The sequence below is a fragment of the Bidens hawaiensis genome, unplaced genomic scaffold (genome assembly GCF_021521415.1).
Source record: "Bidens hawaiensis isolate Kalapana, Puna unplaced genomic scaffold, B.hawaiensis_p1.1 tig00040035_1, whole genome shotgun sequence".
Lineage (NCBI taxonomy): Eukaryota > Viridiplantae > Streptophyta > Magnoliopsida > Asterales > Asteraceae > Bidens > Bidens hawaiensis.
In genome coordinates this window covers 3384-147562 of record NW_027497051.1, presented here as the reverse complement: position 1 = coordinate 147562, position 144179 = coordinate 3384, and the positions used below count along the sequence as shown (strand labels likewise).

The following is a 144179-nucleotide window of genomic DNA, read 5'->3' as shown; positions in this document are numbered from 1 at the left end:
ACAAATTAATATATTAAAAACAAACACTTGCGTTGCAACGACGACCTGACACAAATTCAGTTCATATTAACGGTATTGGCACTAAATCGTTGATATAAATTAGTAAGCCCCAAAAGAATAACATAATTTAAAACAAAAAAAAACATGTTCCAATGGCTTGCAAACCGGCGCAAATTCTGCCAGATTAACAGTATTGGCTATCAAGACAAACTGGTAGACATAAAGACCGGGCCTTAATTAAGTTGATATTGGTTAGGTTCGTATTGTACCATATGAAAACCCAACGGTCAATCAAATAAACAACACTGAAACTATACCCAAAAAATATATTTGTCAATGCTCAACCGTAAATTCAGTCGGTATCAGTTAGGTTTGTTACAGATAAGAGTATAATTCGGTCGGTGCAGGTAAGGTTCGTTACAGACTGGACCATTATTTGATCGGTACCTATTAGGTCTGTAACATGTACCAGATCTTAACCATTTTATTATCAAATTTAAAACAAAAAAATTAATTAAATTACTTGACCAAAATACAAAACAAAAAAATTAAAAATTAATTACCCGGTCAACCATAAGTCGCCAAGTGGTTCAATCACCTTCTAGCGGCACCAACATTCTAATTTATATTATACTTATAATAAATTACCAATTTAACTTCATGACCATTCTAGACCCAAAAGAAAAACAAATCTATAAAAAACTAAAAAAGCATTCTTTATTACGAAGAATCGCACCTTGAGTTCTCCCAGTTTAATGGATGCAAGTCTGGGACTAGTTTTCTTACATTAATGTAATTCCGTGATGCTGACTGAACTAAGTAAGAAAAAAAATGCATTTTCATGATTGTTTTCGGGCTTATTGGTTTACTTAGGTTCTATTTGTTTTTGCTTAAAAGGTTTGCAAGGCTTACGTCTGCAGATTGTTTGTTTTTTTAGAAAAAAAAGATCTGAAAACTGTTTTTATGGTCTTAATAAATAAGCTATTGTTTAACTTCTTCTCTTCACACTTTTTTCACATCCTACCAACACCCAATGTCCAACACTACCACCACCCATCATGAGCCACCACCACCACCACCACCCACCGTTTGCCGCCACCATCACCCACCACCACCACCCGCCGTCCGCCACCACCACCGTCCACCGCCCACCACCATCACTATCCGCCACCACCACGGTCCACCACCCACCACCACCACCCACCGTCGTCCGCCGCCACCACCCACCACCAACGTCCGCCACCACTACCGTCTACCACCCACCACCATCACCACTGTCTGCCACCACCACCACGGTCCACCACCCACCACCACCACCGTCCGTCACCACCACCACCCACCACCACCGTCCGTTACCACCACCGTCCGTTACCACCACCACCACCACCACGGTCCACCACCCGCCGTCCGCCACCACCACCGTCCACCGCCCACCACCATCACTATCCGCCACCACCACGGTCCACCACCCACCACCACCACCCACCGTCGTCCGCCGCCACCACCCACCACCAACGTCCGCCACCACTACCGTCTACCACCCACCACCATCACCACTGTCTGCCACCACCACCACGGTCCACCACCCACCACCACCACCGTCCGTCACCACCACCACCCACCACCACCGTCCGTTACCACCACCGCCCCGCCACCACCCACTGTCTGCCACCACCACCGTCCATCACCACCGTCGGCCACAACCATCATCCACTACCACCACCACCCACCGTCCACACTAACCACAACTGTCCATCACCACCACCCCATCGCCCACCACCACCGTTCAGTTTATACAGACAATATCTAGTTTATAGGTAACTAATTTTTAGCTTATGCAGACGATATCTAGTTTATAAAACAAACAGTATTATATTTTCAGATTGCAGACCTTCAGACCACATCTTCAGTTGCAGACATAAAATCAGATGAAATAAGATTGCAGACGGTTTTTGTCTTAAAAAACAAACAGTCACAAACACGAAACTTTAATTAATAGATATAAAGTATGATGTTAATATTAACAGTGTATAATAAGTCAAAATATTTACCAGAAGGAGCTTATTAGTTACATCACTCCCGTTAAAGTTATGAATACTCTCTTCAAGTATTTCATTTATCATATTTGTGTATATCTTTTATTTTTGTTGGTTAACCCAACTCCTGTTTTTTTTCTAACAAAAACAAATATGTATATTTTTACTCCTTAATGTTATATTCAAAAGCAGGGAATATATGAAATATTAAAAACTAATGAGTTTTAGCTTAACTAGTATTGAATGTAAGTTAATATTTTGACCGGAGACAACAAGGTCTCAAGTTTGAATCTGATTGCAATCCGATTTTTCCGTTGTAGGCCTTCAGGTGACGGGTTTTCCCGGAACGAAAGACGATGTGCTTCGGCTACCCAGCACTGTCTATCATTGCGGGCGTATGAGTTCATTTTTGCCATTAGGTTACCGGGATAGCCAGGGTGGTTAAAAAAAATATATGAAATATAAAAAAGAGTTAATTGCAGTTATGGTTCCTGTGGTGAAACCCAAAACGCAGCTTTCACCACCGACGTCCATATCCCTTCTGCTGATCAGGAAGGCCGTGGTACCGATTCCGATCACTGTTGTGATACCTACCAGCCCGCTAAAATTCAATCCCAGGCAATGTCCGAACACCCGGTCCGAACGTTTGTCAACCTTCAAATGAGGTTGGAGGGTTTTGAAACAGGGGATATATAACGGTAGAGTTAGGTAAAGAGAATCAATTATGTATTTGAATAAACATAGTTTTAATACCCAATTTAGTCCAGTTTTGTTATTATTTTTAATAACATGTTAACGGAACAAGGGTCTAAATTGCATGTATTTAAAAAGCAGAGGGTTGCAAATTGTAAGGGTAAAAAATAGTGTAAAAGAAAAATGAGGGGATCTGTTTTTTTAGCGGAGCCACAAATCACAGAGATAGAGTGGAATTGTAAGGCAGGCCGGCGATTGGATTCCTCAATAGTTTGATCAGGTGAGCAACTTAACTTTGTATTGGATGGTGTTATGTTATGTGATGTAAATCTATTCTTTCGCCCCCTTCCCTTGTAAGTAATTTCAAAATCTCGATTCCTGTGCAGGCAGGCAGATGAATACTAGTATTTTGATGATTAAGAATTGGCTTACCAAGTCTATGGCATTGGGTCTGGTGGGAATCACTGTCACTGACCGTTATGCTGGCGTATGCCCCGTTCGAGGTTCATCTATGTCTCCTACTCTTAATAATCCGGCATCTAATTCTTCATTTTCAGGTAGGTAATTATGCACTTTGTTTGTTTGTTTCTTTCTGATACTGACATCCTCATTCATTGCTTCCAGATGATTATGTTTTCTTGGAGAAGTTTTGCCTTGACAAATACAGATTCTCACATGGTGATGTTGTCATTTTCAGGTATCTATCTATCTATCTATCTATGCTTGTGCTTTTTAAATTCTATTCTATTCTATTCTTATTCTTGCTTGCATATATACCCGACCATGTTTTTATTTCAATATGCATGTTGCTAACAAACCCTATATATTAATTGTATGCTACTTTAGTAAGCCTTTGATCCTTTAAAGACGAACAATAATAAGTGGGTGAAATTGCCACTTCTAATAGCTATCTTGTTTTGTATTAGGAAGACTTCATAGAATAGTAATTAAGTCTAGATACCCAAACCTTTTTTTTTTTTCAAGTTATTCAAATTTCCAGGTTATCGGGCTACCTTGAAGTTGTGTCAATTCCTAATACTTGCCATGAACATATTAATTTAAAACATAAATGAAAAAAAATACTGATCAGCTTGTTTAGTCTGGCAGCTGATTTTTGGCCAAAGTTTTGAGTTTTTTTGGCAGTTTGCCCAAATACCAGCCAACCTATTTATTGATCTATTTAATTTAACTGGGAAAAACTAAATTTGACTTTTTGCTATGGTTTCCACCCATAAGAGTCTTTCATATTCTTCCATCAAACAATTTAGAACTTCATTCCCGGCCTGAAGATCCATACTCGCATCCAGTAATTGGGGATGTTATGCCTTGTAACCAGTTTTTGTTGAAAATATCAAAACCGATTCTTCTTCACCACCACCGGATTTCCAGATTCTTCTTCACCACCACCGGATTACATCCATCATCCAATCAATCACCTTCATTTCAGATTACCCCTACACAATCCGATCAATCCACGACCAAAAACCAAGCCAATCGATTCCAGAAGCTTCAAATCGGACCGTAATTAGGGTTCCTCTCCTTCTTCAAGATCCGGTAACAACAGCCCTATTAACCCTTACCGGAGCTCTCCAAGACGTCCATAACACCACCGCAGCTCATTATTCTCGCTGTACTGTTGTTTCCGGCTACTGTTGTTAACTGCCGCCGCCGCCGTCGTCTATTGCCGCCGCCGGAAAAACGATTAAGGCTCTGTGGAGGTTGCTGGGTTGCTGCGAGGTGTTATCATTGAGGGATCTTAGCTGATTCACCCTCTGCCGCCACCGTAACACGTCGCCGGAGCTCCGCCGTCGCGGCCGCTCAACGCCGCCGCCGCCGAAACTCAAGGGTTGTAGATTGTGTCACGTTTCTAGCTTATTCTCGTTAGCTCACGGTGTCTCGTCCCGGTTTCAATATTGGTGACTTGCTAAAATCCCGGTGAGATCGTTTCATATCTTTTATTTTTGTTGGCAATAGGCCGTGAGGCTGCTAGAGTAGTCAGTCCAATTTATCTGTTACTGGGTGCCGTGTGTCTATTATTATTATTATTAGTTTTTGTTACTACTATTATTATTATTATTATTATTGATTTGGTGTTCTATTGCTTGTGTTTGTGTGATTAGTTGCAACCATAGAGCGTAGGAACCATGACTATTACCTGAGACCATGTCCTGAATCGAGGGGTGTAGGAAAGAGTAAAGATAGGGAGCGTATATTGCGTTTGGCTTCTTGGAATGTAGGAACATTAAATGGTAAGTTGTTAGAATTGGTAGATGTGCTTAAAAGACGTAGGGTTCAGATAGCATGCCTCCAGGAGACTAAGTGGAAAGGACATAGAGGGGCTGAGTGTAATCGGTATAAGTTGTGGTACTCGGGGTCTGATGGAGCTAGGAATGGAGTGGGGTTTCTAGTGGCTAAGGAAATACACACTAGTGTGGTGGAGGTGATAAGACATAATGACAGGATTATGGTGTTGAAATTAGTACTAGGAGAGGAAGTAGTGGCAGTAGTCTCCGCCTACGCGCCTCATGTAGGCCTAGGGGATCAGGAAAAGAGAGAATTTTGGGATTGCCTAGACGCAGTGGTAGGGGGCATACCTAGGGGGGAGAGGATTTGCATAGGAGGTGATTTTAATGGACACATTGGTAAGGCTAACGATGGTTTTCAAGCCGTACATGGGGTTTCGGTTTTGGTGATAGGAATGAGACCGGAACAGATCTTCTAGAGTTTGCGGTGGCACATGACCTAGGTATTATAAATTCTTTTTTTAGGAAACGAGATTCTCATTTAATCACTTTTAGCAGTGGCGGACGCGACACGCAAATTGACTACCTTTTGATGAGGGGAGGAGACCGACGTTGGTGGAAGGACTGCAAAGTCATACCTGGGGAGGCAGTTGTGACTCAACATCGACTACTAGTGACTGATTTAGCCTTCAGAAATAAGCTGACTGTTCGAGAGAAGAAAGGTACACCGAGAATTCGATGGGGAAATTTGAAGGACGAAAATCTCCTTCTGTTTAAGGATAAACTCATACTGCATACGCGGGCTCGACTAAATGGGGACTCAACTCATATATGGGAAGCTATGGAGACAAAGATCATCCAAGTAGCAAAGGAGACTCTCGGGGTCACAACAGGAAAGTCAAGTGGGCATAAGGAGTCTTGGTGGTGGAATGACGCAGTGCAAGACAAGATAAGGGACAAACAAGGATGTTTTAGGGAGCTAATGAGGTGCACGAATGAGGAGGAGCGAGTGGATTTGAGGGACAACTACAAAACGGCCAAGATAGAGGCAAAGAAGGCAGTGGCGGAAGCAAAGAAGGCGGCCTTTAAACGGATGTATGAAAGTCTAGAAACAAAAGAGGGGGAACATGCTATGTTTAAGATTGCCAAAGCCAGGGAGCGTAGAAGGCAAGATCTAGGACCGGTGAAGTTCATAAAGGATACAGATGGGCATGTACTGGTCAAGGAGCAGGACATCAAGCTAAGATGGCAAACCTACTTCCACAATCTTTTTAACAATGGGAGAGCTTACCAAGAAGAACATGACAACACAAACTTTCATCGACAACAATCGAATAACTGCTACTGCCGACGGATCACACGAGAAGAGGTGAAGGACGCACTTAGGAGGATGGGAAGGTCTAAGGCGGTTGGCCCAGACAACATACCCATCGAGGTGTGGAAGTGTCTGGGGGAGGAAGGAGTCATGTGGTTAACTACTCTGTTCAATAGTATTCTCAAATCAGGTAAGATGCCATACCAGTGGAGGAGCAGCGTTGTAGTTCCTATCTATAAGAACAAAGGAGACGCCCAATGTTGTGGTAACTACCGAGGAATCAAACTACTAAGTCATACTATGAAGCTATGGGAAAGAGTGATTGAGGTTAGACTTAGACGAGAAACTCAGGTTACGGTCAACCAATTTGGCTTCATGCCGGGCCGTTCCACCACAGAGGCAATACACCTTATAAGAAGATTAATGGAAAAGTATAGGGAGAAGAAGCGTGATCTACATATGGTGTTTATTGACCTAGAAAACGCCTACGACAGTGTGCGACGACAGGTGCTCTCGGAGTGCTTGGAGGGTAGAAGAGTGCCCAGGAAATACATAGAGATAATTATGGATATGTATACCAGGAGTGAAACAAGTGTCCGTGCGCCAGTGGGGGATACTGATTTCTTTCCTGTAGAGGTAGGTCTTCACCAGGGGTCAGCGTTGAGCCCGTTTCTTTTTGCAGTAGTCTTGGATGAGTTGTCAAAGTCGATTCAGGGGACTCTCCCGTGGTGCATGATGTTCGCAGACGATATTGTGTTACTTGCTGAGAAAAAACAAGATCTAAACATGAGGCTTGAGGAGTGGCGAACAACCTTAGAGACAAAAGGTTTAAAGATTAGCCGATCTAAGACGGAGTACCTACACTGTGATTTTGGTGAGATAAACGACAGTGAAGACGCACACATCACAATTGAAGGGCAGGTGGTCCCGCAGGTAACGAAGTTCAAGTATTTAGGATCATTTGTACAGAGCGATGGGGAATTAGACAGTGATGTGACCCACCGAGTTCAGGTAGGATGGTGTAGATGGAAAGCAGCCACAGGTATATTATGCGAAAAGAGTTTCCCGACTAATCTGAAGGGAAAATTCTATAGGATGGCAGTTAGACCTGCAATGCTATATGGAACAGATTGTTGGGCCATCAAGAAGGCACAAGTGCGGAAGATGGAGGTAGCAGAAATGAGAATGCTACGTTGGATGTGTGGGCACACAAGGCTAGACAGAATAAGAAAAGTTGTGCTTCGCGAGAGATTAGGGGTGGCGAACATAGCAGACAAGATAAGAGAGTGGAGATTGAGATGGTTTGGACATGTAAAGAGAAGACAGACGACGAATCCTGTTAGATCCGTAGAAAACATTACTATAGAGGGGAGGAGGGGTAGAGGACGACCGAAATTGACTTGGGATGAGAGGATTAGGCATGATTTGATAGACCTAAACCTCTCCGAGGACATGGTTGAGGATAGGAATTCGTGGAGAAGTAGAATTAAAGTTAAGGATTTTTAGAGAGAATTGAATACCTTAGGGCTTAGACTTAACTTATTTAAGTCACATACCATAATGGTATTTCCCTTACATATTTTATTATTATTATTATTAGCTTTTATATTGCGGTTAAACTGTGACCTTTTTATTAATATTATTATAATTAGTAGTAGTTTTTTATATAACTGTTAAACTTTGATTTCCTTTTTTTGCTTCATACACATGTTCTTAGAGCCGAGGGTCTCTCTGGAAGCCACCTCTTTATTCCTTTGGATAGAGGTACGGTGTGCCTACATCCCACCCTCCCCAGACCCTACCTATAGCTCTGCTGTCGGTGGGATTTTACTGGGTATGATTGATTGATTGATTGATTGATTGAATTTAACTGGGAAAGATTTGCCATTATCACATAAATATTAGGAATTAAAGACATGTCATCAAGTGGCATCCTGCTAATTGCGTATAACCAACCTTAGGCTGTCTGAAACACTATTTCATTACATTATTTGTGGGACAAAAAAATATTGAAAAACAAAATCCCAATGTGGAAAGGGGGTGCCATATGGCACTTCACATCAGCCACAGATGGCATGACTCTCCTGTGTAGGAGGTAGTCTTAGAGGGACAAAGGAAGCTTGAGTGACTTTAGTGGAACAAATGAAAAACTTGGTTACTATTCTACAAAGTTACTCGTTTTGAATTTATTTAGATAATAATATCCATACGGTTTTGCAGCAATCCAACAAATTTCAAGGAGAGATGTGTGAAAAGAATAGTAGCCATGGAAGGTGACTACATCAGTGACACGAGTGGCGCTAAAAAGGTTCCGGAAGGACATTGCTGGGTGGAAGGAGATAATTCAGCTTTTAGCAGTGATTCAAGAACATATGGCCCGGTATGTATGCATTCTGACACTTGACCTTATTAATGTTGTTTATGTTTCAGAGTTGAGGATTGATTGAAATGAAAATGATTTTTGTTTTTCAGATTCCATTGGGTTTGATTCAGGGAAGGGTTACTCATGTAATTTGGCCACCCGAAAGAATAAAGAAAGTCGGTAGACAAATTCCTCAAAACACATTTGCTGTTTGATTATTTGTATTCACATTAACTGCTGTTTAGTTATTTTTATTACACTTGCAAATTATTTCTAGGTCGTCGTCATAATTTTCCAAACGCTTTTACATTTCTGTGTTAGAAAATCTTAATTGTTTGATTATGTAGTTACGAATATTAGTGGAGAAGTTATTTGATTGATCAATAATAAGCTTAAAGTAACCAAAGCCTTCGGTTTAATGGTATCCATGAGTGATTTAAGGTGTTTTTTTTTTTTTCATTTTAGTGAGGTTGGGTTCGACATATCTCAAATAGCTCATTTGAATGCAAGACTAGATATCTGTTTAAAACAAATATATATATATATATATATATATATATATGCATATCATGTTATGGCACTTGATATAAAAGAATCGTGAAAGAAGACATATAGACGTGAGGTGAAAATGATCTGATTCCTATACGGAATACCAATAAACTCGATTTGGCCATTTTATTTAGATTTCAACACTAGCGTGTTTGTTTGTTTGTTTGTTTTCGAATTCATCAGTAAAACCTAAAACAATTAAATAAAAAAGTAATTTATTTATTTAATAATAAGAAGAATAATGATGATAAAAACCAGGCTTGGAAGTAAAGCAACAGCAGCATCCAATCCAAGGGTAAAATGTGAAATGTAATTTAGCTACAAAACAAAAGAATAAAAAATTGTTATTATTATTATTGAATCCTGAATTAATCTCACGCTCCCTGCAATCAAAACCACCATTGATCCGTAGACTGTGCGCAAGCAAAGCACACACCCTGACTGCCTGCATTATGAATCCCGGCCCAGTGAGTGATTCCGGTGTGAGCGCCACAGCCTTATTAGTAATACTTCACTTCCTCCCACCGCAATTCCATATCCAGACTCCCTCGCCACCCTAAACAACAACATCAAGATGAAATTAGGGTTTCGGAAATAATAATAAGCAGCGATGAGGATGATTTAGACAAGGACATTTTGGAAATGGAAGCTCAAATAGATGCAATTGTCAACAATTTCAAGTCTATCAACTTACAACATCATCAAAACTCCTCCTCAAACTACTTTTGGTCCAATTGGCCCAAAAAACTGAAAAAATGGGGCCGCAAACAAAACAAAACCGTTGTTTCATCACATAATAATAATAATAATAATAATAATAATAATAATAATAATAATAATAATACTACATCAAAGCGTGAAACCCAGTCTGATGTCGCAGATTACGGATTTGGCCGGAGATCCTGCGACATTACTGGCCCCAGGTTTTCTCTCAACATTCCGAGCGGTGAATACTACTTCAAGGGACTAATTGAGAGAATGCATTCCCCTTCGCTTATTAATAATCAGAATGCCACCTCAAACTCCCCTGCTTCCATGGATTACCACCGCTTAAAGTTCCACAGCATTGGTGCCGAAAATGAACTCCACAAGACGTGGTGGAGGAATCTCAAGGTTAAAGCATGGGGCAGTAACACACAAGGAAAACTAACAAGAAGCAGCAGCAGTGTAAGCTACAACAAACCTCAAGGACATGACTTTAACAACAATAATCATCCGAATCATGTCAACAATGGGTTTTTAAGATTCTACTTACGAGGTACCCGCAGAAGCTTGAAAAGTAAGATGCCTAGCAAAGCACGGTCCAACACAGGTTAGGTTTTTGTTCATGTTGATTTGGTGCTTTACTCGGGCGTGGGCCATTTGTTATTCATTCATGTTATTGTTGGAACGAGAAACTGGTTTAATGCTTTGTTTTTTGGGGATTATCAAGTGTTTTGAACAACCAAAGCCAGTCATCACAATGTTTGAATGCATATCTTGTTGAGCTGTGTTTTTTAGTTTTTACTAATTTAGGAGTGATACAATCATACATATAGATGGTCCATTAATAGGAAAAATGAATTGAATATGAATATAATTCTTAATTTGCATAGACTCGCTAGTATTGTTATAACTCAAATTCTTTTACAGTGTTTTTCGCAACTGGACTGAAGCATTTGCCAGATTGGGAAACAGACATATAACCGGTTGGGTTGGGTTGGGTTGTGTTTTAATTATTGTGATTTTGGCTTTATTATTATTATTATTATTATTATTACTATTGTTCTTTCAAATTCGAACAACAGTCACGCCGAAAATAGGAATGCATCTGCTAAGAGAGCGACAGATTCGGCACCCATTTTCATAATAATATGTATAACTATCATCTAATGCAAAACACATGCTGATATCCTTTTGGATATGTACGACTCTATCTGTTGATTAAACAGGACACATTTTCTGTGATTCAATCTAATAATGGCAAATTTTTATTTCCATTTGCTCCCAAAGAAAAACATCTCACCCTTATTTGACCAACATATTGGTGGTTCTATGTTAGTTGCTGGGGTTATTGGCTAATGAGAAAATAATTGACCCACCCAAATTCAAGGTTGGCATTTATAAGCCCAAAAAAGCAAATGAGGAGCCCACGTTTGTCCTTTCCAAATGTTTGACCCAATTACACGCTACTGTTGTTGTCGACCAAGCCCATCTTCTTCTTCTTGCTCCATACAAATCAGTCTAGAGGTGGTAAAAAAAACCGGTTTGGGACCGTTTCTCCTTATGACCTACCAAACTGATTTTAAAACCGAACTGGTTCGGTTAAAATCGAATTATCCAGTTCTAAACCGAACCGAACCGAGCTAGACTAGGTCGACCTTTGTTACTCCTAAACCGGTTTTTAAACCCGGTTTGGATCAAACCGGCTTTGACCAAACCGCTTCGGTTTGGTTTTGTACCCCTCTATAAATCACACATGATTCATTGGGATCAATATGAAAAAGTTGATGAAACAAACTTGCTTCTTCTTTGTTTTACCAACTTTTGGAGATTTACCCCTTGAAGTTTTAAATAACAAATCAAGCATAGTATACATTAAACAAAATTAAAAGTATAGAATTAAGCTATTTTTATATTATAATAAAAGGATCCAATTACAATAGAGTGACAGGTTAGCAGACAACAAGCTACGCCGCCACCCCTTTTGAATGACAAAACCAATCCTACTGAAAAAAATATAGAATTAAGCTATTATTATATATTTTTATATTATAATAAAATGATCCAATTACAATAGAACATATCATAAGATTCATAACACTGGAAAGAAGTAAAACCTTTATACTTCACCATTCAAAAAATAAATAAATTTGTTTGGAAATGATAGATAAGATAATAAAGCTTATTTGCTGCTGATAAATTGGTTCTATTGTTTTGGAGACAAAACACAGGTTGGTTGGTGGTTACTATAAATCTCGTATTCTGCACTAAGATTCATTGTTGTCGTCATCGTCAACATTATTCTAAATATTGATTTTTTTTCCAAAAGGCATATTAAAGAATATCGCTATTCGAAAAGGGCTAGCGGTGTTGTTTCTTGGATGGTTGTGTTGGTTATTTTAGTGTTGGATTATTTTGGTTTAATTTCTGATTACAAATTCTGGTAATATTTTGAATGGCATATGGTACGACTAAAATTCAATAGAAATCCTAATTTGAAATGGGTGGTTTAGTGATTTTATAAAACATAATTCAATTATTAAAATCAGATTTCCTTTGATTATTAAGGAATAAGTTTTCATGGAATTGCATTCTTTCTGTTTTTGCGATTATGAATGCATTTAAGTTTTGTGATAATAGAATTCATGTGCAAATATAAAGAATTAATTATATTAAGAAATGTGAATTATAATTTATTTGATGCGATTCTGAAAGAATAAAATGGCATTTTATTATTATTGGAATTGTTAGATTGACTACCTATCCCTGAATTGGTGTATCTTTCAAAATTCAAAACAATTTGAACAACATTTATTTACCAATTTGGATAATTATCAAAATGAGAAACCCATGTTTTCTTGTGTGTGGAAATAATGGCAGAAAGGGTCGGCTATTGGGGTATGGGAATAATTATAGAAAATTTATTTTATCCATTAAACATAAATCATAATACGGTGAGAAATAAATTGGTGATGATACGGGGATTATGATAATTGATTTGAATTCGATCCAAAAGTAGTGAATGCGTTACAGAACCTATGTGGCTTTAAAACTATACGCATGATAATTAAAGTTAGATCTATTTGTTAATTTTAATTTCAATGGTTGTTGTGACTAATTTTATTGTTTATTTGAATCTGATTATTGAACTACTTATTGGTTCAAATGCGAAGAGGAAAACAATTGGAGAAACAAGATAAGAAATTAAGATGCTTATGTATTCAAAAAGAAATCCTTTGGGTTGCTAAAAGGTATGTTTACTAACTCTTCTTTAAGTTTGACAAAACTTATGAGTTTTGTAGTTGATTCAATGTTTCATTCGGGACATGTTAAGTTTTGAAAAACACAAAACTGGATTTGATTCAAAGAAACGATGTTTATTTTATAGTTTGAGCGAAATAAAAATATTATTAAAATATTTGTATGCATGGTACACACATGGAGTTGATGGGATACAACCCAAGTAATGATAAACCCATTAGAGGTATACAAGTCGGGAAACCATTTGGGGTGTGAAATATACGAAACCCGGGTTTCGGGTTAGTTATTGGACTTAAAAAGGTCAATGATTTTTTAAAAATAATTCGGTGAAGAATTATTTGTGGTTTATTTTTTATTCCTATTATGTACAAGATGATATGCTTGCATGATGGGTAGACTCTGGTTGATACGAGTCAAGTATGCAAGGATTTGAAATGGTTTGAAGAAATTAAACCGGGTGAAGATGGATATGTACTTAGGATGGGAAATGTAAAAGTTAGACTTGTATTTACTCCTGTAAAACATTTATTTTGGATTATGTGTTGTATGTTCCAAGGATTTGAAAGAGTCTCATGTTTGGGATTTTGTTTTAACTACCTATGGTTTTAAGCAGGTCAATGAGTTAGTTAAGTTTATCTTATCTCAACATGAAATCTTTTGAATTTGGATATATATGTGATGAAGTTTTTAAACATAATATTAATGTCCCCTTTGCTATTGAATTTGTTTATATGCTATCATCATTTCATAGCAGGGTAGATTATGCTTATATATGGTGACATGCCAAGTTAGGTTATGTGAATTATTTTAGAATGAAAGAGATTTCTAAAATGAATTTAATGCCGATTTTGATATGCCATACATGAGAATTACCTCGTTCATTTAGACTTATGGGATTTTCATAGCATGTCTTCACTAGGTAAATAAGAAATTATTGTTTTCTAATTTTAAAATGAAGGATATGGGGGAGGCATATGTGATCCTTTGTATAAGGATTAAAAGGAGTATTCTGATACAAGTTATATAACTAAGTGGATGTGTATTCTCTATTTAGGGGAGGTTTCATTTCTTAGGTAATTAAGGAATGGATTTGCATCATTTGACAATAGAATGTGAGTTTCTAGCATTTGCAAACTGATAAAAGTGGTTGAATGGCTAAGAAACTGTTATTATAAAATTCTATTGTGGTCAAACTGATATCACCAAAATCTATCAGGTGGGATAGTGTTGACTAAAGGTAATAGTCAGATGTATAATGGAAAGTCTAGACGGTTATATATTATACATAGCATGATTCATGAGCTCATCATGCAAGATGTGATATCTGTTGAGTTTGTAATATATATGAGTATAATTTGGTTGATGATCTAACTAAAGAGTTAGGAAGAGATCTCGTGAACATATCAGTCATGGGGATGGGTTTAAAGTCCATTTTAATATCTTATGTCAAGACACCCAATTCCCATCTAATACAACGTTAGATGCTGAATTCAATGTGGCAAGTTTGTCACAACGATATTGGAACACATTATTATAATTATCCCAAGGTATGTGTTCGGACCGCAAGATAAAGTAGGTTGAAGTATAGCTTCTTAATAGTTCATTGATAAATTGCAGTGCGGGTGCGAGAATAATGAACTACCTATAAGAATATGAAGTTTAGCTACTTCGAGAAGCATTGGACTTGAGCTTTGATATATTCTTTGAAGGATTGGGATACATGCTATAAAATATAGTGTCAAGTGGAATTTGGATTTGAAACGCATGTGTATTTATCTACAAGTATTAAAAATGGATAACTTGGGTTCAATCCATAGCGACACCCAAGATATTCTAATATTTGTAACGTGTAAATACTAAGATGAAAATTCAATCCATAGGACATTTTAATTTATGCATAGTGTTTGTGTTTATGTGAGGATGGTTAAGTTAATCATGGATATCACTAAAATGAGGGAGGATTGTTGGTTATTTTAGTGTTATTGGATTAACTTGTCGATCGAGGAAATAATGTTAAAGATTAAACGAGTTAGGTGATGCGGGAGTGCGTGCTCGATTTAACTCTAAAATGTTATTTGGGCTCTGTAATTATATTTGGGCTTAAGTATAATGTAAAGTGGGCTTCTAATTATTTTGTTTGGGCTCATGTGGGAATCAATAAAAACATGTTAATCAGAGATTTTCCCTGGTAGTTTTTTAATGATCTCTCACATCGACACATAGATAGAGAGAACAATGGTTACCGGTTTCTCTCTAGATCTTCATCAATAACAATAAAAATTCAATTCCATGTGCAGAAATTCTCTGTCTTATCCGATAAATCATTGTGTGTAACCCACAAATAGGTTTATCTGATAGTGATTACACGATTCAGAGAATAATCCATGTTGTAATTTCTTCATCTACAATGATATACAAGATTACCAGGTTTGTTTGTTTGTTTAATTGATTGATTTTGGGTTATAGACTACCCAAAATATACAACAGGCCGTCTTCTATTTCTATTTCGATGTAAAAAGATTTTTCTAGCAATTGAAAATTAGGTGATCATATATGTGTGTTATATAAATTAATTATATGTTAAAAGTTTTTATTAATTGAAAACCCAAAAATAACCGACTGAAAAGGAACTAGTCAAAATGGCAAAGCTTGAAAGAAAATGAGCGGGGTGAGAGGATGTGGGGGACCCCGGACCTAAAGAAAGCCTTGCCCCTTACCGGTCATAGCTTTAATAAAAATATATTGTCATTCAAAAAAAGTAGTCAATAAAAATCACATGACAAAGTGGGTTTTTAAGCCACTCCATCCAATCAATGTTAACTTTTCTATACCAACTCAACATAAAAAATAAAAAGCTAGAAATAAAATAAAATATACATTCAACCGTGAAAGTATTTCAACCTAAATATCCAAAAAACCTAATCACGTCGTGGAAAATATAGCTTAAATAGCACTTTTCTTAAACTTTCCAAATTCATTCGGATTCAACCATTGACGCGTCATGAAAGTAACTTTAGAAGTTGGTAGGGAAAAGTGAAGCCATCGAGTATGTAATGCAACCCACGTTCCGGAGGGCAATAAAGCTAGCAATCTCTAAATATATGTTTATGCAGTCTCAACCGAGTTAGAGCACACGCATAATATCCAAATCAACCGAGTTAGAATAACACATGCCAAGCAAGAGCTAGCAAGAATATTTACCATTCTTAGATTATTCCGTCTTAAATAGTAGTCACACTACGTACTATTATATATCAATGACTTTCCTTACCACCTAATTAACTGAAAACTCATCCTCATTCAACCTTCCAGAAGATCAGCAACAAGAGCCTTGCTCAACTTCGATCTTAATTATATATTATGGTCAAATCTTGAACATAGAGGAATTAAATTCCTAACCAAACATATATATAAAGGCTAAGTATAAAATGAAAACCCACTTGAGTTGTGAAAACTCTAGAAACCCGTTCTCAACCACATGTTTTTAATTAATATTTAAATCTTGTGGTCCACAATTAAAGTGAATAAAAAATGTAAATATAAATATAACTTTCTCTCTCTCCTGAAAACATATATAAAATTAGTAAAAAAATGTTAAAAAATAGCAAAACATTTTTTTTGATGTGTCGATGTTTTGTATTAAATGTTACAACAAATATTACATGTAATAAAAAAAAACAATGTTACATAGGGTTTTCGCGGGTTTTCACAACTCAAATGGGTTTTCATTTTAACCTTACCCTATATATATATATATATATATATATATATATATTATACCCTGTTACCTACTTAGACTTTAATGATCCTAGAATTAAGTACCAAGAATTTATAGCTGCACTACAATATATTACCATGAATACACAAGTAATTGCCTTAACATACAAACATTAGTAGATTAGGGTAATTCACAATTCACAAATCTTAAACAAAACCAAGTTGAATCCTTGCAGACTATCTATATATATATACCAGACCCCCAGCTATCACCTGATTTATATATATTTGTATTTTAATTCATGTATAAAATTCACATGAACATCTTTCACACCCAAAAAACTATATATAAATGTTTAGATATATGGTTATGAACTTTAAGATTAAACTCAACTTGTATTCGTTATACAATGCTAAATCGTTTCTTATTGTTACTGTTTCTTTAATTCATATATCTCGATCTAAAAAAGAAGACTTATATATTCATCTGTTCAGTTGTGTCGATTCAAAACCGAATAGAAAACCGAACTTGTAATTCAATTTTGTTTTAGTCATATAAAAAGTTACAAATTAATGTTTTAATTTTTGATCCAATGGCCGAAAATCCTTCGTAAGCTTTGTACGATAGTTTTGGTATTCAAACCTTTTTTTCATATATAATTGTATGTATGTGTATATGTATATATTTGTATAACTGAGTAATTGCAAGCTGTAGCTAAGCCCCCACATGCAACTTTTTGGGAAGAAGCAATGCTTAAGAATCTTTCCAATTGTGGAAAGTCAGTCGGTCTCAAATATTAATTTGTTTATTCACTCATTTTCATTTCCAATAAATTTTGCTCATACACATTTAGATTTATTTCACGTATTTATGATTTATATATAGAGAGTAAACCACACAAAATATAAAATAACCCGATAATATATTTTTGTGTTTGCAGCTGGTTAAAAATAATTAACAAAATAGAAACAAGTTTAAAACATCTTACCAAAGTTTAGCAACATAAGAGCTTGTCTGGACAAAACTTGGACGATAATTTATACCTCAAAATTAATTAACACAAATACGTGTAATTGTTCTCCTTATTTTCTTATTAAAAAAAAAATACGACTTTTCCAAATTTAACAAAAAGATTCATTTTTTTTGGTCCTCCCCCGACAAGAAGGTTTAATGCAAAATGCCAGAATCTAATAATTAGGCTAAAATAAATGTTGGGTTTTTTTTTTCTCACAAAAAAAATATAATAATAAAAGAGAGAAGAGATTTTGTACGTAATTAGTAATTACCAAGATATAATCGACTCATGGCCAATTTCTATGCACGTGAATGAACCGATCAACGAGGCTTGCTAAGCAGCTTAACTGGAAAGCTAACTTGTACCAGACTCCTCGGAACTCGGTGTGTCACAACGGTTGGGTAGCTGGAATCCGTATAATGTTATCCTGGATGATGACGGGATCATGGTCTAGAGCTGTTGTAACGGTGTAACCTGTAGGTTGCCTTCCTGATGTTGCATGATTGATTTGCACGTTGACCCATCCGGTACTTTGATGTTGTTCAGAGTCTCCTGATTTCTGGAATTATATGATTGATCCATTTGCTCATTTATCCGGCACCTTGGGGTTATTCTGAGTCTGGGCATACGTCCCTTGTGTAAGATAAACATTTAATATGGTCCTCGATCATGATTATTTATTTAATTATAAAAAGATCTTTGACTTAAATCAATATTCTATGATTGGTAATTATTTGATGGACATAATTGCCCTTACATCATGATAATTAAGGTTTCCCTTTGAGTATATAAATATAGAACTTTTAGGAGTGATTTTATAAACAACATTATAAAAAACCATCCCCTCTCTATATATCTCTCCCTAAAATTTGTGGGTAGTCAACTCACCTAATACCATCATAGTCTTTAACCTAAACGCGAACTCGATCAACATTAAAATCATGCATGTCTTTCATCACTACGTTCTCAAGATTAACAAATATACATGATTCGGTAGTACTTATTTTCTTTTATTATAACACAGATTTGATCAACACCTTGGATCCGGATCAGACATCCGTCATAAGTTAATATTCTAAAAGTGCAAAAGCAAACACAAGCGACATAAACTAGCGTAAACTAGTATCAACGAAGACAAATGAAAAAAAAAACAACTCAAAGGAACATCAACTAAAAGTATCAAACAATATGGAGTCTAAATACAAATTATCATCATATGGTTCAACAACATCCATCTTTGTAGAAGTATAAACTATAATATTATTAGAGCATTCTCATCCAACCCCTCATTTAATGTGAGGGGTGTTTTTATAATTTAGAGAGTGATTCAGGGTGTTGTGAGTGGAGAGTTTTTATATTTTAGAAAAAGTAGTGATTTTTTTGTATATTTGAAAAGTTACTGTTCATCCCCTATAATTTTTTAATATATTTTGAAAGTAGTTGTGAGTGAAGGAAAGAGAAAAGGTAATGATAAAAGGTATAAAAAGTATTATTTAATTGAAATAGAGAGAGAAAATAAAATGAGTATTAATGTAAATTTTGGTTTGAAGATAGGGAGTAGGATGAGAATGTTCTTAGAAGACTAATTCATTCAATGTATGAAAGCCAAAAATTGAAAAGTTGAATTGGAAGAGAATTAGGGATCGGTCGACAGGTTGGACACCAGATAAACTGAATCCTGATATTGAGTTGCAGGATGGAGCACTAGTGCCTGTTGGACTTGATTGGATCGAGCAACACCAACAACACCGGTATTTTGTGAGAACTCCTCACGACTCTTTCAATATTATTATTAAGAACGAAAACCACACAAAATATAATAACCCTAAACCATCTATTTATACTAAAACCTTAACTTACTCACCAAGAAACCTAATTAGACTCAAACTAGGAAACCAAATAAATAAACAAAAATAACCAATCTTATTCCTAATTAATAAATTAAACCGACTCAAACTTAAACTCTTTAAACTTTAAACCTTTATTAAGATTAATCCTTCATTCATCCCCTTAATCTTGATATGGACTTGTTACTCTTCAAAATAGTGTTGGATCTAAATCTTCACGAACCAAATTAGTAGCTTCTTCGTTCTGTTTTGGTCCGGGACACTCATATGCAAAATGACCATATTCAAGACAATTTTAGCATCTGATATGAGCTTTACCTCGACCCATACCTTTCTCCTTTTGATTTTCATTGGGTTGGAACCGACCACCTCTACCTCGTCCAACACCACGTCCTCTACCTCGGCCACGTCCATGGTCGCTTTTCCCTCGTCCACAACATTCACAAACATCATCTTCTTTCTTCGAACTTTCCTGTCCATGAGTTTTAGTAAGCAACGACTTACTTTGTCCGCTATCACCCGTCTCATCTTGCTCTCTGATTCATTCCACATAGGCCTTCAACCTGCCTATTGCTTCTTCGAATGGCATGGTGTCCAGATCTGAATATTGCTCAATAGAAGCAACAATCTGAAGATACTTCTTTGGCACCGAATCTAACAGCTTTCGCACTAACACTTCATCTTCGAGAGTTGAACCAAGACTAGTAAATCTTGAAACAAATCCGCCTAACTTTCCAACAAACTCTTCAATCGTATTTGTCTCCTTCATTCGTAGTTGCTCAAATTCTCTTCTTAAACTCGCTAAACGTGCCCTTTGGACCCTGTCGGCACCGAGAAACCTTACACGTAAAGCTTCCCATATGTCTTTTGCACTTCGGTTCCTAGCAACTTGAAGGAGTATATCCTCTGGTAAAGTGTGATAGATAATCGCCCTTGCAATCTTGTTCTTCTTTTCATCAATGGCTCCATCGGTTACTGGCTTAATTGTCTCCCACAACCCTTGTGCATCAAAAACTGACTCAATTAGAATTGTCCAAGTGTTGCAGTTCGTTGTTTTCAACCTTGGTACTTGAAACGAGGCGGTGTTGTTTTCTTGAACCGGGCCATTCCCTGCATTGTTTGGATTATTAGCCGTTCTTTTCTTCGAATCTTCTTAACGTCACACAGATCGTCCTCTTTGATCGCTCACACAGATACGATCACAGCGAATCACTCAGATTTACGCTGCTTTTTCTTTCAACGAATCACATAGATTAACCTTGATTCTTCTTCTCGATCGTTCACACAGATACGACCATATTTGTCTTCTCCTTGATCGTTCACACAGATACAATCGTCTTCTTCACTGTTTTTTTGCTGCACTATTGCAATTCGTCATCTCAGGTGGGCTCGATCTTCTTCCTTGCTGCTCTTGTCTTTGTTTCGGTTGCTTAACTCTTCTGCTTGCTCGATCACTTGTCTTGTGACATTAGTCAATTTCGTGTTATTTTATACATGTATTCTTAATGTAAACCCGACCCGTTTTGTATCCCGAACCTTTCGATATTATCAAAATGATGAATTGTATGTTAAATATTTGTTTTATAGTTGTTGGATAAAAAAAACACCCTTTTCGGTTCTTAAAATTTCCCGAAAACGCTCAAAACGAACTCGAGGGACTAAAACTACCAAAAATGGAGACTTGAAGGACCCATTTGTAGTTTGTGCTTTCTTGGGTCTATAACCAACCCATTTTCATAAAACACCCTTTATGAAAGACCCATTCAACTTACCCTATATATACACACCCATTTTCTTCATTTGTGCTTGCTCATTTCTTCATTTCTCTCTCAAATTCTTGAATTCTAAGGTTGTTCTTCATAAGCTAATATTTCATTTTAACTAACTTCTCAATACTTAAAAGCTTGATGTTACAACATATATATAATATACACTCCTTTTTTACCTTCGGTCTTTCATTTCTCCGGTCTCGGCCGGTTGAAATGTCGGGCTAGTAAGGCAAGGTTACATGGAGGACTTTGTAGTCCTTGTTTATATATTTAACAAATCTAACCATATAACTTGTTATACTTGCTTAACTTCTACATATTTTAGTTTATTGTTCATATTTGTCAAGTTCCATGGTATTGGGTATGTGGTGACTAGCCTCGGTTTCATCCCGAGTTGAGAACCGAACCAAAAACCGAACTTTTGTTTAAAAACATTATTGTTAACTTTTTGAATGTAAAACTTGAGTATTATTATTTATAAGTTATTTTACAAGTTCCATGGTAATTGGGTATGTGGTAACCATCCTCGGTCTTATTCCGAGTCAAGGACCAAACCAAAAACCGAACTTTTGTTTAAAAGCTTTATTGTTAACTTTTTGAATGTAAAACTTGAGTATTATTATTTATAAGTTATTTTACAAGTTCCATGGTAATTGGGTATGTGGTAACCATCCTCGGTCTTATTCCGAGTCAAGGACCGAACCAAAAACCGAACTAAACCGAGTTCACTCGCTTAAGAGACACAAGTGTGTTTTTAGCCACCAAAACTCATATTTTTCTTCAAGATTATATTTTAAATTAATTTTAGTTAATTTCTAAACATACTTGGCATGTCGGTAACCAACTTGATCTTATAACAAGTTCGAACCGATAAGGTCGTATACTCGCTTAACGAACGTTAAGGTTCTTCACAATAGAACTACATACTTGGTTAAGTCTATTTTGATTTTATTGAGTTATCTCATAACATTTATTATTTTGGGAAGTTAACTGTGAGCTTGGTCAATTATCAAGTCTCGAACCGACAAACCCGAACACTCGTTTAAACCTCGTTTTGGGTATTCTTATAACCAAGGGTTTTGCAATATCGCATTCTAACCCACATTATTACTTAACATAGGTTGAGTAAAAAAAAGAAAAAAACTAATGAATAGAATACCGAGACCCGGTTTCGAGTAAACTTATTTTACAAAACTCGTTTATTTAATTTCTCAAATATTTACATTTTAAATCCTAAACTTTATTTATTTACTTTATTTGTCATGTATTTTATTTTAAACCCTTCCAAGACTACCTACTAACACAAGACCCGTTTAATATAGGTCTTGCTCGTTAAACCGATCTCTCCGATTATTCACGACACTATCTTTCAAGTTACTTGTTAATGTGAGTACTTTTTCATCCCCCGTTTTCCATCTTTCGTTTTGGGGGTGGCATTGCATACTTATTCAAATTCAAATTATTTATACTTGAGTCTTAAACCACAACACGTATTGTATATGTTTACTTAAATAAATGCTCGATTTGGTGTTATATGCTTTACATGATTATGTGCAAATTTTTGAATGCTAAGGCGGGTAGCCTCTTGAATGCTAAGGCAGGTAGCCTCATCAAAGTATGATCATACGTTAATTCCGAGTATATATGGTATCCCCATATAGAAAGGTGTCGTCAATGTATTCTTATTGATGGTTCGTCAATGTATTCTTATTGACGGTTTTATTATCTAAATTGTTGCTATTATTTATTGTTTTCATATACTAGTTGTGGATTTCATATTATATACTTATTGTCCAAAACTATGAAAATTGCTCACAAACCTTCGTGTTGACAAACTCTATTTTATGCAATGTTACAGGTTTGATGTTAGCTTGATTGAATTACTTGAAGAAACTTATTATCTTGGGTTTAGGATATTAGAAAATGAAAGAATAAGTTATTTGTTTATCTATCTATTTGGCATTTTGTATGAACAATTGTTGTGTTATTTATGATGATATGGATTTAAATGAGTTGTTTAAATATTGTAACTTTATAGTGTCATTGTGCAATGAGTAATCATGTCGCGCCTCGACGTTTCCGCCTTCATTGGTCGGGGTGTGACATGTCTTCTTCACCAACACATTTTTTTATCTTCTTCTCCTGATGACACGATTAATAGTCTTTTGACTTTTAAGGTTCTTTATTATAATTTTCTTCACATACCTACTTGATTATTTCCCTTTTCTCAATCACCGATAGCACCTCCCAACTTTTTTTTAATGGAAGATCAACAGAATATATATTGAAAACAAAAACAACTTTCTTTAATCACCTTTTTTTTATCCTTCGTAATTGCAACTTAGTGAACTTTTCTTTTTCTCCACGGTTGGTTTTCACAAACACATTGAGATGCTTGCTTGCATGCTTTAATACTAGCTTCCTTTGTTCGACAATTCCAGCCGAAAAATATTAGAGATGCCAACTTACTTGATTTCTTTTCGATCAAATTAGGCTCCCTCCAATATTGATGCCTTCAAAAATTGAACGTCTTCACAGGTCTCTTCGAGCTCCCGCTCTGATACCAATTGTTGGACTTAATTGGATCGAGCAACACGAACAACACCGGTATTTTGTGAGAACTCCTCACGACTCTTTTAATATTATTATTAAGAATGAAAACCACACAAAATATAATAATCCTAAACCATCTATTTATACTAAAACCTTAACTTACTTACTAAGAAACTTAATTAGACTCAACTAGGAAACGAAATAAATAAACAAAAATAACCAATCTTATTCCTAATTAATAAACTAAACCGATTCAAACTTAATCTCTTTAAACTTTAAAACTTTATCAAGATTAATCCTTCAGTGCCCAACACACAAAGCCGAGAATTGAATGGTTAAAGTGATACAGGGATTAATCGATCACACAATATATACTTGCTTCTAAAATTTGATTGGGTTGATAAACTAATGAGCCTATTAGGATCACCAATTATAAGTTTTAATAAGTACGTAGAGAAGAGAGAATTAATGGGAACAATGAATGAATATGCTACTTAATTGTTTTTCTATTAGGGAAAGACATGGCCAGTCAACCAACCACGATGCTTACTGAATATAAAAGCCAAGCAATATTTATTTATTTATATTTCTTCAATGAAACCACCTTTGACTACAACTCTACAAGAATATTGCAATAGAAAGTAACATATAAATATTATATATATAAATGATGCACACATATAATATCCTAAGTTTCACCACCAAACAAGCCCATGCCTTCGATCTTGTGACGTGTTGTACTCTAACGGTACGTTCCTTTAACTTCCTGCAACATGTCGGATGCACGCTTCTATCATTATTTATTTATTTATTTTCATACAATCATCTGATACTAAATCAATAAAATTCATATATATAGTTATCAACAGAAGTGCCTCAAACTTCTTAGGCACTGTAAGGATGTGACAAGAGAGGCATTGATTTGTTAATAAGAGGAAATGTAATTCTTTGAATATATAATCGCTAATTTCTTTCCATTGACCAACAAAACATCATTTTGCTACAATGGTTCATTCTGTTCCGCATGTTATTTGTGCATACCAAATACTATCAAAGTGATTTTGAAGGAATGATAGAAATCCGAGTTGTCAACTGAGGTAACAAGATTTTTTGGTGTTGGAATGAGAATACATTGAACTTGCTATAGTAAATGAACAAACAAGTAATTATTTAAGTTGCCAGGAATCTTTCTTGGATGCATTCTTTATGACAACTAAAAACAAAACCAGAATTAATTCCCATACTCACGCACTTTTCCTTTACCCGGTGGGAGTATTAACTATAACAATAAAACCAGAATGTACTACTAATCTGGCACTTTAGGGTGATCCGAATATGAAATCTACTTTTCGGTGGATTATGGAAGATTTTGAGGCAACAAAAGAGGTTGGTCAGACAGGTTCAGTAATAGGTAAAACCGTCAAGACGAAGCTAATTAGGGTCCAATGACCAACGCAATGACATTTCATATATGAAAACCACATCATTTTCTCCAATCCAGTTTCTTTAGTTTCGCCCTTGATACGTTTTTCAACCAAAGGAAATTAGAAAGGGTCTTGATTTCACTTATCACGTAGTAATACGTAAGACATCAATCTGTTGTTGAAAATTTTGTTTTTACGAGCTTGCCAAATACACCACAAAGAGGTGAGGATAATCTCATGTAACGCTTTCTTCTTGGCTTCGTTCCCTTGTGTACAAAAACGGAAACGTTCTTAATCCGGATCAAAAAGGGTTGGATTAAGCCACAACTTAAATCTTATTTTGATCCTTGTTCTTTTTTAAATATTTAGTTTGTTAAATGTAGTTGTATAAAATCATATTATCCTGGAAATAATATAACTTTTATTAATAAAATGATCTAGCTGCAGGCTCATGCTTATATTTATTTAGTTTTTAAAAAAAAAAGTTACAGAGAATAAGAACAAGAAGGTGTAGCCTTTGTTAGTGGATGCCAACTTCAAGTTCTACTAATATGTATGTATGTATGTATGTATGTATGAGCACAGAAATTCCCAGCTAAATGTCAACACAAGTGCTGTTGCAAACATATTAACTTTTAGTGTAAAGAGTAGCAACCATGTGCATCTGCTTCCTTCACCAATCACAGATTCTCTTTCGCTAACCCAATCATATTCAGCCACCTGCCCCTTCCTTTTCCTTATATCTTCTTCTGCCATTTCATTTCATTTCAGATCTATACTATACCCCTTTCGTTTCAATCATTTACACTTTTGCTTGCTGACAAACAAACAAACTCGATCATTTCTTTCACAAATTAATTCATCTTTTCCTCATGTGTTGGAATTAAACCATGAATCCATACAACTTCATGGGCTTTAGTGGAACCAAATGGACCCAACAAGAGAACAAACGCTTCGAGGAAGCACTGGCCTTGTTCGACAAGGAAACGCCCGACAGGTGGCACAATGTGGCGCGCTTGATCCCGGGTAAATCTGTTACTGATGTCATCAACCAGTATAGGAAGTTGGAAGAAGATATTAGTGATATAGAGGCAGGGGTACTCTTGGTTGATGATCATGCCACATTAGAGTGGGTGGTTAATGATCACCCAGCTGCACAATTTTGTAATAATAGTCATGGAGGCAAGAGATGCCAATCAAATAGGCTTCTTGATCATGAAAATAAGAAAAAAGGAATTCCTTGGACCGAAGAAGAGCATAGGTAAGTAAACTCATCCCAACCTCTGCTCGATCTTCCGGCCTTTTAAGTAAACCAAAAATATAAAAACATGTCAAACGGGCGAAATTCGGTCATCTAGATAAATAATATATAATTCTCGTTTGATACACAAGTAGTTCTTTATCATATAGTTTTGACATGTTACTTAACCTGCCCAAAAGGTTATTAGCAAACTATATAACTTTGTAATCATGTTTGATTAATTAATTAATGTCGACAGGCAATTTCTTTTGGGGCTAAAGAAATATGGTAAAGGCGACTGGAGAAATATCTCTCGGAATTTTGTGACAACGAGGACACCAACACAGGTGGCAAGTCATGCTCAGAAGTATTTCATCCGTCAGTTATCGGGTGGAAAAGATAAAAGGAGGTCAAGCATTCACGATATCACCACTGTGAACCTAGATCACACAACAAAAACAGAACAAACACACGCCACCACACCGCCATCAGAACCACTGCACCACCACATGGCGATGTACCAGCAATGGAGCCACCCTAATCAGCAGGTGGCATTAATGATGGCACCACTTCATGGGATAGGAAGCTCATCATATGGGCATTTGGGTACAGTGTTTCAAGGGAACTGTTAGCGAGCACTACTGTGGAGCAATAAATGATCAGTATTGATATTGTTTGTTGTAAGAGTTTATGCTAATTAAGTAGCTAGGAAGGAAGATTATTTACTCAAGTTTGTAGGCTAAAAGTGGTGTAGTTTGATTGCTTAATTGCTTTAGTTGCTAGCACTTGTTCATTATTATCAAATATTAATTAAATTATGAAAACTAGCTATGGTTCAAGTCTGGTGTATGACTGATTATTAGAAGGGGCAAGATAGACGTGTCGGGAACAAGTAAAATAGAAAACTTTTCACATTCTTAAACTCTAACGTGGTCGGGTTAGCCCATAACACCATTTTTCAAACTTGACGTTTTTTTATAGATAATTAGAAAAGTAGAGGTAAAACATACTACAAATCAAACTAATAAAGTTAGTCGAACTTATATATCACCTGCAAATATAGTAGTATACTGCCAAGTTTCAAAGTTAAACCAATAGTAAGTCGAGATTGCCACCATTAGCTATCGCATGTTATAATGTATCTTTAAGTAAATAATAATAAAAAGAACCTTATGTATAGATTAAGGTAGATATTCTTGAAAGCAAAGAATATTCTTGTTTATAAAGTAAAATGTAGCACTAGCATAATCTTAACAATTAGTAATTAGGCTAGGGTACCTAACAATGATAAAGTAATAATACCTAACTGGACATCAACAAACCTAAAATGAATTCAGCATAACTTTTGGATCATAAAGCTTCCTTGAATCTATGGATCTACTTGTTTATGCTAAAGCAGCTTTTAATTCATTATTGACATCAAACTTTGTGTTGGTGTCATTTATATATTCTTTGACTCTCGTATTTTTTTAATTTCCCCCCTATGTACGTTGTCACAAAAACCCATCCATAGTGTCCTGTCCACCAGCCAAGATTCTTACTTGCACCTTTAATTTGGTCCCATATGCCACCCACTACTTAAAGTGCTTCTTATTCTTTAGGTAAATGACATGCTTCTTTAGCCCCTCCCCTCCCCTCCCCTCAACTTGAATACAAGAAAAATCATTCTAACTACTTTAATAAGATAATTCATCATCTTCGTCGACGAAATGCCGACAATCTTGGGTGTAACTAGTTGAAGGGGTCAAAATAACTGGAAATTTATATATGCGCGTATGACAAGCTAAGAGTTGATCAAATATGATGTCATTGTTTTCGAAAGTTACTATAAACGGAGACCAAACATCAATTGTATCCTAACGATCATTGCGTTCAATATATAAAGCATAAACACTCTTGAAGTTTCTTTGTCTCCCCAAACATCCATGTTTTTCACATATATTACAAAGGTTACAAATTATTTTGTTTGGTGGTAACAAGTTTGCTAGAATTGGTGGTGAAGAAGTTAAAATCAACCACATGTATCCCAAAAGAAGTTGGGAACAAAGGCTGTTATCCCAAAGGTGGTCTTGAAACCCTCATGTATGTATATGTCAACCTTGCGTGTGTTGGTCCTGAGTTCTACATGTATGCCCCGTTTTTAATACTGGCAGGAACCATTTGTTGATTAATGATGGAGTGGACTTCAAGTGATATTATGATGTTGATAAGTTTCTCGATTTCTCATATGCTTCGAATATGTTTACAAAATTGGAATAGTTTTCTTTCCTGTCTTAAATGATCATTTATTAACCTTCTAACGTACACTGAGCTAGGTGCATACCCCATAGGTCACAATTCTCATGTTTGGTGATTATACTATGGGAAATACGAGAACTAGCTGGTGGCACATGGACTTGCAATATAAGGATATGAACGATAACAATGACTAGAATCGGTTTGATTTTAATTATTATAAAATAGGTCCTTAGGATCGGTTTCATGAGGCTTTAGGAACGGTTTCAGAGGATTTAGGAGCGGTTTGGATACCAATCCAAGAAATCAAGTGATTTTTTTGAGGTGATATCTTACGAAGTGGTCCATAACCGCTCCAAAAGACTGAAATTATCACTCTTAAATGCCTTATATGTACTAGCTAGTATGCTAGACGATTCTCACCTCATAGAGATATTAGTTTAGTTCAAAAAATATTAGTATTATCTAGAAGTGTAAATAAGTACACATGGTAAGGCAATCATCTTATATGTAATATCTAGATATGTAATTTGATATCCAAATTACTTGTTAAGACTTAATGTGACTTTGTATAACCTAGTATAACCTAAACAACAAACTAATGCATAGTAAGACCCACGGGTGTTCAAGCCATCAAACAAATGAAGTTTCACACATGAATGCAATTTTTATGACCCAAAGTGGCTTTTCGGTAACAAAAAACAACTCTGCACATGATATATAAGACCCGTTGATCTACTAATCATCATACAAATCTCTAAACACTAAAATGATTTGCTATGGTCGGATGTGAGTTTGTGTAAACACATGACAAGGCCTGTTAGTGTATTAATTATTATATGAGTGTCTTTAGTATCAAAATGACTTGTTATAAACTAATGTGACTTTATGTTACTATAACTCACTAACACATATCCAGACCCATTATTGCATATCCATCGGTAACTTTGTAAGATGTAATGAAATGTCCATTGATAACTCTTAAGTCAAATTAAATCCAATGGACGTTTAAACCCTTTCCCTCTTGAGCTCAAATTCTATCAATCTCAACGCTCTCATTATGAGAACCACCCGGTCTATCACATCGAGCAATCACTTGAACAACAAGTCAAACCACCTAGCCCATCACATCTCACCGCTAGTTAGATCACTCACCAATGAGCCATTTTCATCCCACTCATTCACTCCCTCTATCTATCTCGATGTCCCCTCACATCACCGTAGCCACCGCAACACCACAACCATCATCCCTAAATTGGCAAAACGTTTAATCTGGTGAGTAGACGGCTATTCTCAAAGTAGGACCCCAATTTGTTTATCTATATATAAGCATATTGAATTTAATGTTTGTATGTATGTATTTGTAGGTTTATTATTTGTATGGGAATTAATGTGTAGCTTGACAAGGTGATATGTTTGACCTAATGTGACCATGTTTAAATCATTTTAGAGTCGATGACATGCGACATGATTTGACGAAGTAGGATAACAAGGGGTAGCATCCCCACCTCTGATGCACTTCAAGAGAGCAACAACACCAACTGTGTTTTCTAAGCAAAAGAAGTAATCTACATATGATTATTCATTGTTTATTGTTAGTGTGCCACTCTTGGGCAACTATTTGGATAGTTGTTTAACACATATGTAATGGAAAGGTTATATTTATAGTAGTCGTGTTGTTGAGTTTTCATAAACTAATGCATTTCTATATTTTATTGGTAATTAAGTTGAGAGGGATGAATAATCAACAAAAAAATTGTTTGAAACAAACCCGTCGCTCAACCTACTAAATGCCTACATCCATGGGAGGAGAGTGACGGAGGTTGGAGGATGGTCTGCCTCTTCAGCTTTGGGGCGGACCACTCACAATCCCTATCTTGTCATTACCAATATTGTTAGGACTTCCAGCATCGAGAGATGTCACACTCCTTGTTCTTGTCAAGAGGCATGCAATAATGTTTATACAATAATGTAATTATTTTATTGTCAATGGACTACTACCAATTTGTTTAATATTAGTATATTACCAATTAACAAAAAGAAAATGACGCGATGACATAGGGGACGCACAAATGCATCTGATACGAAGGCACATGACGATATGCTACAAGTTGAGCAGATGACGATTCAAGAACTGATTCGGATGACCATGCCATAAAAGAATTATTGAACCAAAGCAATCAGGAAACCCCTAGCTAGTTGTATTTCTCTATTGTGGTAACTATAAACATATCTTGTATATGACTTCTATTTCAATGATGATACTTGATGTGTTATTTACGTTAAAAAATCGATAAAGTTTATTATTATTTATTTTTTAAAATAAAACTAATCAACTAAGAAATTGTCATTAATACGTCTTTAAATATCCGTTAGTGATCCATCGATGATATTGCCATGATAAGTTGATAACTGTCACTAATCTTTGTTGGTGGTCTCTTGGTAAATTCCATTAGTTAAACCCGTAAATAAGATGCATTATTCGCGTCACATTTTCAAATTGAGTAAATTAACGAATTACCTACGGGACCCACTTTCAGCAAGTGTGGAAATCAAATTAGCCAAAAAGCTAACCTCATGAAGAGGTAGGTCCCAGCAGAGACCAGTTGGTCCCGCAAGACTCACCTTGAACATGGACGTCTGCGCAAAGGCCATCTGCTCCCGCAGGACCCACCATGCTCATAGAATCTTACGCGCAGTACGCAACCTGTACACGCAGGGAAAGCCTCCCAATGGTGAAGTACCCCGCCTGTTCCCGCAGTTGCGGATACAAGCCATCAGGGAAGGCTACCCGCAGACAGCAGGGCTACACGTACAAGACACTAGCTACTTCAGCAGTCACGTGAAGGCATGAGCAAGGCGGGAACAATCCCGCCCAAATGAGCCAGTCTGATTCTGAAAGATCTTTTGTACCATACCTACCAAGGTATGGATAGGACAGACGATCCGACCAGAACAGCCCATGAGCCAATCACAGGGTGACAGCTCACCGACAACAGTGCGAGGAGGAGCACCCTCTAGTACTGTTTGTCACTATTAGCCGCTGCCTACTCACCAACCCTCACTGTGGAGCATGCGCAGCCTACAGTTGGTGGAATAGTATTACTGTTGGCCGTAACCTATTCACCAACCAGCATGGCCTGCGTACAATCCACAGTCAGTGGGACGTGCATAGTCTACAGTTGGTGGAATAGTGCAGCCGACTTTATTACTGTTGGCTGTAACCTACCCACCAACCAGTATGGCCTGTGCGTAATCCACTGTTGGTTGAACAGGAATACTATTCAGCCGGCTGTACCTTCTAGAAAACCTACCTTCGGCTATAAATACTCCAATATCTTGGAATGGTAAGATCATCTACTATCTCGTATAACTTACTTGATAACTGCTCTAATAGTATTCATATACTTTTATATTCAAAGAGCAATATAGACTGATTCTCACGCCGGAGGGTGGTCACAAGGAGGAACCCCCCCCTTCTCAGTGACGAGCTTACGGTGTCTGTTTTGCAGGTTCCCTGAAGTACAACTTACTCTGCTGGACCTACCTTCGTGGGAAACATTACCTAGCCCCCAGATTACCCATAATCTGCCCGGGGTCACTTAGTGTTTCTTCATTGGCGCCATCCGTGCATAAAGCTAGAACTACATCTTTCTCCAGTTTTTCAAAACTTCCAAGATGACTAGAGAAATTCTGGTAACCACAACCCCAGCCACTGGGGTAAACACCGGCAACACAATGTTTACAAACACTACCCCAGCCACCCAAGCTGGGGCAAGTGAAATACATTTTACGAACACTACCCCAGTCACTCATGTAGGGGCAAGTGGAGTAAATATTCCACTGGGATTCACTGATGCCCAGCTGGAAAAACGAACTCGAGCCCCTCGCCAAACACTTGATCAAGTGAAGGCATGGGCCGAGGCACGTCAAAGAGAATTTCAGGCTGAGTTGGACGAACGCTTGCGTTCAGTCCAACAAGCTGAGGAATTCGGTAGTACTCGCCAGCACCTCAACATGAGTAGTGAGTACGAGTACTCAGACGGCGAGGGGGAAGACTCCGACACCGACGCGAACCCTCGCCATAGGGCGAAAGGGAAGCGTAAGGAAACGGATCCCCAGCCAAAAAGGAATTTTGGGGAAGCATTCCAACCAGTCACGGAAAAAAGCGAGCGTGACTTCTCCAAGGCCTTTAGACCTACTGCTACAAACGCAGGAAGGTCAAAATTTGCAAGGGACATTGCAGAGGCAATCGCCCCGAGGAGTGCCAAACAAATGTCCAACATTGGCACATACGATGGTCTATCCGACCCAGATGACCATCTGAACAGGTTCATTGCGGGGGCAACCGTCAGTAACTGGACGGAACCCACGTGGTGCTACATGTTCCAGATGACTCTGGTAGGAGCAGCCAGAGCATGGTTCGACCGTTTACCGGTCCACCACATTTATGACTGGGCAGACTTCCAGAACAAGTTCAGTCAACAGTTTAGTCAACAGAGGAAGCACACTGAGGAGCAGTGGACGATCCTCAACTGTGTCAGAGAAGAGGATGAATCCTTACTGGACTTCATCACCCGCTTCAACTCCAAGAAGGTGAGTCTGGGCAACATCAGTGAAGACCTCGTTCGCGCCGCTTTCATTCAGGGCGCCGAATACCCAGAACTCATCCGCACTCTGACGGGTAAAGACGGCATGCCATCCACGTGGGATGCCATAATGACGGCAGCCAAGCGCTTTGCCGAAACAGAGAAACAGCTGGGAAGAGATCTCCCCCAGAATACAAACCTCTACACGCAGAGGACAAGGGAGAACAATGTGAGAACCGCCCGGCTAAACAAAAAGAGGCGGCAAGGTATTTGGCAGTCAAGGATAAACTTTGACGCCCCCTCAAGCTCTCGCCCTCTGGTTGGCGGAAGGGACAAAACGCACCCTTTGAACCGGAAAAACCGTTGGACGCCACTCACCAAGAGCGTCACGGAGATATTTGCCACGGAAAAACTGCCATGGCCAAAAGCCCCAGTGATCCGACAGAAACCCAATGCGGATCAAAGCAAGTCTTGTGACTTCCATGGGACAAAGGGCCATAGCACTGAGGAGTGCACATCCTTGAGGGACATCGTCGAGACATTCGTCAAGGATGGGAGGCTCGCACACCTCGTGGCATCTATCAAGAAGGGAGGAAGGAACGACAACAGGTACAGGGGTAACGGACGGAAGCCCGTCGACATTAGCATCAACATGGTCCATGGTAAGGTCAGAGGAAGAAAGAGACCAATGACCGAGCCATGCGCATGGAAGGAAGCAGAAGTGCGCTTCCCGCGAGTGCCGGGAGGCCCAAACAAAGAAGGCCCCATTGTCATTAAAAGCCAGCTGGGGCACTACATCACCTCCCGCACCCTCGTTGACAATGGCGCATCGTCGACAGTGATGTACAGGCAGTTCTTCGACAAGCTCGATGATGAAGACAAGGAACGCCTGGAGACGGTCTACGCTTCAATGGAAGGGTTTGACGGCAGCATGAACACTCCCTTGGGCATCCTATCTTTCCCCGTCACTCTCACTGATGGGAATTATTCACGCACGGAGGATGTGGATTTTGTTGTGATGAAAAAACCACATCATACGTATGACATCCTATTCGGGAGAGACGGGATGGCAAGATTCAACGCCGTGGTATCCTCAGTCCACGGCATGATGGGATGGCCAACAACTGAAGGCGTAGCGATGATCACGGGCATTCCCCAGGTATGCATCGCATCTGTCTCCTCTAAACCCAAACCGAAGATGGCCAAACAAACCATCACTGAACCTGAACAGTGGGCATTCAATGGGAAATATCCCGATCAGGCCGTTACCATTGGCCCGACAATTGTTGATCCAACACGCACCTTACTCAAGCGCTTACTGCAGCGAAACGCAGACATCTTCGCGTGGACACCAGCCGACATGACTGGTGTACCCCGGGGAAAGGCAGAGCATAAGCTCAAATGCGATCCGGCCGTTACGCCGATCGTACAAAAGCGCAGAGTAATGGGGCCCGAGCAAACCAACGCGTGCAGAACCCAAGTCAAGGAACTCCTTGATGCGGGCATCGTGCGCGTTAGCAAATATCAAACATGGGTTGCAAATCCCGTAATGGTACCGAAGAATAACAAACAATGGCGCATGTGCATAGATTTCAAAGATTTGAATAAAGCATGCCCCAAAGATTGTTATCCGTTGCCAGAAATTGATCTCAAGGTGGATTCGGTGGCACCATTTCGCCTTAAATGCTTCTTGGATGCGTATAAGGGGTACCATCAAATCCACATGGCTGTGGATGACCAGGACAAAACCGCCTTTCGGACGCCCGATGGCACATTTTGTTATAAAATGATGCCGTTCGGACTTAAGAACGCGGGGTCCACGTACCAACGACTAATGGACAAAGAGTTTCACGCCCAAATTGGGAGAAACTTGGAAGTCTATATGGATGATTTGGTCATCAAAAGCCCCGAGCCAGAGACGATGTTGAAAGACATTGAGGAAACTTTCAACACGCTCAGAAAGATAAACATGAAGCTCAACCCGAGCAAGTGTTCATTTGGGGTGGAAGAAGGGAAGTTCTTAGGGGTCATTATTACTAAAGATGGCTTCAGAGCGAACCCTGAAAAGGTCGAAGCCATTGTCAAAATGGAATCACCTACCACCATAAAACAGGCTCAAACACTTAATGGACGACTAGTCGCGCTTAACCGCTTTTTGGCAAACCATGCGGATAGGTCGTTCCCTTTTGTGTCAACGCTAAGAAATTGTTTAAAGAAAACGCACTTCCGCTGGACACCAGAAGCGGAAGCAGCTTTTCAGGAGATTCGATCACGCCTGATCGAACTCCCAACACTCACAGCACCACAAGCGGGGGAGGAGTTAATCCTATACCTCTCCGCAACAGATAGAGCAACCGGGGCAGTCATGCTTGTAGAACGAAAAGGCATCCAGATGCCAATCTATTATGTTAGCCGCGTGCTGGCAGACGCGGAAACCCGGTACTCTACCCTGGAAAAACTGGTCTTGGCACTTATACACGCTTCACGCAGGTTGAGACGATATTTCCAGGGTCACCCAATCACTATTCTCACCAACTTCAAACTCTCAAATGTTCTAGGCAAACCCGAGTTATCGGGACGTCTAGCCAAATGGGCAATTGAATTGGGAGAATATGCGATTCAATACAAGCCGAGACCAGCCATTAAAGGTCAGGTCCTGGCTGATTTTATTGCAGAAGTCCCCGCTTCACGGGAGAAAGAGTGCCAGGAGGAGGTTCAACCCTCCCCAGCACATGAAATCGACGAAGTCTGGCGACTCTACACTGATGGAGCAGCTAGTAACGAGGGATCAGGCGCAGGGTTAAAATTAACAAATCCGGCAGGCCAGGAATATACTTATGCTATTCGGCTGGATTTCCCAAGTACGAATAACGAAGCTGAATATGAAGCATTCCTGGCCGGATTGAGGATTGCGCGAAAGATGGGTGTAAAAAATTTGGAAGCCCACGTAGATTCCATGCTAGTGGCAAACCAAATAAACGGGACGTACACGGCTGTGAACGACACAATGGCCCTGTACCTTGCCCAAGCCAAAGCCATCATGCGCGATTTTAATGATTGTAAAGTGATACACGTCAAGCGCAGCGAAAACAAATCTGCGGATGCGTTAAGCAAGCTTGCATCACTGGCCTTCACCCACTTGGGAAAGGACATCCGCGTGGAACTCCTCGAAACACCATCAGTCCCGCACAAGGAAATTTGTGTCATCCAAACCGGTACAGAAACATGGATGACCCCAATAATAAAATACCTTGAAGCAGGAACGTTACCAGAGTCGAAGTCACAGGCAAGAAAACTACGCTGTAAAGCACTGAATTATCAGCTGGTCAATGACACCCTTTACAGACGTAACTTTCTTGGCCCATTGTTAAGATGCGTGGACAACCAAGATGCTGACTACCTCTTAAGGGAGGTTCACGAAGGCATCTGTGGAGTACACGCAGGCCCCCGCGCTGTGGTAGCCAAGCTGAACAACGCGGGATACTTTTGGCCGGGGATGCATATGGACGCGTTGGCATACATCAGAAAATGCAGATCTTGCCAGCTTTACGCACCCAACACGCATCGCCCGAAAAATGAACTTGTTCCTGTCACTTCCTCGTGGCCATTTCAGAAGTGGGCCATCGACGTGACAGGCCCATTCCCAACAGCAGCTGGGAATGTTCAGTTCCTAGTGGTAGCCATTGACTACTTCACCAAATGGATAGAAGCAAAACCTTTAGCCCAAACAACCGCAAAGCATATCAAAAAATTTATTTGGGAATTTATTATTTGTCGTTTTGGACTTCCACAGAATTTGGTAAGCGACAATGGCACCAACTTTGCTGACAAGAAGCTACAGCAGTGGCTGAAAGAACTTCAAATCACCCACACCTTTACCTCAGTGGCACACCCGCAAGGTAACGGTGAGGTGGAAAGAGCAAATAAGAGCATCGTCGAAGGCATAAAGAAAAGACTCTTGGAACATAGATCCGGTTGGGTGGACGAGCTTCCACACGTCCTTTGGGCAAACAGAACGCTGAAGAAGACCAGTACGGGAGAAACCCCGTTCAGTCTCACTTATGGCACTGAAGCCATGATCCCAGTCGAAATCGGTTTACCCTCACCAAGGGTCTTAATCCAACCAGAAGACAATGATGCGGAAAGACGGTTAGACCTTATGCTAACCGAAGAGCGCAGAGACTTAGCCGCCGTGCGTGAAGAAAACTACAAACGACAAATGCAAAAATACTACAACACGCGGGTAAAACTCTGCAACTTCAACGAAGGAGACTACATACTGCGTAACAACGAGGCTTCGAACCAACAACGCCCAGGAAAGTTGGCCCCGATTTGGGAAGGGCCATACATTATCAAAGAAGTTCTGGGAAAGGGCGCGTACCGGCTCGAAAGGCTCGATGGCACTCCCATCCCTAGAACATGGAATGGAGCTCAATTACGCAAATGTTATATGTAGATCAATTCCAACTTGTAAAGAAAAGGCCTAGAGCCACTTCTAATGGAAATGATTCTCCTTTCATGATGTATTGATAGCTTGTAACCTATGAAACTTCCCTTACGGGAAGAAGTAGTTGCGTGTGGAAGGCGGCAATACCCGCATAAACACAACGCCAAAATTTTGAAAAAAAAAAAAAAAAAAAAAAAGTTCTAAGGAAAACCTACACGCAGGTCAGATGTAGGTAAAGTTTAGCCATCCTTGTAAGTGCAAACGACGGTCTTACCCGCACAATCACATACAAGGAAGCCAAACTTAACTTACCATCTACCACGTTAAAAGGTTAACTTATGAACACTTAAAAAAGGATAAGAAAAACCTACACGCAGGTCAGATATAGGTCTAAAGTTAAAGCCATCCTACTAAGTGCAAGTGACGGTTACACCCGCACAATCACGAAAGAGGAAGCGAAAACTTTAGTCCATTATCAACCACGTTCAAAGGTTTAACTTAATGCCTTAGAAATTTCGAAAAGGAAAACCTACACGCAGGTCAGATAGAGGGTAAAGATTAGCCATCCTACCAAGTGCAAGTGACGGTTTTACCCGCACAATCACGAAGGAGGAGGCAAAACTTTAACCCATCATCAACCACGTTCAAAGGTTCCTATTCTAAACACTTGGAAAATTGCTAATTCAAACTAAGTATGCAAGTCATAAGTTTATAAAGCAAAGAATCCAGTGAAAGGAATAACAATCGTATATTTCAATGATATATTACAACAGTGGCCGGGTAACTACCCGCCTAAAAGAAATCTATACAAAGCTAAGTCTATCCTAGCAGTGGGAAGGGATCTTCAGGATCAGGCTTCAGGGCCACCTCCGCTTGGACCAGCACCGTCAGAGCGCGGCTGCCCAAGGAAAGCCTTAAGGATGTTTAGCCCATCATCAGCAGCAGCAACTTCATTCACCTTCTCCACCACTGGATGCGGGAAGGCAGCGTACTGGTTCACAGCATGGTCATAAGCAGCTTCAGTATTAACATTGAATAAAGGGAAGTTGGAGGGCGGAAAGCCTCTCTCAGCGAACCCTAGACCAAGCAGGAAGCCAGTCTTCTGCCCATCCTCATGAGAAGCGTTGAGGGCTGCGCTCATCGCATCGTCATAAGAGGTCTCTGAGAGGACCTGACGCACAACCTACAAAAGAATACAAGTTAGAACATTTTCTAATTACGAACGAAAAGCGTAAAGAAAAAGATAAAGATACCTGAGGCAACGCTTCTCGAAGCAACCATTGGAGGGTAGCTTGACTTTCTTTACAAGCACGTTCGGCTCCGCTTTTATCAAGGTTGGCAAGTTGAACTTCCTTGGCGGCAGCTTCTTCGACGCTTTTGAGTTTCCTTTCAGTACGGTCAAGCACCCCCCTCTGGTCAAGGATCTCCTGCAGCTTCTTGGCATCTTCCATTGCCAAGGCGTCATGAGCATGCTGAAGAGCCTTTAATTTGCATTTAAGCTGCTCATTCTCTTCGCGAAGTGGCTCAGCAACAGCTTCAGCCTTGGCAGCCCTCTCAGTTGAGTTTCGCGCAGTCTCCTTGGCCAGCCGAAGCTGTTCATTCACAGCTTGAGCAGCCTTGGAGCGGGCCTCAAGTCGCGCCTGGACTTCAACCTCGAGGGCCTTGAATGCCTTCTCCTTCTCGGCTGCGGCAGCGGCCAACTGCCGGTTCTCCTCCCGAAGAGCCCGCGCTTCAGATATATCTTTGGCGCGAGCTGCTTTTAACTTGTCGTTTTCACGACAAAGCAGCTCGACGCGGGGCTGCGTTCGGGCCTGGAGAACCCGAAGCTCATTGGTTAGCCTACCCTCTTGGTAGCTAGCCATGGCTTCCCCCAACGCACCATGAGGAGCGGCGTGGCGAGCCCAGTCCACGCACTCCACAGGGGTGCGAAGGGTTGTTCCTCGGCGTATGTTCCATCTTGGAACATACACTTCATTGGAATCCGACACTGCAAAAGAAACAAAGGCAGTTAGGAAAAGATGATAAAAATATGTAAAGGAAAAAGAACCCTACGTACCTGTAGGGTCAATAACAGGCCGATAGCCGCCAAACCCATCACCTGAACCTGAACCTAAAGGAAATCCATCCAACAGGTCAGGCAGACGGGAAGGTGGCATAGATCGGCGGGAAGCCTGGCGCATACCTGATGGTCCGGCCGTCGGTGCCGGTGGCGCAGGTATAGTCGCAGCCGCTGTGGTAGCCATGGTTGGCGCCACCTCCTCAGTAACAGTAACCGCCGGCTCCGTGAAAGATGCTGTAAAAATTGCACTCACGGCCGGCGGAGACACCTTCTCAGCTGGAACAGCCTCAGGAAGGCTGGAACCAGCGGAAGCAGGCGTAGACGCCTGAGTCGATGCCTCGGGAAGGCTGACCGAGCCTACCGTCATTGGCGGGGGAATACTTGCTCCAACTCCACCCTGGAATGCGTCAACATCCACACCTGCACAAGCAAAAGTGTTAGAAAAATTTATTTGAAACAAATCTAGACAAGAATTATGGGGGTACTCACGGGGTTTCTTGAGCTTGAACGCACGGACGAGCGGGGGCGAACCCGATGGAGCCGGCCTCTTGACACCGGTAACCGTCGTCGTCGCTGCCTCCCCGGAGGTAACACCTGCAGCCTCCGGAGCGGTGGTCTCCTCACCACCGGGCTTCCCCGCCACCTCTGCATTATCTGACTCCGAGTCAGATAAGACTACCGGGTCGGCCGTAGAGGCCACCTTCTCCTTGCCCTTCCCGACGGCAGCCTTTTTCTTCCGCACCAGTGGAGGACCTTCTGCGGATTCCTCAGAAGAAGAAATGTCATGAACTCCAGCAGCAGGCACAGCATTGAGAGGTTCAGGGTAGAAGATAGGCTTACCTGGCCGTCGGTGGCTCAGGATCTCTTGGCCTGGCGGGTAAACCTCCACGAACCGACCCGCGGTCTGCTCTAAGATGGGCAACTCGTTCTCGTCCAGAGCACGAGTACCCATCCGCGCGGGACCATCTTCCTCCCGCGGGTTCAGGAGCGACTGAAGATCGTTCCCCTCTGAAATCAACAAGCAAGTTAGTAAAAATCGAAGTCAGCAAAATGAAACAAGACGTACCATAAGGGACAGAGTTCGAACCATATTCAAGGACGATCGGAACCTTATCCGCATTCGCCGCCTTCCACACCCGGCTCATCCCCAGCATCACCATCGCCGACTCCGGAAAACGGAAAACCGGGGACTGGACCCGGGATATCTTCGAAAACCATTCCGCCTCCTCGTAGTTGAGGGCGGGAAGGTTCGGAAGCGCCTGGCCATTCTTGAACTTCATGGCGATGGGGACGGCGCGAGCGGATATGAAGAAGAACTCTCTTCTCCATGAGCGAAGACTCCGCTCGGTGGTACAAATCTTTAAACCCTTGATACGGGTTGTAAGAGTATACCACCCCTGGATGCACCTCCAAGTGTAGAAGGTCATCAGACGGTCAACGAGGGGCTCAAGGCCCAGTATCCGGCACACCCACTCAAAGTGCCGGACCTTGGCAATGGCCATGGGGTGCACCTCTGTCAGGTGCACACCGTGCCTCTCCAGGACACGGTACACAAACTTTGTCAACGGAAACCTAAGGTTTCCGTAGACAAAGAATGCAGCATAAACCCCGATCTTGCCACTAGGGGCATCGTACACAGTATGGTGGGGTTCAGGAAACTCAGGCTCGAGAGACTCGAGCATGAACTTCCTGACGATATACTGGTACAGATCGACAGGAAGAGAACACTGGCATTCGCCAGCAGTCTTCTGATCATCAGTATCATGAGAAGACATGGTGGAAAAAAGAAAAAGATTTCAGAGTAATGCTTTACTGAACAGAAAAATTCGCCGGAAATTACGTGAGAAGAAGAAGAAAGGTGAAAGTGTGAATTACAAATAACTCTCTCCCCCTTTATATAGTAATCGCAATTAATGCGGTGAATTTAATGCGGAGGAGAGAGAAATCAAAGGTGCAATGAAACTATGACACGTGGCAAAAAGCAGGCTGGCAACAGCTGTTGAAAGGACGTGTGCCAGTAATTTCGCGGCCACGCGCCCGAAAAATCACGCCCACGCGCCTGAAAAAGCGACTGGAATGACCATGTTCTGTCACGTCACCATAACTTCCTGCACGTCCTGACACAGTCAGAAGAAACCGTCGCACGACGTTTCAGAGGTTTGGACTGTTCTTATTGGAACTTAGTGTTTCTTCACCTCACCAATCACCTTTATGTATCATTCTGCTTGTCATCCATTCAAGATGCTTTTTCTTTTCGCAACAGCTGACATGTAAGTTCCAATATGAGGAAACATTTGTTCACAATCTCAAACTAATGCTTGCGAACTTTTAGGAACTTACGAGAGACTGATTTTTGGTATTTGTACACAATCTTTTAGTATTGTACGTTTTCGCAAAACCATTCATTGGGAGCCGAGAAACCCATTTGACAATCTACGAATATTCATGTCTTCTTTTCATTCGCAAAAGAGTAGGGTTTACATCGAAATGGAATGCAAAGGACAACAAGCTGCACCGCTAGCCCGTTTCAAATAACGCATCTGGTCAATCGATTTGAAGGTTTCATTCTAGACAAGGTTGATTTAGAAAGAAAAAAATAAAGGAAGGTGAAAACACATGTTACGGTGCCCAATCTCATTCTTAGCTTCAACTTTTTGGATTATAAATCAGTTTCCAATTAATTTGTTTTCAGATTAATCTCTCTTTTATCTGTCCCGTAATAACCACTTAACTAAGAGCATTCTCATCCCTTCTCCTATCTTTACATCCAAAATTGCACTAAAACACACCACATTTTCTCTCTTATTCTCAATTAAATAATACATTTTTATATATTTATCATTGCATTTTTCTCTCATTCACGCATTACTACTTTCAAAATATATTAAAAAATTTATACGGTGCTACAAGAACTTTTAAAATATACAGAAAAATCGAAGCATTTTCTCTCTCTTATACTTATAACACTTTAAACCACTTCCTGTATTATAAAAAAACCCACTCACTAAATTTGACAGACGGATTGTGAATGCTGTAAGTAATTTCATAACAATCAAAGTCTCAAAATATTCAAAAATTTAATATTAATATAAGATATAGTTCAGGGCTTTTTTCCCCTTTAGGGGTGTGGGTACTAAATTGTGGGCCAGTTAATAATAAATATATGGATCATTTAATTATTGAAGCATGGGTGATACCCATGTTGACATAATAATTTCAGGCCTTAAAAAACTCTACATTATAGAATGAATATAACTAAACCCAAATTTAGTTGAAGACCAAATCCAAGATTATTTAAAAGGAATAAACCATAGATTGCTCATATGATCTTGACAATCTCGCACAACCACCTTTGAGCCCTAATTGCTAAGACGAGTTTGAGCCTTAATTGGCAATGCTCTAACACATCGATGATATATATTGTTGGAGGATTCCAGACAATGAATCCAACGCGTATGGGTCTTTGTGTGTTGTGTTGTGTTGACAAACATGCGCATTAAATTAATATTCAGCTGTACATCAAATTGAGTTGGTGCAACCAACATAAACAACTACATAATGTGCTTACATAGTGTTCAGATGACATATTTAGGGTAAACAGCTAAATATTAAATAACCGTATTATGATCATAGTTAGGTAAAATTTACAAATTTTTATATATTCTTTGCCTCTTAGTCATGTATTTGAGAAAGTTATCCAATATTTAAAATGCAAATTTGAAAGATGGAATATCTCTCACTCTCTTTGGAAGGGTGGGATCATAGGGAGTAAATGGTTACCAAGTAATGGATTTTAATTAGTTGTTTTATATGATCCAAGTAATGGATTTTAATTAGTTGTTTTATATGATCACTAGTTTTTAAACTTATGTATTACACCGGATTTTCAAATGATCAAATAAATAAGGTTCGTTATTTAAAAAGAATGGAACAAAATTAAAGGTATTAAAGAAAGGAAATATATAGTGCAAACAATAAGAAGTCTAGAATCTTAAATTTATAAATTTGAGAAAATCTCTTTATATATAACATTTGCTGTATTATTACAATTATTCTCATCGTCATCCAATATAAACAATTTTACCCCACGTCTGCTAGTTACCCTAGATAATGCAACATATAGTATTCATAGGAAAAAAATTGGGCATTGAATGAACAAAACCAGCCCTAGGAAAAAATTGTTCTTGGTTCTTTTCTACTTGTTAAACTTTCATATGTATACTTGTTTGATCTTCAATCAATAATTTTTTTTTATTTCCTGGCTATTTATAACCTAATTGCGAAAATGGTTTTGACCCATGAACTATGAAAGTCGAGCATAGTAATTTATCGGCCCATAAGAGCCAAAACTTTGTTTTTAGTAGAATTGGATTTGCTATCCAAAAGGGGGTTGCGACGCAGCTTGTTGCCCGCTTACCTGCCACTTCATTGTAAATCGTTTGGTTGTTTTTTAAATATCATGAATAACTAGGATGAATGAGATGAAAAATTAGAAGATTGTAAGAGAAAATTAGACTAGAATTGAATATGGGCTCTACACCTAAACTTCATTATTTTACTTTATTAAAAAAAAGTAAGATAAGATATCGTAGTGTTTGAAAAGATTGTGAATGGTGATGGATTCATGTAAATTTTGTGAAGATGGATTTTAATCTTTTGAGCCCATATGTAAATCTAACCTTTCTTAAGACTTAAAGTTGGAGTATGGGCCTTGATGGACCCAAAATATGTCGGCATATGTCCTTTGTTCGTTGTTTTCATGTTAGTGCAATTGCATTGCAAGATATTTTGAGATCAAGATAATTGGCATATCCTCTCGGTCGTTAGTATCTTCCAAACCTCTACAAATTAACCCATTTAATTTGTTTAGACTTTAGTGCTTTTAAAACCATTCATCACGGATGGTAAGCTATACAGGTTTATTATCGAAGTATTAAATATTAGACCACTAGGTCATGGAAGTGAGGACAAACACCTAACTACATGTTTAAACACCACTAGGTCAAGGTTTGTGTTTGTTAAGTTCTAGTTACATGTCTAACAAACCCCAAAAGATTTTAAATGCAATTTCCAGCTCTAAAAATTAAATTTCCGTATCACTATAAAGACTCGTTCAATAGCCTAGGTTAATTTATTTGTGTCTTAAGTTACGTTTAGAAAATATAAAGTATAAGTAATAGACTAGCTACTAAAAATTAAGCTATTGAAATTGTGAAAGAAAAATATAAAATTAAACGGTCGGACGGCATTATAGTGGATGGAGAAAGCAAAGCAATAATGAAGTTCCCCACCGGATACATAGAAAACGAAACATGGTTGTTACGACATGTTTTCTTTCGTTTGTCACCTTCCTTTTATCTTCCTTCACTTTGACATATATACATACACATGATCATCCTAACCTTTCTACTGTTACCCCTTTTTTATAATGCTAAATTAGTAATCTATGTCATGTGTTTCATAATAATAATTAAATTACATATTTATAATAATAATAATAATACATACATACATACATGTCTTAATAAGAAATTAAGAACGTTAATTAGTTCCACCATTGCTCATAATTGTTCACTTGCTTTTTTGTGTGAATAAAGAACTTGTTGCAAGGTGTGGGCCATGAATATTTCTTTTTCTTTTAAAGAAAAGAGAGCGCGCCATATTTTGTTTTTTAACAACAAATATATTATTTACAATTAGGATCGAACTTCAATTACCTTTAGTGAGGATCGAACTTCTAAACACCATTTTGAAAGTAATTCATCTTTGCCATCACGTCAAATATACTGTGTTATGAAATAATGGAAGCGATAGAAAACATTTTTTTAGGGGTTACTTCACAGAATAGTAACCAAGTTTTAAAGTTATTCCAATCAGGTCACTGAAAAAAATGTTTTATTCCAATCGGGTCATTAAAGTTTATTTTTTGTTCCAATTATAGATATTTTACCTAAATAGCAGGTAATCTAGGTTTTTTTTTTTTTTAATATTTTGACTTTGCATAATAACTTTAAAGGTTGGGAAAATTAGAAAAATATGCGAAATATAATTTTAAAACCATAAAGGATCGGTTTTAATTTCTAATGGTTTGGTTTTGGTTTTCAATAATCAAAAACCGTTAGTAACGATTGGCTCATGGCATTTTATCGAGCAGTTGGCGTGCACATATTAAGAAGAAAAGATAAGATAAACACACCTGTTGCTGTTCAATTGATATTGAAATCATGTTATCGTCGTCGTTGGATTCGCCGAGTTCTTGCTCAACACTGTTTGTTGAATCGGGTTCTTGATTCGACATCAATCTTGATTACGATATGTTCTTGATTCACAGTAGAGCGTTGATTGAAGAAGAAGAAGAAGAAGGAGGAGGTAGGGTTGATAGGGTTTGTAATTGTGAATTCGTGAACACGTTCGTTTTTCAAAGATAAATTTATTTTATTATTTAAAAAAAATAAAAAAAACCTAGATTACCTGCTATTCAGGTAAAATATATATAATTGTAACAAAAAAGAAAATTCAATGACCTGATTGAAACAAAAGATTTTTTTCAGTGCCTTGATTGGAACAACTTTAAAACTTAGTTACTATTCTATTGAGTAACCCCTATTTTTTATGTATGTTATTAATATTTACCAAAAATAAAAATAAAAAGATATATATGTAGCTCGCAACTCGTAATCTATATATGTTTACCTCGTATGAAATACATGTATGTACTTTCACGATTTACATATGTTTTTTAATTTCTTTTTGGTTGTGTTAAAGACTATAAACATATAATGAAAAATTATAAAGTTTAGTGTTTAAAAGTGATTTTCATGAGTTTTCAAGCTAAAAGAAGTTTATAACTAGCTATACATATTATTAAAATACTCATTTTCTCTTCAATACTACTTTTACATTTATTCTCTCAAATGCTACTTTTATGTTTATTTTATCATTTAAACTAGTTTTTAGATAAATCAAATTGTTTTAAAATAATAAATGAACTTATGACAGTAAACAAATACTCCGTTAGAAAGCTAAAACATACAAACTTATTGTATTAAAGGTATGAAAATTGATACCTAGGCGTACCCTAGCGGCGTTACCCTTGGCCAATCAAGATAGCAACAACGGTCGTGATCCGGCCGACCGGAATTCACAAGAACAACAAAAGAACCCTTGTTGTAGAGAAGATAAATTTTCCAAATAACTTAATAATCCCTTCCAGCCACAATTATAATATAAATAAAAGAAAGATAACAAACTAATGGATAAAACTTATCCACCTAAGAAATTTAAATGTTTAAACAAACCAACAAATAGATAAAATAAATAAAACAAATACTAGAACTCGGCTGGAAGTTAAAACGAACTCGAATGCGCCCGTTAGCCACTTTGCATCTAACCCAGTTTATCACGGTCTTGACGGTCATCCGGTTCCGTATCATTCTCCCCCCCTAAAAAACGACTCGTCCCCGAGTCATCCTCTAAATCATCATCAGTCGTATAGGAGGTAAGATCAGCAACATTAAACGTAGCCGAAACATTGTAGTGGCCCGATAACTCGACTTTGTAAGCATTATCATTGATGCGCTGAAGAATACGGAAAGGCCCATCGGCTCTCGGCTGGAGTTTCCCGAAACGTCCGTGCGGGAATCTTTCTTTCCTCAAATACACCCACACAAGGTCACCCACCTCAAAAACAAAACGGCGTCGATGTTTATTAGCCCGGTTTTGGTACTGCAGATTATGCTTCGTGATTTGCTCCTTAACACGTTCATGGATTTCCTTAATTTGCAAAACCTATTCCTCGACATCTGTAGACAATCGCTCGGTATCCACCACTGGCGACAAGTCTAAAAGCGTGAAAGGATTTCGGCCGTAAACAACCAAAAAGGGGGCTACGGCCCGTGACACTATGAGTGGACCGATTATATGCAAATTCGGCTTGAGGAAGGACTAAATCCCACTGTTTTGGATGCTCACCCACTAGACTTCAAAGTAAATTCCCAAGACTTCGGTTTGTAACCTCAGTTTGACCATCCGTTTGTGGATGGTGTGATGAACTAAACTGTAGTTTAGCACCGTCGCGTCCAAAGGGTTCGCCAAAAATGACTAACGAACTTAACATCACGATCCGACGTTATAGTCTCTGGAATACCATGTAAACGTACGATCTCAATGAAATACAAGCGGGCGACTTGAGAAGCATCAAACGTTTTATTACACGGAAGGAAATGTGCCATTTTAGAAAATCTGTCAACTACAACCATAATGGAGTCCTTCTTCCGTTTGGTGACTGGTAAGCCGAGAACAAAATCCAAAGAAACGTCCTCCCACGAGGCGGACGGTGTAGGAAACGGTGTGTATAACCCCTGATTAATACTGTGTGTTTTCTCCACGTGACATGCACGACACCTAGCCAGAACTTCAATAACATCCTTAGTGATACTCGGCCAATAAAACCGCTCGGTGACTGAAGCCACCGTCTTTGCTCGTCCAAAATGACCTGCTAAAGCACCTGCATGACATTCGAGAACAAGGGCCTCCTGAAACGACGAAAGCGGAACACACAATCGGCGCCCTTTATTAAGGAGTTCGCCTTGTCGATAAAAATCTTTAAACGGGCCAAGAGCACATTGCGACCAAATATCACGAAAATCTGGATCATCACGATAGAGGTATGAAAAAGAAGCCACTCCGGTTACCTCAAGACTCTAAGAATTGAATAAAACGGGACGGCGACTTAGTGCATCGGCCACGGGATTAGCGGTACCCGGTTTATGACGAATTACGAACTTGAAATCTTGTAGTAGCTCAACCCACTTTTCATGACGTGGGTTCAAATGTGTTTGGCCGTGAATAAACCTGAGGGCTTGATGATCAGAGTAAAGTATGAACTCATTCGGAAGAAGGTAGTGGCGCCAATATTCGAGACTTCGGATAATGGCGTAAAACTCCTTATCATATGTACTTTACCACTTCCGAGTGTCATTAAACTTCTCACTGAAAAAAGCAATAGGGCGATTATTTTTACTCAAAACCCCACCGATGCCTAAGCCGGAAGCATCGCATTCAACGGTAAAAACTTTGTCGAAAGACGGCATAGCTAAAACCGGAGCCTTTGTGACCGCCTCCTTCAACGAGTCAAAAGCTTATTGTGCAGCTTTTGTCCAAATGAATTTGGACTGCTTTAAACAGTCCGTAATTGGTGCAACAATGGAACTAAAATCCCGTATGAACCGCCGATAAAAAGAAGCAAGGCCATGGAAGCTACGCACCTCATGTAACGAAGAGGGTGGCGGCCAAGAAGTGATAGCTGCTGTTTTTGACGGGTCCATGCGAATACCCTTTTCGGAAACTAAATACCCCAAAAACAAGACCTCGGATGTCAAGAAATGGCACTTGTTCGGATTAGCATATAGCTTTTAATCCCGGAGAACTTGAAAATTTTCACGCAACCGTTGTAAATGTAATTGAAGAGTTTTGCTAAAAACGAGAATATCGTCAAAATAACGACGACGCAACGGCCGATAAAAGACTTGAAAACCTGATTCATGAGACGCATAAAAGTACTCAGAGCGTTAGACAAACCGAAAGGCATAACAAGCCATTTGTAGAGGCCATCCCGAGTCTTAAAAGCGGTTTTCCATTCATCACCTTCAAGCATCCGAATTTGGTGATAACCACTACGCAAATCCAATTTAGAAAAAAACCATTGAACCATCCAAATGATCCAATAAATCATCAAAACGTGGGATCGGGAACCTGTATTTAATTGTGATTTTATTTACCACCCGACTGTCAATGCACATGCGAAAGGCGCCCCCCGGTTTAGGAACCAGTAAGGCGGGAACAGCGCAAGGACTCATGCTTTCGCGTATGAGACCTTTGTTTAATAAATCCCCGACTTGGCGTTGTAGTTCTTCAAACTCTTTCGGGTTCATACGGTATGCGGCTTTGTTTGGAATGGTTGAACCGGGAAAAAAATCGATACAATGTTGAATGTCACGCAACATAGGTAGACTGGGTGGGATTTCTTCGGGAAAAATATCACTGAATTCATGGAGAAGAGGCGCAACGTCTGCGGGTGGGTCGTGAATCGGGGGATTCTCTTTGGCCAGAAATAAACCAAAAACCAGAGAGGTTGGATGCATGCGAACGAGACCGGTAAATTCTGACTTGGACACTAACGGTGAAGGTGGCGGTTCATCCTTCGGGTTCAAAGGAGCTAATGTGATATTAGAACGTATAGTATTGCGAAAGCCATCGTGTTTAACACGTCTATCGTAAAGCCAAGGACGACCTAAAAGCAATTGACATGCATCCATCGGGATAACCTCGCACCATAACTCATCCGCATATTTAGAGCCGATAGAAAAATTCACCAAACATTTTTTTGTGACCCACACAATATTTCCCTTACGTAACCACGATAATTGGTATGGTTCGGGATGGTCTTGGGTGTCCGATGCCAACTTCTCGACCATGGTGGTGGACACCATATTCTCGCAACTACCCCCATCAATGATAATTGTGCAAACTTTCCCTTTGGCCGTGCATTGAGTTTTAAAAATATTGTTACGTAACCACAAAGTGTCATCGGTGGAAGGGTGCACCGAAGCAGTAAGAAGGCGACGAGTAACAAGAAGCTCGCCCTTATCCGGGTAAACAAGTTCTGGATTGTCGTTATCACCATCCGATCCGGAATCCGGATCAACCAAAGTAAGTAACTGTTTATTCGGACAATCCCGTTTAAGGTGGCAAAAACCTTGACATTTGAAACAACGAAGATTAGGGGACGGATTACTACCTGCTTCCGGTGTGGGTTGAGGACCCGGTGGGTCGGCTTTGATTGGGCTGGCCCGTGTAGCCGAAGAAGCGGCTGGTGTGGAACGAGTAGGTAGGGGTGCACGGGTCGTTGTTTTGGATCTAAAGGCGAGCTGTTTTTCCACCCTTAGCGCGAGCTGGCAAACATCATCAAACGTATAGTACTGCTGGAGATAAACAACCTCGGCTATCTAGGTTCGTAAACATCCCAAAAACCTGGCTATAATCTGTTGCTCTTCTTCCTCCATACCACAGCGCATACGCATGCGTTCAAATGTCGAAATAAACTCCTCGACGGACAGTGATTGTTGCTTTAAGTTGTGGTATTCCAAATAAGTATCCTGTTTATGCGTAGCGGGTAAAAACTTTTTTTTTTACAATTTCTTTAACTTGTCCCAAGTAGCGATCCGACGTTTACCCTCCCGACGCCGTTGAGATTGAACGTGTTCCCACCAAAGAGACGCGTGTTTCTTAAACTTCAAAACAACCAGCTTTACCTTTAAATCATCAGGAACGTGGCGGATGTCGAAAACCCGCTCGATTGTTTGCAACCAATCAAGAAAATCATCCGGTTGAAGACGACCTTCGAACTCTGGGATTTCAAGACGAAACCCTAAAAAGCTCGTAAAGGGTCTACCGGTGGAGGGGGTGGGGTACGGTGTCTGTGTCGTGGAGGTGAACGTTCACCGTGATCACCATGTTGGTTAGCAAAAACATTATCAAAATCTCCCTCAAAATCGGTGTATGTATCATCAGAAACATCAGAACCCAACCTTTCGAAAGAACGAAGCTCCAACTCACGAACACGGCGCTGAAGCTGCTCGATCTCAGCATCACGAGGGTCGCGATCATCATGAACAGCCCTACGTGGACGGTGATTTCCTGCTGCCGCCATACTGAGAGTCTCCTGGTCTCGTGATACCACTTGATACAAACGTGAGTAGATAACCTAGGTGTACCCTAGCGGCGTTACCCTTGGCCAACCAAGATAGCAACGACGGTCGTGATCCGGCCGACCGGAATTCACAAGAACAACAAAAGAACCCTTGTTGTAGAAAAGATAAATTTTCCAAATAACTCAATAATCCCTTCCAGCCACAATTACAATATAAATAAAAGAAAGATAACAAACTAATGGATAAAACTTATCCACCTAAGAAATTCAAATGTTTAAACAAACCAACAAATAGATAAAATAAATAAAACAAATACTAGAACTCGGCTGGAAGTTAAAACGAACTCAAACGCGTCCGTTAGCCACTTTGCATCGAACCCAGTTTGTCACGGTCTTGACGGTCATCAGGTTCCGTATCAAAAATATTATAAAATTTGTAAATATAGTATATTTAAATATAAAACATCACTTTTTTTAGTATTCTATCTAAATACCACATGCAACCTTTAAAAAAAACCATATGTACTTTTATTGAAAGTAAAAGTATATATGATTTAAACCCTGTAGTATAGTCATCTTTAGTCGTTCAAAAAATTATGATTTAAAATCAATTAATACACGTGATGCAATTCACAAATCAACTCAAAATAAGACTTTAAAAGAAGTGTAAAAACCACTCACCTCTCCATGAAAAATAAAACAAGTAAAAAAACTCTTTTAAAACTGTTTATGAACCGATATAAATAAATAAAACTTAGTGCATCCTAAACCTTAAGGTGGTGCTTCTACCTTTTTAAATCGCTTCAAATGAGATGTCTTACCTTTTGTATCACACATGTTTAAAGCGGTATGGTATTGTATAATAATAATATTTTTAAAACGAGTTCTTGTTAATAGTGCTAATTCTTCTGCATTCGAAAATCCAAGCATTCATCACTATTGGACAAGCACTTCAACTCGATTATTTGGCCAATTCTGTCTATTTACTAGCGTCGGAGAAGCTCGATTTTATCATGTATGTTGGAAGATGTGCTTAATTTTATTAATATAGCGACATACATCTTTTGATTAACAACCATAAATAATGTACGTAATAAAATTAATTAATATATCATGAATTTACTTAACGTATGAACTTAACATGTGTTTCTTTGAGTGTGACCCAATTTAGACGTGGTTTCCGTTTGAGGTCGTTTGTGTGAAAAGGCGTCAACTTTGTATGTCTAAATGCGTTGACCAGTTTTTCGATAATAATCACAAGATGAAATTCCACTAATGTTTTTCTTTTTTGCACATGTCTTTTTCAAACATTAAAAAACGTTTTAAATCAAGAAAGCATGTGTAATATCATTATATCAATTGATGGGGTTACTATTTTACGTAGATTAAGAAGACGCATGGTAACTAGAACAAATTAATTAAAGTATTATGGTGTTATTGTTAGTAATTAAATAAATACTAGCAGAATATCCGTGCGATATTGCGAGATGCGACAATTTGTTACCCGATACTCATATATATTAGTTTATCTGTTATAGAATATTTATGTTAGTTTTCTTAATTTCTTACCCAATACTCTTATGTTAACTATTAGTTGGTTTAATTCTTATTACAAATTTTGAGTTAGCAACATTAATGTGATCTATATTGGCATATGTCTTACACGTGTCAAATAAATGATCATTTAACACAAAATTATCAACCACAAAATTAACACAAAATATAAAACATTAATAACATAAATATTAAGGTGATTTACTTTGTAAATCATTTTGGCTTATGGGAACACCGGCCTCAATAGTTGCCCATATTCATTTTGAGGACAAGGAATTTTGAATGTAGTTGATGGGCTTTCTTCAGCAATGATTTAGACTTAGGGGGTGTTTGTTTTTTCTTCAAACATCTTCAAGGGAGCTAATGTCTGCAGGCGCGCAGACATTACCCTTGAAGACTGTTTGTTTTTTTTCTTAAAACAGATCTGAAGTTATCTTCTTTCATCTTAAAAGAAAAGCAAGGAAATCTTGCTTAAAACATCTTCACAAAAAAACCCTACTCTTCTCCCTTTGCAGCCACCCTCTCATCCACTGCTCCTACCACCGTCCGCCAACACCACCACCCACCGTACGCCGCCACCACCACCCCCGTACCCCGCCGCCACCGTCCACCACCATCCACCGCCACCACCACCGTCCACCACCCACCATCCATCACCACCACCGTCCACCACCCACCATCCATCACCACCACCGTCCGCCACCACCACCACCATCCATCACCGCCACCACCACCATCCATCACCCACCACCACCACCATCCATCACCGCCACCACCACCACCATCCATCACCGCCACCACCACCGTCCACCACCCACCATCCATCACCACCACCGTCCACCACCCACCATCCATCACCACCACCGTCCGCCACCACCACCACCATCCATCACCACCACCGTCCACCACCCACCATCCATCACCACCACCATCCATCACCACCACCACCATCCATCACCGCCACCACCACCATCCATCACCCACCACCACCACCATCCATCACCACCACCGTCCACCACCAACCAAAACCATCCATCACCACCACCCATTGTCCACCACCACCATCCACCGCCACTACCCACCGTCCGCCGCCACTACCACCATCCACCACCACCACCTTCCACCACCCACCAAAACCAAATCGGCATGGCAAGCAAAGACTAAAAACTAGATGTAACTTGAATAAATGACTTCTATCTTGTGAGATAAGTTTGACAGTTATGCAGACAGTATCAGCTTATAAAAACAAACAGTCTTATATTTTCAGCTTGCAGATCTTCAGACCACATCTTCAGTTGCAGACATGAAAACAGATGAAATCAGCTTGCAGACAGTTTATGTCTGCAAAAACAAACAGCACCTTACATTTATAACAACAGTCACCTGAATTTATTGAATAATTAAGTAAGAAAATATTAAACAAAATAGTAAAAACTATATGAATTAGATATATTTCTTTAGTAAAATTAATTGCAATAAACTAATAATATTAAGTATTAGAATTTAGATAATATTTGTTTACTATGATTATTAATTTTAGTTAAACTAATAGTTTGATAAAATGTAAACGTGTATATAGTTGCCATAGAAATTCATTGCTGTTTGATTATATAATTACAACAAAGTTAACAAAACTATTCTCATTTCTAATGGTTTTATGCTGGCTATTATTAAATAACCACTTATGTAACATGTTTTACTTGCCAATTTGCATTTAATTACTGTGCAGGTTATGCTACACTACTGAATAATATCCTGATACCGACATACGATTTATTTGACTACATTCATTTACTAGTTTTAAAGTCTGTGTTACATACGAGATAATTTTAAATTATAAAATTATAAGTAAAACAAATAATTACATAGCGTATATGAAATAAAATGTATTATATCTATGCTTGCATCTATACAATGTGTACATAAATTGAATTTATTTATATCACAAAATGGTTTTTTTAAATGAACTTAATAAAAAAATGTCCGTGCAAAATCATACCCGAGAATGCTTCTTTCTATTGAAAAATTCATTCTCGGTGTCATATATGTATAATTGAAAGAATTTTGGTTATGAACCAATTTCGAAAATAAGACTTCTCATACGATAGTAGTTATAACCACTCAGCCTAAATACAAAAGAGGCGTTACCTTTATTGATATATTTATCAATTTACCACCCATCAAAAGAAAGTATGATATTAAATTGTAACAATGGATGTTATTCAAGAACTATGTTTTTCTGAGCTCCACCATAAAAAAGATGCTGATGAGTTTCAGAGGACTTCTCGACTTTGTCATAATGACAACATAAAAATAGCATGTTAACCCATTCAATTTTGTGAATATTTGTTTCATTTGAGTATAGTATTGCATGACATGCTTCCCATACAACGTTCTGATCACAATTGAAAGAAAAATTAATGTTGACATATATAAATATTTGAAATTTGATAGAAGTTAGAAGCATTGATAGGCATGGGGGTGGCATGTCGAAAGTGTCGCAATCTTTTCTTAAGTTTTAATAGTTGAGGGAAAAATAGTCAATTTATTAAATCCCGAACCTTTTGATTATTTCAAAAAATGCCCTTAAAAATAAACTTGAAACCCGAATCATGTTTAAAATTATAACTTTCATACTTTTGACATTTTAAAGTCAACACTTTGAACTCATAACAAATTTGACGATAAATCTATTTTGCATTCTCAAACTTTTTAAAGTACTCAAAATTTTCATTTTTGACCCGTAACAAATTTTGACCTATATATAGTTAACTTGTACCAAACAATCTATTTACCAACTTTTGACCCATAAAATCAAATTTAACTTCCACAAAAAATCCGAAATAATTTTCATTTGAGAAACATGATTTGTTGTTGATTTTTGAAATTCACCAAGTATTTTGAAATATATAGTAAAATAATATGTTAATATTTATATTTATAAAAATATATAATTATTATATATAAATATAGTGTAAAAGGAAAGTGAATAATTATTGATTTATTACATATATTAGGGTATGTTAGTTTTGGAGGGAAAAAATTATGAAAATTAACCAAAACATGACAAGTGTCCCAATTTATTTTACTTTATTAGAATAGGTGCTTTGAAAATTTTATACTTTTAATTAATTTTTAATACATTTTTTTTTAAATCAGGTTGAAACCTGAATATTTTATCTCTAAAAAAATTAGAGGTAAAAATTATAATAAACTTTTGTAAAGCATACCCTTGAAAAATGCCTATACGTTAACAAATTGTGTGTTGAGCCCAGTTTGACTTTATATTCATATTCACCTTCCTGCATATTATCATAATTTTTGTTTCAACTTTACAAAACCTACACCACTAACCCCGCAAGCCAACCTATGCCAAACATTCAGCGACCAACATCTTCGACTCATCTCAAGGATTTCAATCGGTTTAATCAACCATATTATTTTAGTCTCTTACTTTATCCACCACTTAAATAATATGATTATTAAATAGAAAGTGATTCTCATTTTTAATATCTAACAGTATATATAATCTTAAATACTGTTTGTTGTGTGGAATGAGATGATATTATGATGTAGTAGACTAGTAGTGGAATGTAACATATATAGGGTTTCCTTTTATTTTGTTTCTAACGGCAACTATACCTTTTTTTTTCTTGAAGGAAAGAGAAATTATCGCTAATTAATGCGTTAACATTCACATCACGACCCTGATCCAAAGCGTTGCCTTTTGCTGTATTCTTCATCCGTAAGAACACATGAGTTTTTTTCTCCTATATTATTATTACTTGCGTAGACAGTGATCTTTGTTATTTCTTGTTTCCCACAAACTTCATACGTAATTCAATCTCCATTTCGGTCTGTACCTCCACACGGCTACACCATGCCTTTATTTCTAGCAAAAGGACAAAGCACCAAAGTGTGATCTGTGGATTCAATTGCTATACCACGATGCTCACATCTATCCGAACCGTAAAAGGCAAGACTTTTATGCATAGTGGGTCTAACTTTTATGCTTTTGAGACAAAGAATGCCTAAAACTCACGTGGTGATTTTATCCTAAAGAAATGATTACAGCTTCATTACCCACTAAAAAACAACTTTAAATAAACTAAACATGCATGTTAACAAATGGTCCAAGACTTAATCTAAGTATATAGCATTTGTTGTCTCTGATGTGTCACACTTTTAAATGAATATTTAATTAAAGATAAACAAGTTGAATTACTCAAATGTACTGAAAGTAATTCTGGATGTATTCATTGTATATCACTGCTTTTACCTCCGTTTATCTAAACAAGTCAAATCATTTGGGTGTTAAATGAGCTGTAATATGTTATAAACAAGCTATGGTTTGTAAACACTAGTGAAAAATGGGCTAAACTAATTGAGTGTTGACTGTATATATAATATATATTTTTTAGTTTGCTTATTCAAAGTTTAAACGGATTAACGAGTTGACATGGCTAACTAAATATGTTAAACATGTCAAACCAATATAACTTGTTTAGTTAAATATGTAACATGTTAAACAAGTTATACCGAAAATAACATGCTAAAATTACAATCTCATATTTAGAATTAAATCTACATTCTGTCTTTGAAAACCAAGATTCGTCTAAGCACTATAAACATATTCCAAATTTTAGAACAATCTTCATCTTAAAACAACACCAAAGTTAATCGCTCGTTGAAAAACAAGTCGAGACTAATGTCATCTTCAAGATCACAAATTTACAAACACTAAACACAAATAATGGATACATATCCTTGAACTTATCAAACTTAACCATAAGCATACTGTAGGTAATATGGTGTGTATTGGAGCATTCCCAACCCATCTCCTAAAATTATGTGAGGATGGTTTGTAAATTATAGGGTGAGGTTGTGAGTGGTTGTGAGTGTAAATTATAGGGTGGAGAGAGAAAAGATAATGATTTTTTGTAAATTTGAGGAAAATGTAGTGATTTTTTTGTAAATTATATGGTGGAAAGAGAAAACTGTAATAAAAAAGGTATAAAAAATATTATTTAATTAAACAGGAGAGAGAAATTTAGTGTTTTTTAGTGTAATTTTATGATACATATGGATAGAGAACGGGATAAGAATAAGATATATAAATAAAAGTAATTCTACAAATACTTGTAAACAAAAGAACAGTTTGTTGCAATGGATGGATGCAATGAATGTGAATGTACTTGTAACTGGAGTTTACATGATTACAAGACAAGTAGGAGTTGGCATCCAAACCTCCATACCTACCAAACCTACTTTATGTTCTCTTCTTTTCTAATGTTTACTTGGCCATACACTCTGTAATGGCTGTCTATAATATTCCACTATTTTACAACGCATAATCTCCACCTACGTTAATTATGCTATATTTATAAAATAGTTGATAAAAGTTTAACGACTGGAGCATGTCTGCATGCTTTAAGTTAAGTTCTTGTATATTTAAAGTTAAATATTTAATATTATATAATAATATATTATTTTCGTCTTTTGACATAATTAAATTTTAATTTTAAAGATTAGTATAATATATATACACACACTTCTAATGAAACTTCAATGAGTTCATATGCAATATGTCTTCATGTATAGCAACACACACACTTCTAATGAAACTTCAATGAGTTCATATGCAATATGTATTCATGTATAGCAACGTGAATTTTTAATCATTTTGTCTCTTATACCGGATCACTACGAACTCCTATGTGCTCATGCGTATCTGTGTGCATGTCACACGTCGTCTTCTTGTAATTATGCTAGAGAATATCCGGTAAACTTGCTCTGCTCTTCACAAACCTCACAGTTATATATCAAATAACAATTGCAAACCCATCCAAATTTTTAATTATTACATTGGACAAATTGCACTAAAAATGCACGTTTTGTGAATATATTAACTAAAGGTACCACACTTTATAGTACCTAAGTTGACTATATATATATCAGGATACTTAAATATGCACCATTGAAATATAGATAAATATGGCCCTTTAGAAAATATAAAGTTAGACTAACAAATATATTAGAATAAGACAATTAATTTTATTTGGCACTAAATGCATCGAGGGTGAGTGCACCATCATCTCCACTTGTGACTATTCAATTAGCTTGCTCTTAAAAACATCCATATTGGTCTCTCGATCTAATGATTCCATCAAAAGACTTTTAACAAACTGATGACCACCATTGATAATCGAGCATAAATTATCAAGAATCTTAATTTTTTTCATTTTGGCGTCACCCACTATATTGAATCCATCTTTAGTCGTGCGAAATGTCACATTTAGCTTTAAATATTTGAAATTTTGATATGCTTTTGTTTTATTTTCAATCCAAAAGAATCTTATAGGTTCATTGATTTTAATTACATTCCGTGTCAGCTCAGCTCGTTAACGGCCTAATTGTTGTCCCTCGCCACACAAACAAAGTTATCCTACAAAACATAAGAAATGAACTTGAAAATGGCCATTGCAGAATTTTTGTAGCAAAATACGAGTAGGGTAATAATATTTACTCTACTGAATACTGATAAAGTGTAGTGTAATTATTATTCCCACGGAAAAGTGACTTTTTATTTGATCTATTCCCTATACATGTGTGATTTTTATTTTTTTTTCAAAAAGTGAACTTTCATAAACAAGCAGACAACAAACCGACACCAACAACCTCGCCCCTCCCCACAACCCTGGAAGGAGACTCAAAACACAAACTCACATAAAGATAAAATTACACCACTTAGTCCTATACATGTGTGTTGAGTTAATATTGTTTATAAAAAGCTTTTCTTTTTTTAGTTTAAAACATCTAATGTATTTATTTTGTAGTAGAGCCCGCGTGTCCACCCTAGTCATACAAAGTTCCTTAAATAATTTCAGGATCTCACATGCTTTGCGTTCCCAACGCTTCATAAATCATAAATCATAAATCATAATTCATATGAACATTAAAGAGTGTGACATTTAGATATAGTTCACTGAAATGATTGCTACATTATTACTTTCTTACAATATATATTATAATTAATTTATATTATCTGGTTTACATATAAGTTTTATTATTCACTTGGAATCGATTCGATTCATTATGATATCGGTATAGTACTGACCCTCGTAATAGGCTTATAGCAACCAAAAAAAAGCGCTAAAAAAGTCGTGACATGCCCAAAACGGTTATCATCATCATCTTGGCTTGTAAATAATAGTTAAGCATTAACTAAGTAACCTATCAAACTCGTGTAGTGGAGGGGATGCGAGGTGATGGCTAGACCAATAAAAAACATTCAAAATTCGTAATGATGGTGCATAAGTAAAACGGCTATGTAGGGGATGACGACCAATTAATTTGAGTGTAATGGTGTGTAACGCCCTGGATGGTGAGGTGGACATGAGTGACGTCTCATTAACTAACTGAAGAAAACACTAGTTCAACCCTCGGTCTAATAGCTTATCCCTTAGGTTGATGTCTCATGATGGGTTATACATAATCCAACTAAGTTGAGTGTAAGCAGTTGACTGATGGTGACATTTGTACTATGTGGTACTATTATCCATGTGCTGTCATTTCCTTATTGGCACTAGCGAAGCTTACTTAGGGCCGGGAGAGCCCCCCCCCCCCCCCCGGTTTTTCGCGTAGTAGTGTAAATTTACCCGTTTTCGTCCGAAAGTTTTTATGCGTAGTGTAAATTTAGGCGTTTTCGGCCGAAAATTTGTGTCCGGCCCACCATCGTTTGTGAATTTTTGTATACATTTTTAGTCCCCCCCTCCCCGGTGTCTTAGTCCAAGCTTCGCCACTGCTTATTGGCTAGGCGTCCTTTTCATGAAGATACTTCCTTTATATACCATGCTTATGAAGATATTTGTCGCTACAATATTTCCCAAGGTGTCAAAAAATTTTTGACGCTTGACCGGTTTTATCTTAACGCCTGTGATGCGTTTTGGCGCTTGGGTGGATCTAGTACCCTACATCTTCACTAACCACAAGTTCACAACACAATGTGTAAGAGAATAATTGTGTCATGTGTACTTAACTACTTATGGCATGGAAGCATGCATTAAAAAGGTCATAATTTATAATGACTTTTATCAAGTTTAGGTCATGTGAATTGTACTTTCGAATGAAGATAGCTTCTAGAATTTTTATTTTCTTATTTTTACTTTGGAGATCAAATATAAAACGACATGGTGATCATCCATATTCTGGTTCGAGTATCAAAAGTATGCGTATGCTTATAAATTATTTCAGGCCTTGTTATGGTTCTTCGTTTTACGGCACCGTTTTCATTTTCTCTACTAGCATCTTGATCATGTCTCTTGTCTTCTTCTACTTCTCTATTATATGGTATTAAATTAGAGTTGATGTGCTTGTGTTTTGAGTACATATTATGAGTTGTTTGTTTAATCATGCTTGGTCTTTGGGATTATTTTAGACATGCTATCATGTTTAAAAATGGCTTATCCTTCTTTAACTCGTATATATTATTTGACTCTTAAATTATAATAAATGAATTGTTAACTGCGAACTCAACTTTTATGAAACATACCAAATAAACTTGTTGTGGAGGTAAGGTAACAAACCATCCACATATCACCACAAGAAGGCAAAGCCAATTACCCGCGGAACGTGGAAGATCACCCGCATAGGAGGCATAACCTCCGCGGAAGAAATACATTATTCACAAATAACTCAAAGAGTTAAACGGAATATATGTTGTGCATAAAAGGCGGGACAGTGCGCAGCAAAGAAGGAAGGGATAGACCAATCGCAGGTTAACATCCCCATGACACCCATAATTGCACGATGGACCAATCACAGAATGCAAGTGTTGTACTTGCCAACAACGTATACCTTCGTATGCCAGTGGTACATCCAATCAGAAACCATTAACATGCTCAACCATGAAAATAAAAGGTTCCACTGAGAGGGACAGTTAGACCAATGATTCACCTTCTTTTCGGCTATAAATACAAAGAACTGATCAATGGTAAAGTGATCAGCGTTGTAATTGATCATGAGCGGTGTACTTGTTTAAAAAACAATGCTCTCTTAGTTCTTAAGATTGAAAACCAAATCACTCAATTGAAATTGTTATTATTTATAATATATTTATACAACATTTTACTAGTGAAACCAAATGATTTCAATAGAATTCAAAACAAAAAAAAAGCCATATCTTTTACGATACATATTGCATAAACTCTTGATCAAGTTCAAGGCACGCCATGGTTTGAGGAGCCAAAACCACCTCAAGATCGACACTCCCGTCACCATCACGTCCCGGAAAAGCCGAAATCTTGCCATCAAACTTATTAGCCTTGCCGCTGCGAACGGCCAAGGGGCGGCCCCAGCCGAAGTCATTATTATACATGGGAAACCTTGGAGAGCTTCCCATGGTGATCATAGCGCCATCAAAATTCCCCAAAGGAAACAACTTTGGGTGGCTTTCCCAATCCTTCACTCCCCGGCGCACAGTAGCGTTATCGTGCGCCACCACATTCTGGTGGAGCTGATTGGCTGCCCATGACAAGTCATGCGATAACAAATCCCCAACCGAAGCAACGGTCGGGATGCTCTGGATCAAATTCCCGAAGTACAGCGGCTCCACCTTCGGCTCCAGCCTGTGCCTGCAGTTCGCCATCCGAAACGTCGTCGTTTTAGTAGCGTCACCAAAATTACGCGCGCGCGTGACTGCCCGCCACAAACTGGCGCAAAGCGACTGGAACGACGAAATCTCACTTTTGGGTTTTAAGGGTTTGCGGTTACCGTAAATAACCGAATCGTTAAGATCCGAATTCCATAACGGGTTATTCGCTCTGAACTTCATCTTCAAAATGGCGTCTCTGCTGAAATGAACGATCCGTTCCCTCAAGTGCTCGTCGCCGGAAAACGTTGCCGCCGGTCCACCGTCAATAAGAATACATTGACGACAATAATGAAATCGTCAATAAGAATACATTGACGACACCTTTCTATATGGGGATACCATATATACTCGGAATTAACGTGTGATCATACTTTGATGAGGCTACCCGCCTTAACATTCAAGAGGCTACCCGTCTTAGCATTCAAGGATTTGCACATAATCATGTAAAACATATAACACCAAATCGAGCATTTATTTAAGTAAACATATACAATACGTGTTGTGGTTTAAGACTCAAGTATAAATCATTTGAATTTGAATAAGTATACAATGCCACCCCCAAAACGAAAAATGGAAAACGGGGGATGAAAAAGTACTCACATTAACAAGTAACTTGAAAGATCGTGTCGTGAATAATCGGAGAGATCGGTTTAACAAGCAAGACCTATATTAAACGAGTCTTGTGTTAGTAGGTAGTGTTGGAAGGGTTTAAAATAAAATACATGACAAATAAAGTAAATAAATAAAGTTTAGGATTTAAAATGTAAATATTTGAGAAATTAAAGAAACGAGTTTTGTAAAATAAGTTTACTCGAAACCGGGTCTCGGTATTCTATTCATTAGTTTTTTTCTTTTTTTACTCAACCTATGTTAAGTAATAACGTGGGTTAGAATGCGATATTGCAAAACCCTTGGTTATAAGAATACCCAAAACGAGGTTTAAACGAGTGTTCGGGTTTGTCGGTTCGAGACTTGATAATTGACCAAGCTCACAGTTAACTTCCCAAAATAATAAATGTTATGAGATAACTCAATAAAATCAAAATAGACTTAACCAAGTATGTAGTTCTATTGTGAAGAACCTTAACGTTCGTTAAGCGAGTATACGACCTTATCGGTTCGAACTTGTTATAAGATCAAGTTGGTTACCGACATGCCAAGTATGTTTAGAAATTAACTAAAATTGATTTAAAATATAATCTTGAAGAAAAATATGAGTTTTGGTGGCTAAAAACACACTTGTGTGTCTTAAGCGAGTGAACTCGGTTTAGTTCGGTTTTTGGTTCGGTCCTTGACTCGGAATAAGACCGAGGATGGTTACCACATACCCAATTACCATGGAACTTGTAAAATAACTTATAAATAATAATACTCAAGTTTTACATTCAAAAAGTTAACAATAAAGCTTTTAAACAAAAGTTCGGTTTTTGGTTCGGTCCTTGACTCGGATAAGACCGAGGATGGTTACCACATACCCAATTACCATGGAACTTGTAAAATAACTTATAAATAATAATACTCAAGTTTTACATTCAAAAAGTTAACAATAATGTTTTTAAACAAAAGTTCGGTTTTTGGTTCGGTTCTCAACTCGGGATGAAACCGAGGCTAGTCACCACATACCCAATACCATGGAACTTGACAAATATGAACAATAAACTAAAATATGTAGAAGTTAAGCAAGTATAACAAGTTATATGGTTAGATTTGTTAAATATATAAACAAGGACTACAAAGTCCTCCATGTAACCTTGCCTTACTAGCCCGACATTTCAACCGGCCGAGACCGGAGAAATGAAAGACCGAAGGTAAACAAGGAGTGTATATTATATATATGTTGTAACATCAAGCTTTTAAGTATTGAGAAGTTAGTTAAAATGAAAGATTAGCTTATGAAGAACAACCTTAGAATTCAAGAATTTGAGAGAGAAATGAAGAAATGAGCAAGCACAAATGAAGAAGATGGGTGTGTATATAGGGTAAGTTGAATGGGTCTTTCATAAAGGGTGTTTTATGAAAATGGGTTGGTTATAGACCCAAGAAAGCACAAACTACAAATGGGTCCTTCAAGTCTCCATTTTTGGTAGTTTTAGTCCCTGGAGTTCGTTTTGAGCGTTTTCGGGGAATTTTAAGAACCGAAAAAGGTGTTTTTTTTTTGTTCCAACAACTATAAAACAAATATTTAACATACAATTCATCATTTTGATAATATCGAAAGGTTCGGGATACAAAACGGGTCGGGTTTACATTAAGAATACAAGTATAAAATAACCCGAAATTGACAAATGTCACAGATATAAGATTCAATCACAGTAAATGTTTAATGGTAAACAAATCAATGGCATTAAGAACCCTCCTAGACATTGATAATTTTAAACCAAATAATTGATGATACAGACAAAGCCCACATAAACAACTGTTTGATCAATCTCAATAAACATAAAAGCTAGAGTAGCCGAGTAATTAATCAAAACTTAAATCTAAACATAGAGAAAAACCACAAAACCAATAAGTTCTTACACAAACACTACCCCTGAAGCAGTTACTAAAGATTTAGCATTGTTTCTGCATGATAGTTGATTCGGTGATGAAAACAAGAAAGTGGATGGACTTCGAATGACGTATTTAGCCCAAAATCGTCTCTAAATCCCCAGGTTTTCGTGTAAATGCAAGGTAGGTTTGAACACCTAAAAAGTGGTTTTAAATAAGGGATTTACGAAATTAAATTTGGGCTGAAAAAGACCCAAGTGCCCAGGCTCTGGCTTCACAAATCAATATTCTAGCCTGGAGCCCCGAGCGGTTAGAAGGCACCACGGGTGTTAGGTGCACTTTTGCATTCCCACTTCTCGTATTTCATCCATCTTCTTTCTAATTCTTCAAAACTCAATTTGAACATCGTTCCATAGAATTTTTAGCACACTAAGACCTGAAAATCCACAGTATCTCATAATAACCATGCATCATACAAGTAAATAGCTAAAAACACATAATTAGACACGCTGCTTAACATAAAACATCATTTATTCACCAACTTTGGTTAAAGTGCATTCTATGTGCTTGTGAAAGTGCCGAAATGAAATTGATGGATTTGTTTAGAAGGAAAGATTAAAATTTGCGTTTGTGTCAAAAACTATCATGACAGTGGAACTTTTTAAAAAACAAATAAATATAACTCACCAAAACGGAACCATACACAAAACAAATATTTAATAACTCTCAATGTATTATAGAGCCCCTATTACACATAACTCATTGATAAACTCTTACTCGGTTTTCACAAAACGTTTAACCATAACTCAATATGAGACTAACCTTAATTGCTATCCAAGACATTACCAATTTTAAATAGAAAACATATTGCACTTAGGATCCATAACCAAATATGACCTACTAGTTAATATTGGTCAGTCAAGTTCACCGACTTATAACATGGAGTCAAAAATTACTAACTATTCCCTCATAATTTCCAAATCAATATAAATGAATGTTTGTCTCCAAGCTTATCTCCTTTGACATGTCTAATCTGACCAATGATCTTACACATTATTCGTGTCTCTTGATAAACAATAACTCGGTTTCTAGAAATGTCTAACAATAACTTAGTTTATATAGAATAACCCTAACATGCTATCCAAGACGGCATCACTTTTAATTACAATGCAATTAGAAAACATAAGCAATTTGACTTACTTGTCAATATTGGTCCCACAAGTTAATCGACTTGTGATTTGGAGTCCGAGATTATCAACATTTTTGGTATTGTATTCTCTTGAATGGAAGATGAATTTAGTTACCCCTCTTACATTTATTGATTGCGCGGAAATGCTATTTTTCTGTTTGTTTGCAACGTTAAGCTTATGAATGTGCTTCCTCATAGCTGATCAACAATAACTGAAGTTTGGTTTCTTTTATGGTTAAAAGAATCGGTTATGGTTATGACATGGAAACATCGGTCTGCACAGTAGATGTGTGGAAGAGCGGGATCGATAGGTTTAGTGGGATGACCCCCCCCCCCCCCCCTCTTCTTATCCTATTTTACACGGTGTATGTATGTGCTAACGCATTTACACTATGTGAACTTGTGTCAAGAATTTCAATTGGATTTGAGGTTATTTTATATGGTCCCCATTTTACACATAGTGTTAGCATTGTTAGCATGTGTTAGAAACCTATGTATATGTAAATGGACACAAATACCGCCTACCTATAAAATTAACTCACGTGTGTACATATGCCGTCTCCTAATAACTACCCATTTTTTTTTTCAAAAACAGTAATACAATGACTCTACATACATACATGCATATATATATATATGTGTGTGTATTCAAGTTGTTTTGCATACTTATCTATCCCCATTGCAGCTTTCAAATCAGCACGAACGACTTGATAAGAATCCAGACATATATAACCCACCTCACATTCCACCATTGTTCGGAAATAGTTCTAAAGTGATACATAGGGCCAAACACAGTATCCAACTAAATTAATCTCCTCCCATAGATTCAATCCAACATCAATGGTCAACTGAACAAACTGTTTGTAGCTAGTGGAGAAAGTTGTCATGATACACCTTATCCTAAAAACACCTACAGGTGGGTGTTTTTGGTCTTATATACATACCACGAGAGGCGTACATCTTGGCACGTTTCCATGGGAAAAAAAACACTAGTATGAAGCCGGCAGTTCATTAAAATGAAAACGTTATAAAAACACTGCCAATTATTCATTTCTTTTTTATTTTAAAAAATTAAAATATAAGAAAATAGTTTAAATCAATTGCAATGTTTGTTCATCCATCTTTTTATTTTACTTGTAAATATTAATCTTGTAAATATTAATCATCTATTCTAATATTGTGAAAATATATAAACAAAATTCATTAAAAACCTATATGTATGTAGGTCAACAGTACGTTAAACATGAAAAAAAAACATGTGAACAAATTGGCTTAACGATCTTTTATATACATAGCAAAGACAATGGTATATAAGAAATAAAAGTTTCTTTTTTTAAAAATATGAATCTCTAATCGAAGACAATTAAAGGACTTAGGTTATTTAATTAGCATTTTGTGATAAACAAATTGAATGTTTATAATATGTGCTTGTTATTGTGTATAACATGGATACAACTGTAACCATAAAAATTGTTAAATTTTTTTATACTCAATCCTACACATTTGTAAATGTAGCCCTATTATACATATTTTGACTATCAGTGAATAAATTGATAAAACTTTGTACATTTGCGAAGTAAATATAGTATATATAATGATATATTTAGGGTCCTAGTCCTACCCACCCCAAACTCCAAATCGGTCTATTGATAAAACTTTAATTTATCGCTTTAAAGTTGTATGGTATTTAGTAAAATCTTATCTTGGTAACGATAAGGTGTAAAGAACATAAGTTTGGTCATGAATTCAGGATTTCAGCCTATATGTTTGCAATTAAGAGATCCGTATCATACGATTGAATAATGATACATATGCATATACAAATTGCATATGCAATAAATGAAAGGTAATGATCAAAGACTTACTAGAGTGCGTGATTACATATATATTTAACATGAAGGAGTTGGTTGGTTGTTAACAAACCTAATATCATATCATGTGCTAACATATATAGTTGTTTGAAGATTAATATTGGTTTTAACATGATTGATGTCTAATAGTAATCAAGATATTTTAGTTTATATCAAGTGTGTGATAACGACGACTGAGATGTCCGTCCAAGTAGTATGTATGTATACATTTAGTCACATGTGAAATTTGACATGTATCCAATCAAAGTGAAAAAACTCACCTTGTCTTAAAAAGAGTACCATGTATGTAACTTGCTATTTTGAGTCACACATCACACATCATCCTAAATGGGACCTTATTCTTTGCACGGCTGACCTTCAAATTTGAAAAGTAGACACCAATCTCTTATTGGGCCTTATTCTTTTCAAATTGCAACCACCTACAAATTTGAAAAGTAAACAACAAAGCTTCCACATATTTGTATAACTTTTAAAAATATAAACTAAATTTTATAGATCTTCGTGATTAAAAATGTAATAACTAGATTAGTACACTAAAAGCATCACTGGAGACACATAAAGTGTATGTACGTGTCATTGATTACACTAATTAATATCAATAATGTATAGTGTATGAACAAAAAATGCATTTGAAAGTGTAACATGTGAATGCCGCTATAAAGAATAATCAACAAGACATATAATGCATTAATCAACGCACACACTATACTGTCTTGCATGTGATGTAAGCACTAACTGACTTAAGTGTTATCACTAACACATGTAAACGTGTGGAATTTCTACTATAGTTAACAAATAAGATGTTTCACTTAATTATGAAGTATGTGGCTGACCCTACAAATTTTGTTCCAAGTTCTCAAATGTCTCCTGGCTCAGCCCATAAAAGAAGTTATCAAGTTATTTTTCTATAATTGTTATAAAAGACAAGGTTATAAAAGATATATTTATTGTGAATTACACGAATGGTTTATGTGGTTTATCTCACGTCACACTTTTAGGTCCAAGTTTCAAAAGTTGCAAGTTCGAAATTTCAAGTTTCAGTTTGGAACATGTATGAGATACAGTACTAACTTTCATTAGCTTTTCATTAAAATTTAAATATCATCTCTAATTGATTCCTAGGCCTGATCAAGACACATAAGGTAAGTTGACAACTCTTTAAATTTCTTAAGGGTTCGGTTCTAATCCAATTGTATTGTAGTAAAACTATATACAAAATAGTCTTTCCATCTTTGAGTTAATTTCTTAAATAGTCTTTCATTAACCCAAGATTGGCACCGCAAACTTTAAACTTGTATCTTTGGAAACATACCCGGTAGTTCGTACACTGTTAATGGTATCTGCACCCGCGAGAGTCCAAAGGTATGTCTGGGAGTCTTAGACAAACCACGTGAACCATTTGTGTATGTGTAGTTGTTAACTATATTTTTATGAAGATGCCAAATAATTACAAGTACGCTTATAAAATTAAAAGACACTACAAGTTTTTAAGATGAGTATCATATACAAATAACATATCAAATACATGAAAGCAATATACTTCACAATACTACAAACAATATAACAAAATCTATCCTACAACCAAACCAATTACTTTTACTAAAAAACATCATCACAACTTATGAATTACCTGAAGCAGTTATCTTCGGGCGCAATTCTGTAGGAAGAAAACACTTAGCCAACCAATACAACGGTTTCATTAATTCAGCTCTTTTCTTTCTCCAAAACCATATAGCAGCATTATACTGTTGGTTTCTAATCACTTGCGTGGCTGCCCGCCAATCATATTTCTCCATCTCCAACGGTGTTACTCTGGTCAAGACGGTGGGTCGTAGGTCCCGCCGACCGCTTGGTGAACGCGTTCATTTCTGTGTTCAGTGTGATTTTCCTGTAGCGGTTTATGGACGTTTGGTATGTAATTTAACTTCTTGTATTGTTATAGGTTATTGTAGTTGGTGATTGTTCATGGTTTTGCAACTTGATGGTTCGGTTTGGACGATTTTAAACAAAAAAATAGTTTTGTATTAAATGCTTAGTGATGATAAGTTTTGTATTAAATGCTTAGTCATGGTTTTGCAACTTGATGGTTCGGTTTGGACGATTTTAAACAAAAAAATAGTTTTGTATTAAATGCTTAGTGATGATAAGGATTGTTTATGAATATAATGTATGTTTATAACTTTATATTCCTAAAAGAATCATAAATAATAAATGTTAACCAACCGATTCCATTTTCTGAACTATCAAACCGTTAAAGACAGAACCATGAACCTTATAGTGTATATGTATATATATATATGGCAAGTAGCATCTAATGCGACATTTACTATTGCTTTAAATTAAAATTAAAGCAGAGCCCAGTTGGACCCACAAGACTCACCTTGAAGAGGGACGTCTGCGCAATGACCAACTGCTCCAGCAGGACCCACCATGCTCAAAGAACCTTACGCGCAGTACGCCAGCTGTACCCGCAGGGAAAGCCTCCCAATGAAGTACCCCGCCTGTTCCCGCAGCTGCGGATACAAGCCATCAGGGAAGGCTACCCGCACTAACAGCAAGGCTACACGCACAAGGCATTAGCTACTTCAGTAGTCACATGAAGGAATGAGCAAGGCGGGAATACTCCCGCCTAAATGAGCCAGTCCGTATGCTTCTGGAAGGTCTTTCGTACTATACCTACTAAGGTATGGGCGGAACAGACAATTTGACCAGAGCAGCCCATGAACCAATCACAGGGTGACAGCTCACCGACAACAATACGAGGAGGAGCACCCTCTAGTACTGTTTGTCACTATTAGCCGCTGCCTACTCACCAACCCTTACGATGGGACGTGCACAGCCTACAGTTGGTGGAACAGTGCGTAGCCGGCAGTAAAGGAACAGTATACAGCCGACCTTTACTGTTGGCCGTAGCCTACCCACCAACCAGCATGGCCTGTGCGTAGTCCACTGTTGGTAGAACAGGAATACTATTCAGCCGGCTGTACCTTCTAGGAAACCTACCTTCGGCTATAAATACTCCAACACCTTGGAATGGTAAGGACATCATCTGATATCTCAATCTTATCTAGCAATCTCTTAATATACACTTATATTTGGAGCAATCTAGTCTGATTCTCACGCCGGAGGGTGGTCACAAGGAGGAACCCCCCCCCCCCTTCTCAGTGACGAGCTTACGGTGTCTGTTTTGCAGGTCCCCTGAAGAACAACCTTCTCTGCTAGACCTCATCCTCGTGGGAAACATTACTTAACCCCCAGATTATCTGTAATCTGCCCAGGGTTCACTTAGTGTTTCTTCATTGGCGCCATCCGTGCATAAAAGCTAGAACTAATTCTTAGTTTTTTCAAAGTTTCTGAAGAAATGGTTAACGTTACTCCGGTCCCAAGACCAGTAAGTGACCAAGAAACCCCGGTGACCACAACCCCAGTAACGGGGAACACCGGCGGTTATACAAATCTTACGAACACTACCCCGGCTACCCAAGCCGGGGCAAGTGCAGTAAATATTCCACTGGGGTTCACTGATGCCCAGTTGGAAAAACGAACGAGGGTCCCTCGCCAAACACTAGATCAAGTGAAGGCGTGGGCCGAAGCACGTCAGAGAGAGTTCCAAGCTGAATTGGATGAACGCTTGCGTTCAGTTCAACAGGCTGACGAATTCGGCAGTACTCGCCAACATCTCAATATGAACAGTGAGTGCGAGTACTCAGACGACGAGAGGGAAGAATCCGATACCGACGCAAACCCTCGCCATAAGGCGAAAGGGAAGCGTAAGGAAACGGACTTCCAACCAAAAAGGAATTTTGGGGAAGCTTTTAAACCAACAAATGCGGAGAGAAACCCGCGTGACTTCTCCAAAACCTTTAGACCAACTGCTACAAATGCAGGAAAGTCAAAGTTCGCAAGGGACATTGCGGAAGCAATCGCCCCGAGAAGTGCCAAACAAATGTCCAACATTGGCACTTATGATGGTCTATCCGACCCGGACGACCACTTGAACAGATTCATTACGGGGGCAACCGTCAGTAACTGGACGGAACCCACGTGGTGTTATATGTTCCAGATGACTCTGGTTGGAGCGGCCAGGGCATGGTTCGACCGTTTACCGGTCCACCACATTTATGATTGGGCGGACTTTCAGAATAAGTTCAGCCAGCACTTCAGCTAGCAGAGGAAATATACTGAAGAACAGTGGACGATCCTCAACTGCGTTAGAGAGGAGGATGAATCTTTACTAGACTTCATCACCCGCTTCAACTCCAAAAAGCTAAGTCTCGGCAACATAAGTGAAGATCTTGTTCGCGCCGCTTTCATCCAAGGCGCCGAATACCCAGAGCTTATCCGCACATTGACGGGTAAGGATGGCATGCCATCAACATGGGATGCCATCATGACGGCGGCAAAGCGCTTTGCCGAGACGGAGAAGCAACTGGGAAGGGACCTTCCCCAGAGTACACACCTCTACACGCAGAGGACAAGAGAGAACAATGTTCGGATCGCCCGGCAGAACAAAAAGAGGAGGCTAGGTATCTGGCAGTCAAGGGTAAACTTTGACACCTCATCCAGCTCTCACCATCTTGGTGGAAGAAATCACACACACCCTTCAAGCCAAAAGCACCGGTGGACGCCACTCACCAAAAGCGTCACGGAGATATTTGCCACTGAAAAGCTACCATGGCCAAAGGCTCCAATGATCCGGCAGCGACCTAATGCGGATCAGAGTAAATCCTGTGACTTCCACGGGACAAAAGGTCATAGTACGGAAGAGTGTACATCCTTGAAGGATATTATTGAAGCATTCGTCAAGGATGGAAGACTGGCACACCTGGTGGCATCAATCAAGAAGGGAGGAAGAAACGACAACCGGTACCGAGGCTACGGACGAAAGCCCGTTGACATCAGCATCAACATGGTTCATGGTAAGATCAGAGGAAGAAAAAGGCGAACGACAGAACCATGTGCGTGGAAGGAAGCTGAGGTGCGCTTCTCGCGAGTGCCAGGAGGATCCAGCAAAGAAGGCCCTATCGTCATCAAAAGCCAGCTGGGGCACTACATCACTTCTCGCACTCTTGCTGATAACGGCGCCTCGTCAACGGTGATGTACAGGCAGTTCTTTGACAAGCTAGATGACGAAGACAAGGAACGCCTGGAACCGATCTGCGCCTCGATGGAAGGGTTTGATGGCAGCACAAACACCCCCTGGGTATCCTATCGTTCCCTGTCACTCTTACGGATAGGAAACACTCCCGCACAGAAGATGTGGACTTTGTCGTGATGAGGAAGCCACACCACACATACGACATTCTCTTCGGGAGAGACGGGATGGCAAGATTCAACGCCGTGGTATCCTCAGTCCACGGCATGATGGGATGGCCAACAGCTGAGGGTGTAGCGATGATCACCGGCATTCCCTAGGTATGCATCGCATCTGTCTCATCTAAACCCAAACCAAAGATGGCTAAACCAACCATCACTGAACCAGAATGATGGGCCTTCAATGGCAAATACCCTGACCAGGCCGTCACCATTGGCCCAACAATTGTTGATCCCACACGCACCCTACTCAAGCGCTTATTACAAAAAAACGCTGACATCTTCGCGTGGACACCAGCTGACATGACTGGTGTACCCCGAAGTAAGGCAGAGCATAAGCTCAAATGCGATCCGGCTGTTACGCCGATCGTACAAAAGCGCAGAGTAATGGGGCCAGAACAAACTAACGTGTGTAGAACCCAAGTCAAGGAACTCCTTGACGCAGGCATCGTACGCGTTAGTAGATATCAAACTTGGGTTGCAAATCCCGTTATGGTACCGAAGAATAACAAACAATGGCGCATGTGTATAGATTTCAAGGACTTGAACAAAGCATGCCCCAAAGATTGTTATCCGTTACCCGAAATTGATCTTAAGGTGGACTCATTGGCACCGTTCCGCCTTAAATGCTTCCTGGACGCGTATAAGGGGTACCATCAAATCCACATGGCCGTTGATGATCAGGACAAAACCGCATTTCGGACGCCCGATGGCACATTTTGTTACCAAATGATGCCATTCGGACTTAAGAATGCCGGGTCCACATACCAACGCCTGATGGACAACCAGTTTCATGCCCAAATTGGGAGGAACTTGGAAGTCTACATGGATGACTTGGTCATCAAAAGCCCTGACCCAGAAGCGATGTTGAAAGACATCGAAGAGACTTTCAACACGCTCAGGAAGATAAACATGAAGCTCAACCCGAGCAAGTGTGCCTTTGGAATGGAAGAAGGGAAGTTCTTGGGGGTCATCGTCACTAAAGATGGCTTTAGAGCGAACCCTGAAAAGGTCGAAGCCATTATCAAAATGGAATCACCTACTACCATCAAACAGGCTCAGACACTGAATGGACGACTAGTGGCACTTAATCGCTTTTTGGCAAACCACGCAGAAGAGTCCTTTCCTTTCGTGTCAACGTTGAGAAACTGTTTAAAGAAAACGCACTTCCGCTGGACACCAGAAGCGGAAGCAGCTTTTCAGGAGATTCGGTCACGCTTGATCGAACTCCCAACGCTCACAGCGCCTAAAGCGGGAGAGGAGTTAATCCTATACCTTTCCGCAACAGATAGAGCAACCGAGGCAGTACTGCTAGTAGAGCGAAAAGGCATCCAGATGCCAATCTATTATGTCAGCCGTATCCTAACAGACGTAGAAACCCGGTACTCTACCCTCGAAAAAATAGTCTTAGCACTTATACATGCTTCACGCAGGTTAAGACGATATTTCCAGGGTCACCCAATCACCATTCTCTCCAACTTCAAACTTGCAAACGTCCTAGGCAAACCCGAGTTATCGGGACGCCTAGCCAAATGGGCAATCGAGTTGGGGGAATGCGCGATAAAGTATAAGCCAAGACCAGCCATAAAAGGCCAGGTTCTGGCCGACTTTATTGCAGAAGTGCCTGCATCGCGGGAAAAAGAGTGCCAGGAAGAGGCTCAACCCTCTCCAGCACAAGACATCAATGACGTCTGGCGACTCTACACTGATGGAGCAGCCAGTAACGAGGGTTCAGGCGCAGGGCTGAAACTAACCAACCCAGCAGGCCAAGAATACACTTACGCTATTCGACTGGATTTACGAATAACGAAGCCGAGTATGAGGCATTCTTGGCTGGGCTGAGAATTGCGCGTAAGATGGGGGTAAAAAACTTGGAAGCCCAAGTGGATTCCATGTTGGTAGCCAATCAAATCAACAGGACGTACACGGCCGTGAACGACACAATGGCCCTGTACCTCGCACAAGCAAAATCCCTTATGCGCGATTTCAATGACTGCAAAGTCATACACGTCAAGCGAAGTGAAAACAAATCTGCGGATGCGTTAAGCAAGCTTGCATCATTAGCCTTCACCCACTTAGGAAAAGATATCCGCATTGAACTCCTCGAGGCACCTTCGGTCCCGCACAAGGAAATTTGTGTCATCCAAACCGGCACGGAAACGTGGATGACACCAATAATAAAATACCTTGCGACAGGTACACTACCAGAATAAAAAACACAGGCAAGAAAACTACGCTGTAAAGCACTAAATTATCAACTCATCGATAACATCCTTTACAGACGTAACTTTCTTGGCCCACTCTTAAGATGCGTGGACAACCAAGATGCTGACTACCTCCTAAGGGAAGTACACGAAGGCATCTGTGGAGTACACGCAGGTCCCCGCGCTGTTGTAGCTAAGCTAAACAACGCGGGATACTTTTGGCCGGGGATGCATACGGATGCACTGGCATACATCAGAAAATGCAGGTCTTGCCAGCTTTACGCACCCAACACGCACCGCCCGAAGAATGAACTTGTTCCAGTCACTTCTTCATGGCCATTTCAGAAGTGGGCCATCGATGTGACAGGCCCATTTCCTACAGCAGCAGGAAATGTTCAGTTCTTAGTGGTAGCCATCGACTACTTCACCAAGTGGATAGAAGCAAAACCCTTAGCCCAAACAACCGCAAAACATATCAAAAAATTTATTTGGGAATTTATTATTTGTCGTTTTGGACTTCCACAGAATTTGGTGAGCGATAACGGCACCAACTTTGCTGACAAGAAGCTACAACAGTGGCTGAAAGAACTTCAAATCACTCACACCTTTACCTCAGTGGCACACCCGCAAGGTAATGGTGAGGTGGAAAGAGCAAATAAGAGCATCGTCGAAGGCATAAAGAAAAGACTCTTGAAACACGATTTCCGGCTGGGTGGACGAGCTTCCGCACGTCCTTTGGGCAAACAGAACGCTGAAGAAGGCCAGTACGGGAGAAACCCCGTTCAGTCTCACTTATGGCACTGAAGCCATGGTCCCGGTCGAAATTGGTTTACCCTCACCAAGGGTCTTGATTCAGCCAGAAGACAATGATGCGGAAAGACGGTTAGACCTAATGCTAACCGATGAACGCAGAGACTTAGCCGCAGTGCGTGAAGAGAACTACAAGCGACAAATGCAAAAGTACTACAACACGCGGGTAAAACTCTGCAACTTCAATGTAGGAGACTACATACTGCGTAACAACGAGGCTTCGAACCAAGAACGCCCGAGAAAGCTGGCCCCGGTCTGGGAAGGGCCATACATCATCAGAGAAGTCCTGGGAAAGGGCGCATACCGGCTCGAAAGGCTCGATGGTACTCCCATCCCAAGAACATGGAATGGAGCTCAATTACGCAAATGTTATATGTAGATCAATTCCAAACTTGTAAAGAAAAGGCCTAGAGCCACTTCTAATGGAAATGATTCTCCTTTCACAATGTGTTGATAGCCTTACCTTTATACTTATGAACTTCCCACACTATTGTGCCGGTATTCACCGCATAAATGGGGGAAGAAGTAAGTCGTTACGTGTGGAAGGCGGCAAAACCCGCATAAACACAACGCTAAAAATGTTAAAGTTTTAAGGAAAACCTACACGCAGGTCGGATGTAAGTAAAGTTTAGCCATCCTTGTAAGTGCAAGTGACGGTCTTACCCGCACAATCACGAACAAGGAAGCAAAACTTCAACCTATCATCTACCACGTTCAAAGGTTAACTTATTCTGAACACTTGAAAATTTCAAAGGAAAAGATGAGGAAAACTTCCACGCAGGTCAGATATAAGTAAAGTTAAGCCATCCTACTAAGTGTAAGTGACGGTCATACCCGCACAATCATGAAAGAGGAAGCGAAACAAACTTATAATTTACCACGTTAAAAAGTTAACTTATCTAAGTACTAAAGAAATTGCTAAGTTAGATCAAAACATGGGTAAAATAAACAAGGCAAAGAACAAACACAATCTTTATTTCATCAGAATTCAAATATTACAAAGAGCTATACAAAAGCAAAAATCTACGCTAGTGGTGGAAAGGGATCTTCAGAATCAAGCTTCAGGACCACTTCTGCTTGGACCCGCTCCATCAGTAGAGCGTGGTGGTTCAAGGAAAGCTTTAAGGATAGCAAGCCCATCATCAGCAGCAGCGACTTCGTTCACCTTCTCCACCACCGGATGCGGGAAGGCGGCATACTGGTTCACTGCTTGGTCATAAACAGCTTCAGTATCCACATCATACAAAGGGAAGTTGGAAGGCGGGATGCCTTTCTCAACGAACCCTAGACCAAGCAGGAAGCCGGCCTTTTCCCCATCCTCATGAGAAGCGTTGAGGGCTGCGCTCATAGCATCGTCATAAGACGTCTCTGAGAAGACCCGATGCACAACCTACAAGAAAATATACAAGTATCAGAACCCTTTCTATTTACAAAGAAAAGCGTAAAGACATGAAAGCTTACCTGAGACAACGCTTCTCGAAGAAGCCATTCCTTGGCAACCAGAGCTTCTTGGAGGGCAGCTTGAGCTTCGTTACGGGCGCGTTCGGCTTCACTCTTGTTGAGGTTGGCAAGCAACACTTCTTTAGCCGCAGCCTCTTCGACGCCCTTTAGCTTCCGCTCAGTATGGTCAAGCACCCCCCTCTGGTCCAAGATCTCCTGGAGCTTTTTGGCGTCTTCCATCGCCAAGGCATCATAAGCCTGCTGGAGAGCCTCTAATTTGGCTTTAAGCTCTTCATTCTCCACGCGTAGAGGCTCAGCAACAGCTTCAGCCTTGGTGGCCCTCTCGGTTGCGTTCCTCGCAGTTTCCTTAGCCAGCCGAAGCTGTTCATTAACAGCTTGGGCAGCCTTGGAACGGGCCTCGAGTCGAGCCTGAACTTCAACCTCGAGGGCCTTGAAGGCCTTCTCCTTTTCCGCAGCCACTGCGGAAAGCCTTTGGTTCTCCTCCTGGACAGCCCGCGCCTGAGCCACTTCTTTAAGGCGAGCTGCTTTTAACTTGTCGTTTTCACGACAAAGCAGCTCGACGCGCGGCTGCATCCGGGCCAGGAGAACCCGAAGCTCATTGGTTAGCCTACCCTCCTGGTAGCTAGCCATGGCTTCCCCCAACGCACCACTGGGAGCAGCGTGACGAGCCCATTCCACGCACTCCACAGGGGTGCGAAGGGTTGTTCCTCGGCGAATGTTCCATCGTGGAACATACACTTCATTGGAATCCGACACTGCAAAAAACATAAAGCAGTTAGGAAAAGATGATAAAAAAAAAAATGAAAAGGGCCAAAAGAACCCTACGCACCTGTAGGGTCAACAACAGGCCGATAGCCGCCGAACCCATCACCTGAACCCAAGGGAAATCCATCCAAGAGGTCAGGCAGATGGGAAGGTGGCAGAGATTGGCGTGAAGCCCCATGCGTACCTGATGGATCGGCCGTCGATGACGGGGGCATGGTAGCAGCCGCCGCAGTCGCCGCCGCGGAATCCGCAGCAATAGTAACCGCCGGCTCCGTGAAAGATGCTGTAAAAATCGCACTCACAGCCGGCGGTGACGTCATCTCAGCTGGAACAGTCGGCTCAAAGGAGTGAGCAACTGAACCAGCGGAAGCAGGCGCGACGCCTCAGGTAGGCTGACCAAGCCTACCGTCATTGGCGGGGAGGTACTCCTCTGCGCTCCACCCTGGAATGCGTCAACATCCACGCCTGCGTAAAGAAGATAAGTGTTAAATGATATTAAGCTATGAAGTTAAAAGACGAAGTTTGTACTTACGGGTTTTCTTGAGCCTAAAGGTACGGAGAGGCGGGGACGAACCCGATGGAGCCGGCCTCTTTGCGCCGGTTACCGTCGTCTTCTTGGGCTCTCCGGAGGTGACAGTCGCAGCCTCCGGAGCGGTGGTCTTATCACCACCGGGATTCCCCGCCACCTCTTCGCTCTCGGTCTCCGAATCAGACCGAGGCGCTGGATCGGCAGTGGAGGCCACCTCCTTTCCCTTCCCGCCGGCAGCCTTCTTCTTCCGCACCAACGGAGGACCATCTGCGGATTCCTCATCAGAACATACGATTAGAGGAATTCCAGCAGAGGTTTCAACATTGAGGGGTCGAGGGTTGAAGAGCGCCTTACCTGGCCGCCTGGCGCTCAGGATCTCGTGGCCTAGCGGGTAGACCTCCACGAACCGATCCGCAGTTTGTTCTAGGATGGGCAACTCGTTCTCGTCTAGAGCGCGAGTACCCATCCGAGCGGGACCGTCAGCCTCCCGCGGGTTCAGGAGCGACTGCAGGTCGTTCCCCTCTGAAATAAACAGGAAAAAAGTTAGAAGAAATTCAGAATCAACAAAAGGAAACAAAGCATACCGTAAGGAACAGAGTTCGAACCGTATTCGAGGACGATCGGAACCTTTTGCGCATCCGCCGCCTTCCACACCCGGCTCATCCCCAACATCACCATCCCGGACTCCGCAAACCGGTAAACCGGAGATTGGACCCGGGAAATCCTCGAAAACCATTCCGCCTCCTCGTAGTTGGAGGCGTGAAGGCTGGGAAGAGCTTGCACGTTCTTAAACTTCATGGCAAGGGGGATGGCGCGAGCGGATATGAAGAAGAACTCCCGCTCCCAAGCGCGAAGACTGCGCTCGGTCGCGCAAATCTTCAAACCCTTGATTCGGGTTATCAGGGTATACCACCCCTGGATGCACCTCCAAGTGTAGAAGGTCATCAGGCGGTCAACATAGGGCTCAATGCCCAAAATCCGGCACACCCACTCAAAGTGGCGAATCTTGGCGATCGCCATGGGGTGCAACTCGGTCAAATGAACACCGTGCCTCTCAAGGACACGGTAAACAAACTTTGTCAATGGGAACCTAAGATTCCCATAAACAAAGAATGCAGCATAAACCCCGATCTTGCCTCTGGGGGCATCGTACACCGTCTGATGGGGTTCAGGAAACTCAGGCTCGAGAGACTCGAGCATGAACTTCCTGACGACGTACCGATACAGATCGCCAGGCAGAGCACACTGGCACTCACCAGCAGTACTCTTGTCATCAGCTGTAGAATCGAGATCACGAGACATCTTGTAAAAGAAGAAGAAAACGATTTCGGGAGAATGCTTGCCTGAAAAGGATGAGTATTCGCCGGAAATCGCTTAGAAGATGAAGAGAAGAGTGAAAGTGTGGATTACAAAGAACCCTCTCCCCCTTTATATACTAATCGCAATTAATGCGATGCATTTAATGCGGAAGAGAGAGAAATCGAAGGTGCAATGAAACTATGACACGTGGCAAAATGCAAGCTGGCAACAGCTGTGGACAGGACGCATACCATTAATTTCGCGGCCACGCGCCCGAAAAATCAGGCCCACGCGCCTGAAAAAGCGTCTGGAATGACCATGTACTGTCACGTCACCATAACTTCCTGCACGTCCTGACACAGTCAGAAGAAACCGTCGCACGACGTTTCAGAGGTTTGGACTGTTCTTATCCTTCCACCAACTCTTCGAATTTCAAAATTCAAAATTCAAAAAGATTCAAAAGTAAGCGGGAAAATACCCCTTACCTTGGCAACCAAGTAACCATAAGACAGGTGCGGGTACAGTGTCAAGGCAAAACCCTTCACATACTTAGCACCCGCAGGGAATTGACGCCAGGAATACCTTGGAAGTAAAGTAACCGTAAGACAAGTGCGGGTACAGTGTCAAGGCAAAACCCTTCACATACTTGGCACTCTGCAGGGAATTCAAACCAAGAAGGATCTTCTGGGCCATGCTTGCGGAAACGGGAATAACACCCCCGCATGACGGGAACGTCGAGAACTATATTGTTTGAAACTCCAAGATGGAATTGGTGGTTTTAGCATAACTGATCGCTATGTTGAAAACTACCAAGACCCCATGGAGAATCCACACAAGTGGGACTCAACGCTCCTGACGTGCGAGGAGGTTACAAACCTACCCGCTTCACACCCAAAGATCAAGCAGAAAAGTCGGGAATTTCTGCGTGACATCAGGAAAACCGCGGGAAGAATCACCACGGAAAACCTAAAAACTAAACCCTTTTCAAAACCCCTAGCTAAGTCCAAAAGTTCACCTCACTTATTAATAATTCATGAGAAGAACATTGGACTGGGGGGACTTGAAGAGGTAGGTCCCAGCAGAGCCCAGTTGGACCCACAAGACTCACCTTGAAAAGGGACGTCTGCGCAATGACCAACTGCTCCAGCAGGACCCACCATGCTCAAAGAACCTTACGCGCAGTACGCCAGCTGTACCCGCAGGGAAAGCCTCCCAATGAAGTACCCCACCTGTTCCCGCAGCTGCGGATACAAGCCATCAGGGAAGGCTACCCGCACTGACAGCAAGGCTACACGCACAAGGCATTAGCTACTTCAGTAGTCACATGAAGGAATGAGCAAGGCGGGAATACTCCCGCCTAAATGAGCCAGTCCGTATGCTTCTGGAAGGTCTTTCGTACTATACCTACTAAGGTATGGGCGGAACAGACAATTTGACCAGAGCAGCCCATGAACCAATCACAGGGTGACAGCTCACCGACAACAATACGAGGAGGAGCACCCTCTAGTACTGTTTGTCACTATTAGCCGCTGCCTACTCACCAACCCTTACGATGGGACGTGCACAGCCTACAGTTGGTGGAACAGTGCGTAGCCGGCAGTAAAGGAACAGTATACAGCCGACCTTTACTGTTGGCCGTAGCCTACCCACCAACCAGCATGGCCTGTGCGTAGTCCACTGTTGGTAGAACAGGAATACTATTCAGCCGGCTGTACCTTCTAGGAAACCTACCTTCGGCTATAAATACTCCAACACCTTGGAATGGTAAGGACATCATCTGATATCTCAATCTTATCTAGCAATCTCTTAATATACACTTATATTCGGAGCAATCTAGTCTGATTCTCACGCCGGAGGGTGGTCACAAGGAGGAACCCCACCCCCCCTTCTCAGTGACGAGCTTACGGTGTCTGTTTTGCAGGTCCCCTGAAGAACAACCTTCTCTGCTAGACCTCATCCTCGTGGGAAACATTACTTAACCCCCAGATTATCTGTAATCTGCCCAGGGTTCACTTAGTGTTTCTTCAGTTTTGCAACTTGATGGTTCGGTTTGGACGATTTTAAACAAAAAAATAGTTTTGTATTAAATGCTTAGTGATGATAAGGATTGTTTATGAATATAATGTATGTTTATAACTTTATATTCCTAAAAGAATCATAAATAATAAATGTTAACCAACCGATTCCATTTTCTGAACTATCAAACCGTTAAAGACAGAACCATGAACCTTATAGTGTATATGTATATATATATATGGCAAGTAGCATCTAATGCGACATTTACTATTGCTTTAAATTAAAATTTGTAAATACATTTGTTTTAACATTTTTCACATAGGCGTTTTTTGCGTATGTGGCATCTGATGTGGTGGCTGGCATGCAGCAACCAGTGCCACATCAGCAACATACGGGTTGCAAGTTGAGGTTGACTGCTGGAGTATGTAATAGATTATAAGTTGGTTTGGATTTCACTCCTAATTTTAAATTGGTTGCTAAAAATTAAAAAAAAAAAAAGATGTAAAGGTTGGTTTATATATTGTTTGGTTTGCTTTACTTGTATAATTATATTTAACCCACAATTATCAATAAAAAGGTTAAATAATTGAAAGTGTTTGGTATTTCTACCTGTAACAAAAGATTATCTGTCTTGACTTCTATTATATGATTAGGGCAGTGTGTTGTATTTTTATATGATTAAGTTCATAATAATACAGTCTTATGTAGAATATTAATTATTGGTTATCTTGATTTTCACAAAAAACTCTGGTTATTGCAGATGCCTTGTGAGCATGTGTTTTGTCTGGATTGTGCTAGGAGTGACTCTTTATGCTATTTGTAAGACTAAAATTACTGTCTTTAAACAACTTGATTCACAGTTAAAATAATAATTGACCCCACCCGTGTTTTATTATATTTACACAGGTGTGATGAACGTATTCAGAAGATCCAGACGATTAAAATGATGGAAGGAATCTTCATTTGTGCAGCTCCACATTGTTTAAAATCGTTTGTGAAAAAAACTAATTTTGAGGCCCATGTGCACACGGTTCATGCAGATCTTGTAACTTCAAATCCTCAAAAAGATGCAAACGAGTCTGAAGTCGCAAGCACTAAGAAACCGACAACTTCTGAGTCAACGGTTCAAGCCCCGACTCCAAAACCAGCCCAAGATGGTGATCGGTCCCAACCCCAACCCCCGGTTAGACCACTCATACAGCCACCAGTTAACCCCAATCCCAACCCGCCTCATGGTTTTGATGGGTCAAACCCGTTGCATGTTCAGCAACCGAGTTTTGAATACCCAGTGACTGCACTTCAGCCGCCAGGTTTTGTAGTACCGGTGAACCCGAGTGTGATGGGTCCTGGTTCGTTTGGTCAACCGGTTTACATTGGTCAACAGGCTCCTGAATCGGGTGTAGAACAAGGGTCTTTGTTGGGTTATCCTCAGCCTTGGAATGTTGGACCGAATGGTCAACCGTTTGACCCGTCTATGGTTATGAATCAAGGTGGTTTCTTTCAAGGAGGTCTACCATCGCAGGTGGCTAACCCGGCACAACCACCGCCTCAGCCTATGCCATTTGCTGGTTTTCATGGTGGTGATCCGAGTCATGTTGGAATGGGGTATGGATGGCAGCAAGACAAGCGTGACAGTTTTGGAAATGGTCAAGATTAATGTTGTTGATATTCCGTTTTCGACTTTTTGTGACGGTTTTGTAACTTGTTAGTTTTGATATGATTCTCATCGGTCTTGGATTTGCATGTTGTGGTCACTTCAAATGGGTAGATGTTGTCATGAGTAGTTTTTGCAGCCAGTCCTTTTGGTTATATTTTATTTTTGGAAAATCAAAACATGGCTTTTTTCATGTTTCAAGAGCATTCTCATCCATGATGGTTACGATACAAATATGTTAGAATTGAGTAAGGGATTTAATTGTTAAGGATCTTTTAGGGATGTTCACGGTCTGGTTTGACCGGCTTTGATGAGAAAGTTGGGCCCGGCTCTTAACTACAGCTTTAGAAAAAGAAATGACAAACTAAAGTGGATGGTCTGTTGGGTCTTTTGTGTTGATTTACACGGCTGGTTTCATGGTCCAAACCTTAAACTGAACCGTAAATTGTTTTCTGTTAAAATCGAACCATATGTATTTCAAACAGGTCAAATTGGCAGACTTTCTGTAACTTGAGCGGTTTTGCTGGTTTTTACGGCTTTTGACTGACTGGTGGCAAATACCAGCCAACTTAACTGCCTGTTAGTCGAGTGGGTGAATCACTGAATCGGATGAGTCTTCAACTGGATTTTAGGAAATTAGAACTTAGAAGTGATTGAACTGATTTCTGATTTTATCAATGATATACGTATATGCATAAATACTCTTAATTGCTTCCAGACATTTTTGAGTATTGGTAGATAATATAAACCACTACTTTCTGTACAATTGTGGAAGAAACACAGGCATTTCATCCATCATTTGGTATATATATAATCAAACAAACTGCAATAAAAGAACGAATCAGCTGCTCACTTTTAGCATAAAATTTCGGCAAATTACCAAACAAACTGCAATAAAAGAATCTACAATCTGTGTCATTCAACGTTAGATGACTGCAGTGAACGAATCAGCATATCATTAAAGATGGGTATTTCATCAAAAAAGGGAATTTGTCTGTCAGACAACCGTGAGACCATGCCAAGACCCATCATACGAGCCAGCAACGATCCTCTACTGAGCCATGCTTAAGATAACCATGAAGCTCCGTTAATCACGCTCTAGTCACACGGTCCTAGCTCATCAACCAGACATGGGTTTCTGTCTTCTTAGGAATCAAGAATACAGAGGTACGAGCCTATAGAACAGATCCTGTTCAAGTAAGGTCGTGCCTCATCTTCTACTTGTGGTCTATATAAAGCACTGCTCTTTTCCACCTTGCACCGATGTGGGATATATAACTAAACCTATTCTAAGCTTGTCCTCTTTCACAAATCTATTTCCATTTTTATATTAACAATTCAAAAACCAAACAGAAAACTATTTACACTGAAATCTCTCTTATTTATATATTATGACAATCCAAAAAAACAAGAAATTGCTGGGTATTATTTGTTTACCTGAAAACGGAACGGGTTGATGGTAAAACTAGTAAATTTTCAAGTCTAGCATTGATTTGCATATCTTTCGTTTTCCTTGTCATAATTTCATTGTGATTTTATGAATGATGTATATGTTTGATTATACTTAATAGATGAAGGCATCATACCATTTTCACTGCTCATAGCTGAAAGTTGGTACATTTGACAGGAAAAGTCAAATCATATGACCATGATGATAAGCCATATAGCTTCTACTACCTGTTGAGAATTTGTGCCGATTTTGTAAGAGAACATTAGAGACTTATGATAACAATGCGGATTTTCTATCCATACGCCATTCAAGCTATTCGGACACCAGACAGGATTTAACCCTGCAGTCTTTTTTTCCTTTTTTTGCAGGCCATACGAACATTTAGTACAATGCGTGTATAATTATACTATTTTTATGGAATCTCATACCAGTAATATGGAATTTCAAGAAAGAATGTCTCACAAAGCTGTCCAAAAAACAAAGAAAGGCTTATTAATAGTATGAAACATCATACTAATCGTATGGTTTTTCAACCACTTTAAATACTGATGCACCGTTGTTGTGACGTTTTCAGATTTTTAGATGGAAGTTGTGTGTTTTTTGAAATGGAGGACACACGGATATATATGCTGCCTAAAACCATACTACTAGTATAACACAGCATACGACTAGTATTGTGTCAAAATAAGCATTCCATGTCTGAAAGTATATTGATAGTATTATAATGCCATACATTCCATGTAGAATAACCATACGACCCGCTATTAGTATGTTTGATGAATTGATTGATAGGTTGTGTGCATCATATGATTAGCATTATGTCATAGAAGTATCTTTGACAAGACCGTAGCCTGGTGTCAGTATTTGCAAAATAGTGTATGAATAGCAACGCCCTAACAAAGTGTATTTGCATCTTTCAAACATTACCCACAAATTTTGCCCAAGATCTTGAGCAACTGATTTAAACACAAGTTGATATAACTTGTTTATGTTCATAATTTTTCTTTGTTGGTTACCATTTACCAACTATACAACTGCAAAATAGGTGTAAAACATTCAATAGTTTCATTTGTAAAACATTCAATATACTTCATGAAAACAACAATCCGAGTCACCAATAACTTCCAATAAAATCAATTAAATGCCAAAAATACCCTTCTTAAGTTGTTATTAAGCTTCTAAACATCCCAAAAGTTCACTTTTGAACTAATATTAAACATACTAGAATTATACAAGCAGATCATAATGATTGCTTCCACTGTACAAAAGCTTCACAGCTTTCTTAGCTTTTCCTTGTTTTGAGTCCTTCCCAAAATCCGCTCCATATTCAGCAATGGGTATGAAACCCGACCCGTAACCACCTCTTGTATTCTGCAAGTACAGAACATGTAACAAATCAGTTACCTCAAAAATCATATCTGACCCATACATGTTTGACCCATTATCTGACCAGCCCGTTTTGCCACCTCTAGTCAAAGAATCTTTATAACGATTAATACCTCATGCTCGGGTATATAAACAACAATTGGTTGGCGACATAATTTGGAGAGTACCTATAGAAGAAAAAGTGCATTAGTTAAGAAATAAACCCAAAATTAACTTTGGAGCCTTACTTACAAATGGTCGATTTGGGTTATTATGTTATATCTCCAACAGGCCAAACTAGCAAACAAAAATTTTATTTTAATGAGTTGAAAGCTACCTAGAGTTTTTTGGGGTAATTGTCAAAAAAACAACCTAAAGACTTTCACAAAAATTGCACACACGCATATGCATACAATTATGCACCCCACATATCTACACACACGCGTGTGTATATATGTACGTATATGTGTACACACACCATTTCTATGCATTATATAGTGGCACAACAAAGAAAATCAATATGTTTGTGCATAACAGGGAAAATTATAAAAAATGTAGATAGACGCAGGGCTTATTTGTAAACTTTCCTGATTTTGTCAAGCTAGATGTTAAGTTATTCCTGTTCCATTTAAATCAGTGTTGAGAAGATAATTGTTAGTTTTCCTGCATTTATTTCTGTGCTTTGTTGTTGAGCCTTAAATGTTGGATTCTTTGCATAGTCTTAACCACATACAGTTTTTGAATACGCAGATGCATACTTATGTACACAATGCCACAATTTACTCTTAAAAAAAATAGACTTGTCATTGTTTAAAAATAGAGTTTGTACTTAACAAGTAAGGTCATGTTTCTGCATATTCAATAACTGTATGCAGTTAAGACAAACAAAGAATCAAGCATCTGAGGTATAACAAGAAAGTGCAGAATTTCACTGGCAACTACCTTAACAGAATCAGAAAAGTTTAAAAATAAACACTCGCATGTTTCACCCTTTAAGCCGAAAGTTAGCATTTTAATTTCTTTGTTGAGCCACAATCTAATGCATAGAATAGAAATGGTGTGTGTGTGTGTGTATGAAGATGCTAACCAGTAGTTCGGACTCTCCTCCCCAAAAATCTGGCCTTGCAATGCGTTGACAGTAACTAGAAACATTTATTGAATAACATGTTTATAAAAGATAGTTTTGCACTACAGAATAAATTAATCGTATCATTCGTCATATAAACGTCACATCAGTTTTTTTCTTCATCGTTCAACTCGTTTTATATCATTATTCGTCATTCTCCATTTCATTTATTTAAAAACCAAAAGTAATGAAAAGAAAAAAAAAAGGGGGTTGAGCAAAAAGGAGGAGGACTCGGTGGCATGCGTGAGGGTGCTCAGCCCCATCACGAGCACTGGTGAAGTGAAGGAGAGGGAGGTGATGTTGAGTGAGCTCGTTCTCATCATTTTTGTGTACGCAGGATAGTATTCTTGTCCTTCCCTTAACCACACCCATAGCCTTCATTGAATCATTTAGTTTTAAGATTATCATTGAATAATTTAATTTTTAATCATATGTTAATGCATTAATTATTATCATCCATATAATTAAGAAAATAGATAAAAGTACGTTCAAACTTCTCAATAAAAAGTAAAGATACGTTCAAAGACAGTCAAACCCGTATAATCTGGACATATTGTTTGGTTTCATATATGCTTTAATAATACCTTTTATTTATATTGTTTGGTTTCATATACACTTTAATAATACTTTTGTTTGTGTTTAGCTACTTACTATGCTTTAAAGATAATATAAAAGATTTATAAAACAACTAATCCCCAGATGCTCAAAAATCATTTCAAATTATGTTCTTGATGCATGAAAACTACCAACTTGTTTCTAATAAAAAGTTAGATTACTAGCTATTACTATATCTAACATAAAGATTAGATAGTAAAGTGTTTCAAAATATCTTCCATCTCATAATAGCAACCTTCATTCTTAAGGATGTTAATAGATGTCTAACGATGAGATCGGTATTGTATTCGTGCTTGTATTCGAAAGTACTCGTACCTAAAAGCAGTAAATTTGGGTACCTATACCCGTACCCGACTTTAATAGTACGGGTACGTTAGGTACGACACTCGCTTTGGTACCACTTTCTTCTTTCTTTTTAAAAACATCTCCACTAACCTTAATATCGATACCGATACGGTACTGACAATCAATCATCTATAATACCAAAACCAAAACCGTAATACCACAACGGACACTTTGTGTGTTGTATTATGTCGGAGATGAGCTGGCCAGTCCCTTTAACTATACTTGAATGTCAAAACTAGTCCCTTTTTCTTATTCTCAAGTCCTCATGATATCTTACATAATATGAAATTTTGTATGCAGAATGCGGCAGAGAAACCTCCTGCCTTCCTACCGAGTTGGTCAGCCATGTACGTGGTCAACGTGTTTATAGTCATATGGGCTTTAGTGGTCGGGTTTGGGTTTGGTGGATGGGCCAGTATGACCAACTTCGTAAGACAGGTTGATACGTTTGGGTTATTTGCCAAGTGCTACCAATGTAAGCCTGCAGTGCCGCCGCCTCAACACCACTGAGTTGACTCGAAGTCAAATGTGATGGTCATAGCAGCATTAGCTAGATATTTTCCCTACAAGTGATGTGTGTTGGCTTGCTTATTTCTTGATTTTTGGTTTACATTTTCTTTTGATATTTTTATTTGTGCTATTCTTTAGTAGGTTAAAAAAATAGTGTGTTGAATTGTGATGATACTTCGGCTAGAAAAGCTTAGGCTCAAATATGCTAGAGTGCTTTATATTCCATCTTGTTGGATAGCTATCAATTGAATATATATAATATATATTAAGGTGCTTGTTGCTAGCAATGTCATTATTACTCCCATGTTCTCATGGATATATTTTCTTATTTAGTCAATATGCATCAAAGGCATCTTAATCAATCAACAAATAATGTATATATTATATAACTTAGTATATATCATTACATGATTTAGATATACGTTTTCTACAAGAAAATCAAGTATGAACCCAAGAATTTAGAGGTGATATATTTTTATATTAACAAAGAAAGTCGTAATGAATTTATGAAAAAGTAATGTAAGTTCGCATATTTCTTTTAGTTACCTTGAAAATCTTGATAAAGACTTTGGTTATGACCTATGAATGATTCATAGTTATATCCTCTTGGAGAATTAGGTATGACAAGTGATCCCAAACCAAACGGGTAAATCTAAGACGAACACAATCATGGTATGGTATAAGAGGATACCTGACTTGATTACATGAAACAACGTAAGTATCTGTTATGTAACTATTTCCTTTTATATTTTATCTGTACTAGATAACTCAACTCTATTAAGCCGGATATACAGACGAGTATACAAATAGATACGAGTAATATTCGTGTGAAAGAGTCCTATCGCCATCCTAGGCTAGGGGGTTATTAAATGCAATATGGGTCATCCATCTTAAAGTTGAAGGGAAAGTCAGATGTTGACCTTGTGGAGCCAGTCTGCTCACATGGGTGCACGTTCTTTGTCACGTGCCATGCTTTTACTATCAACAATCAATCTTCTTCAATAATTTCACAATAATAAATAAATTAATAGACGAACCAATCCTATTTGTCACACTATGAGTTTGCGACCCAAACAAATGATTGATCTTTGGGCCAAATTTGGATTGGCACGGCCCATCTGTGGCCAATAACCAAATGATTGTTGTTTCAATGACAATGTGTATGTAAGCACAAATCTTTAAATGGTTAATGGTACATAAAGTGTACAAGAAGTTAAGATGATCTTGATGTCATCCATGATTGACACTTTCAACTTTTGACAATTGACAAAACCATGTATTAAGTTATGCAATTGTATGAATTTGATAAAATCTACTAAAAGGATAACTATGAATACGTAGGATAACTTTTAACTTTTAAGTTTATGGTAGTTTGTTATTCATGTAGGTTGTTATGTAAATACTATTTGTATTATATATATTGAATTGTTACGTCCTCAAAATTGAGGTGATTTTTACGAAATATTATACGGTATTAGTTTTCTATCACCTTCTTTCACCATCACCTATGCTTCTGCCCCTCTTGCCATCTTATTACATATGTTAACCATCAATCTATCGGCTTCCAACAATCTATAATGGGGAATCAATCTTGGCTATGCCGATGACACCATTGAACAACCTACATGGGCCATTGTTAAATGATTTGCAAACAAGTAAATATAAAAGGGAAGATATGGTACCTATCTAGTGGTTTACTTGAATGTTAGCAAACTCACCTTGCAACCACTCCTTGATCTTCAACCGAGAGTTTGCCACCATTAAAATATTCTCTCTAAGCTAATTTAGACGTTTTAAAATCGTCGACTGGTAACGAATCCACCCTTACACCTTACAACCACCATAAGAAAAGGTGACAAGATTAGAACGTGAGTTAGCATAATGGCCCTCTTTCTAGCAAACACACATTAATGCATGCATATATACATACACACACATACCTACATACCTACCTATCTACACAGGCCCGGCCCAAGGGGAGGCAATAGAACCAGACCCACTCTCTCGAGAGGCCCATAATGGTTAGAAAAATTAAATGTAAATTTTATATATAATTTTGTTTTCCACGAAAGCCTACAAAATAACTCTTTGGTTGAAGGGAAAGTATTCTAGACTATGGAAACAAAGGTTATGGATTCAATTCCCAGAGTTAGTGTTCTTTTTTTCATAGAAAAAAACTTTTACTTTATATGCCATTTTAGTAACATTTTATTATTATTTGTTTGTTTTGGACTTTTGAAAGACAAACTTATTGGTAAAACTGTAAAATTATCTATTACATAATTGAGGACGCGATTTAGGGGCCTTTTTTTTACTCGTCTCAGGCCCCAAAATTTTAAGGGGTTCTCGGAGACGGCACTGTACCTACATACATACATGCATGCATACATACACATACACATATGTGGATACATGAAATACAAGGCAAAGCTCAAGCAAGATATGAATATTTAGTTCTTTATATCATGTATGTGGATATAAAAGCAAACTACGGAGTCGGATATGTTACTTGTCAGGTTCAAGCCAGTGACAAAAGGGTTCAACTGTTTCACAAATCTTCATTTTATTACATGTTCGCTCAAATTTTATTTATGTGTATGTTCACTTAAAAAATTATATTCTCTAGTAAATATTTAAAATCTAGTGAGTTCCCGTAAACCTGTTCGGGTGAACGTAAGTCCGCCCCAGATTATATGTAAACTACGCGTACGAAAACTAAAAAAAACAAGTAGTTGTTGTTTACATATATGTGATAATAGCTAAAAAAAATACTAGTCGCATATGTATATTACGCAATTAACACTTGTTATCGAATTATTACATATATGTAGGTAGTCAACCTACATATGTTTTTTTTTTCAATTTTTTATATTTAACTAACATATAATGCATACGAAAAAAAATTGATTGTTTGATAAGAGTTCTCATTGTTCTTACCGTTTGTTTGTGTCGTGTTCAATTAAATTATGGAATTAATTCATGTCAATTTAGGTGCTGTTTGTTTTTGCAGACATAAACTGTCTGCAAGCTGATTTCATCTGTTTTCATGTCTGCAACTGAAGATGTGGTCTGAAGATCTGCAAGCTGAAAATATAAGACTGTTTGTTTTTATAAGCTGATACTGTCTGCATAACTGTCAAACTTATCTCACAAGATAGAAGTCATTTATTCAAGTTACATCTAGTTTTTAGTCTTTGCTTGCCATGCCGATTTGGTTTTGGTGGGTGGTGGAAGGTGGTGGTGGTGGATGGTGGTAGTGGCGGCGGACGGTGGGTAGTGGCGGTGGATGGTGGTGGTGGACAATGGGTGGTGGTGATGGATGGTTTTGGTTGGTGGTGGACGGTGGTGGTGATGGATGGTGGTGGTGGTGGGTGATGGATGGTGGTGGTGGCGGTGATGGATGGTGGTGGTGGTGATGGATGGTGGTGGTGATGGATGGTGGGTGGTGGACGGTGGTGGTGATGGATGGTGGTGGTGGTGGCGGACGGTGGTGGTGATGGATGGTGGGTGGTGGACGGTGGTGGTGATGGATGGTGGGTGGTGGACGGTGGTGGTGGCGGTGATGGATGGTGGTGGTGGTGGCGGTGATGGATGGTGGTGGTGGTGGGTGATGGATGGTGGTGGTGGTGGTGGCGGTGATGGATGGTGGTGGTGGTGGCGGACGGTGGTGGTGATGGATGGTGGGTGGTGGACGGTGGTGGTGATGGATGGTGGGTGGTGGACGGTGGTGGTGGCGGTGGACGGTGGTGGACGGTGGCGGCGGGGTACGGGGGTGGTGGTGGCGGCATACGGTGGGTGGTGGTGTTGGCGGACGGTGGTAGGAGCAGTGGATGAGAGGGTGGCTGCAAAGGGAGAAGAGTAGGGTTTTTTTGTGAAGATGTTTTAAGCAAGATTTCCTTGCTTTTCTTTTAAGATGAAAGAAGATAACTTCAGATCTGTTTTAAGAAAAAAAACAAACAGTCTTCAAGGGTAATGTCTGCGCGCCTGCAGACATTAGCTCCCTTGAAGATGTTTGAAGAAAAAACAAACACCCCCTTAAACACACCAATTTACAAACACTACAAGTTCTACCTAATGGATTATACACTCACGAGTAGGGCTTGCAAAGCAGGTCTTATTGTGTTAAACAAATTAGAGACGGCGCGCTTAACACATGCATCAAACATGAATACGACTCGTTTAGCTGAATTATATCTAATGTCTATAACACATATTTAAGTTTCATGTACCAATAAGAATAAATAATGAAGCCTAATAGTTTCAGTTATTTAAAAATATTAGCGTACTTTTTTTATTAACTGGTTTAATCATGTAGTTAGCTCACAAATTAATTCCACTTGGTTAATTTGTTTTCTTAAGTTAAACTTCACAAATTCCGTCAACTACTTAATAATAACTTCTCTAATTGACAAATTCCGTCAACTACATGTTTGTTCCTGTCGTTCCAAAGAAAAACATGTTTCTTCCACTCCTAAGTATAAATATATTTTAAAAAATTGAATGAATATATCACCACAGCACATCAGTCTCCTACATACCATTCTCCCATCGCCTATGATCAAAGCTTCGTACCTGAAAAGGGTGGTGCATCGGCGGCTCCATGCCGGACTCCGTATCTTCTCCGCCCTCTCGGTAGGAGCTATCTTCTTCACCTACATCTTCACTACACATACATTAACATCCAATCTTTCAAACCATCCTCTTGTTTTAAACAACCAAACCCTCATCATACAACAACATCATGTAAAGTTAACCTCGTACAGAATCCTAAAACCTGCACATGCTCAACAAACTCATGTGTTGCGAGATGATCACAATCCTTTGGTTCCATCCATCAATCATTTTATAGAATTCGATATTTTAAAGTCAACCGCTTTTACTCGAACATTCAAGAAACGGGCGAATGAATTCTTTAAAGCCGGATGCAAAGTTCGGTTCTTTATGATATGGATGTCAACCTCCATGAGGGTGTTCGGAGATAGAGAATTTATTGCAGTAGATTCTCTATTCAAGTCGAATCCAAACAGTTGTTTGATGATATTATCAAACACTATGGATTCTGGTCAAGGGTTTCAGATCTTGAAACCCTTGATCAACCGCGGGTGTCATGTTCAAGCCATGACACCCGACTTGGACTTTTTGTTCAAGAACACCCCAGCTCAATCTTGGCTGGATAATATCAAGAAGGGGACGAGAGATCCCGGTAAAATCCCATTAGCACAAAACCTCTCGAATTTGATCAGGCTTGCAATTCTTTACAAGTACGGTGGTGTTTACATCGATACGGATTTTGTCATTTTGAAAGATTTTAGTAGCTTGCGCAACTCGATTGGCGCTCAAAGTGCTAAACGATCGGGTAACTGGACTAGGTTGAACAATGCAGTATTGGTCTTTGACAAGAATCATTTGTTATTATACAAATTCATGGAGGAATTTGCATCAACTTTCGATGGTAACAAATGGGGTTACAATGGACCATATCTTGTGTCCCGGGTGGTGGAACGAGAGGCTACAAACCTCAAGATGAATTTTACGGTTTTGCCACCACGTGCGTTTTATCCTGTGGATTGGACACGTGTAGGAGGCTTTTTTACCACTCCGGTTAATAAGGTTCACCGGAGATGGGTTGAAGCCAAAGTGTATCAGCTAAAGAAGTTGGCTTACGGTGTCCATCTATGGAACAAGCAAAGTAGCAAATTAAGGATCGAGGAAGGAAGCATCATGGGCAGATTGATTCATGATTATTGTGTCATATGCAACGTAAAATAACTTCCTGGTTTGTCCAAAGTCTTTACAACTTAATTAGTCATGATGATCAAAGGCCACAAGTTTAATTAAATTATAACTTTGTTTCAGAACCAATAATACAATTACATGTGTGCATCGAATGTTTTGTACAATCTTGATACGGTCTCATGTAAAATAGTTATCGTTGACTTTAGAAGAATAGTTTGTTTTCAGTGCAATGCTTGAAAATAAACAATACAAGGATTATGACATCTAAACCTCTCATATAATTAAGTAATTTGTTGTAAGCAAGTCTAATAAGCCACGTCTTCAAGCAAAAATTCAATAAAAGTTTTAATAACTAGCTTATCATTACTTGTATTTCAAGTAATGAAATGAGAGTTGCAAACATTTGTGTGGATTTTCAACCTTCTAATTAATTTGTTATGTTTAAGCCCTGCGATAATTTAAAATAACATTAACATACAAATTAATAAAGTAATAATGTTGAAAGTTTAAAATTGTATAACTATGATATACCCATTAGAAGTATGTTCAAACATATAACCTCAACAACATATAGTTTTTGAAGTATACTGCATTGTAGTTGTTTGCTGACTATCAATCTTTGGTTTGGAAGGGGGAGGTCGTAGGTATCCACTGTCGAAGCATGAAATGAATCTGACCTGATCCATGACGATATTTCCACGGATTTCGAGATGAACGAACCACGTCTTGATCTTCTTCTCCGGTTGCTTGAGATCTGCAATGGCCTTTTTGGGGTGTGGAGGTGACTGCTAAGAAATCTCAAAGATCTCTTGTTTACAGACACAAAAATATGGTGGTGGCTCTTATTGAGCATGACCCCTTAATAAGGAGGTGGAGACCTCCTTATATAGAGAGCCTCATGGCCACCATCATGGTACCCTAATGGGCCTGGCCCAGTTAGGGTTACCTCCACAAAACCCCCTCAGCCCAATAACATTGTATTAGTCCATATAATAAAATAAGCCAAACATAATAAATTTAGGGTCGTAAAACCGGGTTTAGTACCATACCCTACAAGCCCCCCAAGTCCAGTGTTGCTCCTAGGCGCACAAGCGTTTAGGTGGAGCGCTGGACTTTATGAGGTGTGTTTGGACATGAGGCGGTTTTTTCCCTTTTCTTCGGCCTTGTCTTTATTGTCTTTGAGTTTTGGGAGGTTTTCTTCATGATGGTGACATGTTGTGGTCTTTATGATAATGATGGTGTACTAGCATGAATAAGATATAGCACGCATCATAACAATAGTGGCGCGGGGCCTGATAAAAGATAGAGTGCGCGTCTCGATAATAATGTAACATAACTTGAGCGCGAGGCAGCTTACGAGCTATGAGAATAATAAAGCTTGCGCGCGAGGCGACTTACGAGCTATGAGAATAATAAAGCTTGCGCGCGAGGCGACTTACGAGCTATGAGAATAATAAAAGCTTGCGCGCGAGGCGACTTACGAGCTATGAGAATAATAAAGCTTGCGCGCGAGGCGACTTTCGAGCTATGAGAATAATAAAGCTTGCGCGCGAGGCGACTTACGAGCTATGAGAATAATAAAGCTTGCGCGCGAGGCGACTTACGAGCTATGAGAATAATAAAGCTTGCGCGCGAGGCGACTTACGAGCTATGAGAATAATAAAGCTTGCGCGCGAGGCGACTTACGAGCTATAAGAATAATAAAAGCTTGCGCGCGAGGCGTCTTACGAGCTATAAGAATAATAAAAGCTTGCGCGCGAGGCGACTTACGAGCTATAAGAATAATAAAGCTTCCGCGCGAGGCGACTTACGAGCTATAAGAACAATAAAGCTTGTGCGCGAGGCGTCTTACGAGCTATAAGAATAATAAAGCTTGCGCGCGAGGCGTCTTACGAGCTATAAGAATAATAAAAGCTTGCGCGCGAGGCGACTTACGAGCTATAAGAATAATAAAGCTTGCGCGCGAGGCGTCTTACGAGCTATAAGAATAATAAAAGCTTGCGCGCGAGGCGTCTTACGAGCTATAATATGATGATAATGACTGGCCCACTAGGGCCTCTTCTGCGCAGGATGACTATCCCGGCTTGTCTTCAAAATAATAATGGAGGCACAAACGGCCAGATAGTAATAATAATGTCATAGGCGTTTGTGCAACTCATAGCCGAACCTGCAAAAACACATCAACTAAAAGTGGATGTATCACAAGGTTCCCATCCTCGGGCAAATTATGAGGTGTGCCCAACCTATGTTGGCGCGTGGCCGTTTGGGATATTATTAGGCTCCCGACCTTTATGTTTGGCGCACGGCCTATGGGTTTGAGGATTCCCAACCTTTAAGTTTGGCGCGTGGCCTATGGGTTTATGAGGATTCCCAACCTTTAAGTTTGGCGCGTGGCCTATGGGTTTATGAGGATTCCCAACCTTTAAGTTTGGCGCGTATGATATGCGCCACGCGCAGATGTTTCATGCGCAGATGTGATATGCGTGAGCATATGCGTGAGCATACGTGATGCGTGAGCATATGCGTGAGCATACGTGATGCGTGAGCATATGCGTGAGCATATGCGATATGTGCCACGCGCATAGGTTTTGGCTTTGTGTCTTCATGACATCCTGATTTTAAACCTCGTCTATATTTTGTGGGTTTACCCGCCCCGCTCGATGTTAAGGCGGGTGCATACCCCCTTCAATAATCCCATGCGCGGCCCCGACCTGAAACCTCAACAACTATGTTTTGGCATGTGCTTTGCCTTAGTTGTGCTTAGGTATGTTATGGTCCAACTGCGCAATATGTGGGATGGATGCTATGAGTAATTTGAGCTAAAGCTCATATTATTGGGCTAAGGCCCTGACGTTTCAGAGTTGAAACTCGTCAACGCGTCTGAGCTTGAAGCTCGCGCATGTATGTTTTACTTCGTTTTATTTTTTGTTTGATGTCAATATAATGTTGTCATATTGCTCAAATTAATAAAAGGAAGTGTGAAACATGTATGCAAAAATCAAAATCAGGCTTGCACACGCATGGCGGCGGAGTCGTGACTCGCGGACGTGCATGCATGGCGGCGAAGCTTGATCCTTGGCAGTGCGCATGCAAACCGGCGGAGTGGTGACTCGCGGGCGCGCATGCATTGCGGAGAGTTGCGTGGGCATGCATGGCGGCGAGTCTTTTGCGCAAAACCCACATGGTGGTTTCCGCGGTGGTTTCCACGGGCGCTCACGCATGTCGGCGGAATGGTGACCTGCTGGCGAGCATGCATGGTGGCAGTCTTCTGCGCAAAACCCACATGGTGGCGAAAGTCTCCGTAATCTAGACTGTACCTTTAAACCTAAAATCTAGGTCTGTAATCCAGATCTAGATCTGTAAATCAGGTCTAGATAGATCTGAAGCTCGGAGCGAAGAGAATTTAAAACCATCACAGATCCGGAGGCTTGATCATCCGAATCAGGTAGTTTCTTTTCTGGATCTACAAATCCTTTTCAGCTTCATTTTTGCACAGATCTGGAATCCTCTTTTAGATCTATGGATCTTTTTGAGCTTTAATAGAACAAGTCTTGAAGCCTCTTTCTGTAAACTTCCAGATCTGGGTTTTTCTTGGGAGAGATCTGAGAACCGAGACGAATATCGAAGGGTAGTTCGTTGCCGTCCCACGGATGGCGCCAATGTCGAAGCATGAAATGAATCTGACCTGATCCATGACGATGTTTCCACGGATTTCGAGATGAACGAACCACGTCTTGATCTTCTTCTCCGGTTGCTTGAGATCTGCAATGGCCTTTTGGGGTGTGGAGATGACAGCTAAGAAATCTCAAGGATCTCTTGTTTATAGACACAAAAATATGGTGGTGGCTCTTATTGAGCATGACCCCTTAATAAGGAGGTGGAGACCTCCTTATATAGAGAGCCTCATGGCCACCATCATGGTACCCTAATAGGCCTGGCCCAGTTAGGGTTACCTCCACAAAACCCCCTAAGCCCAATAACATTGTATTAGTCCATATAATAAAATAAGCCAAACATAATAAATTTAGAGTCGTAAAACCGGGTTTAGTACCGTACCCCTACATCCACAAACGACAAGGTTTAAAAAAAAATTCGTAATAAAACAAAATAGTATGTTTGAAAACGTAAAATGGATGAAGTTTAGCTACAAAAATATATAAATAAGTCAAAGAGTGATGCTCTAGAGTTGATGCACATATCAAATAAAACCCTTAAAAAATATGATTTCATCTCTGCCTCTGTAGTTAACTAAAAAAGCAGGTATTTGTCTACATTTTTTTTACTTTTCAAAATCTATCACATCCGACTCTTTACTTATATTTCTTACTTATAAACACATATTTTATAAAAAAAAATTATACATTCACAAGAGAAAAATATATAAAGAGTAAAATATGAGCCCTAAAATATAGAAATTTATTTCAATTTTCACTATATATTTTAGTCTGTTAAAAATAACCCAATATAGCGATGCTTAAGTTGCTGTTTTTTATTTTTCATTGGCATCTACAAAGAAAGTATAGATATTGAGATTTGAGACTTCGTAAACTTTATATATATATATACACATACTAGATTTTATCCCCCATAATACGGGGTTGTTTTACATTATTCGTTTTTAATATTTATATATGTATATTTGGATTTTAATTTTATTTATTGTAAGAAAATTAATAATTAATATACTTGAGGTTTGATGATGAAATGGTTTCACAAATAAATGATATGTTATAATCCGGTTTAAAAGCTATCTGGGTTTGGTGATACCCATTACCCGTTTATTTTCTTTATTATAAATTTGTTTCTTTTCTTAATTATAAACAATATATTTTTTAAATAAAATATGATATTAACTTTTAACATATGCCTATTTTATAGAATTTTCATATCAAATATTTGATGAGATTATTTTTTAATATAATGAGATGTTATAACCCGTTTAAGAGCTATCTGGGTTTGGTTAGACCTTTACCTGTGAATTCAGGTCAAATGCGTAAGAAGCCTTCATTTACAAATAAAGCAATCTGATGGCTAGAGAGAATGGTTGTTTTACATTTTTCGTTTTTAATATTTATTTTTTGGATTTTAAATTTCTTTATTGTAAGAAAGTTAATAATATACTTAGGGTTTGATGATGAAAGGGTTTCATAATAAATGATATGTTATAACCCGTTTAAAAGCTATCTGGATTTTGTGACCCATGACCCGCTTATGTTTTTTGTTGTAAAACTGTTTATTAATTATAAATAATATATTTTTCTTTTCAACTAGATATTAAATTTTAGTATATCCCTATTTTATAGGATTTTCATATTAAATAATTGGTAAGATTAATTTTTAATTTAATGAGATGTTATAACCCGTTTAAGAGCTATCTGGTTTTGGTAAGACACATACCCATGAATTTTGGTTAGATCAATGAGAGGCCTCCATTTAAAAATCAAGCAATCTGGTGGCTTCCATAAAAGGGGGGAGCGACCACATCGCGACACTTAGGATTTTAGGGTCTTCGTTTATATATATTATAGATAGGAGAAGTATAGTTTGAAAACCCTCTTGAGTTGAGAAAACCCATGAAAACCCTATGTAACATCGTTTTTTTTTATTACATGTAATATATGTTGTAACATTTAATACAAAACATCGAAAACATAAAAAAAATGTTTTGCTATTTTTTTAGTAATTTTTATATATGTTTTCAGAAGATAAAAAATGTAAATAAACTTTTACATTTTTTATTAACTTTAATTGTGGACCACAAGATTTAATCTTTAAAAAATGTTTTGCTATTTTTTTAGTAATTTTTATATATGTTTTCAGAAGATAAAAAATGTAAATAAACTTTTACACTTTTTATTAACTTTAATTGTGGACCACAAGATTTAATCTTTAATTAAAACATGTGATTGAGAATGGATTTAATCTTTATTTTTTTATTAGCACTCGAATATGTTTTATTTATATCCTTTCAACAATAAATTTGCTACATAGGGGGGTGTCTGGGATTTCATATTTTATCTTTTTATAATTTATTAACTTATCCCCCTTCACAATAACACGCAATACCAATTATCTTTTAACCTTTTTAAAAGTTAATAAGTTATAAGTTGTTTAAAATAAGCAATCCCAAACACCTCATTATTATTTTGAAACGGCTAATAAACCAGAAGTTAGAGCTCAAAACAATTACAATCTAACATCAAATATAACATAAATTTATTAACGCGATACTGTAGACCATACCTCCAAAACAGGAGCAACTCCAATGAAAAGGTGTTGAACGGGTTCACTTTTCTCAAACCACTCTTGGGCATCCTTCATAGACTTATGCAAGTGGTCATCGGTTTCCTTTGCCCAGTTGATGCTTTCAAATGCATCAAGATTTGATACCATCCCCCATAGGCTACCTTGGATCTTGTACCTTTAACTTAAACCTGGTTATATGCAACAGAAACAACAAGATCCAAGGTAGTATGTTCTGTTCATAGCATTTGCATAGCGCCGTTATTAACGCGACAGAAGATTCTCTGCCTTTGGTAACTGATGAAAGACTATGGAAGATGGAGTCTTTCATCATATCAACGTTTTTAATACCCAGATCAGCTATCTTTTTCAAAGTCGATAGGGCATTGATTGGTTGGCAATTTGGTTTTAGTCTCTGTAAATGGCATTTCAGTAAATACATTGTTAGTAATAAAAGAAAGCATAAAATTTTTTCCAGTTTGGAAAAGTCTATAACCATTAGTCGGTTACCTTATGAGCATCAAGGGTTTTGTTCTCCTTTATAGCGTTCCAGATATTTTGTGCATTGGAGGAAAATTCTAAAACAGGAACAACCTCTAGCCTATCGCCATGGAAGAACCTTTACCTCAAACTAGCCACCTTCAAAGACCAATAAAAAAGTAGATAAATAATAACTATATTGTTTAAAACATCAATATGCTTCTGGATGGCCCGACTGAACTTTATCCTAATCCTGAATGTGTAAAGATCACGATCCTGATGACATAAATTTAGCAGGTCACGTCATTAAAAATTTGACATGCTTGAACTTGCTCTTTATATCATCAACACATTTTACTGATAAAAATGTTCTCATCATTTTACACTGTCTTATTTTTATTACTGTGTTAGGCTATTTGGTATTGCGGCCGGGGCATTGGAGAAATTAGACTTATGTTCGTTTATCTTTGGTCAATTATCTTCATTTGTGTTTATTTCGGCCCATTTAAGTTTGTGAGCTTTCGTTTAGTTTCAAATGAATGAACACGAACATATCGATTCTGTAAATGAAGCAAAAAATGTTGGGTTGTGTCTGTGTTCGCGTTCTGCTATAAGCGTGTGTTTTGCTTGGTAATAGTTAATTTGGAGTTACGTTTGGGTTGTTTTCTCCTCCTAGGGATGATGTATCACAATAATAATAATAATAATAATAAGTCTATCCCAAACTCCTCCTCCACCAGTAATTGACAGACAGCTGCAGAAAGAGAAATTGAGGTTTCTTGTCTTTCTATTGGACGAATGACCAAACACTTACTCACACCTCGATTCGATCATCTCCTAGTTTTCTTCTTCCCACAAAATCCCTCTTTTGTTATTTATTATTATTTCATCTCCACAAACCCTAATTCCCGATCTGGGTTTTGAAGCATGAACTTCAGGAACATGGAAGAGTTCTGGCCCTTTTACATGACCCAACACTCCAAGCCCGCCACCCGCAGATGGCATTTTGCCGGCACGCTTTCTAGCCTTGTCTGCTTCGTTTACGCACTCCTCTTCAATTGGTGGCTCCTGTTGGTTGTGCCTGTGCTTGGATACGGCATGGCTTGGTACAGCCACTTCTTTGTTGAAGGAAACGTGCCGGCCACTTTCGGCCATCCGGTATGGTCGTTTTTGTGTGATTACAAGATGTTTGGGCTAATGCTCACTGGCCAGATGGATGGAGAGATCAAAAGGCTTGGTAAAAGACCTCTCTTGCAACCCTACTGATTTCATTTCTGTTTTCTTATACTTGTAATAAGGACGGACGGACGGACGGACATGTTTGTTTGCTCTGGTTACATTACATTACATGTTTGGTTTGCTGTCTATGCCTATGTATATATATATATTAATTAATTAAATAATCTATTATTCTTCAAGTCATTGTTTGCTTGCTTTGGATGAGATTGAATTTGCAGTTAATGTTTCATTTCCATTTACATAATTACTTACATTTGTTGGCTTACATCTTATATGTGTTTGATTTTGTGTTTATACATCCCTATTCTCTTTTCTTTTTGGTTATATACATTCTGGTTTAATATGTGCTTAATCTCCTAAACTTATCTGTGTTTTTGTTTAAATTGTTAATATTCTATCCAACAGAGGATAAGGATTTCGGATAATCGGTTTAAAATAAACAAATTTCATGTTAGGTTTATCTCAAGTTAGAAATTCGCACCCCTAGTTAAAAGCCCCTTAACAACTGTGTGGTCAGGGCCTCCCAAGCATACGATAGGAGTGCATATCTCGTTTGATCGATATGACAGCCGGTTGAGTGTAGGGTAAAAGTAGACAAAACATGTCGTTTTTGTTATTATCTACATAGAGATTGTGTTGGGATTGGAATTGACAACTAGATTTAGAGATATGTTGATATAGTTGGACTTATTTGTTCAAGTGATGGAAATATTTTATCAAGTGCACTCTGTGGAAATGATAATGAGATCTTGGCAGTTGTTTCAGTGGTGGCATATATCAAACTAAAGAAATTATACTTTTTTGATGAATTGTTAAATATGATAAAGGATTATGCTAACTCAGGAGTCCAAGTACAAAGAAACACAATAAGCTATCAACATTATCATATGTTTTGGCACCATTGTAGATATGCAAATTAAACAGTTTAGTGATTTTGTTGAGGTTAATGCATGATTACTTCAAAAAATATGGCAGCTTTGAGTTCATTCTCCAACTGTGATGCATCAAAGCTGCTAAGATTTGGTAAATTGTATTCATATGATTCTGATAATGTGAGAAAAATTACACTTGATATCAACCTGCAATATAGAGAAAAATTGTTAATTTGTTGTATCGCTGAGTAATGATGGAGACACAAGAAACATATATCTAATCATTTGGTGTATCTATTACTATTACTAAAGTTGACATTGGTTTTACACATTGAGAGCGCGACAATTGACTAATCAAGACTGCTAATACTAAAAGTATAACCGGACACTTTAAAAATATATGCCAAAGCAATGGATGGCAAAGCAATGGAGCCACAACAGTGAGGTGATATAAAAACCCGTTTAGTTTAATAATCCAACTAGTAAACGTCACTTACTTGTCTAGTCTCCCATCATCATCTGGTGTCGCGGAAACTAAATGATGGGAGAGAAATCGAACCTGGGTCACATGGAACACCAAGTCTCTTCCTTAATACAAGCTAATTGACATAAATATTAGCGTTGATTAGTGTTTATCATTCATGTAAAAAAAGATATTGTTAACCTAACAAAAGAATATATAGCAAATAATATATATAGTGTTGAAAAGCAAAGGAAAAATAAAAGCAAATAATAATAATTCCCAAAGTTTGTTAGTTTGAACCCTGAATCTACCTTGGTTTTCGTCTCACAATGTGTTACGCCAAATAGTTCTGCACGACTGTCATGTCACACCCCAACCTAAGGCGGAAATGGCGGGGCGTGATCCGATTGCTCACAGCTCGAAGATACTATCATAATATAAAAGTAATAATATCTAATTAATTATTTTAATTCAAATAAACACACATGTTTACAAATACAATAACCAATTTAAATAACAGATATGAATTCAAATAAAGTTTAACTTGTTTTCATCCTAAAGTCTTGTCTACGTGCCCAATCTTCAATCTTCCATACAAGTAACCTGCATATGCGTATAAAATGGAGTTTTTGTCAACATAAAGTTGAGTGAGAATATCACCAATTTGACACAACAATAAAATAAGCATAACGTGATAAGTGCGAATAATGAAATCAAACCATAAACAAGTATGTGGACCGTTGCCAAGCGAATCGGGCATTGGTCACCAGCAGGAACACCCGCTATATGATTGATTGAATAGTAATTCCATCATAAGATTGATTGAATAATAACACAAGTAAGCAATTAGCACGTAAGTTTGACTAAATCACTTCACAACAACACGTATGCATTTGTTTGAATATATATAGTATGAAAATATGATTACGTATGCATATGTCCCCAAAACGGTTGAAAACAGGGTGTAAAAAGGGGAATGATAAACTCACCTGATCGAATAAGCCGAACGGAAATGTTTATGACAAGAAGGTCGAAATCACACTCTTCAGAAAATATCGACAAGAATCCTAATTAAATATTATAATATTATGAACGAATTATGAATGATGTAATACACATAATGAATTTAAGATTTTTATGTGGATTGGGTTACAATTACGATTGGTACGTTTACGGATTGAACGATTGCTCTCGAAAGATTATTGTTATAATAAAAATTCATTGTTTGCCATATAACTGAACTTATAAATAATTAGTTTGAATAAATACAAATTGAGATCTATTATAAAAATAATCATTTAAATATTCAATTATAGTAAAATTTATATCTTAAGATCGTTAACGAGTTTCGATGGTAAAAGTTTAATTGACACTTTTAATACGTTAAATATGTTTATTATAATTTTGTTTAAAATAAATAATACATGTATATATATATATATAGATATACGTATTCATACATATACATAATAAATATAGGTAAATTTAAAAAGATGTTTTAGCAACGATAAGCCTCAATATTAAGGTCGGGTTTTTAAATAAAATAGTAATGATTTATTATTAATAATATACATTTACATATCTATACATATATAAACACATGAAACTTTACTGAAACTATTGGACACGAAACGTTAACTTTATGATGTTGGTTTAAAGAAAATATTGTTAAATTAATATTTGATATTAATTATAATATATTAGGGTTAGGTTATAATAGGAAGTATACTTTTTGTAGGAAGGATAAGAAGTAATCTTGTCCATTGATTTTGAATATGGAGGGTTGAGGTTAGTTTAGAGAGAAATCAAGTGTGAACGCAAGGTAAAGGGCATAAAAAGAATAACACATTTGTTGACTTTCTCTCTCCACATGCAAGGCACATGCCAAATTCCCCCATCATTTTAAAACGTCCATAACTTTTTTTTACGATGTTTTTATTGAAAAACAAATTCACCATAATAACGAGTGTCTTTTTATCTTTTATATGAGTACCATATTATAATATAAAAATTAAAAAAAATTAGTAGGTTTTTTATTATCTCTTTTCAGTGTTAACTTCCCGAATCATAAAACTGGTCGAGTAAAAGATAGCAATTTGTTCGTTGGAAAACCCGAGTTGTTACATGTCAAGTGGTATTTGGTGGTATAGTTTACCGGAGAACGCCCAAGCCAAAGAGGTTGTGGGCCTAGTTGGCTAGTTAAGACAACATATTGGCCGGAATAGGGTCACGGAGCTCTCCGATATTAAAGAGTGCGGTGACCTAATACACAATTAAGTTGCAATTACCAAAAAAATTAAAATAATAATAAAAATAATAATAATAATGGGTATAAATATATAACAAGTAATCCTCAAAATGAGCCCTCAAACCAACCCTGTCGTTCGTCCACAGTCGTCGTCGTCTCCGTGTCGCAAAATTAATTGATCATCGTCTTGAACTGGTAAATCTACGTTGGCTCTATCTCTATCTTTATCTTATCAGTCAGCCTCGCATTAATATTATTATTATTATTGTTAATTTGATCTCATATGCATCCATCAAATCAATCTTCTAGGGTTTTGTTCTTTTTCCTAATTTATTATCTCTTAACTTTAACTTAGGGTTTCACATTATTAAATCACTAATCCTCCTTCTCTTACGCATTACTTGTACTCAATTGATGTTCATTTTAACATGTTTTTATGATATTCAATGTTGTTATGTTAATCTTAATTAATAACTATCATTATTATTATTCAGAACTGTAAAGATGCTTCAAATTAGGCTTAGCAACAAGGCTGCACCCTCGGAAAGTGGTGGTGCTGCTGGTGGTGGTATTGGTATTGGTATTGGTGGAGCAAAGCTGCCATCAGGGGAGACCGTTACAGTTGCCTGTCCCGACCACCTCGTTCTCGCGGAGCTTCCTGTGGCTAAAAGCCTTGGTTCCACCAACGGTGTTACTCTGGTCAAGACGGTGGGTCGTAGGTCCCGCCGACCGCTTGGTGAACGCGTTCATTTCTGTGTTCAGTGTGATTTTCCTGTAGCGGTTTATGGACGTTTGGTATGTAATTTAACTTCTTGTATTGTTATAGGTTATTGTAGTTGGTGATTGTTCATGGTTTTGCAACTTGATGGTTCGGTTTGGACGATTTTAAACAAAAAAATAGTTTTGTATTAAATGCTTAGTGATGATAAGGATTGTTTATGAATATAATGTATGTTTATAACTTTATATTCCTAAAAGAATCATAAATAATAAATGTTAACCAACCGATTCCATTTTCTGAACTATCAAACCGTTAAAGACAGAACCATGAACCTTATAGTGTATATGTATATATATATATGGCAAGTAGCATCTAATGCGACATTTACTATTGCTTTAAATTAAAATTTGTAAATACATTTGTTTTAACATTTTTCACATAGGCGTTTTTTGCGTATGTGGCATCTGATGTGGTGGCTGGCATGCAGCAACCAGTGCCACGTCAGCAACATACGGGTTGCAAGTTGAGGTTGACTGCTGGAGTATGTAATAGATTATAAGTTGGTTTGGATTTCACTCCTAATTTTAAATTGGTTGCTAAAAATTAAAAAAAAAAGATGTAAAGGTTGGTTTATATATTGTTTGGTTTGCTTTACTTGTATAACTATATTTAACCCACAATTATCAATAAAAAGGTTAAATAATTGAAAGTGTTTGGTATTTCTACCTGTAACAAAAGATTATCTGTTTTGACTTCTATTATATGATCAGGGCAGTGTGTTGTATTTTTATATGATTAAGTTCATAATAATACAGTCTTATGTAGAATATTAATTATTGGTTATCTTGATTTTCACAAAAAACTCTGGTTATTGCAGATGCCTTGTGAGCATGTGTTTTGTCTGGATTGTGCTAGGAGTGACTCTTTATGCTATTTGTAAGACTAAAATTACTGTCTTTAAACAACTTGATTCACAGTTAAAATAATAATTGACCCCACCCGTGTTTTATTATATTTACACAGGTGTGATGAACGTATTCAGAAGATCCAGACGATTAAAATGATGGAAGGAATCTTCATTTGTGCAGCTCCACATTGTTTAAAATCGTTTGTGAAAAAAACTAATTTTGAGGCCCATGTGCACACGGTTCATGCAGATCTTGTAACTTCAAATCCTCAAAAAGATGCAAACGAGTCTGAAGTCGCAAGCACTAAGAAACCGACAACTTCTGAGTCAACGGTTCAAGCCCCGACTCCAAAACCAGCCCAAGATGGTGATCGGTCCCAACCCCAACCCCCGGTTAGACCACTCATACAGCCACCAGTTAACCCCAATCCCAACCCGCCTCATGGTTTTGATGGGTCAAACCCGTTGCATGTTCAGCAACCGAGTTTTGAATACCCAGTGACTGCACTTCAGCCGCCAGGTTTTGTAGTACCGGTGAACCCGAGTGTGATGGGTCCTGGTTCGTTTGGTCAACCGGTTTACATTGGTCAACAGGCTCCTGAAGCGGGTGTAGAACAAGGGTCTTTGTTGGGTTATCCTCAGCGTTGGAATGTTGGACCGAATGGTCAACCGTTTGACACGTCTATGGTTATGAATCAAGGTGGTTTCTTTCAAGGAGGTCTACCATCGCAGGTGGCTAACCCGGCACAACCACCGCCTCAGCCTATGCCATTTGCTGGTTTTCATGGTGGTGATCCAAGTCATGTTGGAATGGGGTATGGATGGCAGCAAGACAAGCGTGACAGTTTTGGAAATGGTCAAGATTAATGTTGTTGATATTCCGTTTTCGACTTTTTGTGACGGTTTTGTAACTTGTTAGTTTTGATATGATTCTCATCGGTCTTGGATTTGCATGTTGTGGTCACTTCAAATGGGTAGATGTTGTCATGAGTAGTTTTTGCAGCCAGTCCTTTTGGTTATATTTTATTTTTGGAAAATCAAAACATGGCTTTTTTCATGTTTCAAGAGCATTCTCATCCATGATGGTTACGATACAAATATGTTAGAATTGAGTAAGGGATTTAATTGTTAAGGATCTTTTAGGGATGTTCACGGTCTGGTTTGACCGGCTTTGATGAGAAAGTTGGGCCCGGCTCTTAACTACAGCTTTAGAAAAAGAAATGACAAACTAAAGTGGATGGTCTGTTGGGTCTTTTGTGTTGATTTACACGGCTGGTTTCATGGTCCAAACCTTAAACTGAACCGTAAATTGTTTTCTGTTAAAATCGAACCATATGTATTTCAAACAGGTCAAATTGGCAGACTTTCTGTAACTTGAGCGGTTTTGCTGGTTTTTACGGCTTTTGACTGACTGGTGGCAAATACCAGCCAACTTAACTGCCTGTTAGTCGAGTGGGTGAATCACTGAATCGGATGAGTCTTCAACTGGATTTTAGGAAATTAGAACTTAGAAGTGATTGAACTGATTTCTGATTTTGTCAATGATATACGTATATGCATAAATACTCTTAATTGCTTCCAGACATTTTTGAGTATTGGTAGATAATATAAACCACTACCTTCTGTACAATTGTGGAAGAAACACAGGCATTTCATCCATCATATGGTATATATATAAGCTGCTCACTTTTAGCATAAAATTTCGGCAAATTACCAAACAAACTGCAATAAAAGAATCTACAATCTGTGTCATTCAACGTTAGATGACTGCAGTGAACGAATCAGCATATCATTAAAGATGGGTATTTCATCAAAAAAGGGAATTTTTGAGTATTGGTAGATAATATAAACCACTACTTTCTGTACAATTGTGGAAGAAACACAGGCATTTCATCCATCATATGGTATATATATAAGCTGCTCACTTTTAGCATAAAATTTCGGCAAATTACCAAACAAACTGCAGTAAAAGAATCTACAATCTGTGTCATTCAACGTTAGATGACTGCAGTGAACGAATCAGCATATCATTAAAGATGGGTATTTCATCAAAAAAGGGAATTTTTGAGTATTGGTAGATAATATAAACCACTACTTTCTGTACAATTGTGGAAGAAACACAGGCATTTCATCCATCATTTGGTATATATATAAACTGCTCACTTTTAGCATAAAATTACCAAACAAACTGCAATAAAAGAATCTACAATCTGTGTCATTCAACGTTAGATGACTGCAGTGAACGAATCAGCATATCATTAAAGATGGGTATTTCATCAAAAAAGGGAATTTGTCTGTCAGACAACCGTGAGACCATGCCAAGACCCATCATACGAGCCAGCAACGATCCTCTACTGAGCCATGCTTAAGATAACCATGAAGCTCCGTTAATCATGCTCTGGTCACACGGTCCTAGCTCATCAACCAGACATGGGTTTCTGTCTTCTTAGGAATCAAGAATACAGAGGTACGAGCCTATAGAACAGATCCTGTTCAAGTAAGGTCGTGCCTCATCTTCTACTTGTGGTCTATATAAAGCACTGCTCTTTTCCACCTTGCACCGATGTGGGATATATAACTAAACCTATTCTAAGCTTGTCCTCTTTCACAAATCTATTTCCATTTTTATATTAACAATTCAAAAACCAAACAGAAAACTATTTACACTGAAATCTCTCTTATTTATATATTATGACAATCCAAAAAAACAAAAAATTGCTGGGTATTATTTGTTTACCTGAAAACGGAACGGGTTGATGGTAAAACTAGTAAATTTTCAAGTCTAGCATTGATTTGCATATCTTTCGTTTTCCTTGTCATAATTTCATTGTGATTTTATGAATGATGTATATGTTTGATTATACTTAATAGATGAAGGCATCATACCATTTTCACTGCTCATAGCTGAAAGTTGGTACATTTGACAGGAAAAGTCAAATCATATGACCATGATGATAAGCCATATAGCTTCTACTACCTGTTGAGAATTTGTGCCGATTTTGTAAGAGAACATTAGAGACTTATGATAACAATGCGGATTTTCTATCCATACGCCATTCAAGCTATTCGGACACCAGACAGGATTTAACCCTGCAGTCTTTTTTTCCTTTTTTTGCAGGCCATACGAACATTTAGTACAATGCGTGTATAATTATACTATTTTTATGGAATCTCATACCAGTAATATGGAATTTCAAGAAAGAATGTCTCACAAAGCTGTCCAAAAAACAAAGAAAGGCTTATTAATAGTATGAAACATCATACTAATCGTATGGTTTTTCAACCACTTTAAATACTGATGCACCGTTGTTGTGACGTTTTCAGATTTTTAGATGGAAGTTGTGTGTTTTTTGAAATGGAGGACACACGGATATATATGCTGCCTAAAACCATACTACTAGTATAACACAGCATACGACTAGTATTGTGTCAAAATAAGCATTCCATGTCTGAAAGTATATTGATAGTATTATAATGCCATACATTCCATGTAGAATAACCATACGACCCGCTATTAGTATGTTTGATGAATTGATTGATAGGTTGTGTGCATCATATGATTAGCATTATGTCATAGAAGTATCTTTGACAAGACCGTAGCCTGGTGTCAGTATTTGCAAAATAGTGTATGAATAGCAACGCCCTAACAAAGTGTATTTGCATCTTTCAAACATTACCCACAAATTTTGCCCAAGATCTTGAGCAACTGATTTAAACACAAGTTGATATAACTTGTTTATGTTCATAATTTTTCTTTGTTGGTTACCATTTACCAACTATACAACTGCAAAATAGGTGTAAAACATTCAATAGTTTCATTTGTAAAACATTCAATATACTTCATGAAAACAACAATCCGAGTCACCAATAACTTCCAATAAAATCAATTAAATGCCAAAAATACCCTTCTTAAGTTGTTATTAAGCTTCTAAACATCCCAAAAGTTCACTTTTGAACTAATATTAAACATACTAGAATTATACAAGCAGATCATAATGATTGCTTCCACTGTACAAAAGCTTCACAGCTTTCTTAGCTTTTCCTTGTTTTGAGTCCTTCCCAAAATCCGCTCCATATTCAGCAATGGGTATGAAACCCGACCCGTAACCACCTCTTGTATTCTGCAAGTACAGAACATGTAACAAATCAGTTACCTCAAAAATCATATCTGACCCATACATGTTTGACCCATTATCTGACCAGCCCGTTTTGCCACCTCTAGTCAAAGAATCTTTATAACGATTAATACCTCATGCTCGGGTATATAAACAACAATTGGTTGGCGACATAATTTGGAGAGTACCTATAGAAGAAAAAATGCATTAGTTAAGAAATAAACCCAAAATTAACTTTGGAGCCTTACTTACAAATGGTCGATTTGGGTTATTATGTTATATCTCCAACAGGCCAAACTAGCAAACAAAAATTTTATTTTAATGAGTTGAAAGCTACCTAGAGTTTTTTGGGGTAATTGTCAAAAAAACAACCTAAAGACTTTCACAAAAATTGCACACACGCATATGCATACAATTATGCACCCCACATATCTACACACACGCGTGTGTGTATATGTACGTATATGTGTACACACGCCATTTCTATGCATTATATAGTGGCACAACAAAGAAAATCAATATGTTTGTGCATAACAGGGAAAATTATAAAAAATGTAGATAGACGCAGGGCTTATTTGTAAACTTTCCTGATTTTGTCAAGCTAGATGTTAAGTTATTCCTGTTCCATTTAAATCAGTGTTGAGAAGATAATTGTTAGTTTTCCTGCATTTATTTCTGTGCTTTGTTGTTGAGCCTTAAATGTTGGAGTCTTTGCATAGTCTTAACCACATACAGTTTTTGAATACGCAGATGCATACTTATGTACACAATGCCACAATTTACTCTTAAAAAAAATAGACTTGTCATTGTTTAAAAATAGAGTTTGTACTTAACAAGTAAGGTCATGTTTCTGCATATTCAATAACTGTATGCAGTTAAGACAAACAAAGAATCAAGCATCTGAGGTATAACAAGAAAGTGCAGAATTTCACTGGCAACTACCTTAACAGAATCAGAAAAGTTTAAAAATAAACACTCGCATGTTTCACCCTTTAAGCCGAAAGTTAGCATTTTAATTTCTTTGTTGAGCCACAATCTAATGCATAGAATAGAAATGGTGTGTGTGTGTGTGTATGAAGATGCTAACCAGTAGTTCGGACTCTCCTCCCCAAAAATCTGGCCTTGCAATGCGTTGACAGTAACTAGAAACATTTATTGAATAACATGTTTATAAAAGATAGTTTTGCACTACAGAATAAATTAATCGTATCATTCGTCATATAAACGTCACATCAGTTTTTTTCTTCATCGTTCAACTCGTTTTATATCATTATTCGTCATTCTCCATTTCATTTATTTAAAAACCAAAAGTAATGAAAAGAAAAAAAAAAGGGGGTTGAGCAAAAAGGAGGAGGACTCGGTGGCATGCGTGAGGGTGCTCAGCCCCATCACGAGCACTGGTGAAGTGAAGGAGAGGGAGGTGATGTTGAGTGAGCTCGTTCTCATCATTTTTGTGTACGCAGGATAGTATTCTTGTCCTTCCCTTAACCACACCCATAGCCTTCATTGAATCATTTAGTTTTAAGATTATCATTGAATAATTTAATTTTTAATCATATGTTAATGCATTAATTATTATCATCCATATAATTAAGAAAATAGATAAAAGTACGTTCAAACTTCTCAATAAAAAGTAAAGATACGTTCAAAGACAGTCAAACCCGTATAATCTGGACATATTGTTTGGTTTCATATATGCTTTAATAATACCTTTTATTTATATTGTTTGGTTTCATATACACTTTAATAATACTTTTGTTTGTGTTTAGCTACTTACTATGCTTTAAAGATAATATAAAAGATTTATAAAACAACTAATCCCCAGATGCTCAAAAATCATTTCAAATTATGTTCTTGATGCATGAAAACTACCAACTTGTTTCTAATAAAAAGTTAGATTACTAGCTATTACTATATCTAACATAAAGATTAGATAGTAAAGTGTTTCAAAATATCTTCCATCTCATAATAGCAACCTTCATTCTTAAGGATGTTAATAGATGTCTAACGATGAGATCGGTATTGTATTCGTGCTTGTATTCAAAAGTACTCGTACCTAAAAGCAGTAAATTTGGGTACCTATACCCGTACCCGACTTTAATAGTACGGGTACGTTAGGTACGACACTCGCTTTGGTACCACTTTCTTCTTTCTTTTTAAAAACATCTCCACTAACCTTAATATCGATACCGATACGGTACTGACAATCAATCCTCTATAATACCAAAATCAAAACCGTAATACCACAACCAAAACATAATACAAAACTAAAAATAAAACAAATCAACTATAATAAAAAAAAAACCAGTTTATGGTGGCTATTAATAGCAATTGATTGGAATAAGAAGAGAAGAGAACTATGGTTTGATTAGAACTTGTTAGTACTTATATTTTGATTATCAATAGTTTGAAAAACAGCCTTGAGGATATCTTAATAAAAACACTGTTAGAGTGATGGGTTTTGAAAATTCCAATAAAAACCCCTACATATTCCTAATGGGTACGGGAAATTTAGGAAAAAATCTCATCCCTGGTCTAGCCAACGACTAGATGTTTTGTTCGATATCTTTAATAATAAAGCCAATGTCTGGCTGACCAGCTTAATTAAAAAAGATGTTAACGAATTGACATATTTAACATATTAAGTTAATCATCTTGACGCACTAACTCGTTTATGACTGGTTGACACATTTCTTACAACCTATTAACTCGATTAACACGCTTGCAACTTGACTATCGCCCACCCACCCGCTTTACATGTTATGATAAAGTTAAAGTGTGTAAGGGTTAAAATTAATATTTGGTATATTGGTTTTAAATAATCATAACTATTACCTTTTAGTCGCTGCCGGTCCCAACTAACGAAAGGCTGGTGACAATCCCACCTTTTAACACGTTTGCTTCCAACGATCCACGATTAAAGGAAGCGTAACTTCGTTAGTCTCCGACCGCCGGAAAATCGTTTTTTTGCTTGGAAACTCCTTTTTCGCTGGAAAACTCAACTTGAACACCACCGTTGACCACCACTACCCGAACACCACTATTTGAACACCACTACCGATGGTTTCCCACCTGAAAAAGGAATTTTCCGATCAAAAACGTTTCTTGGTGACCATCACCTAGAGTTTCGGAGACCTCGATAATTGGGTTTTTTCACTAAAAAATGTTCCTAAAGGCCCGATTTATGGTTTCAAAGAGGTTTTGGACAAAAATGTTGGGTTTTTAGGCCGAAATGTTTTTCCAATTACCGGAGATGACCGAAGTTATGCTTCTGTTAGTCATGAATCGTTGGAGGTAAACATGTTAAAAGAATAGACTAATCATTAGCCATTTCGTTAATTGAAATCCACAACTACCAAAAAGTTAATAGTTTAAAATAGGGAATGCAATGAACCCAAACCCGATGGGAAAACCCGAAACCCGATATAAATGGGACGGGTAATACCCGACCCGTTAGGGTTTGGGAATATTTTTGAAAATTTTTGTGGGTTTGGGATTTCTAATATACCCGATTACCCGATAACATAGACCCATTTACCCTATTATATACCCGATGTACCCGATATAGCTTATTATATTATACATATACTATATTCCAAATATATTATTTGTCGAAACTTGTTTATGTTAATTCCTCGAGATATTTTACCTTTATGGTAATCATCTTTGTAATCGATTAGTTATATTTTGTCAAAATCCTGATAGAAACCCGACGGGTTTTGAGCCGGGTATACCCGATAAGTATTTTATCAAAACCCGATAGGAAACCCGAAACCCGACGGGTAATTACCCGATTAAAACCCAACGGGTTTGAGATGGACTTTTATAACCGGGTATGGATTTGGAAATACCTAAACACGACCCATTAAATTTTCTACACATCTCAATCAACCAATCAATCAAACCAACCCCCGCGACCAAGTAACCAAGCTTGGTTTTCTGTTGCCTGGAAGAACAGCCTAAATCCACACTGCAATCGGAGCCATTTGTCTTCTTCAAGCTTCTGTCTTCTGCATCAGCGCCGGTCAGTTTCCTACGCCGATTAACACCCTTAAATCAAAATCAATTTCATACAAACAAACACAGTTTCCGTTCGTTCGTTTACAGGAACATCGATCGATTGGATTGGAAATTATTAGGATATAAATTAGGGAATCGATGGGGACTCGAACCATGGGATCACGTTGATGACCTCATTAACACTCAACGGAATCAAACCACACACCTTGCCTCTGCTTCTGCTTCTTCATCTTCATCATCCCTGCTCGATTTCACCAAGAAAACCGTCGATGAATTGTGGCAAGATATAAAAAAGGAGGAGGATGATAGTAGTAACAGTGATGATAATACGAAACAACAACTGACACTTGGCGAGATGACCTTGGAGGACTTCTTCCGGTTTACTAACTGAACCGTCCCAACAGAATTTTAAGCAACAACTGGCACAGTGGATGCAGCATCAAATCCAACCATTTCAGCAGCCTGTGTTCATGCCAGATCAGCATATAGTCGGTGACATGGCCTATTCTGAGGCTCAGATGACAGTATCCTCCGATACACAAACAACACCTGGAAGGAAAAGAGCTGCTTCTGGAGGAGATCTGTTGGAGAAGACTATTGAAAGGAGACAGAAAAGAATGATTAAGAATCGCGAGTCTGCTGCAAGATCAAGAGCAAGGAAACAGGTATCGTTTCAAAATAACTCTTCGTTTTCTGCCCGGGTGATCACATGCTATTTGGATGCCAAATTCAGCCAAACACATGCCTAATGATGAAATTTTATTTGAAAAGACAAAATACCCTTGCAGAGTTTAAAAGCATCAATGTTATTTTACAATATCCGTGCATGTTGTTGCCTGAATTTGGTTGTAAACGAAACCAAATGCATAGTTGGGTGGCTTTAATGAAAAAGTATGAATATTAGGGTGGCCTCCATATGTATCATTTCCTAAAATAATAGAGTAATTGTGGTTTGTGAAAGTTTATGAGAGAGTTATATATGGTTGGAATTTGGATAGGCTTATACCGAGGCATTGGAGAACAAAGTGTCACGCTTGGAAGAGGAAAATGAAAGACTTAAGAGAGAGCAGGTATTATTATTATTATTAAAAAAAATGCTGTTTGCTATTCTACGATGTTCTTTTGCCAGACTTATGATAGATATCCTTACATTTTGTATTATAATTCATGTTTTCCTGTGTAGCAGTCTAGCAGAGAGAGTGAGTAGATTTTCATATACTTCATGAGTCATGACAAATAACATACCTTAACTTTTTAAAAATGTCTTTATTCTAAAGAAAATCTTTTTAGGAGGTAATTTAGAATAATATTTATTTTATATCTATAAGGAAAAAATATTTTAGAAGTATACATTATTTTTGATGATTTAATAAAAATCGTACAATTGCATTTAATAATTTTAGGCTTAGCAAGTCCTTTTCCATTTAGTTACATGCCACACGGACACTTTGTGTGTTGTATTATGTCGGAGATGAGCTGGCCAGTCCCTTTAACTATACTTGAATGTCAAAACTAGTCCCTTTTTCTTATTCTCAAGTCCTCATGATATCTTACATAATATGAAATTTTGTATGCAGAATGCGGCAGAGAAACCTCCTGCCTTCCTACCGAGTTGGTCAGCCATGTACGTGGTCAACATGTTTATAGTCATATGGGTTTTAGTGGTCGGGTTTGGGTTTGGTGGATGGGCCAGTATGACCAACTTCGTAAGACAGGTTGATACGTTTGGGTTATTTGCCAAGTGCTACCAATGTAAGCCTGCAGTGCCGCCGCCTCAACACCACTGAGTTGACTCGAAGTCAAATGTGATGGTCATAGCAGCATTAGCTAGATATTTTCCCTACAAGTGATGTGTGTTGGCTTGCTTATTTCTTGATTTTTGGTTTACATTTTCTTTTGATATTTTTATTTGTGCTATTCTTTAGTAGGTTAAAAAAATAGTGTGTTGAATTGTGATGATACTTCGGCTAGAAAAGCTTAGGCTCAAATATGCTAGAGTGCTTTATATTCCATCTTGTTGGATAGCTATCAATTGAATATATATAATATATATTAAGGTGCTTGTTGCTAGCAATGTCATTATTACTCCCATGTTCTCATGGATATATTTTCTTATTTAGTCAATATGCATCAAAGGCATCTTAATCAATCAACAAATAATGTATATATTATATAACTTAGTATATATCATTACATGATTTAGATATACGTTTTCTACAAGAAAATCAAGTATGAACCCAAGAATTTAGAGGTGATATATTTTTATATTAACAAAGAAAGTCGTAATGAATTTATGAAAAAGTAATGTAAGTTCGCATATTTCTTTTAGTTACCTTGAAAATCTTGATAAAGACTTTGGTTATGACCTATGAATGATTCATAGTTATATCCTCTTGGAGAATTAGGTATGACAAGTGATCCCAAACCAAACGGGTAAATCTAAGACGAACACAATCATGGTATGGTATAAGAGGATACCTGACTTGATTACATGAAACAACGTAAGTATCTGTTATGTAACTATTTCCTTTTATATTTTATCTGTACTAGATAACTCAACTCTATTAAGCCGGATATACAGACGAGTATACAAATAGATACGAGTAATATTCGTGTGAAAGAGTCCTATCGCCATCCTAGGCTAGGGGGTTATTAAATGCAATATGGGTCATCCATCTTAAAGTTGAAGGGAAAGTCAGATGTTGACCTTGTGGAGCCAGTCTGCTCACATGGGTGCACGTTCTTTGTCACGTGCCATGCTTTTACTATCAACAATCAATCTTCTTCAATAATTTCACAATAATAAATAAATTAATAGACGAACCAATCCTATTTGTCACACTATGAGTTTGCGACCCAAACAAATGATTGATCTTTGGGCCAAATTTGGATTGGCACGGCCCATCTGTGGCCAATAACCAAATGATTGTTGTTTCAATGACAATGTGTATGTAAGCACAAATCTTTAAATGGTTAATGGTACATAAAGTGTACAAGAAGTTAAGATGATCTTGATGTCATCCATGATTGACACTTTCAACTTTTGACAATTGACAAAACCATGTATTAAGTTATGCAATTGTATGAATTTGATAAAATCTACTAAAAGGATAACTATGAATACGTAGGATAACTTTTAACTTTTAAGTTTATGGTAGTTTGTTATTCATGTAGGTTGTTATGTAAATGCTATTTGTATTATATATATTGAATTGTTACGTCCTCAAAATTGAGGTGATTTTTACGAAATATTATACGGTATTAGTTTTCTATCACCTTCTTTCACCATCACCTATGCTTCTGCCCCTCTTGCCATCTTATTACATATGTTAACCATCAATCTATCGGCTTCCAACAATCTATAATGGGGAATCAATCTTGGCTATGCCGATGACACCATTGAACAACCTACATGGGCCATTGTTAAATGATTTGCAAACAAGTAAATATAAAAGGGAAGATATGGTACCTATCTAGTGGTTTACTTGAATGTTAGCAAACTCACCTTGCAATCACTCCTTGATCTTCAACCGAGAGTTTGCCACCATTAAAATATTCTCTCTAAGCTAATTTAGACGTTTTAAAATCGTCGACTGGTAACGAATCCACCCTTACACCTTACAACCACCATAAGAAAAGGTGACAAGATTAGAACGTGAGTTAGCATAATGGCCCTCTTTCTAGCAAACACACATTAATGCATGCATATATACATACACACACATACCTACATACCTACCTATCTACACAGGCCTGGCCCAAGGGGAGGCAATAGAACCAGACCCACTCTCTCGAGAGGCCCATAATGGTTAGAAAAATTAAATGTAAATTTTATATATAATTTTGTTTTCCACGAAAGCCTACAAAATAACTCTTTGGTTGAAGGGAAAGTATTCTAGACTATGGAAACAAAGGTTATGGATTCAATTCCGAGAGTTAGTGTTCTTTTTTTCATAGAAAAAAACTTTTACTTTATATGCCATTTTAGTAACATTTTATTATTATTTGTTTGTTTTGGACTTTTGAAAGACAAACTTATTGGTAAAACTGTAAAATTATCTATTACATAATTGAGGACGCGATTTAGGGGCCTTTTTTTTACTCGTCTCAGGCCCCAAAATTTTAAGGGGTTCTCGGAGACGGCACTGTACCTACATACATACATGCATGCATACATACACATACACATATGTGGATACATGAAATACAAGGCAAAGCTCAAGCAAGATATGAATATTTAGTTCTTTATATCATGTATGTGGATATAAAAGCAAACTATGGAGTCGGATATGTTACTTGTCAGGTTCAAGCCAGTGACAAAAGGGTTCAACTGTTTCACAAATCTTCATTTTATTACATGTTCGCTCAAATTTTATTTATGTGTATGTTCACTTAAAAAATTATACTCTCTAGTAAATATTTAAAATCTAGTGAGTTCCCGTAAACCTGTTCGGGTGAACGTAAGTCCGCCCCAGATTATATGTAAACTACGCGTACGAAAACTAAAAAAAACAAGTAGTTGTTGTTTACATATATGTGATAATAGCTAAAAAAAATACTAGTCGCATATGTATATTACGCAATTAACACTTGTTATCGAATTATTACATATATGTAGGTAGTCAACCTACATATGTTTTTTTTTTCAATTTTTTATATTTAACTAACATATAATACATACGAAAAAAAATTGATTGTTTGATAAGAGTTCTCATTGTTCTTACCGTTTGTTTGTGTCGTGTTCAATTAAATTATGGAATTAATTCATGTCAATTTAAACACACCAATTTACAAACACTACAAGTTCTACCTAATGGATTATACACTCACGAGTAGGGCTTGCAAAGCAGGTCTTATTGTGTTAAACAAATTAGAGACGGCGCGCTTAACACATGCATCAAACATGAATACGACTCGTTTAGCTGAATTATATCTAATGTCTATAACACATATTTAAGTTTCATGTACCAATAAGAATAAATAATGAAGCCTAATAGTTTCAGTTATTTAAAAATATCATATAGCGTACTTTTTTTATTAACTGGTTTAATCATGTAGTCAGCTCACAAATTAATTCCACTTGGTTAATTTGTTTTCTTAAGTTAAACTTCACAAATTCCGTCAACTACTTAATAATAACTTCTCTAATTGACAAATTCCTACATGTTTGTTCCTGTAGTTCCAAAGAAAAACATGTTTCTTCCACTCCTAAGTATAAATATATTTTAAAAAATTGAATGAATATATCACCACAGCACATCAGTCTCCTACATACCATTCTCCCATCGCCTATGATCAAAGTTTCGTCCCTGAAAAGGGTGGTGCATCGGCGGCTCCATGCCGGACTCCGTATCTTCTCCGCCCTCTCGGTAGGAGCTATCTTCTTCACCTACATCTTCACTACACATACATTAACATCCAATCTTTCAAACCATCCTCTTGTTTTAAACAACCAAACCCTCATCATACAACAACATCATGTAAAGTTAACCTCGTACAGAATCCTAAAACCTGCACATGCTCAACAAACTCATGTGTTGCAAGATGATCACAATCCTTTGGTTCCATCCATCAATCATTTTATAGAATTCGATATTTTAAAGTCAACCGCTTTTACTCAAACATTCAAGAAACGGGCGAATGAATTCTTTAAAGCCGGATGCAAAGTTCGGTTCTTTATGATATGGATGTCAACCTCCATGAGGGTGTTCGGAGATAGAGAATTTATTGCAGTAGATTCTCTATTCAAGTCGAATCCAAACAGTTGTTTGATGATATTATCAAACACTATGGATTCTGGTCAAGGGTTTCAGATCTTGAAACCCTTGATCAACCGCGGGTGTCATGTTCAAGCCATGACACCCGACTTGGACTTTTTGTTCAAGAACACCCCAGCTCAATCTTGGCTGGATAATATCAAGAAGGGGACGAGAGATCCCGGTAAAATCCCATTAGCACAAAACCTCTCGAATTTGATCAGGCTTGCAATTCTTTACAAGTACGGTGGTGTTTACATCGATACGGATTTTGTCATTTTGAAAGATTTTAGTAGCTTGCGCAACTCGATTGGCGCGCAAAGTGCTAAACGATCGGGTAACTGGACTAGGTTGAACAATGCAGTATTGGTCTTTGACAAGAATCATTTGTTATTATACAAATTCATGGAGGAATTTGCATCAACTTTCGATGGTAACAAATGGGGTTACAATGGACCATATCTTGTGTCCCGGGTGGTGGAACGAGAGGCTACAAACCTCAAGATGAATTTTACGGTTTTGCCACCACGTGCGTTTTATCCTGTGGATTGGACACGTGTAGGAGGCTTTTTTACCACTCCGGTTAATAAGGTTCACCGGAGATGGGTTGAAGCCAAAGTGTATCAGCTAAAGAAGTTGGCTTACGGTGTCCATCTATGGAACAAGCAAAGTAGCAAATTAAGGATCGAGGAAGGAAGCATCATGGGCAGATTGATTCATGATTATTGTGTCATATGCAACGTAAAATAACTTCCTGGTTTGTCCAAAGTCTTTACAACTTAATTAGTCATGATGATCAAAGGCCACAAGTTTAATTAAATTATAACTTTGTTTCAGAACCAATAATACAATTACATGTGTGCATCGAATGTTTTGTACAATCTTGATACGGTCTCATGTAAAATAGTTATCGTTGACTTTAGAAGAATAGTTTGTTTTCAGTGCAATGCTTGAAAATAAACAATACAAGGATTATGACATCTAAACCTCTCATATAATTAAGTAATTTGTTGTAAGCAAGTCTAATAAGCCACGTCTTCAAGCAAAAATTCAATAAAAGTTTTAATAACTAGCTTATCATTACTTGTATTTCAAGTAATGAAATGAGAGTTGCAAACATTTGTGTGGATTTTCAACCTTCTAATAGATTTAATGTTAATCCTTTGGAATATAAATATTTAATGGTAGCTCGCTCTCTTTTTTTGGACCATAATACAAATTCTCCTATATTAAGTATTGCAACTTATTATGTTATTTGTTACTGAATAATAGCTGCAATTAATCTATTGTTTAATTTGGTGGACGTTCTGAGTTGCTAACATCCCTCTTTTGTCAATGAATTAATAAGATAAACTATTTCACCTTTGTTACCCGATCGAGTGTCAACAAAACTTAAGGAGTGAAGAAACACTAATCGAACCCCGGGCAGATTACGGATAACCTGGGGGTTAAATAAATGTTTCCCACGAGGGGTTAGACCCGGCAAAGATGGTTCTTCTGATAACCTGCAAAACAGACACCGTGAGCTCGTCACTGAGAAGGGGGGGGGTTCCTCCTTGTGACCACCCTCTGGCGTGAGAATCAGACTAGATTGCTCTTGAATATAAATGTATATTAAGAGATTGCTAGAGCAGATATCAGGTATAATATGTAATACGAGATAGTATATGATGATAAGATGAGATGATCATACCATTTGGGGTATTTATAGCCGAAGGTAGGTTTCCAAGAAGGTGTAGCCGGCTGAATAGTATTCCTGTTCTACCAACTGTGGCCTACGCACGTGCCATGCTGGTAGTTGGTGGGTAGGCAGCGGCTGACAGTGACCAGGCCTGCTGTGTACTATTCCTTTTCCACCAACTGCCGGCTATGCACGTGGTATGACAGGAGTTGGTGAGTAGGCAGCGGCTAATAGTGACATACAGTACAAGAGCATGCTGCTCGCCATACTGTTGTCAATGAGCTGTCGTATCTTTGGTCAGATCTTTTGCCCATACCTCGTCAGGTACAGTACAAAAGATCTTCCCGTATCGTACGGACTGGCTTATTTGGGCGGGAGTATTCCCCCTCCCGCCTTTGTGCGGGATTGTTCCTGGCTTTGCTCATTCCTTCAGGTGACAACTGAATTATTTGAGAGCTAAGTGTCTTGTGCGTGTAGCCTTGCTGCGCGGGTGGCCTTCCCTGATGGCTTGTATCCGCAACTGCGGGAACAGGCAGAGTACTTCACCATTGGGAGGCATTTCCTGAGGGAACAGCTTGCGTACTGCGCGTAAGGACGTCACGTCTCTGAGCATGGTGGGTCCTGCGGATCCAGTTGGTTTCTGCGCAGACGTCTCTCTTCAAGGTGAGTCTTGCGGGTCCAACTGGGCTCTGCTGGGACCTACCTCTTCAAGTCCCCCCAGTCCAATGTTCTTCTCATGAATGTTTAATAAAGTGAGGTGAACTTTTGGACTTAAGCAAAGGGTTTTGAAAAAGGTTTAGTTTTAAGGTTTTCCATGGGAATTCTTCCCGCGGAAGTCCTTGTCACTTGCAGAAATTCCCGACTTTCCTGCTTGATCTTTGGGTATGATGCGGGTAGGTCTGTAACCTCCTCGCAAGTCAGGAGCGTTGAGTCCCACTTGTGTGGATTCTCCATGAGGTTTTGGTAGTTTTGAACATAGTGATCAATTATGTTAAAACCACCAATTCCATCCTGGAGCTTCAAACAATGTAGTTCTCGACGTTCCCGCTATGCGGGGATGTTATTCCCGTTTCCGCAAGCATTGCCCAGAAGATCCTTCTTGGTTTCAATTCCCTGCGGAGCGCTAGGTATGTGAAGGGTTTTGCCTTAACACTGTACCCGCGCTCGTCTTACGGTTACTTTACTTCCAAGGTATTTCTGGCGTCAATTCCCTGCGGGTGCTAAGTATGTGAAGGGTTTTGCCTTAACACTGTACCCGCACCCGTCTTATAGTTACTTGGTTGCCGAGGTATTCTTGGCTTCAATTCCCTGCAGGTGCTAAGTATGTGAAGGGTTTTGCCTTAACACTGTACCCGCACCTGTCTTACAGTTACTTGGTTGCCAAGGTAAGGGGTATTTTCCCGCTTAATTTTGAATCTTTTTGAATTTTTTGAAATTCGAAGAGTTGGTGAAAGGATAAGAACAGTCCAAACTACTGAAACGTCGTGCGACGGTTTCTTCTGACTGTGTCAGGACGTGCAGGAAGTTATGGTGACGTGACAGTACCTGGTCATTCCAGACGCTTTTTCAGGCGCGTGGGCGCGATTTTTCGGGCGCGTGGCCGCGAAATTAATGGCACGCGTCCTTTCAACAGCTGTTGCCAGCTTGCTTTTTGCCACGTGTCATAGTTTCATTGCACCTTCGATTTCTCTCTCTTCCGTATTAAATTCATCGCATTAATTGCGATTAGTATATAAAGGGGGAGAGGGTTCTTTGTAATCCACACTTTCACTTCTCTTCATCTTCAAAACGATTTCCGGCGAATACTCACCTTTTCAGTCGAGCATTCTCTTGAAATCGTTTTCTTCTTTCGTATCTGCAAGATGTCGTCTCACGATCTTGAGGCTACAGTCCAGGAGGCTGGGGTGTACGCCGATGACAAGAGTACTGCTGGCGAGTGCCAGTGTGCTCTGCCTGTCGATCTATATCAGTACATCGTCAGGAAGTTCATGCTCGAGGGTGTTCGGAGATAGAGAATTTATTGCAGTAGAATCTCTATTTAAGTCGAATCCAAACAGTTGTTTGATGATATTATCAAACACTATGGATTCTGGTCAAGGGTTTCAGATCTTGAAACCCTTGATCAACCGCGGGTGTCATGTTCAAGCCATGACACCCGACTTGGACTTTTTGTTCAAGAACACCCCAGCTCAATCTTGGCTGGATAATATCAAGAAGGGGACGAGAGATCCCGGTAAAATCCCATTAGCACAAAACCTCTCGAATTTGATCAGGCTTGCAATTCTTTACAAGTATGGTGGTGTTTACATCGATACGGATTTTGTCATTTTGAAAGATTTTAGTAGCTTGCGCAACTCGATTGGCGCGCAAAGTGCTAAACGATCGGGTAACTGGACTAGGTTGAACAATGCAGTATTGGTCTTTGACAAGAATCATTTGTTATTATACAAATTCATGGAGGAATTTGCATCAACTTTCGATGGTAACAAATGGGGTTACAATGGACCATATCTTGTGTCCCGGGTGGTGGAACGAGAGGCTACAAACCTCAAGATGAATTTTACGGTTTTGCCACCACGTGCGTTTTATCCTGTGGATTGGACACGTGTAGGAGGCTTTTTTACCACTCCGGTTAATAAGGTTCACCGGAGATGGGTTGAAGCCAAAGTGTATCAGCTAAAGAAGTTGGCTTACGGTGTCCATCTATGGAACAAGCAAAGTAGCAAATTAAGGATCGAGGAAGGAAGCATCATGGGCAGATTGATTCATGATTATTGTGTCATATGCAACGTAAAATAACTTCCTGGTTTGTCCAAAGTCTTTACAACTTAATTAGTCATGATGATCAAAGGCCACAAGTTTAATTAAATTATAACTTTGTTTCAGAACCAATAATACAATTACATGTGTGCATCGAATGTTTTGTACAATCTTGATACGGTCTCATGTAAAATAGTTATCGTTGACTTTAGAAGAATAGTTTGTTTTCAGTGCAATGCTTGAAAATAAACAATACAAGGATTATGACATCTAAACCTCTCATATAATTAAGTAATTTGTTGTAAGCAAGTCTAATAAGCCACGTCTTCAAGCAAAAATTCAATAAAAGTTTTAATAACTAGCTTATCATTACTTGTATTTCAAGTAATGAAATGAGAGTTGCAAACATTTGTGTGGATTTTCAACCTTCTAATTAATTTGTTATGTTTAAGCCCTGCGATAATTTAAAATAACATTAACATACAAATTAATAAAGTAATAATGTTGAAAGTTTAAAATTGTATAACTATGATATACCCATTAGAAGTATGTTCAAACATATAACCTCAACAACATATAGTTTTTGAAGTATACTGCATTGTAGTTGTTTGCTGACTATCAATCTTTGGTTTGGAAGGGGGAGGTCGTAGGTATCCACTGTCGAAGCATGAAATGAATCTGACCTGATCCATGACGATATTTCCACGGATTTCGAGATGAACGAACCACGTCTTGATCTTCTTCTCCGGTTGCTTGAGATCTGCAATGGCCTTTTGGGGGTGTGGAGGTGACTGCTAAGAAATCTCAAGGATCTCTTGTTTACAGACACAAAAATATGGTGGTGGCTCTTATTGAGCATGACCCCTTAATAAGGAGGTGGAGACCTCCTTATATAGAGAGCCTCATGGCCACCATCATGGTACCCTAATGGGCCTGGCCCAGTTAGGGTTACCTCCACAAAACCCCCTCAGCCCAATAACATTGTATTAGTCCATATAATAAAATAAGCCAAACATAATAAATTTAGGGTCGTAAAACCGGGTTTAGTACCATACCCCTACAAGCCCCCCAAGTCCAGTGTTGCTCCTAGGCGCGCAAGCGTTTAGGTGGAGCGCTGGACTTTATGAGGTGTGTTAGGACATGAGGCGGTTTTTTCCCTTTTCTTCGGCCTTGTCTTTATTTTCTTTGAGTTTTGGGAGGTTTTCTTCATGATGGTGACATGTTGTGGTCCTTATGATAATGATGGTGTACTAGCATGAATAAGATATAGCACGCATCATAACAATAGTGGCGCGGGGCCTGATAAAAGATAAAGTGCGCGTCTCGATAATAATGTAACATACCTTGCGCGCGAGGCAGCTTACGAGCTATGAGAATAATAAAGCTTGCGCGCGAGGCGACTTACGAGCTATGAGAATAATAAAGCTTGCGCGCGAGGCGACTTACGAGCTATGAGAATAATAAAGCTTGCGCGCGAGGCGACTTACGAGCTATGAGAATAATAAAGCTTGCGCGCGAGGCGTCTTACGAGCTATGAGAATAATAAAGCTTGCGCGCGAGGCGACTTACGAGCTATGAGAATAATAAAGCTTGCGCGCGAGGCGACTTACGAGCTATAAGAATAATAAAGCTTGCGCGCGAGGCGTCTTACGAGCTATAAGAATAATAAAAGCTTGCGCGCGAGGCGTCTTACGAGCTATAAGAATAATAAAGCTTGCGCGCGAGGCGACTTACGAGCTATAAGAATAATAAAGCTTGCGCCCGAGGCGACTTACGAGCTATAAGAATAATAAAGCTTGCGCGCGAGGCGACTTACGAGCTATAAGAATAATAAAGCTTGCGCGCGAGGCGACTTACGAGCTATAAGAATAATAAAGCTTGCGCGCGAGGCGTCTTACGAGCTATAAGAATAATAAAAGCTTGCGCGCGAGGCGACTTACGAGCTATAAGAATAATAAAGCTTGCGCGCGAGGCGACTTACGAGCTATAAGAATAATAAAGCTTGCGCGCGAGGCGTCTTACGAGCTATAATATGATGATAATGACTGGCCCACTAGGGCCTCTTCTGCGCAGGATGACTATCCCGGCTTGTATTCAAAATAATAATGGAGGCACAAACGGCCAGATAGTAATAATAATGTCATAGGCGTTTGTGCAACTCGTAGCCGAACCTGCAAAAACACATCAACTAAAAGTGGATGTATTACAAGGTTCCCATCCTCGGGCAAATTATGAGGTGTGCCCAACCTATGTTGGCGCGTGGCCGTTTGGGATATTATTAGGCTCCCGACCTTTATGTTTGGCGCACGGCCTATGGGTTTGAGGATTCCCAACCTTTAAGTTTGGCGCGTGGCCTATGGGTTTATGAGGATTCCCAACCTTTAAGTTTGGCGCGTGGCCTATGGGTTTATGAGGATTCCCAACCTTTAAGTTTGGCGCGTGTGATATGCGCCACGCGCAGATGTTTCATGCGCAGATGTGATATGCATGAGCATATGCGTGAGCATACGTGATGCGTGAGCATATGCGTGAGCATACGTCATGCGTGAGCATATGCGATATGTGCCACGCGCATAGGTTTTGGCTTTGTGTCTTCATGACATCCTGATTTTAAGCCTCGTCTATATTTTGTGGGTTGACCCGCCCCGCTCGATGTTAAGGCGGGTGCATACCCCCTTCAATAATCCCATGCGCGGCCCCGACCTGAAACCTCAACAACTATGTTTTGACATGTGCTTTGCCTTAGTTGTGCTTAGGTATGTTATGGTCCAACTGCGCAATATGTGGGATGGATGCTATGAGTAATTTGAGCTAAAGCTCATATTATTGGGCTAAGGCCCTGACGTTTCAGAGTTGAAACTCGTCAACGCGTCTGAGCTTGAAGCTCGCGCATGTATGTTTTACTTCGTTTTATTTTTTGTTTGATGTCAATATAATGTTGTCATATTGCTCAAATTAATAAAAGGAAGTGTGAAACATGTATGCAAAAATCAAAATCAGGCTTGCACACGCATGGCGGCGGAGTCGTGACTCGCGGACGTGCATGCATGGCGGCGAAGCTTGATCCTTGGCAGTGCGCATGCAAACCGGCGGAGTGGTGACTCGCGGGCGCGCATGCATTGCGGAGAGTTGCGTGGGCATGCATGTCGGCGAGTCTTTTGCGCAAAACCCACATGGTGGTTTCCACGGGCGCTCACGCATGTCGGCGGAATGGTGACCCGCTGGCGAGCATGCATGGTGGCAGTATTCTGCGCAAAACCCACATGGTGGCGAAAGTCTTCGTAATCTAGACTGTACCTTTAAACCTAAAATCCAGGTCTGTAATCCAGATCTAGATCTGTAAATCAGGTCTAGATAGATCTGAAGCTCGGAGCGAAGAGAATTTAAAACCATCACAGATCCGGAGGCTTGATCATCCGAATCAGGTAGTTTCTTTTCTGGATCTACAAATCCTTTTCAGCTTCATTTTTGCACAGATCTGGAAGCCTCTTTTAGATCTATGGATCTTTTTGAGCTTTAATAGAACAAGTCTTGAAGCCTCTTTCTGTAAACTTCCAGATCTGGGTTTTTCTTGGGAGAGATCTGAGAACCGAGACGAAGATCGAAGGGTAGTTCGTTGCCGTCCCACGGATGGCGCCAATGTCGAAGCATGAAATGAATCTGACCTGATCCATGACGATGTTTCCACGGATTTCGAGATGAACGAACCACGTCTTGATCTTCTTCTCCGGTTGCTTGAGATCTGCGATGGCCTTTTGGTGGTGTGGAGGTGACAGCTAAGAAATCTCAAGGATCTCTTGTTTATAGACACAAAAATATGGTGGTGGCTCTTATTGAGCATGACCCCTTAATAAGGAGGTGGAGACCTCCTTATATAGAGAGCCTCATGGCCACCATCATGGTACCCTAATGGGCCTGGCCCAGTTAGGGTTACCTCCACAAAACCCCCTCAGCCCAATAACATTGTATTAGTCCATATAATAAAATAAGCCAAACATAATAAATTTAGGGTCGTAAAACCATGTTTAGTACCATACCCCTACATCCACAAATGACAAGGTTTAAAAAAAATTCGTAATAAAACAAAATAGTATGTTTGAAAACGTAAAATGGATGAAGTTTAGCTACAAAAATATATAAATAAGTCAAAGAGTGATGCACATATCAAATAAAACCCTTAAAAAATATGATTTCATCTCTGCCTCTATAGTTAACTAAAAAAGCAAGTATTTGTCTACATTTTTTTTACTTTTCAAAATCTATCACATCCGACTCTTTATTTATATTTCTTACTTATAAACACATATTTTATAAAAAAAAAATTATACATTCACAAGAGAAAAATATATAAAGAGTAAAATATGAGCCCTAAAATATAGAAATTTATTTCAATTTTCACTATATATTTTAGTCTGTTAAAAATAACCCAATATAGCGATGCTTAAGTTGTTTTTTATTCTTCATTGGCATCTACAAAGAAAGTATAGATATTGAGATTTGAGACTTCGTAAACTTTATATATATATATACACATACTAGATTTTATCCCCCATAATACGGGGTTGTTTTACATTATTCGTTTTTAATATTTATATATGTATATTTGGATTTTAATTTTATTTATTGTAAGAAAGTTAATAATTAATATACTTGAGGTTTGATGATGAAATGGTTTCACAAATAAATGATATGTTATAATCCGGTTTAAAAGCTATCTGGGTTTGGTGATACCCATTACCCGTTTATTTTCTTTATTATAAATTTGTTTCTTTTCTTAATTATAAACAATATATTTTTTAAATAAAATATGATATTAACTTTTAACATATACCTATTTTATAGAATTTTCATATCAAATATTTGATGAGATTATTTTTTAATATAATGAGATGTTATAACCCGTTTAAGAGCTATCTGGGTTTGGTTAGACCTTTACCTGTGAATTCGGGTCAAATGCGTAAGAAGCCTTCATTTACAAATAAAGCAATCTGATGGCTAGAGAGAATGATTGTTTTACATTTTTCGTTTTTAATATTTATTTTTTGGATTTTAAATTTCTTTATTGTAAGAAAGTTAATAATATACTTAGGGTTTGATGATGAAAGGGTTTCATAATAAATGATATGTTATAACCCGTTTAAAAGCTATCTAGATTTTGTGACCCATGACCCGCTTATGTTTTTTGTTGTAAAACTGTTTATTAATTATAAATAATATATTTTTCTTTTCAACTAAATATTAAATTTTAGTATATCCCTATTTTATAGGATTTTCATATCAAATAATTGGTAAGATTAATTTATAATTTAATGAGATGTTATAACCCGTTTAAGAGCTATCTGGTTTTGGTAAGACACATACCCATGAATTTTGGTTAAATCAATGAGAGGCCTCCATTTAAAAATCAAGCAATCTGGTGGCTTCCATAAAAGGGGGGGAGCGACCACATCGCGACACGTAGGATTTTAGGGTCTTCGTTTATATATATTATAGATAGGAGAAGTATAGTTTGAAAACCCTCTTGAGTTGAGAAAACCCGTGAAAACCCTATGTAACATCGTTTTTTTTGTTACATGTAATATATGTTGTAACATTTAATACAAAACATCGAAAACATAAAAAAAAATGTTTTGCTATTTTTTAGTAATTTTTATATATGTTTTCAGAAGATAAAAAATGTAAATAAACTTTTACATTTTTTATTAACTTTAATTGTGGACCACAAGATTTAATCTTTAATTAAAACATGTGATTGAGAATGGATTTAATCTTTATTTTTTTATTAGCACTCGAATATGTTTTATTTATATCCTTTTAACAATAAATTTGCTACATAGGGGGGTGTCTGGGATTTCATATTTTATCTTTTTATAATTTATTAACTTATCCCCCTTCACAATAACACGCAATACCAATTATCTTTTAACCTTTTTAAAAGTTAATAAGTTATAAGTTGTTTAAAATAAGCAATCCCAAACACCTCATTATTATTTTGAAACGACTAATAAACCAGAAGTTAGAGCTCAAAACAATTACAATCTAACATCAAATATAACATAAATTTATTAACGCGATATTGTAGACCATACCTCCAAAACAGGAGCAACTCCAATGAAAAGGTGTTGAACGGGTTCACTTTTCTCAAACCACTCTTGGGCATCCTTCATAGACTTATGCAAGTGGTCATCGGTTTCCTTTGCCCAGTTGATGCTTTCAAATGCATCAAGATTTGATACCATCCCCCATAGGCTACCTTGGATCTTGTACCTTTAACTTAAACCTGGTTATATGCAACAGAAACAACAAGATCCAAGGTAGTCTGTTCTGTTCATAGCATTTGCATAGCGCCGTTATTAACGCGACAGAAGATTCTCTGCCTTTGGTAACTGATGAAAGACTATGGAAGATGGAGTCTTTCATCATATCAACGTTTTTAATACCCAGATCAGCTATCTTTTTCAAAGTCGATAGGACATTGATTGGTTGGCAATTTGGTTTTAGTCTCTGTAAATGGCATTTCAATAAATACATTGTTAGTAATAAAAGAAAGCATAAAATTTTTTCCAGTTTGGAAAAGTCTATAACCATTAGTCGGTTACCTTATGAGCATCAAGGGTTTTGTTCTCCTTTATAGCGTTCCAGATATTTTGTGCATTGGAGGAAAATTCTAAAACAGGAACAACCTCTAGCCTATCGCCATGGAAGAACCTTTACCTCAAACTAGCCACCTTCAAAGACCAATAAAAAAGTAGATAAATAATAACTTTATTGTTTAAAACATCAATATGCTTCTGGATGGCCCGACTGAACTTTATCCTAATCCTGAATGTGTAAAGATCACGATCCTGATGACATAAATTTAGCAGGTCACGTCATTAAAAATTTGACATGATTGAACTTGCTCTTTATATCATCAACACATTTTACTGATAAAAATGTTCTCATCATTTTACACTGTCTTATTTTTATTACTGTGTTAGGCTATTTGGTATTGCGGCCGGGGCATTGGAGAAATTAGACTTATGTTCGTTTATCTTTGGTCAATTATCTTCATTTGTGTTTATTTCTGCCCATTTAAGTTTGTGAGCTTTCGTTTAGTTTCAAATGAATGAACACGAACATATCGATTCTGTAAATGAAGCAAAAAATGTTCGGTTGTGTCTGTGTTCGCGTTCTGCTATAAGCGTCGGTTTTGCTTGGTTATAGTTAATTTGGAGTTACGTTTGGGTTGTTTTCTCCTCCTAGGTAGAGGTGCACAAATAGGTTTTTTTAAAAAAACCGGTTCGGTTATTAACCGGACCGGTTTTTTTTCACCCGGAAAAAAACCGGTTCGGTTAATAACCGGACCGGTTAATAACCGGTTTTTTTTTATCTGAAATCCCTAACCGGTCTAACCGGTTAGGACCGGTTTAGAAACCGGTTCAGACCGGTTAATAAACCGGTTTTTTTATTAACCGGTTTTATAAAAACCGGTTTTCAGGTTAACCGGTTTTTTTTTTTTTTTTTTTTTTTTTTTTAAATAACCAGTATTTTTCCACAGTATAAACAAACCGGTAACTACAAGGCAAACCGGTAACTACAAGGCAAAACTTGACTTACTCCATTCTTTGCTTTCGTTGTTATGGTTCTTTGCTTGGAAGATTAAAAACACATAACTTTCATTTATAGCTTTTACATTAAAAATACAAACATTAAATCGTTATCGCATATTCGTATCTCAAAAATACAAACATTAAAGAATGCGTAGACACGATTACATTAACAACTTGTTGTTTCTTACTCATTATTTGCCTCTATGTTTGCTGTTTCTTTAACTAATTTTCTTCGCTACCCGATCCCGAGCTATTCCTTAGGTAATCGTCGTACGCGGCTTCTTCATCGGTCATTGGTTGAGTGTGTCCTTGATTGACCTCGTCTTCATACAAGCCCGCCTCATAGTCCATTTCCCCCTCGAGTGAGCGTTGATGTTGTGCCCTATCTAAAGAGTCCAAGTAATCCTTGTAGCAAATCGACATCTCTACAGCTGGTGGAGTGAGTCGAGTCCTCCTAATCGATATAACCCTGCCAGAAACAGAAAAAGCAGACTCCGAAGCTACCGTGGAAGCTTGGACCGTTAGTAAATCTTTGGCCATGGCGGCGAGGATCGGAAACTCATCCTCCTTACCTCTCCACCAAGCCAGCAAATCAAGACTTCTAAATTCATCCGGAGTCATGTGTTTCACAAAGTTGGTACCACCATACCTTCCAAGTTCACTGCTTGGGGTGTTTACCTTTTGACGTTTACCGGCGTCTTCCCAAATCATGTAGTACATCCCCATTTCAAGGTCGGTTTGGGATTGGGATTGGGCAACAGCTCTTAACGAGTCATGAATTTGGGAAGACGACCCGTATTTTGTAAGGTAAACATCATACATGTTTGAAAAGGTGGTGTTGAAAGCATTCTTTAAAGTTTGGTTATAATAGGGGTTTTGATCGTCGTTTAACTCTAGCTCGTCACAAATTTTTTCTATTAAAGCTTCAACACCACCAACATTGATGCAAGGGTTTAACGCAGCAGCACATGTCAAAACAGCGGGTAGTTCTTGAAAATATTTTCGGAATTTTTCTTTCATTTTTACACCCATATCAAAATAAGGTGCACCCCGACAATGAAGTTCACTCAACTTTGTGCACATGACAGCAATTTTTGGTAAAGCAATGGGGCTTGTTGGATAGTAAACCCCGGATAAACTAGTTGTGCAAGATTTAAAAATTTGAAGGACCTCCGTAACGATCTCAATCAATAACCAGTTTCTAGGATCGTACGGTGCACATTTACCCCTACTTGACAAAATTTGATGAAACGCAATTAATGATTCTTTTTGTTGGATGACTTTCTCAAACATATCACAAGTCGAGTTCCATCTTGTTGGACAATCCCAATTTGGCCCCAACCATTGACAATTAGCTTCTACACAAAATTTTTTGTATCTTGAAAATGTTTTATTGTTGCTAAAAACATCTCGTAACATTCTTTTAAAATTGTTTCTTTGCGTTTCGATCACGTTTAACCCGTCTTGCACGGCCAAGTTGATAATATGTGCAATGCATCGGCTATGAAAAAACGCTCCATCACAAATAGGTTTATACTTTAATTTTAAATGGCCAACCGCGGCCGTATTGTTGGACGCGTTATCAAACGAAATTGAAAAGATTTTATGTTCAATCTTGTATTGTCGAATGACTTTATCCAAGAGTTTAAAAATATTTCTACCCGTATGCGGGTAATCAAACAATTGAAACGCAACGGTTCGTTTCATCATTTGCCACGACTCGGGGTCAACCCAATGAGCCGTCACACAAATGTATGAGTCGGGCGAACCATTAGGTACCGACCACACATCCGTTGTTAAGTTTACACCAGTTTGTAAGTTTGAAAAGTATGAAATTAGTTCGGATTTAGCGTTTTTCCAAGCTTTAAGACAATCTCTTCTAAGGGTCGAACGACTTACGTGTTGGTAGTATGGTTGAACATACTTTTGCATCATCTCCGTGAATTGAGGGTTGTCGAAGTGGTTGAAAGGAAGTGTTTGTTGAATCACAAAGTTTGAAAACTGTTGACGTACCGCTTCAAGGTCGTACGTAAACACCGCTCCTTGATTCGTCATCTCCGGCTGCGAACTACTTCCCGATTCGTCCTTCAAGGCCTTGCAAAAGGGCCTTTGTAATTGAGCGTGAGATAACAAAATAATCGCGTATGAAATAAACGTTTAGAGCGTTTGGAGCGTTTGAGGTTGTATAAACGAGTGTGATCTAACCAATACCCAACCTAAACTATATATAGATGTTTGTGGGGGTAATATGGTAAAAAAAAAACGGTCAAAAAAAAAACGGCTATATAGCCGTTTTACAACGGAAATAAACCGGTTTTTAACCGTTTAACCGGTTACTAAAAAACCGGTTAACCGGTTTTTCTATAACGGTCATAAACCGGTTTATAAAAAAACCGGTTAACCGGTTTTTTAGTAACCGGTTATTTAAAAAAACCGGTTTTTTTTATAACCGGTTTGAAAACCGGTTTAGGCTCTAAAAAGTATAACCGATATACAAACCGGCGGTTTGTAAACCGGTCAAACCGGTTTTAAAAAAACCCGGTTTTTTAAAAAACCGGTTTCCGGTTTAAACCGGCAAACCGGTTCGAGGACCGGTTTTTTTGACCACCTCTACTCTAGGGATGATGTATCACAATAATAATAATAATAATAATAAGTCTATCCCAAACTCCTCCTCCACCAGTAATTGACAGACAGCTGCAGAAAGAGAAATTGAGGTTTCTTGTCTTTCTATTGGACGAATGACCAAACACTTACTCACACCTCGATTCGATCATCTCCTAGTTTTCTTCTTCCCACAAAATCCCTCTTTTGTTATTTATTATTATTTCATCTCCACAAACCCTAATTCCCGATCTGGGTTTTGAAGCATGAACTTCAGGAACATGGAAGAGTTCTGGCCCTTTTACATGACCCAACACTCCAAGCCCGCCACCCGCAGATGGCATTTTGCCGGCACGCTTTCTAGCCTTGTCTGCTTCGTTTACGCACTCCTCTTCAATTGGTGGCTCCTGTTGGTTGTGCCTGTGCTTGGATACGGCATGGCTTGGTACAGCCACTTCTTTGTTGAAGGAAACGTGCCGGCCACTTTCGGCCATCCGGTATGGTCGTTTTTGTGTGATTACAAGATGTTTGGGCTAATGCTCACTGGCCAGATGGATGGAGAGATCAAAAGGCTTGGTAAAAGACCTCTCTTGCAACCCTACTGATTTCATTTCTGTTTTCTTATACTTGTAATAAGGACGGACGGACGGACGGACATGTTTGTTTGCTCTGGTTACATTACATTACATGTTTGGTTTGCTGTCTATGCCTATGTATATATATATATTAATTAATTAAATAATCTATTATTCTTCAAGTCATTGTTTGCTTGCTTTGGATGAGATTGAATTTGCAGTTAATGTTTCATTTCCATTTACATAATTACTTACATTTGTTGGCTTACATCTTATATGTGTTTGATTTTGTGTTTATACATCCCTATTCTCTTTTCTTTTTGGTTATATACATTCTGGTTTAATATGTGCTTAATCTCCTAAACTTATCTGTGTTTTTGTTTAAATTGTTAATATTCTATCCAACAGAGGATAAGGATTTCGGATAATCGGTTTAAAATAAACAAATTTCATGTTAGGTTTATCTCAAGTTAGAAATTCGCACCCCTAGTTAAAAGCCCCTTAACAACTGTGTGGTCAGGGCCTCCCAAGCATACGATAGGAGTGCATATCTCGTTTGATCGATATGACAGCCGGTTGAGTGTAGGGTAAAAGTAGACAAAACATGTCGTTTTTGTTATTATCTACATAGAGATTGTGTTGGGATTGGAATTGACAACTAGATTTAGAGATATGTTGATATAGTTGGACTTATTTGTTCAAGTGATGGAAATATTTTATCAAGTGCACTCTGTGGAAATGATAATGAGATCTTGGCAGTTGTTTCAGTGGTGGCATATATCAAACTAAAGAAATTATACTTTTTTGATGAATTGTTAAATATAATAAAGGATTATGTTAACTCAGGAGTCCAAGTACAAAGAAACACAATAAGCTATCAACATTATCATATGTTTTGGCACCATTGTAGATATGCAAATTAAACAGTTTAGTGATTTTGTTGAGGTTAATGCATGATTACTTCAAAAAATATGGCAGCTTTGAGTTCATTCTCCAACTGTGATGCATCAAAGCTGCTAAGATTTGGTAAATTGTATTCATATGATTCTGATAATGTGAGAAAAATTACACTTGATATCAACCTGCAATATAGAGAAAAATTGTTAATTTGTTGTATCGCTGAGTAATGATGGAGACACAAGAAACATATATCTAATCATTTGGTGTATCTATTACTATTACTAAAGTTGACATTGGTTTTACACATTGAGAGCGCAACAATTGACTAATCAAGACTGCTAATACTAAAAGTATAACCGGACACTTTAAAAATATATGCCAAAGCAATGGATGGCAAAGCAATGGAGCCACAACAGTGAGGTGATATAAAAACCCGTTTAGTTTAATAATCCAACTAGTAAACGTCACTTACTTGTCTAGTCTCCCATCATCATCTGGTGTCGCGGAAACTAAATGATGGGAGAGAAATCGAACCTGGGTCACGTGGAACACCAAGTCTCTTCCTTACTACAAGCTAATTGACATAAATATTAGCGTTGATTAGTGTTTATCATTCATGTAAAAAAAGATATTGTTAACCTAACAAAAAAATATATAGCAAATAATATATATAGTGTTGAAAAGCAAAGGAAAAATAAAAGCAAATAATAATAATTCCCAAAGTTTGTTAGTTTGAACCCTGAATCTACCTTGGTTTTCGTCTCACAATGTGTTACGCCAAATAGTTCTGCACGACTGTCATGTCACACCCCAACCTAAGGCGGAAATGCCGGGGCGTGATCCGATTGCTCACAGCTCGAAGATACTATCATAATATAAAAGTAATAATATCTAATTAATTATTTTAATTCAAATAAACACACATGTTTACAAATACAATAACCAATTAAATAACAGATATGAATTCAAATAAAGTTTAACTTGTTTTCATCCTAAAGTCTTGTCTACGTGCCCAATCTTCAATCTTCCATACAAGTAACCTGCATATGCGTATAAAATGGAGTTTTTGTCAACATAAAGTTGAGTGAGAATATCACCAATTTGACACAACAATAAAATAAGCATAACGTGATAAGTGCGAATAATGAAATCAAACCATAAACAAGTATGTGGACCGTTGCCAAGCGAATCGGGCATTGGTCACCAGCAGGAACACCCGCTATATGATTGATTGAATAGTAATTCCATCATACGATTGATTGAATAATAACACAAGTAAGCAATTAGCACGTAAGTTTGACTAAATCACTTCACAACAACACGTATGCATTTGTTTGAATATATATAGTATGAAAATATGATTACGTATGCATATGTCCCCAAAACGGTTGAAAACAGGGTGTAAAAAGGGGAATGATAAACTCTTAATTGGATTTTAGGATGAGTCTTCAACTGGATTTTAGGAAATTAGAACTTAGAAGTGATTGAACTGATTTCTGATTTTATCAATGATATACGTATATGCATAAATACTCTTAATTGCTTCCAGACATTTTTGAGTATTGGTAGATAAAAGAAACCACTACTTTCTGTACAATTGTGGAGAAACACAGGCATTTCATCCATCATTTGGTATATATATAAGCTGCTCACTTTTCGAGCCGGGGGTCTCACCGGAAGCAGCCTCTCTATCCCTAAGGGATAGAGGTAAGGCTGTCTACATCTTACCCTCCTCAGACACTACCATAGCATTGCTATTGGTGGGATATACTGAGTACGATGATGATAAGCTGCTCACTTTTAGCATAAAATTTCGGCAAATTACCAAACAAACTGCAATAAAAGAATCTACAATCTGTGTCATTCAACGTTAGATGACTGCGGTGAACGAATCAGCATATCATTAAAGATGGGTATTTCATCAAAAAAGGGAATTTGTCTGTCAGACAACCGTGAGACCATGCCAAGACCCATCATACGAGCCAGCAACGATCCTCTACTGAGCCATGCTTAAGACCATGAAGCTCCGTTAATCACGCTCTAGTCACACGGTCCTATCTCATCAACCAGACATGGGTTTCTGTATTCTTGATATCATTAAAGATGGGTATTTCATCAAAAAAGGGAATTTGTCTGTCAGACAACCGTGAGACCATGCCAAGACCCATCATACGAGCCAGCAACGATCCTCTACTGAGCCATGCTTAAGACCATGAAGCTCCGTTAATCACGCTCTAGTCACACGGTCCTATCTCATCAACCAGACATGGGTTTCTGTCTTCTTAGGAATCAAGAATACAGAGGTACGAGCCTATAGAACAGATCCTGTTCAAGTAAGGTCGTGCCTCATCTTCTACTTGTGGTCTATATAAAGCACTGCTCTTTTCCACCTTGCACCGATGTGGGATATATAACTAAACCTATTCTAAGCTTGTCCTCTTTCACAAATCTATTTCCATTTTTATATTAACAATTCAAAAACCAAACAGAAAACTATTTACACTGAAATCTCTCTTATTTATAGGTTATTGTAGTTGGTGATTGTTCATGGTTTTGCAACTTGATGGTTCGGTTTGGACGATTTTAAACAAAAAAATAGTTTTGTATTAAATGCTTAGTGATGATAAGGATTGTTTATTAATATAGTGTATGTTTATAACTTTATATTCCTAAAAGAATCATAAATAATAAATGTTAACCAACCGATTCCATTTTCTGAACTATCAAACCGTTAAAGACAGAACCATGAACCTTATAGTGTATATGTATATATATATATGGCAAGTAGCATCTAATGCGACATTTACTATTGCTTTAAATTAAAATTTGTAAATACATTTGTTTTAACATTTTTCACATAGGCGTTTTTTGCGTATGTGGCATCTGATGTGGTGGCTGGCATGCAGCAACCAGTGCCACATCAGCAACATACGGGTTGCAAGTTGAGGTTGACTGCTGGAGTATGTAATAGATTATAAGTTGGTTTGGATTTCACTCCTAATTTTAAATTGGTTGCTAAAAATTAAAAAAAAAAAAAAAAGATGTAAAGGTTGGTTTATATATTGTTTGGTTTGCTTTACTTGTATAATTATATTTAACCCACAATTATCAATAAAAAGGTTAAATAATTGAAAGTGTTTGGTATTTCTACCTGTAACAAAAGATTATCTGTCTTGACTTCTATTATATGATTAGGGCAGTGTGTTGTATTTTTATATGATTAAGTTCATAATAATACAGTCTTATGTAGAATATTAATTATTGGTTATCTTGATTTTCACAAAAAACTCTGGTTATTGCAGATGCCTTGTGAGCATGTGTTTTGTCTGGATTGTGCTAGGAGTGACTCTTTATGCTATTTGTAAGACTAAAATTACTGTCTTTAAACAACTTGATTCACAGTTAAAATAATAATTGACCCCACCCGTGTTTTATTATATTTACACAGGTGTGATGAACGTATTCAGAAGATCCAGACGATTAAAATGATGGAAGGAATCTTCATTTGTGCAGCTCCACATTGTTTAAAATCGTTTGTGAAAAAAACTAATTTTGAGGCCCATGTGCACACGGTTCATGCAGATCTTGTAACTTCAAATCCTCAAAAAGATGCAAACGAGTCTGAAGTCGCAAGCACTAAGAAACCGACAACTTCTGAGTCAACGGTTCAAGCCCCGACTCCAAAACCAGCCCAAGATGGTGATCGGTCCCAACCCCAACCCCCGGTTAGACCACTCATACAGCCACCAGTTAACCCCAATCCCAACCCGCCTCATGGTTTTGATGGGTCAAACCCGTTGCATGTTCAGCAACCGAGTTTTGAATACCCAGTGACTGCACTTCAGCCGCCAGGTTTTGTAGTACCGGTGAACCCGAGTGTGATGGGTCCTGGTTCGTTTGGTCAACCGGTTTACATTGGTCAACAGGCTCCTGAAGCGGGTGTAGAACAAGGGTCTTTGTTGGGTTATCCTCAGCCTTGGAATGTTGGACCGAATGGTCAACCGTTTGACCCGTCTATGGTTATGAATCAAGGTGGTTTCTTTCAAGGAGGTCTACCATCGCAGGTGGCTAACCCGGCACAACCACCGCCTCAGCCTATGCCATTTGCTGGTTTTCATGGTGGTGATCCAAGTCATGTTGGAATGGGGTATGGATGGCAGCAAGACAAGCGTGACAGTTTTGGAAATGGTCAAGATTAATGTTGTTGATATTCCGTTTTCGACTTTTTGTGACGGTTTTGTAACTTGTTAGTTTTGATATGATTCTCATCGGTCTTGGATTTGCATGTTGTGGTCACTTCAAATGGGTAGATGTTGTCATGAGTAGTTTTTGCAGCCAGTCCTTTTGGTTATATTTTATTTTTGGAAAATCAAAACATGGCTTTTTTCATGTTTCAAGAGCATTCTCATCCATGATGGTTACGATACAAATATGTTAGAATTGAGTAAGGGATTTAATTGTTAAGGATCTTTTAGGGATGTTCACGGTCTGGTTTGACCGGCTTTGATGAGAAAGTTGGGCCCGGCTCTTAACTACAGCTTTAGAAAAAGAAATGACAAACTAAAGTGGAAGGTCTGTTGGGTCTTTTGTGTTGATTTACACGGCTGGTTTCATGGTCCAAACCTTAAACTGAACCGTAAATTGTTTTCTGTTAAAATCGAACCATATGTATTTCAAACAGGTCAAATTGGCAGACTTTCTGTAACTTGAGCGGTTTTGCTGGTTTTTACGGCTTTTGACTGACTGGTGGCAAATACCAGCCAACTTAACTGCCTGTTAGTCGAGTGGGTGAATCACTGAATCGGATGAGTCTTCAACTGGATTTTAGGAAATTAGAACTTAGAAGTGATTGAACTGATTTCTGATTTTATCAATGATATACGTATATGCATAAATACTCTTAATTGCTTCCAGACATTTTTGAGTATTGGTAGATAATATAAACCACTACTTTCTGTACAATTGTGGAAGAAACACAGGCATTTCATCCATCATATGGTATATATATATAAGCTGCTCACTTTTAGCATAAAATTTCGGCAAATTACCAAACAAACTGCAGTAAAAGAATCTACAATCTGTGTCATTCAACGTTAGATGACTGCAGTGAACGAATCAGCATATCATTAAAGATGGGTATTTCATCAAAAAAGGGAATTTTTGAGTATTGGTAGATAATATAAACCACTACTTTCTGTACAATTGTGGAAGAAACACAGGCATTTCATCCATCATTTGGTATATATATAAACTGCTCACTTTTAGCATAAAATTACCAAACA

At 38.3% G+C, this 144179-nt stretch overlaps 10 protein-coding genes, 2 long non-coding RNA genes, 4 other non-coding genes and 2 pseudogenes across 17 annotated transcripts; 11 read left to right on the top strand and 7 right to left on the bottom strand.

Moving 5' to 3' along the window:
- Window positions 1-3128: 3128 nt before the first annotated feature.
- Window positions 3129-8930, top strand: LOC143591750 (uncharacterized). The gene is made up of 4 exons (XM_077071864.1): window positions 3129-3286; window positions 3354-3426; window positions 8508-8667; window positions 8760-8930. Exons 1-4 carry the CDS (start codon window positions 3142-3144, stop codon window positions 8862-8864), a joined length of 483 nt encoding a protein of 160 aa, XP_076927979.1. The 5' UTR covers window positions 3129-3141; the 3' UTR covers window positions 8865-8930.
- Window positions 8931-26377: 17447 nt separating this feature from the next.
- LOC143591759 (transcription factor DIVARICATA pseudogene) lies at window positions 26378-27359 on the top strand (annotated as a pseudogene). Its single transcript, XR_013145766.1, has 2 exons — window positions 26378-26748; window positions 26987-27359. The product of XR_013145766.1 is annotated as a transcription factor DIVARICATA pseudogene (transcript).
- Window positions 27360-62483: 35124 nt separating this feature from the next.
- On the bottom strand, window positions 62484-63246 carry LOC143591758 (BAHD acyltransferase DCR-like; the record flags this gene model as incomplete). Its single annotated transcript, XM_077071869.1, has 1 exon — window positions 62484-63246. A coding segment is annotated over one exon (741 nt), but the record flags the coding sequence as incomplete, so codon positions are not given.
- A 5245-nt stretch (window positions 63247-68491) lies between these two features.
- Window positions 68492-84685, top strand: LOC143591757 (E3 ubiquitin-protein ligase HAKAI homolog). Its single transcript, XM_077071868.1, has 4 exons — window positions 68492-68498; window positions 70187-70434; window positions 83681-83739; window positions 83827-84685. Exons 1-4 carry the CDS (start codon window positions 68492-68494, stop codon window positions 84575-84577), a joined length of 1065 nt encoding a protein of 354 aa, XP_076927983.1. The 3' UTR covers window positions 84578-84685.
- Window positions 84686-85565: 880 nt separating this feature from the next.
- Window positions 85566-85781, bottom strand: LOC143591766 (small nucleolar RNA U3). Its single transcript, XR_013145769.1, has one exon. It is a non-coding gene; the product is annotated as a small nucleolar RNA U3 (small nucleolar RNA).
- Window positions 85782-87139: 1358 nt separating this feature from the next.
- LOC143591749 (uncharacterized) lies at window positions 87140-88548 on the bottom strand. Its single transcript, XR_013145764.1, has 3 exons — window positions 88477-88548; window positions 87524-87577; window positions 87140-87395 (listed from the first exon to the last, which is right to left on the bottom strand). It is a non-coding gene; the product is annotated as an uncharacterized LOC143591749 (long non-coding RNA).
- A 5991-nt stretch (window positions 88549-94539) lies between these two features.
- Window positions 94540-95854, top strand: LOC143591756 (uncharacterized). The gene has a single exon (XM_077071867.1). It carries the CDS (start codon window positions 94540-94542, stop codon window positions 95752-95754), a length of 1215 nt encoding a protein of 404 aa, XP_076927982.1. The 3' UTR covers window positions 95755-95854.
- Window positions 95855-103353: 7499 nt separating this feature from the next.
- On the top strand, window positions 103354-103740 carry LOC143591748 (uncharacterized). Its single transcript, XM_077071863.1, has one exon. The coding sequence runs from the start codon at window positions 103372-103374 to the stop codon at window positions 103708-103710; it is 339 nt and encodes a 112-aa protein (XP_076927978.1). The 5' UTR covers window positions 103354-103371; the 3' UTR covers window positions 103711-103740.
- Window positions 103741-107765: 4025 nt separating this feature from the next.
- LOC143591747 (E3 ubiquitin-protein ligase HAKAI homolog) lies at window positions 107766-109869 on the top strand. The gene is made up of 3 exons (XM_077071862.1): window positions 107766-108061; window positions 108865-108923; window positions 109011-109869. Exons 1-3 carry the CDS (start codon window positions 107771-107773, stop codon window positions 109759-109761), a joined length of 1101 nt encoding a protein of 366 aa, XP_076927977.1. The 5' UTR covers window positions 107766-107770; the 3' UTR covers window positions 109762-109869.
- A 1316-nt stretch (window positions 109870-111185) lies between these two features.
- On the bottom strand, window positions 111186-111401 carry LOC143591767 (small nucleolar RNA U3). The gene has a single exon (XR_013145770.1). It is a non-coding gene; the product is annotated as a small nucleolar RNA U3 (small nucleolar RNA).
- A 1358-nt stretch (window positions 111402-112759) lies between these two features.
- On the bottom strand, window positions 112760-114168 carry LOC143591746 (uncharacterized). The gene is made up of 3 exons (XR_013145763.1): window positions 114097-114168; window positions 113144-113197; window positions 112760-113015 (listed from the first exon to the last, which is right to left on the bottom strand). It is a non-coding gene; the product is annotated as an uncharacterized LOC143591746 (long non-coding RNA).
- A 2073-nt stretch (window positions 114169-116241) lies between these two features.
- Window positions 116242-118816, top strand: LOC143591755 (uncharacterized; annotated as a pseudogene).
- Window positions 118817-122320: 3504 nt separating this feature from the next.
- Window positions 122321-123635, top strand: LOC143591754 (uncharacterized). The gene has a single exon (XM_077071866.1). The coding sequence runs from the start codon at window positions 122321-122323 to the stop codon at window positions 123533-123535; it is 1215 nt and encodes a 404-aa protein (XP_076927981.1). The 3' UTR covers window positions 123536-123635.
- On the top strand, window positions 123575-127365 carry LOC143591753 (uncharacterized). The gene is made up of 2 exons (XM_077071865.1): window positions 123575-123594; window positions 126437-127365. The coding sequence occupies exons 1-2, from the start codon at window positions 123575-123577 to the stop codon at window positions 127263-127265; spliced, it is 849 nt and encodes a 282-aa protein (XP_076927980.1). The 3' UTR covers window positions 127266-127365.
- Window positions 127366-137670: 10305 nt separating this feature from the next.
- LOC143591745 (uncharacterized) lies at window positions 137671-138057 on the top strand. Its single transcript, XM_077071861.1, has one exon. The coding sequence runs from the start codon at window positions 137689-137691 to the stop codon at window positions 138025-138027; it is 339 nt and encodes a 112-aa protein (XP_076927976.1). The 5' UTR covers window positions 137671-137688; the 3' UTR covers window positions 138028-138057.
- A 911-nt stretch (window positions 138058-138968) lies between these two features.
- Window positions 138969-143204, top strand: LOC143591744 (E3 ubiquitin-protein ligase HAKAI homolog). Its single transcript, XM_077071860.1, has 4 exons — window positions 138969-139052; window positions 141759-141861; window positions 142138-142258; window positions 142346-143204. The coding sequence occupies exons 1-4, from the start codon at window positions 138969-138971 to the stop codon at window positions 143094-143096; spliced, it is 1059 nt and encodes a 352-aa protein (XP_076927975.1). The 3' UTR covers window positions 143097-143204.
- LOC143591769 (small nucleolar RNA U3) lies at window positions 140835-141013 on the bottom strand. The gene has a single exon (XR_013145772.1). It is a non-coding gene; the product is annotated as a small nucleolar RNA U3 (small nucleolar RNA).
- On the bottom strand, window positions 141028-141240 carry LOC143591768 (small nucleolar RNA U3). The gene has a single exon (XR_013145771.1). It is a non-coding gene; the product is annotated as a small nucleolar RNA U3 (small nucleolar RNA).
- Window positions 143205-144179: the final 975 nt, after the last annotated feature.

Excerpts from the sequence above, each read along its gene's own strand:
- LOC143591753 (XM_077071865.1), top strand. The coding sequence starts at position 123,575 with ATGATGATCAAAGGCCACAA. Across the intron at positions 123,595-126,436 it reads ATGATGATCAAAGGCCACAA|TACATCGTCAGGAAGTTCAT; the intron begins GTTTAATTAAAT and ends GATCTATATCAG.
- LOC143591750 (XM_077071864.1), top strand. The coding sequence starts at position 3,142 with ATGATTAAGAATTGGCTTACCAAGTCTATGGCATTGGGTCTGGTGGGA. Across the intron at positions 3,287-3,353 it reads ATCTAATTCTTCATTTTCAG|ATGATTATGTTTTCTTGGAG; the intron begins GTAGGTAATTAT and ends CATTGCTTCCAG. Across the intron at positions 3,427-8,507 it reads GGTGATGTTGTCATTTTCAG|CAATCCAACAAATTTCAAGG; the intron begins GTATCTATCTAT and ends ACGGTTTTGCAG.
- LOC143591756 (XM_077071867.1), top strand. The coding sequence starts at position 94,540 with ATGATCAAAGCTTCGTACCTGAAAAGGGTGGTGCATCGGCGGCTCCAT.
- LOC143591757 (XM_077071868.1), top strand. Across the intron at positions 70,435-83,680 it reads TAGCGGTTTATGGACGTTTG|ATGCCTTGTGAGCATGTGTT; the intron begins GTATGTAATTTA and ends TGGTTATTGCAG. Across the intron at positions 83,740-83,826 it reads AGTGACTCTTTATGCTATTT|GTGTGATGAACGTATTCAGA; the intron begins GTAAGACTAAAA and ends ATATTTACACAG.
- LOC143591754 (XM_077071866.1), top strand. The coding sequence starts at position 122,321 with ATGATCAAAGTTTCGTCCCTGAAAAGGGTGGTGCATCGGCGGCTCCAT.
- LOC143591744 (XM_077071860.1), top strand. The coding sequence starts at position 138,969 with ATGGCAGCTTTGAGTTCATTCTCCAACTGTGATGCATCAAAGCTGCTA. Across the intron at positions 139,053-141,758 it reads ATTCATATGATTCTGATAAT|GCGTTTTTTGCGTATGTGGC; the intron begins GTGAGAAAAATT and ends TTTTTCACATAG. Across the intron at positions 141,862-142,137 it reads GAGGTTGACTGCTGGAGTAT|TCTTATGTAGAATATTAATT; the intron begins GTAATAGATTAT and ends ATAATAATACAG.
- LOC143591748 (XM_077071863.1), top strand. The coding sequence starts at position 103,372 with ATGAACTTCAGGAACATGGAAGAGTTCTGGCCCTTTTACATGACCCAA.
- LOC143591747 (XM_077071862.1), top strand. The coding sequence starts at position 107,771 with ATGCTTCAAATTAGGCTTAGCAACAAGGCTGCACCCTCGGAAAGTGGT. Across the intron at positions 108,062-108,864 it reads TAGCGGTTTATGGACGTTTG|ATGCCTTGTGAGCATGTGTT; the intron begins GTATGTAATTTA and ends TGGTTATTGCAG. Across the intron at positions 108,924-109,010 it reads AGTGACTCTTTATGCTATTT|GTGTGATGAACGTATTCAGA; the intron begins GTAAGACTAAAA and ends ATATTTACACAG.
- LOC143591745 (XM_077071861.1), top strand. The coding sequence starts at position 137,689 with ATGAACTTCAGGAACATGGAAGAGTTCTGGCCCTTTTACATGACCCAA.